This window comes from Eschscholzia californica, unplaced genomic scaffold, assembly GCF_041429995.1.
Source record: "Eschscholzia californica isolate CP2 unplaced genomic scaffold, dmEscCali1.0.p SCAF_6, whole genome shotgun sequence".
Classification (NCBI taxonomy): Eukaryota; Viridiplantae; Streptophyta; class Magnoliopsida; order Ranunculales; family Papaveraceae; genus Eschscholzia; species Eschscholzia californica.
The window spans coordinates 24,215,863-24,350,952 of NW_028238483.1; the positions used below are offsets into that span (position 1 = coordinate 24,215,863).

General features: G+C 36.9%; 24 protein-coding genes, 1 non-coding gene and 3 pseudogenes across 55 annotated transcripts; 15 read left to right on the forward strand and 13 right to left on the reverse strand.

The window, feature by feature from the left end:
* Positions 1-3,340: 3,340 nt before the first annotated feature.
* On the forward strand, positions 3,341-12,049 carry LOC147532749 (protein MEI2-like 4). Of its 2 annotated transcripts, none has more exons than XM_086646687.1 (15): positions 3,341-3,767; positions 4,522-4,720; positions 4,889-4,934; positions 6,238-6,579; positions 7,162-7,553; positions 7,653-7,811; positions 7,908-8,024; positions 8,122-8,273; positions 8,833-8,930; positions 9,023-9,445; positions 9,796-10,438; positions 10,686-10,770; positions 10,874-10,942; positions 11,064-11,243; positions 11,347-12,049. In XM_086646687.1, exons 2-15 carry the CDS (start codon positions 4,643-4,645, stop codon positions 11,503-11,505), a joined length of 2,943 nt encoding a protein of 980 aa, XP_086502813.1. In that variant the 5' UTR covers positions 3,341-3,767; positions 4,522-4,642; the 3' UTR covers positions 11,506-12,049. The 2 variants fall into 2 exon arrangements, with proteins under 2 accessions (XP_086502813.1, XP_086502814.1); XM_086646688.1 differs by having other exon boundaries at positions 8,122-8,270.
* A 5,115-nt stretch (positions 12,050-17,164) lies between these two features.
* On the forward strand, positions 17,165-19,279 carry LOC147532750 (uncharacterized). The gene is made up of 2 exons (XM_086648311.1): positions 17,165-17,767; positions 18,711-19,279. Exons 1-2 carry the CDS (start codon positions 17,428-17,430, stop codon positions 19,103-19,105), a joined length of 735 nt encoding a protein of 244 aa, XP_086504437.1. The 5' UTR covers positions 17,165-17,427; the 3' UTR covers positions 19,106-19,279.
* A 3,922-nt stretch (positions 19,280-23,201) lies between these two features.
* On the reverse strand, positions 23,202-23,274 carry TRNAK-UUU (transfer RNA lysine (anticodon UUU)). Its single transcript has one exon. It is a non-coding gene; the product is annotated as a tRNA-Lys (tRNA).
* On the forward strand, positions 23,267-26,230 carry LOC147532752 (cytochrome b-c1 complex subunit Rieske-4, mitochondrial-like). Its single transcript, XM_086646689.1, has 2 exons — positions 23,267-23,672; positions 25,327-26,230. Exons 1-2 carry the CDS (start codon positions 23,495-23,497, stop codon positions 25,968-25,970), a joined length of 822 nt encoding a protein of 273 aa, XP_086502815.1. The 5' UTR covers positions 23,267-23,494; the 3' UTR covers positions 25,971-26,230.
* Positions 26,231-27,202: 972 nt separating this feature from the next.
* Positions 27,203-31,390, forward strand: LOC147532753 (putative beta-1,4-xylosyltransferase IRX10). Its single transcript, XM_086646690.1, has 4 exons — positions 27,203-27,956; positions 29,192-29,580; positions 29,903-30,144; positions 30,625-31,390. Exons 1-4 carry the CDS (start codon positions 27,854-27,856, stop codon positions 31,136-31,138), a joined length of 1,248 nt encoding a protein of 415 aa, XP_086502816.1. The 5' UTR covers positions 27,203-27,853; the 3' UTR covers positions 31,139-31,390.
* Positions 31,391-33,317: 1,927 nt separating this feature from the next.
* TRA2 (Aldolase-type TIM barrel family protein) lies at positions 33,318-37,150 on the forward strand. The gene is made up of 7 exons (XM_086646691.1): positions 33,318-33,836; positions 34,591-34,762; positions 34,923-34,972; positions 35,339-35,639; positions 36,043-36,231; positions 36,334-36,516; positions 36,665-37,150. Exons 1-7 carry the CDS (start codon positions 33,664-33,666, stop codon positions 36,908-36,910), a joined length of 1,314 nt encoding a protein of 437 aa, XP_086502817.1. The 5' UTR covers positions 33,318-33,663; the 3' UTR covers positions 36,911-37,150.
* Positions 37,122-39,322, reverse strand: CCB1 (cofactor assembly of complex C). Its single transcript, XM_086646692.1, has 4 exons — positions 38,233-39,322; positions 37,979-38,112; positions 37,728-37,880; positions 37,122-37,560 (listed from the first exon to the last, which is right to left on the reverse strand). Exons 1-4 carry the CDS (start codon positions 38,584-38,586, stop codon positions 37,374-37,376), a joined length of 828 nt encoding a protein of 275 aa, XP_086502818.1. The 5' UTR covers positions 38,587-39,322; the 3' UTR covers positions 37,122-37,373.
* LOC147532756 (Rubredoxin-like superfamily protein) lies at positions 39,230-40,569 on the forward strand. The gene is made up of 4 exons (XM_086646695.1): positions 39,230-39,750; positions 39,834-39,892; positions 40,062-40,179; positions 40,307-40,569. Exons 1-4 carry the CDS (start codon positions 39,479-39,481, stop codon positions 40,383-40,385), a joined length of 528 nt encoding a protein of 175 aa, XP_086502821.1. The 5' UTR covers positions 39,230-39,478; the 3' UTR covers positions 40,386-40,569.
* Positions 40,570-40,690: 121 nt separating this feature from the next.
* On the reverse strand, positions 40,691-44,475 carry CRL (crumpled leaf). The gene is made up of 9 exons (XM_086646694.1): positions 43,754-44,475; positions 43,634-43,683; positions 43,089-43,149; positions 42,965-43,000; positions 42,828-42,878; positions 42,458-42,550; positions 41,222-41,326; positions 41,004-41,096; positions 40,691-40,902 (listed from the first exon to the last, which is right to left on the reverse strand). The coding sequence occupies exons 1-9, from the start codon at positions 43,913-43,915 to the stop codon at positions 40,762-40,764; spliced, it is 792 nt and encodes a 263-aa protein (XP_086502820.1). The 5' UTR covers positions 43,916-44,475; the 3' UTR covers positions 40,691-40,761.
* An 854-nt stretch (positions 44,476-45,329) lies between these two features.
* On the reverse strand, positions 45,330-46,765 carry LOC147532758 (uncharacterized protein At4g14100-like). Its single transcript, XM_086649983.1, has 2 exons — positions 46,335-46,765; positions 45,330-45,526 (listed from the first exon to the last, which is right to left on the reverse strand). Exons 1-2 carry the CDS (start codon positions 46,696-46,698, stop codon positions 45,330-45,332), a joined length of 561 nt encoding a protein of 186 aa, XP_086506109.1. The 5' UTR covers positions 46,699-46,765.
* A 1,569-nt stretch (positions 46,766-48,334) lies between these two features.
* On the forward strand, positions 48,335-61,009 carry LOC147532759 (uncharacterized protein At4g14100 pseudogene; annotated as a pseudogene).
* LOC147532760 (succinate dehydrogenase assembly factor 2, mitochondrial-like) lies at positions 49,285-51,120 on the reverse strand. The gene is made up of 5 exons (XM_086646717.1): positions 50,919-51,120; positions 50,727-50,822; positions 50,524-50,650; positions 49,755-49,823; positions 49,285-49,652 (listed from the first exon to the last, which is right to left on the reverse strand). The coding sequence occupies exons 1-5, from the start codon at positions 51,032-51,034 to the stop codon at positions 49,506-49,508; spliced, it is 555 nt and encodes a 184-aa protein (XP_086502843.1). The 5' UTR covers positions 51,035-51,120; the 3' UTR covers positions 49,285-49,505.
* On the reverse strand, positions 52,563-61,446 carry LOC147532761 (putative serine/threonine-protein kinase PBL21). Of its 19 annotated transcripts, XM_086646707.1 has the most exons (15): positions 61,427-61,446; positions 60,864-60,910; positions 59,667-59,775; positions 58,282-58,730; positions 58,053-58,116; positions 57,442-57,519; positions 56,564-56,968; positions 56,233-56,314; positions 55,897-55,949; positions 55,583-55,821; positions 54,892-55,018; positions 54,562-54,633; positions 54,163-54,349; positions 53,608-53,734; positions 52,563-53,150 (listed from the first exon to the last, which is right to left on the reverse strand). In XM_086646707.1, the coding sequence occupies exons 10-15, from the start codon at positions 55,721-55,723 to the stop codon at positions 52,878-52,880; spliced, it is 927 nt and encodes a 308-aa protein (XP_086502833.1). In that variant the 5' UTR covers positions 55,724-55,821; positions 55,897-55,949; positions 56,233-56,314; positions 56,564-56,968; positions 57,442-57,519; positions 58,053-58,116; positions 58,282-58,730; positions 59,667-59,775; positions 60,864-60,910; positions 61,427-61,446; the 3' UTR covers positions 52,563-52,877. The 19 variants fall into 19 exon arrangements, with proteins under 19 accessions (XP_086502833.1, XP_086502837.1, XP_086502831.1 ...); XM_086646711.1 differs by lacking the exon at positions 61,427-61,446 and having other exon boundaries at positions 58,277-58,730; positions 59,695-59,775; positions 60,864-60,912; XM_086646705.1 differs by lacking the exon at positions 61,427-61,446 and having other exon boundaries at positions 57,388-57,519; positions 60,864-60,912.
* Positions 61,210-63,194, reverse strand: LOC147532762 (succinate dehydrogenase assembly factor 2, mitochondrial-like). The gene is made up of 5 exons (XM_086646716.1): positions 62,848-63,194; positions 62,656-62,751; positions 62,450-62,576; positions 61,680-61,748; positions 61,210-61,577 (listed from the first exon to the last, which is right to left on the reverse strand). Exons 1-5 carry the CDS (start codon positions 62,961-62,963, stop codon positions 61,431-61,433), a joined length of 555 nt encoding a protein of 184 aa, XP_086502842.1. The 5' UTR covers positions 62,964-63,194; the 3' UTR covers positions 61,210-61,430.
* Positions 63,195-64,443: 1,249 nt separating this feature from the next.
* On the reverse strand, positions 64,444-69,935 carry LOC147532763 (Protein kinase superfamily protein). 7 transcript variants are annotated; one of them, XM_086646723.1, is made up of 9 exons: positions 69,481-69,933; positions 69,079-69,167; positions 67,778-67,991; positions 67,464-67,666; positions 66,773-66,899; positions 66,443-66,514; positions 66,044-66,230; positions 65,489-65,615; positions 64,444-65,031 (listed from the first exon to the last, which is right to left on the reverse strand). In XM_086646723.1, the coding sequence occupies exons 3-9, from the start codon at positions 67,923-67,925 to the stop codon at positions 64,759-64,761; spliced, it is 1,137 nt and encodes a 378-aa protein (XP_086502849.1). In that variant the 5' UTR covers positions 67,926-67,991; positions 69,079-69,167; positions 69,481-69,933; the 3' UTR covers positions 64,444-64,758. The 7 variants fall into 7 exon arrangements, 6 of the variants coding, with proteins under 6 accessions (XP_086502849.1, XP_086502845.1, XP_086502844.1 ...); XM_086646719.1 differs by having other exon boundaries at positions 67,464-67,702; XR_015227389.1 differs by lacking the exon at positions 69,079-69,167 and having other exon boundaries at positions 66,108-66,230; positions 67,464-67,702; positions 69,481-69,935.
* A 2,633-nt stretch (positions 69,936-72,568) lies between these two features.
* LOC147532764 (NAD(P)-binding Rossmann-fold superfamily protein) lies at positions 72,569-77,209 on the reverse strand. Its single transcript, XM_086646724.1, has 4 exons — positions 75,457-77,209; positions 75,120-75,378; positions 73,738-73,932; positions 72,569-73,319 (listed from the first exon to the last, which is right to left on the reverse strand). Exons 1-4 carry the CDS (start codon positions 75,546-75,548, stop codon positions 72,924-72,926), a joined length of 942 nt encoding a protein of 313 aa, XP_086502850.1. The 5' UTR covers positions 75,549-77,209; the 3' UTR covers positions 72,569-72,923.
* Positions 77,210-82,556: 5,347 nt separating this feature from the next.
* On the forward strand, positions 82,557-86,026 carry LOC147532765 (uncharacterized). Its single transcript, XM_086646725.1, has 5 exons — positions 82,557-82,888; positions 83,821-84,640; positions 84,892-85,050; positions 85,341-85,586; positions 85,730-86,026. The coding sequence occupies exons 2-5, from the start codon at positions 83,825-83,827 to the stop codon at positions 85,862-85,864; spliced, it is 1,356 nt and encodes a 451-aa protein (XP_086502851.1). The 5' UTR covers positions 82,557-82,888; positions 83,821-83,824; the 3' UTR covers positions 85,865-86,026.
* Positions 86,027-91,536: 5,510 nt separating this feature from the next.
* LOC147532766 (uncharacterized) lies at positions 91,537-93,150 on the forward strand. The gene is made up of 2 exons (XM_086649984.1): positions 91,537-92,013; positions 92,098-93,150. The coding sequence occupies exons 1-2, from the start codon at positions 91,537-91,539 to the stop codon at positions 93,148-93,150; spliced, it is 1,530 nt and encodes a 509-aa protein (XP_086506110.1).
* An 853-nt stretch (positions 93,151-94,003) lies between these two features.
* On the forward strand, positions 94,004-99,272 carry LOC147532767 (uncharacterized). Of its 3 annotated transcripts, none has more exons than XM_086646728.1 (5): positions 94,004-95,638; positions 96,583-97,402; positions 97,608-97,748; positions 98,040-98,285; positions 99,044-99,272. In XM_086646728.1, the coding sequence occupies exons 2-5, from the start codon at positions 96,587-96,589 to the stop codon at positions 99,044-99,046; spliced, it is 1,206 nt and encodes a 401-aa protein (XP_086502854.1). In that variant the 5' UTR covers positions 94,004-95,638; positions 96,583-96,586; the 3' UTR covers positions 99,047-99,272. The 3 variants fall into 3 exon arrangements, with proteins under 3 accessions (XP_086502854.1, XP_086502852.1, XP_086502853.1); XM_086646726.1 differs by having other exon boundaries at positions 94,844-95,638; positions 98,982-99,272; XM_086646727.1 differs by lacking the exon at positions 94,004-95,638 and having other exon boundaries at positions 96,422-97,402; positions 98,982-99,272.
* Positions 99,273-99,415: 143 nt separating this feature from the next.
* LOC147532768 (histidine biosynthesis bifunctional protein hisIE, chloroplastic-like) lies at positions 99,416-101,005 on the reverse strand (annotated as a pseudogene).
* A 1,290-nt stretch (positions 101,006-102,295) lies between these two features.
* Positions 102,296-104,310, forward strand: LOC147532769 (small ribosomal subunit protein eS27y-like). Its single transcript, XM_086646730.1, has 4 exons — positions 102,296-102,484; positions 102,649-102,750; positions 103,246-103,274; positions 104,013-104,310. The coding sequence occupies exons 1-4, from the start codon at positions 102,482-102,484 to the stop codon at positions 104,137-104,139; spliced, it is 261 nt and encodes an 86-aa protein (XP_086502856.1). The 5' UTR covers positions 102,296-102,481; the 3' UTR covers positions 104,140-104,310.
* Positions 104,311-106,310: 2,000 nt separating this feature from the next.
* LOC147532770 (ethylene-responsive transcription factor LEP pseudogene) lies at positions 106,311-108,334 on the forward strand (annotated as a pseudogene). The gene has a single exon (XR_015227391.1). The product of XR_015227391.1 is annotated as an ethylene-responsive transcription factor LEP pseudogene (transcript).
* Positions 108,335-108,346: 12 nt separating this feature from the next.
* On the forward strand, positions 108,347-112,391 carry LOC147532771 (Pentatricopeptide repeat (PPR) superfamily protein). Of its 2 annotated transcripts, XM_086646734.1 has the most exons (2): positions 108,347-108,561; positions 108,802-112,391. In XM_086646734.1, the coding sequence occupies exons 1-2, from the start codon at positions 108,549-108,551 to the stop codon at positions 110,424-110,426; spliced, it is 1,638 nt and encodes a 545-aa protein (XP_086502860.1). In that variant the 5' UTR covers positions 108,347-108,548; the 3' UTR covers positions 110,427-112,391. The 2 variants fall into 2 exon arrangements, with proteins under 2 accessions (XP_086502860.1, XP_086502861.1); XM_086646735.1 differs by lacking the exon at positions 108,347-108,561 and having other exon boundaries at positions 108,870-112,391.
* On the reverse strand, positions 110,510-113,371 carry LOC147532772 (putative protein S-acyltransferase 7). 2 transcript variants are annotated; one of them, XM_086646732.1, is made up of 6 exons: positions 112,963-113,371; positions 112,751-112,886; positions 112,417-112,599; positions 111,855-112,163; positions 111,431-111,664; positions 110,510-111,346 (listed from the first exon to the last, which is right to left on the reverse strand). In XM_086646732.1, exons 2-6 carry the CDS (start codon positions 112,853-112,855, stop codon positions 110,897-110,899), a joined length of 1,281 nt encoding a protein of 426 aa, XP_086502858.1. In that variant the 5' UTR covers positions 112,856-112,886; positions 112,963-113,371; the 3' UTR covers positions 110,510-110,896. The 2 variants fall into 2 exon arrangements, with proteins under 2 accessions (XP_086502858.1, XP_086502859.1); XM_086646733.1 differs by lacking the exon at positions 112,963-113,371 and having other exon boundaries at positions 112,751-112,936.
* A 2,886-nt stretch (positions 113,372-116,257) lies between these two features.
* Positions 116,258-119,631, reverse strand: SNM1 (DNA repair metallo-beta-lactamase family protein). The gene is made up of 9 exons (XM_086646731.1): positions 119,056-119,631; positions 118,558-118,738; positions 118,169-118,408; positions 117,888-118,032; positions 117,282-117,416; positions 117,133-117,199; positions 116,927-117,004; positions 116,731-116,783; positions 116,258-116,614 (listed from the first exon to the last, which is right to left on the reverse strand). Exons 1-9 carry the CDS (start codon positions 119,531-119,533, stop codon positions 116,513-116,515), a joined length of 1,479 nt encoding a protein of 492 aa, XP_086502857.1. The 5' UTR covers positions 119,534-119,631; the 3' UTR covers positions 116,258-116,512.
* Positions 119,632-123,984: 4,353 nt separating this feature from the next.
* HYD1 (C-8,7 sterol isomerase) lies at positions 123,985-128,301 on the forward strand. The gene is made up of 4 exons (XM_086646345.1): positions 123,985-124,584; positions 127,014-127,160; positions 127,278-127,386; positions 127,860-128,301. The coding sequence occupies exons 1-4, from the start codon at positions 124,434-124,436 to the stop codon at positions 128,128-128,130; spliced, it is 678 nt and encodes a 225-aa protein (XP_086502471.1). The 5' UTR covers positions 123,985-124,433; the 3' UTR covers positions 128,131-128,301.
* A 637-nt stretch (positions 128,302-128,938) lies between these two features.
* On the reverse strand, positions 128,939-129,660 carry LOC147532775 (uncharacterized). Its single transcript, XM_086646346.1, has one exon. It carries the CDS (start codon positions 129,591-129,593, stop codon positions 129,009-129,011), a length of 585 nt encoding a protein of 194 aa, XP_086502472.1. The 5' UTR covers positions 129,594-129,660; the 3' UTR covers positions 128,939-129,008.
* Positions 129,661-131,576: 1,916 nt separating this feature from the next.
* LOC147532776 (P-loop containing nucleoside triphosphate hydrolases superfamily protein) lies at positions 131,577-134,381 on the forward strand. The gene is made up of 3 exons (XM_086646342.1): positions 131,577-131,664; positions 131,860-131,946; positions 132,180-134,381. The coding sequence occupies exons 2-3, from the start codon at positions 131,925-131,927 to the stop codon at positions 133,721-133,723; spliced, it is 1,566 nt and encodes a 521-aa protein (XP_086502468.1). The 5' UTR covers positions 131,577-131,664; positions 131,860-131,924; the 3' UTR covers positions 133,724-134,381.
* Positions 134,382-135,090: the final 709 nt, after the last annotated feature.

A 135,090-nucleotide genomic window follows, 5' to 3' on the forward strand; every position in this document is an offset into this window, starting at 1 on the left:
AGGCGGTTATCGTGTTTATCACATCTTTGATATATCGATGTAAAGATAAATTTTCTCTCTCTCTCTCTCTCTCTATATCTATAGCTACTAATAATAATCTAATTTAGGTTTTCCTATAGTCCCATATAATCTAATGGATGCTACTATATGCAACTTCAATTTTGTTAAGGACAACTATTAGAAAAAAATAACTAAATAAAACTAACTAAAATTGTATCCTAAATTCCTAACCAACACCAACACAAAAAATCAAGTATAACCGAATCTCTCCTCCATTCAATACACAACTCTAAAAAAATTATTACACAAAATAACTAAATAAAATTAATTGAATTTTGTCTTAAATTGTTAAATCCAACACTAAAAGAAAAAAAAATCAAATGTAATCGATTTTTTTTCTCAAAATTCAAATTTCTATTACCATAATTAATTATTCATAAATAAAATTTATTCGAACATTAAACTAAAAAGTTAACCAAATATTAACAAATAACAAAAAAAAATATTATATTCCAATCAGAGCATTCCATGCTGTAATTTGAGGTAAAATCCAAAGAAAAAAAAGTCAAATATAACAATTTTTTCTCAAAAAATCTTGGGTTCAAATTTCTATTACCATAATTAATTATTCATTAAATAAAATTTTTTCGAACATTAAACTAAAAAATTAACCAAATATAAACAAATAACTAAAAAATATTATATTCCAATAGAGCATTCCATGCTGTAAAAATCATTCTACATAAAATTACTATGTATATTTTTAAGCTTAGTTTAAACCTTAATAATGTATATTTCATAAAATCATATTACATAAAATCATACTACATAAAAATAATGTATATTTTTATAAAACCTATAACACGTTTAAGTATTTTTTTTTTTTTAAATATTAGATAACACTAATACAACCAATTTTAATTTTGGTTAATAAGTTAATAAAAGAAAAAAATTGTGTCTAGTAAATAATTTGGGGAAGTTAAAACGTAGTTGTATTTAGCAATCTAAGATTCAAAAAAATATTTGCTAGATAAAACCTATAAATCCATCTTTGGTGTTGTTTAGCAATTTCACAAAAAATAAATGGTTGTGTCTAGCAAATAGCTTTATGAAGCAATTATGCAGCTTCGTTTAGCATTTGTCAATCTAATTAATGACACACTTCAAACATAAATTATATTTTTGAAATCTTAAATTTGTATTGTTGGATAAAGGTTCTACGGGTTTCAGTTTGTGTTGTCCAATTTAAGCAGTAGGTGCTCATCAAAAGCAATTGCGGGTAAAATTATACATACATGGAGATGGTGTTCCTGCTAGGGTGGTAACTCAGATGACAAACATGGAGTTTGACGAACGAAGAAGATGAAGATACACATGGTGGCGCCAAGAGGGTTCATTGAGGAGTAAAAAGGGGGTTAACGAATTGATTTTCACTATTCCTTGGTGTTTGTTTACTTAAATTAATTTTGAATGTTTAGCCCTTTAATGCATTCAAAAGAACTGTCCGTGCCCTATGGGCACGGGTTACACCCTCGTAAACTATATTTTTGAAATCTTAAATTTGTATTGTTGGATAAGAAGTTGAATTTTAACTTATTTATAGATAAAATGATATAAGTCTAAAATGATATACTTGGTCAATCACTATGGCAGGTACATGTCAAAAAGGTATTAATCAGTCTTGATCATTTGAAAAATATATGACTGAAATGAGAAAGAAGTGCGGATGACAATGGAACTTGAAAAAGTAATGACTTAGATGTGACGATGTGCATAGAGGAGTAAAACCTACTTTCGAAAATCAACCGTTAGAGATCATATTAACTGTGAATACTTTGAATTTTGTCTCTACTTGTGTTTAATGTCTGTAATATGTGGTGAGTATGAGTATTTCACATCTCTTACGTATCTTTGTACTTCCGTGTTGAATCAATGAATAATGGAGGTTTTCTTTTAAAAGATAAGATAATTGCAAATGTACATTAGGTTTACGTAGACTCAACCTTCTAATTAACTACTTGCTATATACACCATACAAAAGTCGTACAAATTTGAATAAATTATTAATGACCACATTAATGTGTGACTTTGGATGAAATTCCTTTAAGCAAAGGGTATGTTATTTCAAAAATTAAACAATTATCTATGTTGAGTCCATAAACTTATGTTACATTTTTTTTTTGATGAAAACCGACTACAATTTACATTAGTCGTTACGAGACATTGATACATCATGAAGATGTGATGAGCACGATAACTGTCTAATTTGCTCCATAATGAAAGAGGCCTAAAGCCCGACAATACTAAAGAGACCTAAAATCGGAAAATATGAAAGAGGCTTAAAGCCCGACAAATTTATTATAATATTTATTGTAGATATTGTCTAAATTACACGAGATAAATTTTGATGGCAAACTGCTTCCACCGAGACTCGATCTTATGACCTCATAGACTTATGAGGGATGTCCAACCGTTACACTTAAGAGTGGTGGACTAAACTTATGTTATATTAGTTTAAGTCTTCCATCATGTTTAGGGGGCATTTGCTCTCTAATTTAACTTCATTTCTTGTATCTCGATAGCCATTTTAGACCTTTACTAAAGTTAATTTCTAAAGAAAAGTAAAATATAAGATTACCAAATCATTTTATTTTTTGTCCATCAGCCTTTCGTGCAATGGTTTTTTTTTTTTTTTAAGTGAAAAGAAGATACCATATATCAAATTGTTTTCATTACAAATTGTCCACCAGTCATTCGTGCAATGGTTGGACACCCCTCTTAAATCCATAAAGTCGTCGGATCAAGTTTCGGTGGAAGCAGTTTGCCATCAAAATTTATCCTATATAATTTAGGCTATAGATAATGTAATAATTTGTCGGGTTTTAGACCTCTTTCATTCTTGATTTACATTAAACGTTTATCGTGCTTATTACATTTTCATGATGTATTAATGCCTTGTAACGACCAACGGATATCGTAGTCGAATTTCAAAAAAAAAAATCATTTTATTTGGTACATCAAATTTACAACCGTTACAAACTATTTGGGCTGTTTTTTTTTTTTTTTTATGAGATTATTTGTGCTCCTCTTATTGATTTATCCTTCTAGTCGCCGTTAATAATATAATTTAACTTGTTAAGATGTTTTTCCCCGATTATCTAGAAGGTTGGTAAGAATGTAAAAGAGCAGGCCTTGTTTCTACAACTGCCGATTATCCACACAAATGCTCCTATTCTCATTCCGTCTTTTCGGAACCATCCAACTTTCTCTCTCTTCTTTCTTTGTTCTTTCTTCTTTTTTTCTCAACTTCTCTCATTCTTACCGATTTTCCTTTGGGTAGAGAGAGAAATCAAAAGCGAGGCCGGAACTCCACCGGGAAAACGCTCGTTCCTTGCCGGAAACTTCAGTGATTTTCTTTAAAAAGCTCTGAAAGTCCGGCAGGGATCCGAGTAAAAGCTATAAAGAGTTATTTATGTATAAAATACTATGTATTATTAGCTTTGGTTCGCTTTCTACATATATTTGGTGATCTAACTTGTAATGGTGGGGAAAAGAAGAGAAGGTATCAAAGCTTTGATGTTGTTACACGGCACAGATTCCTAGATCTCTCCCTTCAATTACCTTGCCTTATGCCGTAATCTATTCTATTTCTCTCTCTCTCTTAATCCTTATCGTTTAAATTGCCTCTTGCTTTCTCTCTCAATTTGAAGGAATTGAAAGACATCTTTAGAGAGAGAAAGAGAAGAACGAACGTGACAACGATTTTGGTGAGTCTTTTCTTGTAATTTGCTCTGTTTTTATGTTTTATTGATATGATCCTTCTTGTTTGTCGCTTAAAAGGTGGTTCCTTTAGGTCTTGACGGGATCTGATGTTAGAATTGTTGTTTTTCGACTGAGATTTCAGGCGATCCTCCTTTTTTGTATAGGTTGCAGGCGATCCTCCTTTTTTGTATAGGTTTCAGGCGATCCTTCTTCATTTTTTTTCCCTTTCTCATTTGATTATAGGCATTTTTAGTTGATCTCTCCCTAAACTCTTCCACTAAGAACTCAATTTCGGAAATTCGAACTGATTTACAAGATGAGGAAATTCGAACTGATTCACGAGATGAAGAAATTCGAACTCAAGGTGAAGAAATTCGAACTGATTTACGAGATGAGGAATTTCAATCTGATTTACGAAATGAGGAAATTCAAACTGATTTTTCGAAATGAGGAAATTCAAACTGATTTTTCGAAATGAGGAAATTCTTTGCTTCTAGACTTCGTATTCTTATTGTTCTTCTACTTTCCTTTAACATCTTTTCCTAATTTGAACTCTTCATTATTGGATCGCCTGGTTGTAATGCTATTCATTATGTACTTTCCTTTCTTTCCATGTTACTCTAATATTTTTTCCTAGTTGAGATCATTGAATTTGACTGAATTTTCTCAGCTTAAGTTACATATCTCTTGGATTCATTTTTGTTTTTGTATTTATTCAATCTCTTTCTAATGCTTTTGAGTTTTCATGTAATCTTGCAGAATTACTGTTTTGTGACGAAGAATTTGGGAACAACAGACAGGAAGAATTATTAGTAGATCTTTTATGAGTGAGGAATTGATGTTCTTTGAACTTTAGGTTTCGTGGTGTCCCAGTTGCAGCATGCCATTTGAAGTAATGAATCAAAGTAGTTTGTCTCCGTCATCATACTTCTACGAAGAACTCCCTTTTCCTGCCGAGGTATGCATGGCCTAATGGATTAACTGATTTGGAATGTATTTATGCCATATATTTTCTTAGGATTTTGTTTATTTGGCAATAAAGCTTCGGCTTTATTCGCTCTTTGTTGTATCTACCAATGACTTATTTCAATTGTGTTTTTTTTTTTAAATTCATTTTATTTGACAGAGGCAAGTTGGATTCTGGAAGACTGATACCATGGCTGGTCACCAAGGTGAATCTCTTTTATACCTCATTCTTGAGGCTTCAGTTATTTTAATCCATGCTAGAAGTGTTTTTGTGAGATCTTATACAGCTGAAGCTGTGAAGATTTGAGGACAGATTGGCTGTCTATTGATCTTTAGGTTAATAGTTTTTCTTTTGGCATTTGGTAAAATGCCATTTGGCAACCAGGCTTTGGACATGTGGGTTATGAGTGCATGAAACTGTCTATGTATTTTGCCTTCTCGAAGAAGATGAAACTGTCTCTGTAGATAATAAATCATCTCCTTTTTGTGAGATTTTTGTTAATAATTATTTTTGTGAAGATTCTATTACAATTAAGATACTACAGGGAGAATTTCACAATAGAAAGACCCGTTTTGTTTATTTGTTACAAAAGCAATAACAGCATGCACAATTGGGAAGTAAGCGTTGTTGTGGACAAGTTGCTCGTCGTATTGCCGAATTGCATGGGGAACTAATAATGGTGTGTCTGACTTTGGCAGACATCAAAGAAGTCTAAATTCCTCCCTTGGCTAATTCAGTTATTCTAAAAGAAGCCAGGGCCATTGGGATTTGGGACATCTCGTCCATGTTCACGAACTGATCTTAATGGTTAAAGCAAATGCAATTTGAAATTCACTTATGTTTTGTGGTCAATTTATGTGTTGCACCTTATGGGAGGTTTTGTTATCACCAAAGCCTGTAAGTAGGCACTGAACAGACCCTTTCTGGACCCATTTTGTCAATTTGTGAATGTGTATGGCTTGATTAGTATGGTCTTAACGGGAAATCTGATATTGTTTGAGTGCCACTACTTATAAATAATACGTTTTAAAAATTTGAGACCCCTGGAAGAAGGGTGTTAGCAAATCCCTTCTTAATCGTGTTAAATAGGCATACTGTATTTTTTAGTTATGCTGCGATATTTGAAATGGGTCAATGTACTCCTTTCAAAATCTGGTAATTGAATAGTTTTGCCATCTTAGTCAGTTGAGTCACTTTTTCACATTCGCACATGTGCAGAAAATTAATGTGACTATACATTGGGAAAGGCTTAATTTTCATTCTAGCTGGTATCATTAATTTGGATCCTATATCAAGAGTTACATTTTAATAATTGGAAGGCTTGGAAATGTCTATGCTGGTTGAAATTATGGTTCTTGTGTTTCTTTACAGCCTCGTTTCTGTCATTAATTTTGATTTGCATTCTCTCTTTTGCTTTCAGTTACCGTTTATACATGTACAACTTTCTTTCATGGCACAATATGGAACCTCTTAAGTCTTAACTTCTTCACAATTTCCTTTTTCTCCAGGAATAGGAAAGGATGGGATGTCAATAATACCGGGCAGCAAGTCAATTCCATCATTGGCACCAGAAACTTTTGTATCCGTAGGAAGTCAGTCAGAAGAGTATGGGGAATTTTCTCAGCAATTTCTTGTGAGAAACCAGAACAGCAGGCTTACCTCAGAGCGAAATGTGGTGGGAGCAGAGAGAACAAACGATATGACACCTTCATGGAGAACTATAAACAACAAATCAAACATGTTTGTGCAGCCAACCTCTTATGCCTTAGATGGTAACAAGGTTGATACAGGGGTTCAATATGAAGATGGTTTATTCTCAAGTTCATTGTCCGAAATATTTAACAAGAACGGTAAGTCCTCATCTTTTGTCAATGATAAATATTTTCTTCTATACCAACTGTTATATTTAGTATCTTGTGTAGCTTTCAGGTGTTCTGGACAGGTATGTCACTGGGTGTCACATTATCTTGTATACAATCATACACCCAGAAAAATAGTACCCGGTGAAGAATGGGTATTAATCGAAACACGAGTCTAGCACAGGTCACAAATACCATAAAGGCGTATTCGATCAATTTCGCCTTGTCATAGCCTCAGAGGTCACAATTGCAGGCTTGCGGATATTATTGACACAAACATATGTGATGCTTTTTTTCAGGATTATGACTCGCTTATATATTTCAAATGTTGCAGCATTTGCAGAATGCACGTAAATGACCAGATATTAAAATAAATTCTATTTCTATTTAGACTCTTAAGATCTAAATTGCCTTTGTGATAGTTTGAATCTTATAACTGCATTGGTTCCTTCAATCAGCTGATGGTCTTTCAATAAACTTTTTGTGAAAACTGCCAGAACCAATTAACAATTGCATTTATCATGCTGATCTATTTTTCCAGTTTTGGTACTAAACATAGGTGTCATTTCGCAGTGAGATTATCATCAAATGATGTTCCTTTTGGCCACTCCGTGGATGCCAAGGCCACTCACTATGAGGAAGAGGAGCCTTTTGAATCCCTTGAAGAGATTGAAGCCCAAACTATTGGTAACCTACTTCCTGATGATGATGACTTGTTATCTGGAATGATATACGACACCGATTATATGGCGAAGTCCAATAGCTTGGACGAAATAGAAGATTTTGATCTGTTTAGCAGTGGTGGAGGGATGGAACTTGAAGGAGAGGACATTTTGGGTTCTCAACAAGGACTGAACGCTGCACTAGTTGGGGAACACCCTTATGGTGAACATCCTTCTAGAACACTTTTTGTGAGAAATATTAATAGCAATATTGAAGATGCCGAACTGAAGATACTTTTTGAGGTAGTAATTGATTCACCAACTTTCTTTCTCTTTGATATTTATGTCTATCCTCATCATTAGTCATGCTTCCATCTTATGCATTTTGGTTTTATATCCTAGCAATATGGAGATATCCGAACTCTTTACACTGCCTGCAAGCATCGGGGCTTTGTTATGATTTCTTACTATGATATACGGGCGGCACGCAATGCAATGAAAGCACTTCAAAACAAGCCATTGAGACGCAGGAAGCTTGACATACACTTCTCAATTCCGAAGGTATGCTCCTACATATATTCTGCTGTGGCATATATATATATATATACAACCTTGCAAGTGCTTTTCTGATACGTGGTTGATTTTGAGCTATGTTAGGATAATCCGTCAGAGAAGGACTTTAACCAGGGCACCCTTGTTGTATTCAATCTTGATTTTTCTGTCTCAAATGACGATCTTCGACAAATTTTCGGTGTGTACGGAGAAATTAAGGAGGTTGGTTTGTTAACTTTCTTTATTATAAGCATAGAACTACATCTGAAAGTATTTCTGAAATATTGTTGATTACATTATTGTTGATTTATGGTTGCAGATCCGTGAAACTCCACACAAGCGGCATCACAAATTCATTGAATTTTATGATGTCAGAGCAGCAGAAGCTGCTCTTCGTGCATTGAACAAGAGTGATATTGCAGGGAAACGGATCAAATTGGAACCAAGCCGCCCAGGGGGCGCGAGACGGTGGTATTCTGAACTCATGCCTCTTTTCCTTTTTTTTCCAAGGCATAATTCATGACTTAAATATTCAAATTTATGACATGATTGTATATTCTACACCTAACAAGGGTTAGAAGAAAATACAAGTTAAGTTGTGGACAAACCCATTTGTATGCTCCCTACCTCAACCTGCATTTCTTCACCTTTGCTGCCATGGATGGAACTTGAATGCACTATCACGTTCCTTTTCCACTTTTTTTGATAAATGGGTCAGCGGTCGGTAATTTGTCTTTTAAGAAGGTTCAAACTCGTCCGGTATGAAAACCTCACTGAGTTTGACTTAGAGTATAATTTTTTCTGAGATAGGCTCTCTTTGTTCTTTTTTAATATTCTCAAATATTTACTATTTAGATCCTAGATCATTTTATTCTCAACTCCTCACTCATGATGACTGTTATGTGCGTGATACTATTTCTTGCATGCCTGTTATAATCCACTTATGTTCTGCAGGGATACACATTTAAAATCTAATTCACAAACAATGTTGTTCACTGTATATTGAGTACTTTTTTCCCTTTTGTTTCAGTTTTATGCAGCAAGTTTGTTCGGAGTTGGAACAAGAGGAATTCGATGTTTTTCAGCAACAAGGAAGCCCTCCCAATAACTCACCATCAGGGTGCTTTGGTATTACTCATTACTGCAGCGAAAATAACCTAAGCTTTAGTATGTAAATTCTTGCAATATTTTTGTTCTTACTATGCATTTCTGATTACCAGTGTCACTTGGGCCGATCACCTCTAGTTGCATTGAGAATGGAGTTGTCCAGGGTTCGCAGTCTGCCATACGAGCGCCTGTCAGTCAATATGTTGAAAATGGATATCATCATGGATTATCTTCCAGTGTTCCTCAAAACTTATCCTCTCCAGTCCGGGTTTCTTCAATTGGCAATCAATCTGCCCTTGGCGAGCCTAGCCCTTCTCTGGGTCAAATGGAGTTCGGTTTTCGACCAATGCCAAGGTTCCATCCCCAGTCGCTGCCAGAGTATCACGATGGTTTAGCAAATGGTGCTTCTTACAACTCTCCAAGCACCATGGCGGCTATGGCAGCAAATGTCAATCCCCTAACATCGGAAGAGCTAGATAACAGGCACATTCTCAGAGTCGGTTCAAATCCACATTCAATTGATCTTAATGAAGGCAGTAAGTACTACTCACTAAAACAATGAAATTACTGCAGTTATCTTCTGTTCTTCAAGTTTGCTGCTGAAGAGTATATTTTCCTGTATATTTTATTGCGGATGATCGTATGTTTAAGTGTCTAACTTCTAATAACATATCACATAGTTTCACTCAGATGCATGCAGTAATACTTTAGAGTGCATTGGACTGAAAAGTACAATGAAATGCCAACATGTATAGTTTCATCATATTATTTTAGTGAAAACTATAGGTGGACCTCGAACCTCGAACTTCATTGCCTTCATACCTGACGTGATTTGGAGCTTTCCTTTGTTAACTTCATTAGAGCTACAACTTTTCTCTTTTTGCAGTGTTTGGTTCTGCTGGAAATGGAAACCGCACTCTTCAAGGACATCAGTATTTGTGGGGCAACTCGAACTCTTACGGTTCTCTTTCTCCAAACCCCATGATGTGGCCAAACTCACCGTCATTTGTGAATGGAGTTCATCCTCATCCTTCTCAAATGCATGGACTTCCCAGAGCACCATCTCATATGACAAATGCAGTTCTACCACCTATGCACCATCATCATGTGGGATCTGCCCCAACAATTAATCCCTCTCTTTGGAACAGACGGCCTGCTTATGCAGGGGAGTCTCCTGATGCATCTGGTTTCCACCCTGGTTCACTTGGTAACATTGGATTTGCGGGTACACATCATCTGTCAGAACTTGGTTCTCACAACATCTTTCCTCATGTTGGTGGGAATCGTATGGACCCAACTGTAAATTTTGGTCATTCGCCACAGCAGAGGTGCCATATGTTCCCAGGCCGAAGCCCAATGATCCATTCACCAAGTTCGTTTGATTCTCCCAATGACCGGGTTAGGAGCCGTAGAAATGAAGCGAACTCAAATCAGCCTGACAACAAGAGACTTTACGAACTTGATATTGACCGCATTGTGCATGGGGAAGATACTAGAACAACTCTTATGATAAAGAACATCCCTAACAAGTACGTAGGCGAATTTTACTTCCACCTTCTTAATCTAGTTTCACTTTTATATAATTTGGGTTTTCATAATTTGTTTATTTTTAACCTCGTTACTGGGAGACCTTTTGTCCTATTTACCAAAGATGCCTTGTTGAGTGTATGTCATCCCTTTTGGAGATGCATCTTAAATGATATTTCAGTCGGTGATGTGATATAGTTGTTTTCTTCTCTCCTTGCCCCATTTTCATTAATTTGATGGTAAATATAGGTACACGTCGAAGATGCTTTTGGCTGCGATAGATGAACGTCATCGGGGGACTTATGATTTCATCTATTTGCCAATTGATTTCAAGGCAAGTTTTTACCCCCGAAAGAAACCTTTTATTTACTGCATCGCCTTATTTCTTGTCTATATGTATCATTTTATTGACTTGCCTTTGGGTATATTGCGTTCAGAACAAATGCAACGTGGGTTATGCATTCATCAACATGATTGACCCAATCCAGATTGTTCCATTCTATCAGGTATACTACACATGTATATCTGTTAGATCTTATCAAACTCTCATATATTTCTGTTATGGACTTTTTCTATAAATATAGAGAAATATAAAAAAGAAATCAAATACTTATTAATATATTTCAGGCATTCAATGGTAAGAAATGGGAGAAGTTCAACAGTGAGAAGGTTGCATCACTGGCTTATGCTCGCATCCAGGGGAAAGCTGCTCTCATTGCCCATTTTCAGAATTCGAGCTTGATGAACGAGGATAAGCGATGCCGTCCTATTCTCTTTCATTCTGAGGGTCCTAACGCGGGTGATCAGGTAGGAATGAATACTTCTAAGTAACATTTTTCTTTCCTCTCCCTCTTTTTCCATTCATTCGAGTTAAGTAGAGATCTGTAGTCTAAGACATTTTACTATGCAGGAGCCTTTCCCAATGGGGGTTAATATTCGATCAAGACCTGGGAAAAACCGAACCAACAGCAATGAGGATAACCATCAGGCAAGCTCACCAACTTCTGCAGATGGGGAAGAATTCAACAGGACAGGCTCTTCATCAGGTTCGACAAAGGATTCAGAGTGACAAGATCTGTCTTCTTTTCCCTTAATGAAGCACTAACCTTAGAAAACTAAAACTTGAGTAATGGTGCATCGCTTTGTTATTGTTTTTTCGCATTCTCTAAAAAATTTTGGGACTTGGGATGGTCGGGAGAGTTCCTCCATTAATGTGAATTAAAAAAATTGTAATACTAAGGTTGACATTGAGATATAGAGAAGGTTCCGTCCTCAACGAGCTTCGAGATTTCAGTCGATAACTTGCTATGAAGGACGGAGAGGAGTTTCCGAGGAGAGGGATGTGGGTGGTCTATTTCGCTGTCGCGTCAAGGAGTCTTCTCTAGTTTTGTTTTTTTTTTTTTTTTTTCATAATATTTTTTGGTCTTTTTGTTTAATGTTCATAGGGGTTGGAAGTTGGAACCCATTGTTGGGTTCTGTTTTTGGGTAAATGGGTGGTATAATTGCTGAGGTACATTTGGAGAGAGACAGATACTCTAATATCAACTGTTTTAGTTTTTGTTGTTCATCGTTTTGTAACTGATATTACTGAATTAGAAACTGGTTCTCAAGAATCTAAGTCTTAAACTCTGCATTTCACTGGTGGATTTATAACTACTCTTTAATGTCATATGTTTCACTATTTCAGTAGTGGCTGTACGGTAATGGCGGTGTTCACTTTTGGGTAGTGTTTGTTTTGTAATGGCCGAGGTGTTCACTTTTGGGTAGTGTTTGTTTTTTCGGTAGCATTTGTTAAACCCGGTTGATTGACTAATTCATAATAATTCTAGGTCTGATTTGGGTCTACATTTTAGATTCACACAAGTTAAATTCCCAGATCATTTTGGGTCTATGGAACACTATAAATACCAATCCAAGGTAACAATTTGAGTTACCCAAATAATCTAGAAATAAGATCTTGATTTCTAGATTTTTTTTTTGTTCAAGCTTTGAATTGTAGATTGATTTGTTAGATTATATTGATGGATACCCCTACCAGAAAAATCACATGCTAATGAGTTATAGAGGTAAGATAGAGATAGATATACAGATAGATGTATAGACATAGCCATAGAGAGATAGGTTAAGTTGCTGGACACATTAAATAAATAAAAGGGAGTCAGAACAAGTTCATTAATTTAGGAGCACATGGATGTGGGGGAACATAAGCTACAGAAGTTTGGGAGTGAAAGCAGTGTTTGGCTGCAAGTTGTTCCTCCCAGTCGCATAGAGAACTATAAGAAGCTTCAGAAAAGTCAAAAAGGGGAAGGAAGCAAGTCAGTCTATGTAAAATAGACAAATAGAGAGAGAGAGAGAGAGAGGAGGAAAGATTGATGTATTAAGAAGTAATGATAAAAGTCAACTGAGATCCATGATTCCATATAGGCTCAACCAGCTATTGTTAAAATTCATAACTCCACCTTCAACTTGTCTTAGGTCTTTCTTTACGTCTAAAATTTATGTATGTAAAAAACACGTGCGAGATTTTTGTGAGTTTGCGAAAAACGTGTGTAATCTTGTATATGTGCGAAACACATGTTTGAGCTATTTTCGAAATAATTTTTTCAAGATTGGGGAATTATTCGGAGAATGACACGCTGGTGGGATGTATTTTATTATTAATGTGTCAGTTTTGGTTAGAATTTTAAAAAAGTAAAGACTAATTAAAGTTTCAAAAAATTAAAAGTAATGTGCGTTTAATTTTATGTACATCATGTGTGTTTAATTTTGATGACTTACAAACTACCTATATCATGTATTTTACAGGATTTCGGGAACGGAACCCTCGTTTTTTGTAGAAATTTTCCAAACAACAATAGAACAAAAGATGAAACTTTAAGAGCTTGAGATTTATTTGATAAATGTTATGGACCTTCTATTTAGGGAGAGTTTGGTGGCGAGCTCTGATTTTTTGTAGAAATTTTCGAAACAATTAATAAAATAAAAATGTAACTTTAAGAGATTGAAATTTAGGAACTATCTAAAAAGATTAAAAGGAATAGTTAAGCATTCTGTAATTGTTTTTGCAACCTTTTCAAATCAATTCAAAAAATAATTTGCAAACCTCTTGCAAGGCACTCTCAAACTCTTTGCAGGGGACCGCAACTAAGTTTCAAGCTAATACATACTACATAATTAACATATGTGAGAACAAAGTATCATAAATCACCTTCCATATCACATACATTCATCAAAATATTCACAACAAAAAACAAATTCGACGTCTTTTATCGACTTAAACTTACAATATTTATCATTTGAAAAGATTAAAAGATTGAAATTTAGGAACTATCTAAAAAGATTAAAAGAAACAGTTAAGCATTCTGTAATTGTTTTTGCAACCTTTTCAAATCAATTCAAAAAATAATTTGCAAACCTCTTGCAAGGCACTCTCAAACTCTTTGCAGGGGATCGCAACTAAGTTGCAAGCTAATACATACTACATAATTAACATATGTGAGAACAAAGTATCATAAATCACCTTCCATATCACATACATTCATCAAAATATTCACAACAAAAAACAAATTCGACGTCTTTTATCGACTTAAACTAACAATATTTATCATTTGAAATCACTTGAGCAACTATCTTTCCTCAAAGTTTTTTCATCTTTTGTGGTTCAACCTCCATTTTTTGAATATCCTCGCCTTTTGTCATATCCAAAATGAATTGACATATGCATAAAGCACAACTAACTCTGCAAAGAAAAGGACAAGTTATTTAGCTGATGCAAAATTCAAAAAACATTTTACAACTGAGATGCAAAACACTTTAGATGAGCTGTAAAGCAACGCAAGCTATTCTGAAGGCACTGCAAGCTGTTTCAAGACACTACAAGTTGTTTGCAAGAAATCGCAAGTTGTTCGAAAGACACTGCAAGCTGTTCGCAAGGCCCTACAAGTTGTTCGCAAGGCACTGCAAACTCATTTAAGTATTTCGTCGAGCAGGTCTTATGCTTCATCTGAACGACCTTATTTCAGCAAAACATCAAGAAAGGTACTATAAATATAAGTTGTTTTGTTACGAAGATTTGATTTCCTTACACAAATTAGCTTCAGATATAACATCATCAAACAGAAATAACAGTGAGAGTGCCTTGAGTTCTTAAGTTCGTTTGTTCGATCAGTTTGAGGAGAATCAATCAATCGCTTTATAGAGAATCAATATTTGACAATGAGAATCAATATTTTTGTAGTTTTCCCGTTCAAATTTAGAGAGTGAGAAAGAAACGTATTAGGTTTTAGAGGGAGACCGTGTAGGTTGAGAGAGGGATTTTTTTTTGAAAATTAAAACAATATGTTTCTTTGACTAAGAAGGACAATTATGTCTTTTCACCATGTTAGTGATTTGCATAATGCCACAACGAGTTGAAACCTATAAAATTTTGATGAGTAATTTTTAACTAAAACAAAAGCTTTTTAGGGAGATATGACCAAATTTCCCTACTTTTTTTTTTTTTTTTTTTTTGAAACGGTACACTGAGAGGGAGCTCAGACTCGAAACACAAAGAGAAAGAATACAAAAACTCTAACTTCTTAAATATGATCTACCCGATCTATCATCTTCAATGATATTCATTAGTTCTGATGGAAACTCCGATAAAGAAATTTCTAGCAAAGGTAGGTCAGTCTGCCAACTAGCTAGATAATCAGCCGCCCTATTCGCCTCTCTATAAGTATGTTCGATGTTAAAGTATTCAAAAGACTCCTTGAGTTGAGAAATACTTCTCCATATTCTCCAACAGTGCCATGGAGGGTGAGAATTTGTAGAATTGAAGTACGAAACTATCGTCTTTGAGTCCGATCTCACCTGAATTCGTCGTTCATTCATCGAGCATGTTAATTTCAGCCCTGCTTCAATGCCTTGCAGCTCATGCAACGTGATCGTCCCCGGAGTTACCACCCCCGCAACTGCACCTCTAACATTACCCCGATGGTCTCTGATCAAAGCTCCAAAACCTGCCCTATCCGTTCGTAAGGAGCCATCTGCATTAATCATCATAAATCCCGGCATCGGCGGCTCCCATTTGCATATAATGCTATTGGACTGAGTATATGAGGCCGATATGCCAACCCTGTCAAAGAACCCCCTATTTTCTATAGTGTCTTCCACAACCAAATTCATACAAGTTGCTTTCATTCTCACTTCATTTTTTATGCTCCATGTGAGTACTTCAATAATTTTAGATTTACCTCTGAATATTCTAGCATTTCTTTCGCCCCATATGTGATAGAAATATGCTCCAAGTATGATCTTCTTGATAGCATTCGTCTTTGACGATCCTCCCCAATTTTTTGTATACCAGTCGATCTCATCCTCCCACGTGTTGAGAGTTGGTTTCTGAATTCCCATATATTCTAAAAGTCGTTGCCATATTGCCAAAGAGTAAGGGCACCTGAAAAAGAGATGAAAGTCGTCCTCCGTCGCACTATTACAAAGCACACAACTAGTATCGATATTCACCCCCCATCGTGCAAGTTTAGCCTTTGTTTTCAACCTTCTAAAAAGTGTAAGCCATCCTAGCATAGCATGTCGAGGAATGGCATCTTTAAACCATATCAGATGAGCCCAATTAAGGGGATTTGACCTCGACCTCAGTGCATTATATGTATCCTTCATAGTGTATACCCCATCACGGTTGCATTTCCAAATCAACTTGTCTCTTTCATTGACATCAATATGGACATCTTTGAGGAGATTTGATATTTCACCCAAGCTGTTATGGAGGTGTGTTGATATATGCCATTCACCATCCCTTATGCATGAGCTGACCTTTGCATTAAAATTGAGGATGTGGTCTTCAGATAATGAGGTAGGAAATAGGCTAGTTAGTCTTCCCAACGGGTGCCAATCATCATTCCAGAAATTGGTTTCCTCTCCATCACCCACCATATGAAATAGTTGCTCCTTTGCCATTTCCCTAGCTGCTAAAATATTTCTCCAACACCATGATGCGTCTTGAGGGATTTGAAGAGCCCAAAAGTCACGTCCTTTTATGAGATTATTCCTAACCCACTGTGCCCATAAAGTTTGTTTGTCGCTTATGATATTCCAAATATATCGCATTGTAGCTGCTTTGTTTGTACATTGAATATCACGGACATCCAATCCTCCTTCCTTGAAGGGCATACAAATTTGATGCCAAGCTACCATTGCCTGCTTTGATGCTACATCTTGCCCAGACCATAGAAATTTAATAAATATGGACTCTATTTCATGATGAACTCGGCTAGGTAAATTTCCCTACTTTTATTACTTATTCTAAGTATTCATTTTTGAATGTGGGGAACCTACTTCACTAACGTTGACGACGTGTACAAGAATTTTTCTTTGTTTATGTTTCTAAATTGTAAGTTCAACAAAAAAAAAATGTTTCTAAATTGTAAACATTTATAAAAATATTAAGTGAATCCTAGTAACTAATAAACTAATTAATGATTTGTGGAAAATCTTGAAATGTGGTAACACTCATTATTGATAATTTTTAACAATCAAATATTCAATTATAATGTTTATTGATTAATTCTGAATATAAAATATTATGGGCTTAAAGTGTAGCTTAAGGCAATTATTGGGAATACCTTTTGTTTTTTTTTTTTTTGTTGAAAGGGAATACCTTTTGTTTGAATTGCAATAAGTTGCAACACTGGTTAAAATTTAACTAAAGTAGTACTTACAATAAAGATGGTAGAACCAAATAGTGGTTGAGAACTAAGTATAGAGCCAACCCTAATTTTCCTTCTCTCTCACTCTCCTAGCCTAGCTTCCCAAAAGAAAACTTGATCTTCATATATATGATTACTTCATCTTCACAAGCTATCTTCATCATCAAGATCTGTGTCTGTAAGCTGCCCCCCTCCCAAGATCTATTTTCTCTAACTTGTTGATCATCAACTTCTACTTGTCTAAAATAATATTTGATCATTTAATAGTACTATCACCAAAAACTATGGTATCGGCCGATAAAGTTAGTGGAGAAAAAAGGGACATGAGGCATGGAAAGAGACCTCTTTCTTCCCAAGATCAGAAAGTAGAAGAAAACGAGGAAGACATAATCTCCTCATTATTCCCTACTTTTGGGTCATCGATTCGTTCTAAACAAGATATGTCTGCCATGGTTACTGCTCTTTCTCAAGTCATCTGCAACACTACTGCTGCTGCTGCTACTAGTAGTGCTCGTGGTCTACATTCAGCTCATTACGGTGATCGTATACAACAAAATCATCATCTCGTACACGCTCACCATTCACAAGCACCACTGACAATGACAAGGCATTCAGATCATGAAGGTAATATATATGTATACTGTGAGAATAGTCTCGCGTGGCAGAATGGGTATCTACCAATCACGAATATAATGTCGAGGTCTTTTCCACTTATTGCGTTTTGAGTTTGATGACCACAAACTTAACATATATAAATATTTTACTATTACGAAGAGGCCCCTTAGCTAGTTTATGAAACACACTGTTGTTGAGCGGTAACACGTATATTTTTCCACTAGAAAGATTAAAGTTATCCTAACCTCATCTGTTGCTAAATCAATCTGTACATAGGGAACAAGATGCATGCACTAAAATAAACTTGAGAAATTCTATTTGTCTTGGGATCTTCCATCTTGTGGAAGTAGTTCTATTATCAAGTACTAATTTTTTGTTTTCAACAAAAAAAAAAAGTACTAATTTTTATTTTTTTAGTGAAGATGATGTATTAGGTGATAATGGAAATAATAGTTTTAAAAATCTAAATACGAGAAACCCGTAAAAATATGTTAGTAATTTTTATCTTATGCATGTTTTGCTCATACAAGTAATGTTCTTTGGGTATGTAACAAAGTTTTGTAGATTTGGAAGTGCATAAGAGGGTGGACTATTAGAGCCAATGTTATAGTATATCATATACTGTGTTATATGATGAGAATATCATGTATATGGCTAGTAATTTTGTATCACAAAAATTCAATGTGACTAGTTAGTTAACTAGGGTGGAATTCAGTCTCCCTTGTCCCCTTGATTGGTGGAGATGAATGAGGGAGAAGTCATAAATGACCTACCTGCTAGCTAGTTTGGTTCAGTGTGGCTTGCTAGCTAGCTAAGTTTGATAGTTCCAATAACGTGCTATATATATATACTATATGAATTCATATACATGCATTTAATTTCGGAGCGGATCGCTATTTAATTAATAGAATATTGTGAACCTTTGAATGAATGTGGAAACCATTAAGGGCAGGGGGAAGGAACTACAGCGGATCAGCAAGACAGAGACCATCCCGGACACGGGCAGTCGAGATACGTGACCAACAGAGGGAGACCCTTGTCTCTCTAGGTACCTTCGACACGGCTGAGAGTGTAACAAGATTACGTCAACAGCCGCCATGCCTGACCACCCAACAACATTATTTCACCACTCCCACGGTTGCATCATATCATCAACAGGAAGATACCGCCTGCTTCCCGGATCTTCTTCACTACGCGCAACTACTTGCTGGGACAGACCACGATCTAGATCTACATAACAAAGAACCTCTTCTTCCATCGTCACCGACATCTTCTGTGTCATCCTCGCAACCACATTACCAATATGGGTACTGGAATTCTGATGGTAATAGTCAGCCTGGAATATAACGTACATGTACGGAAAAGTGCACGAGTCAGAGTGGCCATCAGTATGACCGACAACGACCACCCCTGTTTTTATTTTACCTTACCCCTGTCAATAATTGGTAATCGACAGACCTTTTAGTGATTGCATTGAAGTCTGATGACTGTTTTTATGAGCTCAAAAAAAAAATGTTTTTTCACTTCCCCCAGTCAATTCCTTCTTAATTGGCACAGTAAGTACTTCAATTCCCTTTAAGTAGATAAGCTAGTTTTTGAAGGTGCATATAGTCATTTCTTGCTCTTTTATACTGTAATCAACAATGATAGAGCCACCAAAATATGCCTTAAACTTTAAATATCTTCAAAGTACTTGCTCGGATTCAAATTAGAAAAATGCTTCGGAACAAAAAAAATCAAGCAGATACTGGGCATAAATCTTATGTGGCTTGCCATGATTTTTGCTTCTAATGATTATAATATATTAAACAAAGAATCACAGCAAACCGCGATTTTTCTTTTTCAATAGTATTACTCTTTATATTGTTTTTTCTTTATTTAATTTTGGTCTCTACACTCTTCTGCTAATGCTCCGCCAACTCCTGTGGGTTATAATCAAAATCAATATTCCAAATCAATACTAAGACTCCTAATGAGTCCTAACACATCGGTGACATCTCCAACTTTTTTATCTAAAGTTAGGGGCAGGGTTTATATGTTCCTTGTAAGTCTTCACGTAAGACTCCGTTGTCCAAACAGGATCATAGAAACAATCTTCTTCATCGTAATTTATACTTCTATAGTTTATGTGATGATTCTGTAAGAAATTCCATCAGTGCTGGTTTACTACAAGAAAAAAAAAACATATGTATTAGTTAAAAAAAATTATAATCAAATTTACATACATTAATAATGAAACATTTAATAAAAAACAAATGAGATGGATCATAAAGAACAGGTACGGATCAATAAATTATGTATAATGTATGGAAAAGTACAATTGTTTATTAGGTTAAGAGAAGTTTTATATGCTTGTCATGGCCACTGTTCTGGTAAAAAAAGGACGTGTAATGTTGGATAAATTTTTCATACTTTACGAACCTTTGATCATTAATACTATCATCTTACGTGAAATGTATGCAAATTGTATCAGAAAGTATGGTAATTTATCGTAACGTAACTGTAATTTTTATTCTGTTACAAGAATAAAAAAGGATAAACATCAAGATATTATTAGCAAATTTTATCAGAAAACATGGAAATTTATCGTAAAGTACCTGTACTTTATATTCTGTTATAGGAATAAGTGTGGATAATCACAAAGATCAAGAACTGTACGGACAGATGATTCTGATCTGCAAAAAAAACAAAAAAAGAAGAGGATTTAACGTAGATCTGAAGAAATATACAATGAACATTGGAAGGAGAAATAACATACTAACATTGAACAAATCATTAAATAAGAAATAAACATCAAAGATCTTAAAGAATTATGAAAGTTTTAGAGAGATAAAATATAAATCTTCCATTCGAAGGTAGTTAAGATTACAGCAAAACAGATTCAAAGTTATTGAAATGGAAAACAAGAAAAGAAAGACCTAAATCAAGATTTGATGTTTTCAACGATTCTATATGAATCTTTAACCTATAAAGCAATAAAGATAAGATTTTAAACCTGAATAACAATGGCTAGAATAAAGAGATAAACAGTATAAAACCTAAATAACAATGGAGGTTTTGATGAAAGCTCTTGATCGAATATTAAACAATGAAATTTTTAACAGCTGGTGGTGAGTTTAATTTATGTTTAATGAAGATTTCGTTTTTAGAGAGAGAGATGGAAAGTTACCGGATTTCAGTTAAGGAATATTATCAACATATTAGTTAGTTACAATTCAAACGTGATTGGAGAGAGAAAGTTGAGATAAAAATGGAAAAAATATCTTTAACAGTTTAGAATGTAAATCACGTTTTGATATTAAAGAAGGTTAATATAGACATTAAATCTTTAATATGTATTATATGGATTTGTGTTTTCTCTCTAGATGAGACCAAAAGGACTAGATATCCATTTAAATTATTATTTAGGTTTTGAAATCCTTTTTAGGATTATAGAGGACTATATCTCCTATTAGGACCCTAGTTTTGGTCTATAAACTCAAAAATTATTTAAGGAAAGTCTTTTGAAATCTGTAGGAGCCCAAGATTTTCACCCTTTGACTTCAGTCAATTCCTTTTGACTGGAAAGTCTATAGGCACAAGAAACGCATTGATTAGCATATAAGGTGACCGCCATCCGCACCCTTTCTTCCCTCCAAAAACTAGGTGGATTGTCTATTTGTATAGGATTGTTTTTGGGCATAAAGAAAAGTCTCATAACATAAGACTTTGTCAATCAAGATTGATTAAGAGGACGTATTTAATTTTGACCCATAAATAAATCTGATTTTCAACCCTAAATTTTCATCTTCCCATCACTTCACCCCACAATTTCCTACCACCACAACTTCCAACCACCGACTACCGTCGCCATCCACCACCACCATCTTTTATCACTATGTCTTCACTGTCTTGCCTGAAAAACATATCTCCTCTTCCCTCTCATTTCCCATCTGGTGACCACCACTAACTACTCCTTCCCACCATTAACTCAAATCCCAATTAAAAGAACCCTTATTCTCATCAATTACTCCAAAAGCTTCATGATTATCTTCAATCAATGGATTCTCCTTTCAAAATCAACAAGAAGATGAATTACATAAATGAGTTTTGTTTCTTCAATCGATTTTATCAGGTGGAGACCAAATGATAAACAATTATTCAATATCTCAAACCTGTGACTGTGATTTGATGGATATTTATGCATACCCTAAAGTGCGCCATCTTTCTTACATACACTTTTAGCAATCCAATATGGGTAGTCAACTGCTTCGTGACATAGTTTGGTGGTGTTTCTTATTGCTGACGTTTCGTTTCCAATCTGAGGGGTCGAAATTCAGGTAAAACCCCAAACAAATCATATGGAATAGAGTATTATGACATATAAAACATATTGGATGAAGAAACTCAAAATGGACCAAGAATATTGGATGAAAACAGTCATGAAACTCCCTCATTTATGATTTCATCAAATATATTGTGGGAATTGGTTGCTAATGATAAATGGTTATCTTAACTGCTTTTGCTTCTATTATTCTTGGTGCGCTTCGTTTTCTTTAACCTAAATTTACCTATTTCTATGATTCTCGATTACCTATGTAAATTTGATTAGGGTTTAAGAAATTTGGGGAAGAGCTTATTAGGTTAGTGGGAATACCCATTAGAGTGAACTTATGAAAGGTTAATCTGTTAATTGTAAAGTTTACTCCTTTTGAATCTCAAAAGTGAAGGATAGAGAGAGAGAGAGAGAGAGAGAGAGGGGAGAGGAAAAAAAAAAATGAGAAGATGGATTAGGGGGGAAAACAATGACAATGCTAATTTTTGGACCTAAAATAAATATGTCTCGTAAGTCAAATTTTATTAACCAAAGTCTTTATGCCCCGGCGATTTTTGTTTATTCGTGAAAGCCGCGGTAAAAAACTAAACCTAGATGCAAAATTTTTACTCCTAAATCTGTTGGCACCTCATCACTGAGGTTGGCCACCACCAAATTTTTCATAGATGGAGGAAGTTTAAAACAAATGGTGGACACATGTTCAAACACTGCAAAATCGATTCTAATACATGAATCAGTCTCTAAAGAAGTATAGCTTGTCATATTTCTAGGTTAGGCGTTTTAGTATTGACCTGGACCGTTGATAGTGTCTGTCCTCTTGAGATTTCTCGATACGTCATTTCTAAGAACTTAGTTGAGTTTTGCTTTACAGGAGATTTAAAGAAAACTCCAAAAGTCTTAAGGTGGCACTCCGAGTTAAGATCGAGTGTCATATTGGAGATGCTCTAAACAGAAGAGGTGTAAAGATATGAAGTAATCGAAAGAAGTGTTTTCAATTCTGCAACCTACCTGCCAGAGACTTAACAGTTTGAGACAAAATGGCTAGGGTCGTTCTTTGGTTAGTGGTGCGGTGGTGCCTATAGACAAATGGGTGCAAAACCTAAAACTTCATAATAAAAAAACTAAAAACGCCGTCTGTGGGAATCGAACCCACGACCACACGGTTAAAAGCCGTGCGCTCTACCAGCTGAGCTAAGACGGCTCATGCTTGTCTATTCGCATGTATTTTATTTAACAGTTAAAGTACACACGAGGAGCTTAAAAATTCGTTCTGATTTACATGTTTTTCTCCCACAATTTCTGTCTACCGAGTGATTTCTTCTGTTCCATCGATTTGGGAAAGAGAACTGGGGGGGTGGAGGAACATATACAAAGATAACCCTAAAAAAAAAAAAACATCTGAAGAAGAATTAGGAACGAAGATGTTGAGAATTGCAGGAAGAAGACTCTCTTCTCTTTCATGGAGGCAAACTCAGATTACCTCTTCCATCGTCTCTCCGAATCTACTCACCGGCGACGTCTCCTCCTCTGATGAATCCAAATCTCTCATCCCTCACCATCGATTCTCCTCCCCATATGCCTATTTTGGTCCGATCCGAGGTTAGGGTTTTCTTTATATCTCTTACCCTTTTCATTTCGTCTTTGTTGATTTCGAGTTTCGTCTCGCCCATCCCTTTTTTGCCCCTTAAATCATAAAAGATGTTTAGGGGCAAGTGTTCTTTATTGTTGAATATCAGCCAAGTGTTCTTCAATATTCATTCCATATATTAGGTATGATTGATTTGTAATTACTGTGTTAAGTTACTGGTTCCCATTTGATTTAGTATCCATCTCTTGAGTTATGTTATAAACAACAAGGTCTTGAACGATGATGATGTTGGTACCTGAAAAATGTTGATTTACATGACTTGTCTTGTTATTAGGCATACTTTTGGAGATGTTGATGTTTGAAAATATTGTTTTTTTATTTCATTTTGGGGCATTTTAGGAGTTGGGTTTCTAATCTATCTATCTCAATGTCATTATCTTGTAATATGAGGATGCTAGCGATGAGTTCGCCTGAAAGATATTGATTTCATAAGAGGTCTTGGGCTCTTGGTTGCTATTTGATGTTGAGTCCAACTTTTTTATATTGTGATTTGTAATTAAGGATCGAAATGAGTGGAACTCAGATAATATACCACTGTCTCCAAAATAAGGTTTAGGTCCAGCAGGTCTAGCACTGAATTCATGACCCATTAGAGAAGAAATATGGATATTATGATTCGACAAAAGTATTGACTCAAATTAACATTCTCGGAAAATGAGGTTTTAAACATTGTATGAAAGTCTAGGAGTAGGGAGAAAAGATAATCTTAGAACACAACAAGCATGACAGAATTGGAGTAAGAGGAAAAGATAAACTTTGTATGATTGTATCAATATTTAGGTTATTATTGATCTCTGTATAAGAACTTCGAAGAAGAAATATGGATATTGATACGATAGGGGGTCTCCTTTCCTCCTCGAGGAGTCAAATTAACATTCTGCTAAAATGAGGTTCTTAAACTTTGTATGAAAGTTCAGGATTAGGAAGAGTGGAAGACAAGATAATTTTAGAACACAACGAGCATGAAAGAATTGGAGTTTAAAGAAAAGATAAACATTGTATGAAAACCAAGGTTATTTTTACCTCATATTTGAAATTTGAAGGGTATGTTTGTGCTTTGAATGCACAGTGTTTCGAAGTGGTTAGGAGTAGCCGCGTAGGAAGAAATTTCTTATCTTAGTAATGCCCCAAATGGGATATCAGGAACGTGAATCATGTTGGTAGTGACGAAGGTACGAAGATTATTGTGTCATTGACCTCAACATTTGAAGGGTATGTTTGTGCCATGTATGCACAATAGTTTTTTGAAGTTATGTGTGTTTGAACTTTGAAGGTAAGGTGCTATCACTTAAAGTAATTAGTATTAATATGTTAGACATTCTCTGCAGTTCATTGGATGTAGAGAACATTCTGTGTGTTCGTAGAGAGATAATATTCTGAATAGTTTCTAGAAAAATGAATCGTCAAACATTTACAGATTTGTACGACATATGGGTCTATTACTGGATTGTCCCCTTTGAATTGATTCCACCTTTCTCCCTCGTGTATTTGCTTTGGTGAAATGGTGTTTATTTGCCTGTCATTATTGGTTAGTTTTTTCTTATCTGCATCATCCAGTATGTAATGTGGTTCCTTGTTTGTTAACTTGTCGATTTCATGGATTAGGTTTTGCCTCGGACTCTCTGACTCCAAGGCCTGATACGGGTATGACCCCAGACATCCCCGCAACAGTGGCAGCTATGAAGAACCCAACCTCGAAGATTGTGTATGATGATCACAACCATGAACGATTCCCACCCGGAGATCCCAGCAAGCGGGCATTTGCTTACTTTGTTTTAACAGGTGGAAGGTTCGTCTATGCTTCCTTGATTCGTTTACTGGTCCTGAAGTTTGTTCTGAGTATGTCTGCCAGTAAGGATGTACTTGCCTTAGCCTCCCTTGAGGTTGACCTATCAAGCATCGAACCGGGTAGCACTGTGACTGTCAAGTGGCGTGGGAAGCCTGTCTTCATCAGGCGTCGAACTGATGAGGATGTCAATCTGGCGAATAGTGTCGATTTGGGATCCCTCCGTGACCCACAACAGGATTCAGAGAGGGTTAAAAACCCAGAATGGCTCATCGTTGTTGGAGTATGTACTCATCTTGGTTGCATCCCTCTTCCTAATGCTGGAGACTTTGGTGGGTGGTTTTGCCCGTGCCACGGATCCCATTATGACATTTCTGGCAGGATTCGTAAAGGCCCTGCACCATACAACTTGGAGGTACCAACTTACAGCTTCTTGGAAGATAACAAGCTATTGATTGGTTAAGTAATCTTCAGAGTTGGCTCTTTCTTGGTCGATCCGATAATTTTCTTTTTCATAAGTGAAATATAAAGACCTGATGTTGCAAGAACTTCCTTGACACTCTTATTTTATCTTTTTACGTTTATCTAGTTCGGAGGTGTCGTATTTAACTTGGATAATTGAAGCATGAGCAGTTGTTTTGTGGCTCTGGATTAAGAAATAATGCAGGTTAAAATTGTTGTAGAACCCATGCTTAATTATTCCTTCTTGTTTTGGTTTTAAAACATGAAGGGTCATGTCCTGGTTTTGAATTCCATTCAATTGCTGTCTGCCAGTTAATTCAAAATCACTTGGAATTTTGTATTGAATACTAAAATAAGTTTGGTAGTTCAATTTTTCATAAATAAACTATTAGTTTGTTAGCACAATTATGTGCAACAAACTATTTTGTCTTAAAATATGAAGGGTTGTTGCACCAAAATTTGGTCTCTATAGGACCAAATGAGTGGAATGTTATTTGGCAAAGATTATGTTTTTCGAATTTCAAATGGACCTCTGTTGATGCAAAAAAGCCAATCAATATCTTTGCACGATCCACCAGCCTTTGCTGCGATGGTTAGACACCCGTCTTAAGTCCATGAGTAACTACTAAAGTAGATCATAGTCGAATTCGCTTACAACTATTTGGCCCGGTCCCTTTAGAAGCACCCTTTTGCACGTTGCGTTTGACAACGTCAACTTATTTGTGCACGTTGTGAGATGGTAAACCCACGAGAAGATAAAAACTCAACATTTACGCCGTTGATAACCCATTAACCCTCGATAGAATAAATAAAAGTAACAACCTTCAACTTGTATGACACGATCGAACCAGACATGTGCAGGTAGCTCCACCGCGTTATCTGTCATTGAAGCACGAGAGATATGTAGTTCTCAGTTAAAAATGTTTACTAGAGAAGATGGATTTATTGACCAATTAGGAGCATCTCCGATGCAAAACTCAAATTGAAAAACTCAAAGTGTTACATAGGATTTTTTGAGTGTTCTGTAAAAAACTCTCTCCAATGCAACACTCAATTTGAATCTCAAAATTATGTGACATCATTTAATGTTGAGATATCTCAAGAAGAAATTCAATATTTGAGATTTCTTTCTAGGATCTCAACTCACCACTCAATATTAAAAGCAAATCTATCCATCTAAGAAATGACACCTAAGTTATTTTTAAGTTTTTAGAGTGTTGAATTAAAGATGTATTTTGAATTGAAGATCTCAATATTGACTTCGACGAAAGAGAAACTCAATTGAGTCCTGACACATAGAACAATTTGAGTTTTGCATCGGAGATGCTCTAGGTCGTAACATCCCATTAACACTCAACTCATACTTAGTTGTGAATTAAGAAAGTTTAGTGGCAACCCCTTAATATCTTGTCTTTAACACTAGAAGAATTTGCCCTTAATTTGTAGGTATAGAAGTAGAGAAGGTGGGTGGGGGGGGGGTTTTGTTTAGTGAAATGTACTTGTCATCGAACTTCCCCTATAATTAATTAAACTTCTTAATTTGTAGTCACATCTTTCTTCTTTATTTTTATACCATTTTCTCCAAATCTCTTCTTCCTTGTTTCTTTAAAGTAAATTCTCCCTCTCTCTCTCTCTCTCTCTCTCTCTCTCTCTATGTCTCTCTCGATCAGTACCTGAAACCTATATTTCTTCTTCTTCTTCCCTTTCACAACAAAAAAATTAATCCCTAAGCAATCTCTCTCAACTACCAACCTCAACGACGTTCCAGCTATTCACTCTTGACTATAAAACTTTTATTCATCTTCATTGATTAACAATTTCAAGAGATCAATCTTTGATTCTTTTGAGATTTCTATGTGATTCTCTATTTCAATAGGATTAAAGATGAAGCTTTCTATTTGGTTCCCCCTTCTTGTTCTTCTCTCTTTTGTCGTTTGGGGAATTGGTGCTGAAAAACTCGATCAGACTCATACAGAACGGATTTCAGGTTCGATTTTTTTCCCCATCTCTTTTGGGGTTTTCCTTAATAACTGTAATTTCAGAGTTCATTTTGGATCTATTGGTATCTTAATGTGAAATTGGAAGCTCAATTTTTTCCTGGGTTTGTGATTTTTTTTTGTGGTTACCGTTAATTGTAATTTCTAGGTCTTTTTATCAAGTCTGTGGGTAGTTTGTTGTCTAACGATTTGTAGAGTGATATGTGAGAGTATGGGCTCAATTGAGAGTTTTTGTTGGTGATTATTGACTGACTAATTATTGGTTTCTTTAGCTTCATTTGTATACTTAGCTTTTACAGATACAGGATTGATTCATTCAGTTACAATATTGTCACTCTATGTTAATTAAGCCTATAAGATTTCCAAATGTTATGTCAATCATTTAGGATCGAAACTCCCTCATTGTAAAGTAGATTTGATAAATGATTTGGTAAACCAAGTTGAGCCAGAATTGCCTATTTTGGTGTTTTTTTTTTTTATTGAGAAAGGCAGAATATTAGTAAAAAGGCTCGAAACGAAGAATGAATACAATTAAGAATAAAAGAAACGACCGGGAGACACTAAAATGGACGCCTTACTAAAGGAATGCGTCTGAGTTAGTCATAAATACATGGAAATTATAGCTCATTGATAGCCCATACAAAGATGCTAAAGTTGATCTTGACAATGATATCTTCTAATGAGTCTCTACGGTTTCCGGAAGTTCTGGTGTTCCGTTACTTCCGGAGTAACCAAACTATGACAAAGAAGGTAAGTTCCAAAACAGCCTTTTGCAACGTTGACCCTCAAACGCATCTCCAAGACAAGAGGTTCTCCAGCATGGACTGTTTCTATAATTGTTTTAGCGAGTGAGTTAGATCTAGGTCTCTGAAAGTTGTTAAACTGATATGATGTTTCAAACATGTTAGAATTAGAATTTAGATGTTTGCTGCGTCACTGTGTTTTTATTAATTCTTCCATAAAACACGTAATATCAGATCTTATTGATAAATCTACTCATCGTATTAAGCATTTAAACCAACAATTGATTTTAGTTTCTACATCTGGTCGTAATATATTCTTCAAGATTTTCTTATGATTTTCATAAGATGATGAGGTTTGTAGTTTTGTCATCACTTTCCAACTATGAAGGTCCATAATTTTATAATGTGTTTAAAATACACTTAGAAGCTTCCGTTGTCAAGTACTGAGTTAAATTAATTATTATGCTTTAAATTTGCTGCAGGGAGTGCTGGTGATGTCTTAGAAGATGATCCTGTAGGAAGACTAAAGGTGTTTGTTTATGAGCTTCCAAGCAAATACAACAAAAAGATCCTGCAGAAGGACCAAAGGTGCCTCACCCACATGTTTGCTGCTGAGATCTTCATGCATCGGTTTCTGATGTCTAGTGCTGTCCGAACCCTCAATCCTGAAGAAGCGGATTGGTTCTATACACCTGTATACACTACCTGTGACCTGACACCGAATGGACTACCTCTACCTTTCAAATCTCCAAGAATGATGAGAAGTGCAATTCAGCTAATCTCCTCAAACTGGCCTTATTGGAATCGGACGGAAGGGGCAGATCACTTCTTTGTTGTTCCCCATGACTTCGGAGCCTGCTTTCATTATCAAGTAAGAAAATTTCTATTTATGTGCCTATCTGCCTAGAGGAGCTCTTGTTTCTAGATTAAGAAAGAGAAGCCATACTCCCTGCGTCAAACAGATGGTTGGGAGCTACCGAGTATATACCATATATCAGATTTTTAGGGGTACTTCCACCCTGTTACATTTGTATCAAATATTATACGCGTCCTACCATCTATGCCTATCATCTGGCGGAGTGGGTAATGTTAGCTTGTGCATATTGCAAATATGGCAATTGGGAAGTGTCCTCCACTGTGATTGCCTCTTCTTCGCTGTAACTCACTGGTGGTATATTCTTGTTCATGTGTAGGAAGAGAAAGCAATTGAACGTGGAATTCTTCCCATGCTCCAGCGTGCAACATTGGTTCAGACTTTTGGACAGCAGAATCATGTCTGTTTGAAAGGGGGTTCGATCACCATTCCACCATATGCTCCTCCACAGAAAATGCAAGCCCACTTGATCCCTCCAGATGTTCCTCGGTCCATATTTGTTTACTTTCGAGGTTTGTTCTATGACGTTGGAAATGATCCAGAAGGTGGCTATTACGCAAGGTACACTTACTAAACTGACAAAGTTACCAAAATATTACATGCACCTAATCTAAGCCATCTTCTGAAAATGAGGGTTAATTCACCTTGGTACAGTACTTCCTTCCATATTTAGAGAAGAAAACAAGCTTACAGTTAGACCTCTGGTCAACATTAATACTTACAATCTCTTTTGCGGGATCCGTGGGATTTGAATCCCGTAGTTTAATTGCTGCATATAATTTAGCTATGCCACCCTATTCCATCTTTAGGATCCACCTGGTAGGTAGCTGGCTTTCCTTAATCTGCTTGTGAGTGATATATTCTTGTACACAAATTTATGTCACAACCGATGTCATCGGAATCTACCGAAAGTTTCTGTAAATGTTTCTCCTTGTTATTTTTTGTCTAGATTTTTTTTTTGTAAATTACGTCAAGTTGTTGATTTCACGTGTTCGAATCTCAGAAATGTTAATCATCTAACTTGTCTATTTTAATAAACAGAGGTGCAAGAGCAGCGGTTTGGGAGAACTTCAAGAACAACCCACTCTTTGACATCTCAACAGAGCATCCTACAACATATTACGAAGACATGCAGCGAGCTGTTTTCTGTTTATGTCCTCTTGGATGGGCCCCGTGGAGTCCTCGGTTGGTCGAAGGGGTAATTTTTGGCTGCATTCCTGTTATCATAGCAGACGACATTGTCTTACCATTTGCAGATGCAATTCCTTGGGAGGAAATCGGAGTATTTGTAGCAGAGAAAGATGTTCCTAACTTGGATACGATTCTGACATCTATCCCGCCAGAGGTAATATTGAGGAAGCAGAGATTACTTGCCAATCCATCAATGAAGCAAGCAATGTTGTTCCCACAACCAGCACAACCAGGAGATGCTTTCCATCAGATACTTAATGGGCTTGCTCGTAAATTGCCGCACGATAAGAGTGTTTTCTTGAGCCCTGGTCAGAAGATATTGAACTGGACTGCTGGACCCGTTGGAGATCTGAAACCTTGGTAATAGCTGCAGCAAATTCCTTAGTCTCTCAACTTCTTTCTTCTCCTTTTTGTTGTTGTTTCTGATGAACTAGCTTGCCCTGGATTCGTGAGGTTGGTACCGTCGCAGTTATGGGGCTGACCTGTTGTATGAGAAAAATCTGTATATCTTGATTTTGTAGAGAATGGTTGTTAGTTCATTGCTGGGTCGAATCGGGTAGAAGTTGGTATGAAACTGCAACTTATGTCATAAACAAGCATATACATTTTACTGGTATCTTGTCATTGCAATTCTCAATCTAGTTTTGTTAAGGGATAAATATGAGTTAGAAAAAGGAAACCTAGTTTAAACCAGCAAAGAGAAGGGATTTACAAATCCAATTAAGGATTAATTTAAGGTAGTGCTGCAGGGACAGGGTCAGTGACTCAGTGTGGAGCATCTAGGTCATTGTTAGCTTTCTTTAATATTGTCCTGTCTTGTCTGGTGAAGCTAAAGCCCAAAAGACAATATAATAACATATTCGTATAAAAAATAATAAAAGGTACATAATCAACTAGATAGATCATCACAACCGGAGGCGGGAGAAAAGATGAATACAAGGGGCGCGACTCTTGGACGTTTTAAGAGTCGAACCCTCAATCCAATGACCTCTTTTACTTCATTTTGGTGGTCTCTGCAATTGTTCAATGGAGATGAATTTGTTAGGGTGACACCCTTAGAGTTCTAAGTGGAGTTGGCCTGTACACTTACACCTTCAAATGAGAGAGTGTGGGTGGAGGTTTGGAGTGGGGTGGGTTTAACCTAATTCACCGCCTACCCTCCTGCAATGCTCGAAGTATCAACAGTTATCGATGTTGTCTCTGCTTTATATCCAAACCTAAGTCTAAGGGTACAGAGTTTTGTTCCTAGCCAAGTGACTCGTTTTTCGTGATACTTGGGGTTGAGTGTGAAAAACGAAGACGATATAGATAACTGCTAAGGCTTGAGACGTCCTATATGGTATCATAACCGAGGCGCCTCATGGCCGAGAGTTTGGGAAAGAGTCGGAGCTTGGACTATATGTGTAAGCTCAAGTTAAGTAAGTGTCGAGGTCTTTTGGATGGACTCGTGGAGTCTTTACCAAAAACAAATCTCGTACTCGTAGACTTAGGTGGGAGTGGCAAAAGCAGAGACAGTATCAATCAGTGATAACGTTGGGGCGTCACAATGATATCAAAATCGAGGACGACTCATCTTCCAAGGTAGGAGGGACTGTGATAGTCTGACATGCTTGGAGAATTGTCTGAAACTAGGTTATATGTGCGTTCTCAAACTTATTATGCGTCGAGGCCATTTGTATAGACTCATGGAGTCTACGTAAAGATCGAAACTCCATACCCATAAACTTAGACTTTGATTGTCAAAACAGGCCATCTGGATAGACTCATGGGGCATTATAGTATAACTGTACCACCAGCCCCTTCATCTGGACTTACCAAAGTTAGAACCAGGATTTGGTGAAGCTTCAATCAAATGTGCTTCTCTTGAAAGGAGTTGACATTTCCCATTTCATTGGTCTTGACAATGAAATGATCCAAAAGTTACAACTTGAATTTGTCAAGCTCCATCGTCCATCATGTCGCATGCTTTCTTAAGTCTCTACTTCCCCGTCCCCTGTTAAGTATCGATTACTAATTTATAATATTATATAGTACATATTTGTATAGCTGGGTCAGTTTTGTATGAGCGATTTTCAAAAATCCCAAACCGGAGTCAAATCGATATCGGTTGATCACCTTTTCAGTCGAGCGCGTCAAACGTTGTTTGGTTCAGACCTAACACGATACAGTGCGGTTCGCTCTGATAAATTTGGTTGACCGTTATTCACTCCTGACTATTATGATTTTGAAAGATTAATTATCATGGTCTCTTGAATTCGCTTGTGGCGCAGATTCAAATGTACTTTATGTATTTATTTCATTCTAATTTATGTAATTTATGTAATTATCATGGTCTCCTGTCTTACATACACATTTCATTGAGAAAAACTAGATACAATATTAACAAACATTGAAAGATTGTTTTGTCGTGCAATAAATTTCTCATACAACCGAAAATGATAATTTTTGATAAGAAAGAAATAACTTCTCGTAAATCCACCCAAACCAAACTTTCTAAAATGTCAATTTTTTTTTAAAGAAAAAACAGGTTAAAATTGGAAGTAAAGTTTGTTTCTAAATGGTTAAATTTTATCCTTATCCAACATATAGTCATCCGATTGTAATATTCAAAAAATTACACCTATTTGTAGCCGAAAATAGTACTAGTAGTATTTGAACAAGGGCGTATTTGGTCATAATTCAACCGTGAGATCCGTGAGTCGCCAGAATATAAAAAGCGTCCATCCGGCGAAATTACGTTTCGCACTCCCCCGCCTACCAACCCAAACCCACCCACCACCTCTACCAAATATTTCCACCTTTTTTATACAGTCAAACTTAAAACCCTATAAACTCTTCTTCTCTCTCTCTAAAATTATTCATTCCTCTCTTTCTCTCTCTAATCTCTTCATGGCTTCCATATCTCAGCTCTCATGCCCTAGCTTCACATCATCACCATCAACTAATTTGAGATCCTTTGAACCAAAAGTTTCAATTGCTTTTCATTCAAACTCCATCATCAACAGAGGTTTCTCCATTTCCAACTTGTCTCTTCGAAGATCTGCCAATAAAACCTCTTTGATGTAAGTTTCACTTCCTTCTTTCTCTTTTTATCTTCAATTTGGCCTTTCTTGTTGTCGTTGATCTTCTGTAAGTCCATCCAGAATCGAGATCCTCTTATTTTATTGTGATGTTCTTATTTGATTTCCTTGATGAGAAATGTTTAATCAGATTATGTTATATTTATATTATGATCATGATCTTCTCTAAGAGTAGTAATACTTATGGCAAAGAAAAAAAAAAATGAAATTGATTTTTGTATTTGAATTCGTATTGTCATGATCCATTATGGAGCATCAGTGCATGCAGCTTAGCCAGTTTGTTCTTTGGCTCAAGATCCAAACTTTTGGAGAAAAATACTCTTTTACCATGTTTTTCATTTTGGTTTTTGGTTGATGATCTTATTTAGTTTGGTCAGCTTGATAGGTTAAGGAAATAGCATAATATAGAGGAAGAATTGGGTGAGGTTGTGGTAGTTTGGGTTTCCCCTGTTAGAGGAATATTTGGGTCATTGGGTATGTAGATCAAGTAGCTTCCCAAACGAATCGGTACCGGTTGGTCGATCGACCAATATTTGTGTAGCATGGGTTGATAGAACCATGAAATTTGTGGGTTATGAACTGTGAATGAACGATACAAGTTAGAACCAATTAAACTGTCTGTTTTTTAAATAGTATGACAATCTTTAATGACTTATTTTTTTAATTCAAATAATTTAGGTGATTGGTGTTGTTGATCTAAAATTTTCTCATTTTGTCCGACTACGTTATGTTGCAGTGTTAAATCCTCCATAGTTGATGGAAACGGGGCCCAAACAAAGCGAACTACTCTCCATGATCTTTACGAGAAGCAAGGACAGAGTCCCTGGTATGATAACCTCTGCAGACCTGTAACAGATTTGCTACCGTTGATTGAGAGTGGAGTTAGAGGCGTCACTAGCAACCCAGCGGTAATTCAGAGTCTTCTCTTTGGAAATTAACAGTATATGTGGCATCTGTTTCTCTCATCTAAGCTTCATTTGTTTTGTGGACAATAATATACAAAGTGTTTGTGGTTTAGATATATTATTTGGGATCTTACTCAACTCTCTTTTTCGTACCTAATTGCAGATATTCCAGAAAGCAATATCAACATCAAGTGCTTACAATGACCAGTTCAGGTATTTCCAACATTGAGTTGTATAATTAATACTGTTATACCTTATATGCTATTCAGATAGTAGTGATATATGTATTAGATGGGTTTCTCGCTAGTTCTAGAAATTTTAACTTAATGCGGTCATTCTCCTAAACAAGTAAAAATACAGCAAGCTTATTAGGGTAATTCATCTCCCTCCCATCCCTTTTGATGGAAAGAGAAGGTTATTTATCTACACTCCACCTCCCTTTGTTTCTTTCACAAAAGTTTCTTTTCTACTCGATCTATCAGAAAGAGGGTCATGGTGAATAATGATGTTTATAGCTGCTAACCTTTTCAAGTAGGCGTTTCTTACATGTTTGTGAAATTAATCACGTAAGTTGCGCAGGGAGCTTGTTAAAGCGGGAAAAAGCATTGAAGACGCATATTGGGAACTTGTGATAAAGGATATCCAAGATGCTTGCAAGCTTTTTGAGCATATCTATGATGAAACAGATGCTAGTGATGGCTATGTTTCAGTTGAAGTGTCCCCTCGACTTGCTCATGATACAGAAGGAACTGTAGAGGCTGCAAAATGGCTCCATTCAGTTGTTAAGCGTTCCAATGTTTACATCAAAATCCCAGCAACTGCCGATTGCATTCCATCCATCAGGGATGTTATTTCACTTGGCATAAGTGTCAACGTTACTGTAAGTTCATACAGACATATTATATGTACTTGGTCTTTTCAGTAATTTAGTTGACCAGTAGATGAATTCTGTTAGATTCATGTCATTTACTCCTAAATCTTATGTACTTATGTAGGACCTCTGTGACATCCAACCATTGAATCTGTCATTGGTCTACTGTCCTCTGAAGAAACAAATTGTTAAACTAGGGGCCTAGGTTAGGGTTAGTGTCAAATCATTTTGACTCATCTGTTGTCACATACCTACTCAAATCATTAATATCTATAGTTTGCATCATCATGAAAAGTTCTTTCCTCTTGATGATATTTCTGTACTGAAACTTGTTTCATTTATGCTACAGATTGCCATAGAGCATCTTCATTTATGCGTCTCTTAATTACTGCCTCTCTCTTGTACTTTGCAGCTCATATTCTCCCTTTCTAGATATGAAGCAGTAATTGATGCTTACCTGGACGGTCTCGAGGCCTCTGGGTTGAGTGACCTCTCTAAGGTTACCAGTGTCGCATCCTTTTTTGTTAGTCGTGTCGACACCCTTGTTGACAAGATGCTTGAGAAGATTGGAACTCCGGAAGCTCTAAACCTTCGAGGGAAGGTAAGTGAGATACATATCTATCAAATATCACATAAAATATGCAGGCATAAAAATCTTGATATGCGCCAAAATCTTATTGTTTTGCACTTTGAATTATTATAGGCTGCAGTGGCTCAAGCTGCACTAGCATACAAACTATACCAGAAGAAATTCTCTGGGCCTCGATGGGAGGCTCTAGTCAAGAAAGGAGCCAAGAAGCAGAGGTTGCTTTGGGCCTCAACCAGTGTCAAGAATCCAGCCTATTCAGACACCCTTTATGTAGCTCCTCTGATCGGACCCGATACGGTAAGCCGCCTTCTCGTTTTCTCGTATTCAATGGACCAATTTCTCATTTATGGACAGTTATGCTGTTCTCTTCTCCTTTCAACAGTTTTTGGCTAGAATAATAGGATTGTTTATGAAATAGAGTTTGTTAACCTGTTATTTGTTACAGGTCTCAACCATGCCTGACCAAGCTCTGCAAGCATTCGTTGATCACGGTATTGTCTTAAGAACAATCGACCAAAACGTTTCAGAAGCTGAAGGTATTTACAGTGCACTTGAGAAACTAGGAATTGATTGGAACGAAGTCGGAACTCAGCTTGAAGTGGAAGGAGTAGACTCTTTCATGAAGAGTTTCGACAGTCTTCTCGTTACCCTGGCAGAGAAGGCAAGCTCCCTCAATTTGGTTAGCCTGTAAGCTTCGCATTTCATGTTAAAGATGCCAAACTGACTTGAAAATAAAGCAGGTTGCTGTTTGTTTGTTTGTTAAAATCGAACATATAGTACAAGTGATGATTTGCCAATCGAGTTTATTTGTGTTATGCTGAATTTATACTTCGATTAGGTTTGAAATTGTGATCATATCTATGTAGTAATGTTAGATTTGGTTTGCTTCAAAAGCTTGTTAGTTGGAATAAATATCTGTTACTTTCATAAACATCTGTTAACTATATACTTTCCTCAGTATCAGAGTAAGAATATCTGAATATTTAGTACAAGAAATTGACGATACAACTCAAAATTGTACTGAATATAGAACATTTTCGAAGGTAGAAGAAGGTACTCATCTCTTTTCTTTCTTTTTTCATTTCTTCGATCCTTGTAGTGAGCAAAATTCGATTATTAATTGGTATCAAGCAATGAACAAATCTTGAAATATACTAGGTCTCGAAGATGCCTTTGACATACACCATTCCCTTCTCGTTAAGCTGAAGCTCCTTCCTCATAAGCTCAACTTGTTGGTCATCGCCTTGGACGATGATCTCAGAGAGAGTTCCATCTTCTGACACCATCATCTTCACTTTTATCTGTTCTTTTCTCGATGCTTTCTTCCAATAATACGCTCCTCTGCATTATATATTTTTTTGAAATAGAGTCCATCCGAATTAGTGCTTCAGTCTAGTTATATAAAAACAAACATTCTGAAATCTGACTCGAGTTAATTTAGATCTCGAGTCAACTTTGATAATTGACTTAAATAAAAAAGCAGAAGAACGAGTTTTTGGTTCACTTACGCCAAGGGGCTCAAGATGGTAAGGTAATACCATTTATCACCAACATCAGGAACTGTAATTGTAAGAACAAGAGCCACACTTCCCAAGCTAATGCATGTACAGAAAGTTAATAATGCAGCTTGACCTCTGTTTGGAACCATTTCCCCTTCAAACCTTCAATCATTCAAAAGACAAAGTTATAACAGACTAGAGTTGGAATCTTACTATTTCAAAAAAAGAAACACAGAATGAAGAGAGAGAGAAAGACGTACGTAATGGTCTCGCCTCTATCGGATACCACAAAGTTATTGCGAGTGAAGAAAGAGAGTATCTCTCCGGCAACTTGACTTGGCCCTTTCTTTTTCATCTCATCTTCTTCTCCTCCAACAAATGTCTTCTTTACCACCTGCACCAAAATTAATCGAGAGTTTCGAACTCATTGAGTAAAAAACCAAATTGAAACGTACCCAGAAGTGATAATAACAAAATGAGTAATTATATAAGAAAACAAATGGGGAGAATTTACCTTGGATTTGACAGAGCGTTTGATAAGGGACCATACTCCAGGCACAGAGATGACAAAGAGGCCAAGAGAAGTGTAATAGCTAGCTAAAGAATAGCCTGTCTCTGCTGCAAGAGAGAACAATGAAGGATGGTTTGGGAGGAGAACATTATCAACAAGTTCAGAAGACGAGGAGAGCAGTAGTGGTTCTTGAAGGAGGTCGGAGAAGCGAACCTGAACGAGCCTTTTGGTGGGTTTAATGGATGGGGTGGATTGGAGCCATGGTTGTTGTTGTTGATGGGTTGCTTCCTGTCTACTGGTTTTGAGAGAGGGGGAGGAGAAAAGTGGAGAAGAAAGAAGGAACTTTATTGCAGCCATTGGTTGGACAGGGTGAGAGAAGAAGACCAACAAAGATAAAGTTATGATTCCCAAACTCTAATAATTTCATTTCTCTTGTGGGTTTTGAAAATTTTATCATGGACATCTTATTTACACGAAACTACCCCTAAATGCCTCTTATCTTCTTTTGTTTTTTTTCCATCATCTGGATCGTTGAATGGGCGGTTAAATTTTGTCCATCGATGTTCATGGGGTTTGCCTCGTCATTTTTTAATATATTAATTGTCTATTAAACGATATGCCTAATCGAAAATGTTTTGTTTTTCTTAGTCCAACTCTGAAGTAATATTGATATGCGAAATTTGAACTATTTATTTTAACAACTCATTACTTGAGTGATTAGCTATTGAGTTACTATTTTAGAAAATTTGACGGATATCAATACTTTTTTTTTTTGAAATAGAACGTTCATTCGAACCTGAGACTTCAGGGTTTTTCGAGTTTATGTCTAGCACTTTCAACAACTTGGGCAACAAAGTATTGACGTACCCTTATTGACCTTTAGTCTGGAACTTGTCTAAATATAACTTATCAGACTAATTGTTGGGTTGCTTAGCCATTTCCTGATCACTTAGGGGCAATTTCTTGTGATAAAGGAACTTGTGATGTGTGGAGTCCCACCAAACAAAAAAGTGTAGTGAGAGAGAGGGATAGGCGTGTGTGGGGAGGAAGAGAGCCACGCTGTCACATAATTTGCTAAGTAAGAAGAGGGTATTTCAGCTTCTTCTTTTGCTACTTGCCATAATCTCTCTTATCTTCTCATTGCTTCTCATCCTCATATTATGTCTCAAAACATAACATTCAAGAAAAAGAAAACACAGTAGTTTCCCACACAAGGGAAATAGAGAGAAATTAGTGAAGAAAGAGCAGAATGGCCCTTCAAGCAACTGCAGCATCATCAAGGCTCAAACCCACCATCACTGTCTCATCAACCTCTCCTTCTCTTCTAACGGTGAATGGTAATCATGCCGGTCTACGACAACCTTCAGATCGCTTCGCCCTCAAATCATCATTCTTTTCTTCATCTCTTCAGCTCTCTTTGCTTTCTCCTCCTAACCAACCGCCACAGGCTAAAACAGTTCTAGCACCTAAGTTCTCCATGCGTGTCACTTCCAAGCAATCCTACATTTGCCGTGACTGCGGGTCATCTCTATCTCTATCATGTTTCATTTACATCCCTATGTGTTCTTGGATGTTACTAAATCGTAATACCATTCTGCAAACAGGTATATTTACAAAGACAGGACACCATTTGAGAAGCAACCTGATAAGTATTTCTGTCCTGGTAAATTTAGTTAACTCTCCCATGAATTGTTTAAGCTAGTTTGTAAATTTTACAACTAAACTGTCAGACATGTGCTTCCTATGAAAGTCATGAATTCCGCTCAAATTACAAAAGAAAAGGGTAACGATAAATATAATAACTTAGACAACTTGTTTTAATGTTTTTGCAGTATGTGGTGCTCCGAAACGAAGGTTCAGAGCTTATGAACCACAGGTGAGTAAGAATGCAAATGATACAGACCTTCGAAAAGCCAGGAAAGCACAGCTACAGAAAGACGAGGCAATCGGGTAACTACATTTTCCTAACTCCGAGATTTTCAACTATGGGTGATATATTTTCTTCTAAATTTTTATTGTCAGATGGATGTAATTATGTATTCACCATTACCTGACTTTCTTCGAACATTCTGTGCAGTCGAGCTTTGCCTATAGGCATCGCAGTCGGAGTTGCAGCATTGGCCGGCTTATACTTCTACCTCAACAGTGCTTTCTAAAAATCCTGATAGCAAAGACAAGAAGTGATCACTGAGAGTTGTTTTTTTTCCTTTTCCATTTTTTCTGTTGTTTCTGCTTCTTCCTGTCATACTATGGCTGGTTGTGAGTTAATAGAACAAAATTCTTCTCTGTAAGACTATTTATATCTTCATTATTAAGAGATAAACCTCTGTTTATATTCAAGTGGTGAATCGGTGTTCGGACAAAAGTATTGAAATCGAAAGAGTTAGAGTTTGTGTGCTTACTTGCATCTTTTAACATGTATTTAGAAGTACGGAATTGAAAAGAAGAGTCAAGACCATTATAAGACCAAAATAAAAGCTTTATAAGAAAACTAATCAAATTTTACACTAGCTATTTAATACGTACAGATGATCATTCTTGTAAAACAAATGAACCTTCTATTATTTTTCCCATTGATAATGGAGGCGGAAAATTTAAAGGAGAAAACTTGTCCGTGAAACTTAAAGCTGGTGCTGGTTTGAACTCGTATGGACCTCTCTTTACTCCCCAAACCTGCAAATGAAACAATAGTCACACATCGTTATTATTTTTTCGGTCAGCAGAAAGAACCTTAACGGGTTAGTGAAGTTGGAAGAAATATTCTGATAACTCACTTGATTACCGTCCTCATCGTAGCCCCTGTCCCAAGTATGTATCTCATTATTCTTATGAATTGCAAGATCAGATGTACAATATGATGCACCATTCTGGAAACCAAATAGGTCAGGTCAGTGTGAAACTCACGTTTATGTAATAACAGAACAGCTTTCAAGAACTAGAGGAACAGGCGCGAGGAGTCAAAAAGAAAGGAAGGAGCGAAATTTGTATATACCCATGAATTCGGGAAGCCGCCTTCAGGAGTTGATCCTTCGTATAAGCAACGCTTCCCACGTTCACATCGCTTTAAGTAAATAGTTGTCAAATGTTCTGCGACGTCCTGTTTATAACACAAACAATAAGAAACAAAACGAGAGAACTCACACCTTTATGTTTTTCATGATATAGAAACACTAGTCCAAGAGACAAATTTCTCCAACTCCCATAGAGACCAATCATCTTAAACAGTGCATCTGCAAGTGCTATGTTTTGACTGTATTGACTGTATTGACTGGGGGGGGGGGGGGGGGAGCTACCTCTTTCTCACCTTCCCAGATGCTACGATTATTTAATGAATGCTTAACTGATTCAGATTAGAAGTCTAAAAATATTCTCATATGGCATGAACCAGCTTTATGTTTTTACAGTTAACCTCCCCAAGAACACTTATTGTGGGCTTGCATGGGTGGACACAATAGATATATTGATGTAGGACTGTACGATGTAATCCAACCGAGTACCCAAGCCCAGCTCAGCTAGGAGAAGCGGTACAATCATGAAACATATTCAATGGTTTATTTGCCTCATTTTGTTTTATTTACTACTTCAGTAGGTTGGGTTACATTTTGTGAAGTTTACAGATTGCGTTTAGGATATATTTTTGCTAGTTTCCTACTTATATTTGGTTTCTACTACAGAATAGGAACAGTTTTAATTTTTTAATTAATTTTCGGAATTGTTGCTAGGAAAGCTTTTAGGAGGTCATAACTTGTTATTTTTGAGTTATATCGTTAATCCAACTTTCATCTCTTCTCATTGTCTTCTATTTCTCTTTTGCTAGTTTCTAACAACTTTGCTAGTCTTCCTCTCTTATTCTTCTCTTCATTTTTATTACTTCAACGTTTAAAAGAAAAACACATCGAAAATTTGAGAGTCCAAATACCTAGAGTGAATATAGAAAGTAATAAGCGTGCATAGTAAGGGTGATGTAGTGATGTACTTTGTGAAAGTCACTAAAATTAGAAGAAGAAACGGTCCTCATCCTTAGCATAAGCACTGTTAGAGAGCTTGGGTTAATTCAATGTCGATCCTATATAATGAGTAGCTAGAATTTATCATTTAATGACTTAACCCCAACGTTACTATAAGCAGGTTAAGGAAAAGAAAAATAGATGACTAGACAGCCTCAATTTCACTGAGGCAGAGGGTCTAATTGTTTCACTCGAAGTTAATTTAAAAAAAAAACACTTACCTCAATAACTTCCTCAGGTAGTGGGCGCTGGTCCTTTGGACGATCACAGAAGTTCTTGTACTCTTCTGCATCTCTAATGGCATATGAACTCACCTATCCAATTTAAAAAACTTTACAAATCATTTTTTACTTTATTTGGTGCAAAAAACAAGCCAATATGGATTTATATTGTGATACTTAGCACGAAAGATGAAACATATCCAAGCACATAAGAAAAGTACTACTTTAACGACCTACTAGTGTCTGAACTCTGAAGTAGAAGAGAACCAGTCTAAACTAGAACATTAACCAAATGCTAGTTTCTCAATACCGAAATTATCATGTTCAGAAAATCGTAATAGTACAGCAAAAGAAACAACATGGATCCTACCTCAACATCACATTTCATCTCTTTCGTGCAAGGCTTTACCATATAAAATCTCTGCAGAAGGAATTGATAAGTTCTCAGTAAACTAAACGCCACAACCACAATTTACAAAAGGATCTATCTCACATAGAAATCCCTACCTGCCGGAATGGCTTCTGTGGAGTTCTCCAAAAGGCCTGAGACCACAACTACATTGTTTAGAAAAATTGTTCTGGAAAAGAAAACACTGAATTTAAGTATCATTTATTAGTCAGCGGCACTCACTTGTTCAACATACATAACCTTAGAACCATCAACCATCTCAGCTGCTGGGCATGTAAGCATTCTGTTGAAGAAAGACAGAAACACAATGGGGTCAAAATTGATCGTCCGATATATGACAAAAAATATACTGTAGCATCGTAATTAAAGGAGTATTCTATTTTCATATAGAGTTCAATAATGAAGTAAAAGTAGATGCAAGTTAAGTTCCAAAATCCTAAATATAGAAATTGCCAAATTGATAAAAGCACGACGTATAACTAATCATCGGAGAAAAGAAATAATTGGGTACTGAAGAATGTAGAAAACAACATCATCGCTCGCTCGGACGGGTTAGTAGCCAACCCACCCACTGAAGGAGTTGAGGCCTATTCGTGTGTTAAATTCACATGGGCAGTAGCCTGAGTACTAAATTCACTAGGGGAGTAGTTTAATTCCTTCAAATCAAACTAATAATCATGTGTCAGTTCTTAATAACGTTTGATGATTAAAACTAATTGCAATAAAAGAAAAGGTAAGAAAGAGAAGATTGATGAACGAATGAATACCTTAAATTGAAAAAATTATCAGGATCTCTGGAAGCTTGGTCCTGTGAAAACTGAAAAAGAGGGAAGAATTGGAAAATGAGAAATTGATTGAGAATTTGGGGGGGTGGGGTTTAGTAGTACCTTGTCGCCAGTGAGAGAATCGGAAACAATACGAGAGTGATCCCAACGAGTGGTAGATTTAGTGAGACGTTTAAGAAGAAGTGCTCCTCCTACTAATACCATTGTTTTCAAAATCACTCCTCTTGCTTTACTCCATCCATTTGAATCACTACCTGTTCCCATCTTCTTCTTCTTTATACCCCCTCCTCCTCCTCCTAACAGTAAGAAGATTGAATCAAATTCCGAAACAACATCATCATCATTTATCACCACACCCAGACATCTGTTCTTTCTTTCCTCTACAAATTTCTTATCTTCCCCAGAAGATAACTCAAACCTAGTACTAGTAAACTGTGGGCGTTATATAGAAGTTAGAGAGAGAGAGATTACAGAAGAAAGCTAACCACCATTAGAGGAGGAAGAGGGTAGGTTGTGGGAAGAGCGGAGGAGCTGCTGGTGGTGGTGGTGGGAGGGGGGAAATGGGTGAGAATTGGGGGAGAGAAAGGGTGATTTTGATTTTCTAAGTGGGTGTGGGCAAAATCGAGTGGTTGTCTTCCTTCCCGTAAACCACAATAATTCCTTCCTCTCCCTAGTCGTATGCTCAACTCATGCTAACATGCGCCTAGGATCGGATGAGGAGGTTCACCTTGGGCAAAATAGTTTGGCACAAAAAAAAGTGAAATCGGATGTGGATGACCAAATTTCAACCCTTGTCTTCCCTCTCTTGGATAGGATGAAATCCCACCTTTAATTTCCAATATCGGCCCGATTTTTTATCCCCACTTTTTTTTAATAGATTATCAGTATGGAATGTTTAGTTTGTGTTGTAAATTTACCCAATACGTATGGTGTTTCTTATAAGAGATAAAAAGTTTTTTCGTGACCCAATTATATTCACGAGGCCCTAAATCACCAAAGGGATGGTATCGTGGAGTTTGCTTATTCCAAGCAATCCTATAACAGTCTCTTTGGTCTGATGTTTGAACTAGCAACATGATAAAGTAGTGGCTGGCCTATGAATTATTTGCATTTTGTTGATTGTTTGCAGTCCAATTGAAAAGTACAATAAGTTCAATTAAGGTTGGCACTATATGCGGTCTTTGCTATTATGCCGTGCAATCAAATTGAAAAGTAACTTCTTCTCCATCAAACAATTAGTTATCTACTCCACCACTTAACGTAGTCGGCTGCACCGTCACTTTTGTCCCTAACATCGATATGGATAGCTAAACCTCAATGAACTTGGCTCATCAGAGTTCCCATAGACATGATTCAATTCAGAAACTGTTCCTTCGTTGTTGAAATCAATACCCATGATTATAGACTCTTGACGAGCAAATTTTTTGGTTGCTTCATGTGTTCTTTTAGTTGAAGGGGAGACTTAGACACAAAAGTATAAAGACATTCTCGGTCCTATAAAGTGAATAAGCAAATTAAACAGTCGACTTGATCGCGTAATTTTTAAATCGTGAACTAATGTCAAGAAAGAAAATTTTTTATTAGTCATAAAGAAACAACTCCTTTATTCAAGAGAGATTAACAAACAAGAAGCTAAATCCCATTGACTGCTATTGAATTCAGATATAAGTAAGGAGTTTCATTTCTCACTAGTTTTACCACTACCACTACTACCTCTCAAAATTCCTTCTTCTATTAAACTCTCCTCTAAAACAAGAATTGAGTCATTTTCTTCTTCTTCTTTCTCTCTATTCTGGAAGCAGTATGAGGGGGCTTGCCATTTTATATCTTCCAACACTGCTCCCACTTCAAATGTCATTACATGAGCTGTCCTTCCTGCAACCATCACATTTACATATTATAATGTTTTAATTCAGACTTAGGGTTTCTTTTATTTCATTACAACAATTTTGAGGGTGAGATATTTTAGGTAGTGTTTGCTTTTTTCCGTCATTCTCCGAATTCTGACTTGTTTGAGTCTGAATAGTCTGACTCAAATAGATAAAAAAAGGCCAGCGCTTTGGGGAAAGCTAAATAGTTTCCGAGATGTGAAGTTTTGGGTTGAAACAAAAAGAAATTAGATTTTTTTATTTCCCCCAAACAACCAAATCCTTTTCAGCTTCTTCTTCCTTTCTCCGGCGACTCCACCATCTCCGGCCACAATTTTTTTTTATTCTCCTCTCCATCTCCGGCGAAGGGGCTCCCCTTCGCCGGAGGTCTGGTTTCCAGACGAAATCAGATCTGGTTTCGTCTGGAAACCAACGAGTCTGGTTTGTTCTTCAAACCAGATCTCATCTGGTTGTTCAAACCAGACGAGCTCCGGCGAAGGGGTTCCTCCCCTTCGCCGGAGACATTGAGAAGAAAGAAAGAACAAGAGAAGAGAAAGAAGAAAGAGAGAAGAGAGGGACAAGAGAGAGAAAGAGAAGAGAGAGATGATGAAGTCGCCGGCAACATCCGTCCGGCGACTTTAAAGGGGTGTTTTGTTTAACTTTTTTTGTTTTCCACCGTCGTCCCCGAAAACTTTAATGTTTTCCCCAATCGACCCAAATTAGGATTCGGAGGCATCACTAGATAGACAAAAACAAAAGTTCCGAAATATGTCTCGAGTCAGTTCACACTTAAGATTACAAGTAGTAAAAATTACCTGTGTAGAAAACCCATTGAACAGGTCTTTTTGTGATAACATCCTCATAGTACCAAATGAAACCCACTTTCTCCCAGACATTACAGAGAAACCCATCTACTGATTGTTGTCCAAGATAGTTTGCACCGTCGAGCCAGTTAGGTCGAAGAATACCCACTTCGAGCTGAGCCGAGCTGCATTTCTTGGTGGAAGAAGAAGAAGAAGAGGAGTCCTCTTCTTCTAGTGTATAGAAGAAGGAGGTACCATTGTTCCACTCAAGGTCATGGAGAATTTCACCAAGTTGATTCTGGATTATGTTGAAGTTCCTACCGTTGGGCCAATCGTACCATAGATCGATAATTTGGAGTGATCCGGTGAAGTTCATCACTAGGATGGAGTGGAATTGTTCAGGCCATGGTGTTGGTTGTGGGGTAATTGAGTCTGATAGAGGTCTGATTATGGAGGAAGTTGGGAAGGAGGAGGAAATTGGGAGAGAAAATATGGTGAAGAGGAACAAGAAGAAGAAGAAGATAAGTGATATGGAGTACCAAGAAGAAGAAGAAGCCATTGATTTGATGATGGTAGGTAGGAAAGTCAGAATATCACTTGGGATGAGACGCTCAGTTGCTTCGTTTTAAAATGGAGGAAGATCTTTGTTCTTCATTGGTCCGTGAGAAGTTGAGATAATACTACTAATACTAATAGAAAAAGGAGCCGCTAAAGGCACCTGGCCAAATTGATATTGGGTGCCTATTAGTTTCCGATACGAACTAGGGAAACCACCAAGGAACTACCACAGAACATTGATGAAGATCTGGAATCGAAAGCCCCAAGCCAAGTAATTTCAATTTGTCAAAAAGCTAAAACGTTAGAATTTGTCAAACCTGCTTAGCAACAAATTCAAGGTAATTGTCTTGAGGCAATAGGGCAAGATAGCAACTCATAATTCTCCTTTGAAAATATCTGCGGACTGCTCTCGAACTCGAACCAGTCTGAAAGCCAAAGAAAGGGCTCGGACTGATCCGAGTCCAAGCCTTTGGTTTGGGTTTTGGATGTGTCGATTTGTGTCCTTTATACCGGGTGCCAATAAATGTTTGGGGTTAAAGGAAGTCAAAGTTCGTCTCCCACCACTATTGTATTCTTTACCAGATTTCTAGCTTATAAAGAAAAACAATTTAAGTATGCTGCCCTTAAGGCCCATATAATAGATAAACCCATTCTGAATAGCTTCACAAATGCGACAAACTTATTATTTGTGTCATGTCAGATCATCCAACACGCCTATTAGTCTCGCTAGTTGCTAAGAATTATGTTATGATTTTATCCCATGAATGGACAAATACTTTTCTCCGTTCATGCGGACGCTGATGATTGGGTGGTACCTTGGATATGAGCAGTTTTACATTTCGAAACACCCCAAAGCGTGAAATTCCTAATCAAGAACTTCCAGTGTTGGCATACCAAAATGATTTCAAGGAATCTTTCCAATGAAAGTCTACCTAATAGCTCATCCATTACATTCCAACCAAGATCTCATCTACTTCATCATCCTCATTCCTCACTCATAATGTTAATGACCAAGACCTGGTCTTGTTTATTATTCTCATTCCTCATTGTCCTCACTCCTCACCAGTCACCACTACTTCCTAGCTTCAGATGATGATAAAGAAGCCCATATGAATGTCAGAAGATATAGGAGAAGGAAGAGAAAATGGTTATTAATGTACAAAACTAAAAGCACCTTAACCAAGAAGGAAGAGAAACTGATCAATTATGTAAATTAGTTAAAGTACTAAGGGTTTTGGGTCTGACCTTACTTTTTTTTAGAAAAATTGTCGCACGGTGGAATAATTTAACTAGGTTCTTCAGATGACGGGTGGAATTAGGAGCCCTTTTGGTAAGGTATGTGTGGGGGAAGGACCATCATCTTAACTGAGTGGAGGAAAACTCTTCCTACCTGCTAGCTCTATCAATTACTAAGAAAACTATGCCTCCTTCAGTCAGAGGAAAGAAGAGAGAGAATGGCTAAGAAGATAATCCAATTAGCTGCTTTATCTCTCTTGATGCAACTGGCTCTGACAAATTCTCTACCAATTCAACATACTACTACTAATAGTAAGAGTCCGACGCCATCACCATGGCCTGAAAAGTTTCATGCTCTTCTCTACATGAACCTGACAGACGGTCGACTACAGATAACGAACTTATGGTATGACTGGTCTAAGGGGAGAAACGTAAACATCATCCAAAAGCAACTAGGGAAGCTTTTGTATGATGTGGAGTGGAACAATGGCACCTCTTTCTACTATACCCTTGGTGGTAATGGAGAGTGCGAGGTGATGTATTTTGAGGTAGGAATACCTCGCCGTGGTTGGCTCGATGGAGCAACTTATCTTGGCACTCAATACACAGATGGGTTCAACTGTAATGTGTGGGAGAAGGTTGATTTTATTTGGTATTATGAAGAAGTCACCACCAAGATACCTGTTAGATGGGATTTCTATAATGGTATGTATACGACTGCTAGGACTAAAACATTGTTAGTGGATAAAGTTGATCCTTGTAATAATATTTACATGCCTTAATGAATAATATGCAGGAATATCTACACGTGTGATCACTTACGAGGTTGGCAAAGAACTCGATGATGCCGAAGTCCAAGCCCCTGCTTACTGTTTCAACCCAAAGGAGCAAAACCGACTGCCAAATTTGTAAAACTCGTAGAGAGGAGATGATACAAAAAGGGAAAGGCTGTCTGGCTGGTTTGAAGCTTCTTCCTATTATTCAAATATTCTCTGTCCCTGAAAATTAGGCGAAAACACTTGCTTCCTCTCTATTGAGCCAAAGATCGAAGCAATAAATCTATTGGCACTTGAAGTATATTGCTGGCAGTATTTAAGCTATTCAATAAAACCCACAATCCTAAATCACTTAACAAATTCAAAGAAGATGATAAAAATGCATAACTCAGTGACACACAGTATAGCATCTCCTGATGCCCTTTTTATTTTGAAAACAAATTTATTATCGTACAAAAATCAAAGTAATGTTGTTCAACATCTTTGAAACAAAGTTTTACATAGCCCAATGGATACACCCAGTTTATTATTTCAACATATTTACTAGATATAAATTAATTTTCGACCGAGCCTCCTACCATAAAGGTAAGGTAGTCCAAGTGATGCTACCTTCTTACTGGTTCCCAGAGATGGGGCTGTCCCTTGCTCTCTTCAAATCATCCCATCCTCTTACCCATGGCTGTCCTGGTATAGCCCTTGTCTCTGGAGAAGCATGATTGTTGAGGTTGCCCATAACCTTTTCGCGAAGAGCAGAAAACACCTGCAACCATCACAAAATTTGGTAAAAAAATGTAGCTCAAATGCAAGAACAGTGCCATTTAGGTGTGATTGGGCATCTATCTTATCTTCTATAATACATCACCTGATTATCTTTCACAGTCTCAGGTGGTTGCTCTTGGCCAGTAAGCCACTTCCACAGGTCTGGATTTTCCTGAAGAATGATGTAGTCAACTAATAAGTACTATGAGAAGTACAAAATCGGAAAAAAAAAGTTCTTAAGGAACAACAGAATATACACAAAAGTTGAAGAGAAACTGAGTGGCTTTAGCAGTATATCACCATCAATTTCAATCTTTAACAATTTCACATTGTCCCAACCAGCACAGTGCCATCTTTTGGCTTCTGATTCTCTTCGTCATCACTAACCATATAAAACATGGGATTCAACTTGAATCCCACAATATGCGATTTTCATAAGTTTCAGATTTGAAAATTCTACAAGTTTTCGTCAAAGGCAACTCAGTAACCAATTCATTAATTCAGATCAATTTCCTTGCGACTCGATTTAAATTGTATGATTCAAGTCATGAATCATATGATTTTAACATCAATGAATGCAAAGAATATAGAGGTTCGCCATATAAGTTAGTTGTCTCTCAAGAAATAGAATTGTTATCATGTTTCGTATCTACATATTGGCGTCAAAACGATAAGGGCGAAAGAAGACAAAGTAGTAAGTCTATTCATTCTAAAAATTTGGCGTGCCCACCAAGTTCGTAATATGGCACGAGCATATCATATTCGTAAACCTAAACGCGAAAATTGCATCAAACTGAAACACGAAAATTGCATCAAAACCGAAACACGTAAATCAAATCAAATTAGGGATTAATGAATGTATGTATATATACCAGGTCAAGGACATGAACAAGTGCTTTAATTCCAGATTCGTCCATGGAAGAGATATGATCCTCTACCCATTTCCCCAAAACTAAGTCCAATTCAAGAAACCCTCTTTGTTTGCTTCGATACAGCAATCTAACAAAAATAAAAAGAACAAGCTTGATGCAACAATTAAGAACTAATGAGTCAAAAAACGAAGGAAATAGTTTACCTATTGAAAATACGCCTTTTGCTTTCTTCATTTGAGAGATCGATTTCGAAAGAATTGACATTGGAACAAAAGCGATACACCGATCCGAGATTAGACCTGCATAAATTCGAACTTAGTAATAATAATAATCATGATGATGATGTTATGAGAGAAGATAAATAATGCCCTAGATTTCTAGAGAGAGAAATATACCTGAGAGAGGGTTGTGATGGAAGGGGGACGATTGAAACGGAAGAGGTAGTATTGGCGCGAGAGATGGCGTTTAGGGTTTGACGGAGGGTAAGCAGAGATCTTCTAATGGCAGACATTTTTGGAGGGGAAATGGAAGAAGCAAGGGTGTGTTTGGTTTCATTTTGTAACGAGGGTTAAAATACGTGGCAAATTCATATCCAATGGGCTAAAATTGAAAAGTCGGTTGGCATAAGAAATTGACAGGGCCAATTGCCATTACTAATTGGGTGACCCGAACATCTCAGTCACCAACCCGACTTCTCAACAACATGGCAGTGATGGAGTAATGATGTTAAAATGTGATAAACAACGTAACTGTCTGAGTTAAACTTTAATAATCCAAACTCAATAAGGCCACCGTTTTGTGGAAGGCAGAAAAGTTTTTGGGAAAGACGGTGAAAAACCAAAAAAGAACCAAACACTCCTCTTTAAGTCGCCGGAATGAAAGTGTCGACCGGAAATGGCCGTTTCTGTCTCTCTCTCTCTTTCATCCTCTCTCCTCTATCTGCCTTTCTCTCCCTCTCTCTCTTTTTCTCTCTTCTTTCCCTCTCCCTTATTTTCTTCTCTTTCTTTCTTTGTTACCGAAGGGATTTTCCCTTCGCCGGAACTCTTCGTCGGAACTCTTCGTCGGAACCCTTCGTCTGGTTTCGAGACGAAGGCGTCTGACCTGGTTCTTCCAGATCCTGACGAAGGCGTCTCGTCCGGATCTGGAAGAACCAGATCCATACGAGTTTCCGGCGAAGGGAGATCCCCTTCGCCAGAATTTTTGTGAGATAATGAGAGAGAGAAGAAAGAACCATGTTGATGGTGATCGCCGACATTAATGATGGAAGTCGCCGGAATCCGGTAGAGGTCGCCGGAGTTCTAGTTGAGGTGAGAGGGGAGGAGAGAAGAAAGAATAAAAAATTGAAAGGGTGATGTTCGCCACCCAAAATTTATTGCCACGAAAACTTTACTAATTTCCCCAAAACACTGACTTCAATAACTATGAATTTCACCTTCTCTAAAAATCGAAGTTCAGACGTCTAGGGTTTGGAGTCTATGTCAACACTATCAACTATTTGGACAACCAAGTTTTGACCTCGTGATAAATTCATTGATCTTGGTATTTAGGTTCATGCCCAAGCAACCTTCCCATCTGCCAAAACAATTTTAGAGCAAGCTATGAAGCTCCAGCTCTTAGCAATTATTAATATCGTCTTTGATTTTCTTATTCAAAAGCAACAGATCCGCAAATTCAGACGAAAAATTCTTGACACTTTATTGAACATGAACTTATAGGTGCTCTTGGCCTCTTCCTCCTACCTTCTTAATTTTGGAAAAGAACTTGTAAACAAGCACAACAATTACCTTATGATTGGTGAATTACTATTCGTTTTTTCGTAACAGAAAATCCTACCCTTATTTTACAACCCCACATAATACTTTAGCTTTATACATTCTTCCATTTTGAAGAAGAAAACGTACGAAGTTAAAAAGAACACAGATAAAAGGCGAAGTTGATGGAAGTTAAAAAGAACACAGATAAAAGGCGAAGTTGATGGGCGTACAAGATGTTAAGAGAAAGAAATGGGAAAAAAAAGAACGTAAGTTGTAACACACAAATCACCAAGCTCGAAAATATTATTAACAACAAATAATGTTAATACATAGAAATCGAAAGAAGAGTATTTTTTTTTTCTTCGACAAGACTTGCTCCATACCATACATTTTATGGGGTAAAATGAAAAAGGAAAAAACTCAACAGCCGTTCCTTTTTACACTTATCAAACAGCCATATCATTTCCTATTCTACAATTCAAGAAAAAAGAGAAACAAAGAAAAGGTAATGAATTCACAAGATCCCAGGACTTGACAAAAAAACACTGGATTCCCAAACAAACAAACAAACTATATGATCTTATTTCTTTGATTGCTTGTTTATCTTGAGGAGGTAGTAGTAAATAATTGGCTTCCAAGAGTAAAAATTGGAGTACCCTCCTCACCCATGATTGTGGTCAAGCTCCTTTCTTTCTCCAGTATTCTGTCTAGTTCCACTGCCACATGACTCATAGTTGGCCTTCTCTGACTAGATGTATCCACACATCGGGCGATAAGTTGTATGAATTCTTTCATTACTTCAGCTGTATAACTTTTTCCCAATTTACTATCGATGATCGCTGAGAGATTGCTCGACTCCTGATAGTTATGAACCTTCACATTCCGAAAAAAAGACAGTCAGGGTATTTTCAAAATCTCAGGAGCTCTACAAAATTTAACTCAAACAAAAGAACCCCTGAAAAGCTTTAACTAGCTAACGCTTTCTAGGTTAGAATTCGGGAACTGGTGAGATAGAGGCCAAGACCACTTGGGAGCAAGGAAGGCCCAAGATCGTAGCCACAAAAAACGACTAAAAGTTGTAATAAATGGATTTGCCCCAAACTGATCCAACTATAGTACTTCTTATGGTAGTACCTAAATGTCTCTATTCTTACGATGAACATTGTCAATCCGGATGAGATTGTTGGATTAGGAAGGGTAGTCTTGGTTGTATATAATTAGTTTATAGTGGATCGCAAGAATTATGTAAGTTGGGAAGGTTGACATTAGGATAAACATTAAGATCGATTCTCGTCCAATTAAATACGTTGTATTAAGAAGATATAAGTACCCATTCGACGAGGCTTTGATCAGATTCTGACGAGGGCAAAGCTTCCCGCCCGCTTACCAGCTCCAACAAGAATACTCCGAAACTGTATACATCACTTCTCTCTGAGTATCTTCCAAACTCTCTCACCCTGAACAAGTAAGCAACATATATTTAGATTCCAGTGATAATTGAAACGACAGGTAACTACATATAGTAATGATTTCATCATCAAAGTTGATGAAGTCGATAAGGTTAATCAGAATTCATGATAATGAAACTAAAAAGTAGTATAAGGTTTATCAGAAACATGGTTTGGAACCTTAGACAGATAAAACTCTCTCATCAAGTATGAGGTTCGGAGTTTGCTTCACTAGATTACGTTCAGGTATACACTGAAGGGCTTGTACTTGTCTTATTTTTATGTCGAAAAGCAGTGACCTTATTCGCACTTAGAAATTACAGTTACCAAATAGTGTTTGATGTTTAAGACGTGGTTGATAGACAGATTCAATCAATAGCGCAAATATTGAGTACATTAATACCCAAACTTAAAAGATATAAGGAAAAGAGAAATACTCCGGAGCTAGGAATATATTATCAGCCACCATTTGAGAAGATGAACCTGCAATATCAACTTTACCGAGCAAATTACGAATCCCGGCATCTGCAACTTTAGCAATGAAGTTTTCATCCACAAGGACATTTGCTGTTTTGAAATTTTTATGTATTAGAGCAGGACTCATTGTATGAAGGTGCGCCAAACCTGCATGGAAATTAAGAGTATCATCCAGCGTTATTTCTTCAAAATCTTGTTTATTTAAATGAAGCCATTTTATTTTAACTTAGTCTTGCAAGTACTGTACAAATCGTTTCTTATAGACTGGCTTAAGACCTTTCCATATTTTATCTCACTAAGGATAAACGAAACTAATACCAGGACAGCCACCAAAGTCCACTGATTTTGCAGAGGATCACCTTTAGCAGCTCCTAGAGCAATTGGAAGCCTATGCTTGAACTCTAGCTTTTCTTCGGAAACCTCGGATCCACCTATAAGTGAGAATCAAGATATCTCAGTGAGTAAAATATGGTAATAAAGTTTCCTTCGTCCTCTCAGAGAATACATGTAAAGAATCAGGTAAATATTCAGTAGATAATGGTAACAATTCTCAAGTGTAGAAAATCTAGGAGTAGACGTCCACAGATAACTTTCTCAGTTGGCCAAAGATGGAAAGCTAATATCTATATGAATACGTAAGTAAACGACAAAAGCGAAGAGAAAATTAGCACAAGCAAACAAATGATTACCGTTTAAGTGACTGGAGACACTCCCATTGGGCACATACTCGTATACAAGCATTTGTTGATTGTTCTCCTGGCAGTACCCCAATAAACTCACGAGATTCCTATGATGAATAGATGAGAGATAGCGTACCTGATACAAAATACAGTCACAATCATTGTTCCTAGGAAAAGGAAAATGAACAGTAGGACCTACATATATAGTGCGTTTATGTTTTAAAGTAAATTACTTTGTTGTTTTGGGAAGTAAATAACTTAAACTCTTTATTGCAAAAAATGGAAATATAAGAGAAAATTTGATTCAGAATTCATCAAAATATGAGTGTTCCGCTACAGGATTTTAAACATTAACATTCATAAATGCACGTGATATCTCATACATGCATGCACGGTATACATCAAAATATCATATATACTCTCTAATTACCAGTATGGTATGAAACTTGAAAAGTGAGAACATGAACTTAGAGCTATAACTATGGGGTCACCAGCAATCTCAAACCAGAGCTAAAGAAAGCAAAGAATAGCAAAATATACCCAGCAAGCTTCATGAAAAATAAAAATTAAACTGCGAATATCTCGGAGGAATCCACTTTTGTACGATCATCTTAATGTGAGGAGCCCAAACAAAAAAAATCTACTTCAACGAGCTAATATTCTTCTAAAATAATCTTACAAGTAACAAATTGTTGATTACCTCTACGACAAATTCTTGGCTAGGAACACCAGGTCGCTTTTTAATTGCCACAATCATCCCATCTTGAAGCAAACCTTTATAGACATCTCCAAATTTTCCTTGACCTATCAAATTGATATCACTAAAGTTCTTTGTTGCCATTGCCAATTCTTCCCACGGGAAACGCCTTGCTTCTCGTGAACCAGATTGAAGAGACCCATCTCCTGTTAAAGACAACTCACGACGGATGTTTCCACCCACTGCGCGTTATGAGAAAAACCATTACTATCATTATCATACGTAAGTCTTCTCATCGAGTAATGTAATTGCCTTACCTTGAATGGATGGATCAGAAGAACCTGACTCGGAAGTTCTTGAAATGCTTTGGCTACGAGAATAGAAGAACCATATAATTAGAGAGAGATGAGAACGGATCGTAAATAAAATGAATAGTAAGAAAGGGTCAATCGATTACACGTAAATCTCATATTAAAAACAAAACAGAAAACAAATTTTAACAAAAAATTAGAATCAAATTGATTATGAAGCAGCTAAAATAAATAAACAAACACTTACCATCATAATAACTAAACGAAATGATAATCAAAGTCAATGAACAATATGAAACATTTCAAAATGGTAATCCGGGAACAGGTTCAATTGTTTTTTACCTTAGAATCAAATATCATATCCTTTGACGCAACTCTTGATTCAGCCAAACTTGCAATTGCTTCCAAGATATAAGAAAAATGCCTGCAAATGACCCAACTATGAAGACTAAAAACTAATAATAGAGTATAAGTAGATTTGGTCCAGTGAAGAAGTGGAATATGACGGGTGAGAGCCAATTCAAAGGGATTCCAAAATCTAACAATAGATTATATTCAAGTCATTCACATAACAAAAGAAATGCATGCATCATCTAATTCCATTCATAGGCAATAGCTAAAATCTATCATAACATGCTAAAGCTAACCAAGAAAAGTTTTATTCAAATCTAACCTCTAGATGGAGAAACATCATGCCCATTAAAACAATTCCATCGACTAAATCAAATCATGACTTTTCTTGTAGAAACATTTGATAGATTGAAATTTCTTGTTGCAACAGGTGATTTTAACGATCTTGGTGTAAGTGAATCGAGATTCTCGAGTCTGAAACTTGGTTGCTTTGAGTTGCTTGATTCAGGTTGTCCATGATCAGGATATTGAGTTGGTTACGTGGTGGTGTTAGATAGTTCTTTGTTTCTGTAGATTAAATTTCAGAAAACCGTCTGTTCTTTATAGATTGATATTCAGAATGATTTTCTGAAAGTTCTCGCTCGATCCAGTTCCACCACTATGGGAATTTACCAGCTTGAATCTCCATTAAACCTGTCTCAGTTGATTTTGAAGTTGCTTGAATCAACTGTTGGAAAAGAAGAAAAATCAATTGTATAAATTAGTCGAGATATCCATTCATTTAGACTCCATTTCTATCTGATTATATGATTATTGGTAAGTACACGAGAATAGTCTAACATAAGACCCTCCCATGACCAAGAATATTATATCTAGGGTCACCCCATTCACTGAGTTGGATGCCCGAAAAATTGATATGGTATCACAGCTAGGAGCCCAGAACTGTCCTGACACTGACAGGCCTAACGGCCACGCGTACACTCTTTGGGCCACGAGTGAAGGGCGTGCAGGAATGGCCCCACATGGACAACACGAAGTCTCATAACTTAGAATTTATAGAGCGGCTCTACTCATTGCCAATTGGTCAAGTTGCAACCCCACAAAATTAATCAAGAGAAAGGATAGACAAGTTAAGTGATACAATACCTTGTGGGCCTGAACATAAGCCAAGACTCTTACTCTTTCAATAATAGCCTCTACCTTTCTTTGTAGCCTTGCATCTACTCCCTCCTTTGTGAGCCTGCTATCGTCCCATTCTTCTTGTTGTCCTGTTTCAGACTACATGAAACACTTTCTAAATTTAAATTTCAATAAAAAAAGTACACAAAAAGAGACTTGGGTTAAGGATCAATATATATATATATATATACATATATTCATTCATATGATGTCCATGAAAAGAAATGGCTACAAAAAGCAGTTCTTAAGTATTGTTTGGGCAAACACCACTATGTTGAATAAAGAAAATAACTTGGGGTGAAAATAGAATTTCTAGCAGTCTACCAATTAACAAATAAATGGTTGCAGTCTCCGCAAGCTCTAGCATTAGTAGATGGGATTGGCATATGTAGGTAGGAAAGGCGTCGAAGCAGATTCACTGTTTAGAACAAAGTGGATTTCTCCAAAACACACTCAAGCATTTTAGATTTTCTAGTATAGTTGTAGGTTAATCCTATTATATAGAGAACTCTTGTCTAATCCTTAGAAAATAAAAGAAACCCCAGGCCAAACCTTATACAACTAAATTCATACAAAAAGTCGCCGTTTTAGATAGATAATAACCAAGTAGTTAAAGAGATAAAGAAGCTTACTTTGGTGAGGAGGATATTCATAAGATCACTTTCTGCCTTCAAATCATTAAGGTCTTTTTGTTGACTGATGAAATCTGAAAAAAAAAAAAAAAAAAAAAAAAAAAAAAAGGAGATTTTTCTTAACAACAAAAGTTTCCCTCACAAGAAGCTTCACTTCTCTCAGACATTTAATCAAACACACCAGAGAGTTAAAAATGAATCAAAAAAAGCAAAAGCAGCCACACCTGACCTTTATTTTCCTTGGTGGAAGATATATCAAATATAGCTTCTTGAGCAGACATCGACTCTTGCTCTTCATCTCCATCCACCACCAAAAATGTAGCTTATGAGGACCTCAAATCGCCAGGCGCCAACTCAATCTCCGACATGGTTTCTCCTCCAATCACCTCAATGAGGGAAGAAGGTTCCGACGGACTAACTTGTGCTACACCTATCTCAACAGGTACTATCAACTCAGATTCACCACATGCTTCAGCCCTGGATGGGGATGACTTATCTACTTCAGGCAAATTGACTTCATTTGGAACAGAATTTCTCCGCTATTCGATGCCGATAAATCAGGGACTCATTATCCGTATTAAAAGGTGGTACATATCTGTCGAAGGGGGTGCCGATGCATCAGGACTTTCCATCACTGCTGCTCCCTTTAGTATCCTTTTTCTTCCTATACTGCTGGAACTAATACAACAAAAAGAAAAACAAAGATTGCTAAAACAAACTGAAATAAAACTTTTGTGTACAAAGCTGCCCAAATCATACAAAGACTGAGCAGAATCAATCTTCCAAACCAGGAACTTGGGGTGCAGCGTCGGGCGATGCCATAAAATTAGAGATATGAAGAAATCTGACAGAAACTGTACGTACATCAAAAACTCAAAACTTAACTATAGATAGTTAGCAATTAGGGAGGCTCAGAGCATACTCTCCAATATGATTTGAAGTATGGATGCTATTTTCAAGTCCCAATTCCAAAAAAAAAAATCATATAGTTACATGTTGAATCAGTAGTGTAGGTAGTGTTCGCTTTTTATTGAGTCGTCTCAATTCTCATGTTGCAATATGAAGAAATAACAACAAAAAAGAAGGATATATGAGATTGAAAGAGCCTAGTGAGACAATGAATTTTTTTCCACTGTTCTAGCATCCTTTAACTTGTTGGTCAATGGTGTAATCTCCTTGTCTTGTTGCTTCTTGAGATATTTCAGAGAAGAAACTGTTATAATCTTACTTTAGAAGTATAAAAGCATGATCCACAGTATAGTTTTCCAGCTTGTAGCTACTGACAATCGCCTCTTCTGTCTTACCTATTGACTATTACTTCTTTCTAGTTTGTCCGGCAGAAAAGTAATTAAAGGACTATACATTGTCATCTAACATTGGATCACAGTATGTAGTTTGGCAATGTGGCCAGGTGAGAAAGAAAAAAGTCCAACTCATTATCTATCCTATTCAAGTAGTTAATTGTTGTAAACCAATGAGGAAAGTTGTTTGAAACATTGAAATCCGGAAAATTATGTAACACGATTATTATAGCAGTTTCATTCATGAATTCTAAATATTATGTAACACGATTATAATAGCAGTTTCAAGAACAAAATATGGGGGAAAAAAAACCTTGTTCAGAGAACTCCATGTTTACCACCTTTTCCAGGTCTATGTTCCTTTCCCTAGCATTCTTTGTCTCAAGTTGTTTGAAACATAGTTTTTTTTTGTATCGCTGTACCTAAATACATACATGAAGAAATGATAAGAACAAAATGAGATAGAGATATTCAAATAATAGCTCATTTGTACACATCATAACAAAATAAATATTTGTCTTTTATGAATCTCGACATTTTTCTCATCATCAACATATAATGACCGACTTTCACAACTCAGACTCCACCCAAGACACCTAAATAATCGTCGTAAGTGTTAATTTTTTTGTTCAAGCTTAGTTTCCGATCAAATGACATTGAAGCTCCTACAAAAGTGAAAAAGTTATCGACATTTTGGTCACCATCAACATACAATGACCGACTTTCAGACTCCATCGAACAAACCTAAATATTCGTCATAAATGTCATCTCTTTTTTGTTCAAACTTAGTTTCGAATGAAATGAAATTGATGCTCCTACAAAAGTAACATCTCATGAATTTAGATCTTAGATCTTCACAGACTCAAGGTTCCAATCACCGGACCCTATTCTATACAGATATACGAACCAAAATGTGTACACACATGACCTATTTATGTTGTAGGCGAAGAAGGAAACTACAATCCACACTTTTCATCGAACACTTATCAGCATATGAACTCTACTTTGAGCAAGAACAGTAAAATCAACCAAACCTCAAATTGGTATACCTTGAACACTAAAATTAATTGGCTAATTTTCAGACATAGACATTTCATCAAACACTTAGCATCATATGAACTCTACTTTGAGCAAGAACACTAAAAACAACCAAACCACAAACCAAATAGAAAAAGGATGAAAGAAACAACCCAACCCAATCAAAAGGGTAATTATGAACAAATCAATTTAGATTCCAACCCAAAAGGTGCCATTGTTCCACTCCACATCATACAAAAGCTTGGCACTCAATACACAGATGGGTTCAACTGTAATGTGTGGGAGAAGGTTGATTTTATTTGGTATTATGAAGAAGTCACCACCAAGATACCTGTTAGATGGGATTTCTATAATGGTATGTATACGACTGCTAGGACTAAAACATTGTTAGTGGATAAAGTTGATCCTTGTAATAATATTTACATGCCTTAATGAATAATATGCAGGAATATCTACACGTGTGATCACTTACGAGGTTGGCAAAGAACTCGATGATGCCGAAGTCCAAGCCCCTGCTTACTGTTTCAACCCAAAGGAGCAAAACCGACTGTCAAATTTGTAAAACTCGTAGAGAGGAGATGATACAAAAAGGGAAAGGCTGTCTGGCTGGTTTGAAGCTTCTTCCTATTATTCAAATATTCTCTGTCCCTGAAAATTAGGCGAAAACACTTGCTTCCTCTCTATTGAGCCAAAGATCGAAGCAATAAATCTATTGGCACTTGAAGTATATTGCTGGCAGTATTTAAGCTATTCAATAAAACCCACAATCCTAAATCACTTAACAAATTCAAAGAAGATGATAAAAATGCATAACTCAGTGACACACAGTATAGCATCTCCTGATGCCCTTTTTATTTTGAAAACAAATTTATTATCGTACAAAAATCAAAGTAATGTTGTTCAACATCTTTGAAACAAAGTTTTACATAGCCCAATGGATACACCCAGTTTATTATTTCAACATATTTACTAGATATAAATTAATTTTCGACCGAGCCTCCTACCATAAAGGTAAGGTAGTCCAAGTGATGCTACCTTCTTACTGGTTCCCAGAGATGGGGCTGTCCCTTGCTCTCTTCAAATCATCCCATCCTCTTACCCATGGCTGTCCTGGTATAGCCCTTGTCTCTGGAGAAGCATGATTGTTGAGGTTGCCCATAACCTTTTCGCGAAGAGCAGAAAACACCTGCAACCATCACAAAATTTGTTAAAAAAATGTAGCTCAAATGCAAGAACAGTGCCATTTAGGTGTGATTGGGCATCTATCTTATCTTCTATAATACATCACCTGATTATCTTTCACAGTCTCAGGTGGTTGCTCTTGGCCAGTAAGCCACTTCCACAGGTCTGGATTTTCCTGAAGAATGATGTAGTCAACTAATAAGTACTATGAGAAGTACAAAATCGGAAAAAAAAAAGTTCTTAAGGAACAACAGAATATACACAAAAGTTGAAGAGAAACTGAGTGGCTTTAGCAGTATATCACCATCAATTTCAATCTTTAACAATTTCACATTGTCCCAACCAGCACAGTGCCATCTTTTGGCTTCTGATTCTCTTCGTCATCACTAACCATATAAAACATGGGATTCAACTTGAATCCCACAATATGCGATTTTCATAAGTTTCAGATTTGAAAATTCTACAAGTTTTCGTCAAAGGCAACTCAGTAACCAATTCATTAATTCAGATCAATTTCCTTGCGACTCGATTTAAATTGTATGATTCAAGTCATGAATCATATGATTTTAACATCAATGAATGCAAAGAATATAGAGGTTCACCATATAAGTTAATTGTCTCTCAAGAAATAGAATTGTTATCATGTTTCGTATCTACATATTGGCGTCAAAACGATAAGGGCGAAAGAAGACAAAGTAGTAAGTCTATTCATTCTAAAAATTTGGCGTGCCCACCAAGTTCGTAATATGGCACGAGCATATCATATTCGTAAACCTAAACGCGAAAATTGCATCAAACCGAAACACGAAAATTGCATCAAAACCGAAACACGTAAATCAAATCAAATTAGGGATTAATGAATGTATGTATATATACCAGGTCAAGGACATGAACAAGTGCTTTAATTCCAGATTCGTCCATGGAAGAGATATGATCCTCTACCCATTTCCCCAAAACTAAGTCCAATTCAAGAAACCCTCTTTGTTTGCTTCGATACAGCAATCTAACAAAAATAAAAAGAACAAGCTTGATGCAACAATTAAGAAGAACTAATGAGTCAAAAAACGAAGGAAATAGTTTACCTATTGAAAATACGCCTTTTGCTTTCTTCATTTGAGAGATCGATTTCGAAAGAATTGACATTGGAACAAAAGCGATACACCGATCCGAGATTAGACCTGCATAAATTCGAACTTAGTAATAATAATAATCATGATGATGATGTTATGAGAGAAGATAAATAATGCCCTAGATTTCTAGAGAGAGAAATATACCTGAGAGAGGGTTGTGATGGAAGGGGGACGATTGAAACGGAAGAGGTAGTATTGGCGCGAGAGATGGCGTTTAGGGTTTGACGGAGGGTAAGCAGAGATCTTCTAATGGCAGACATTTTTGGAGGGGAAATGGAAGAAGCAAGGGTGTGTTTGGTTTCATTTTGTAACGAGGGTTAAAATACGTGGCAAATTCATATCCAATGGGCTAAAATTGAAAAGTCGGTTGGCATAAGAAATTGACAGGGCCAATTGCCATTACTAATTGGGTGACCCGAACATCTCAGTCACCAACCCGACTTCTCAACAACATGGCAGTGATGGAGTAATGATGTTAAAATGTGATAAACAACGTAACTGTCTGAGTTAAACTTTAATAATCCAAACTCAATAAGGCCACCATTTTGTGGAAGGCAGAAAAGTTTTTGGGAAAGACGGTGAAAAACCAAAAAAGAACTAAACACTCCTCTTTAAGTCGCCGGAATGAAAGTGCCGACCGGAAAGGGCCGTTTCTGTCTCTCTCTCTCTCTCTCTCATCCTCTCTCCTCTATCTGCCTTTCTCTCCCTCTCTCTCTTTTTCTCTCTTCTTTCCCTCTCCCTTATTTTCTTCTCTTTCTTTCTTTGTTACCGAAGGGATTTTCCCTTCGCCGGAACTCTTCGTCGGAACCCTTCGTCTGGTTTCGAGACGAAGGCGTCTGACCTGGTTCTTCCAGATCCTGACGAAGGCGTCTCGTCCGGATCTGGAAGAACCAGATCCATACGAGTTTCCGGCGAAGGGAGATCCCCTTCGCCAGAATTTTTGTGAGATAATGAGAGAGAGAAGAAAGAACCATGTTGATGGTGATCGCCGACATTAATGATGGAAGTCGCCGGAATCCGGTAGAGGTCGCCGGAGTTCTAGTTGAGGTGAGAGGGGAGGAGAGAAGAAAGAATAAAAAATTGAAAGGGTGATGTTCGCCACCCAAAATTTATTGCCACGAAAACTTTACTAATTTCCCCAAAACACTGACTTCAATAACTATGAATTTCACCTTCTCTAAAAATCGAAGTTCAGACGTCTAGGGTTTGGAGTCTATGTCAACACTATCAACTACTTGGACAACCAAGTTTTGACCTCGTGATAAATTCATTGATCTTGGTATTTAGGTTCATGCCCAAGCAACCTTCCCATCTGCCAAAACAATTTTAGAGCAAGCTATGAAGCTCCAGCTCTTAGCAATTATTAATATCGTCTTTGATTTTCTTATTCAAAAGCAACAGATCCGCAAATTCAGACGAAAAATTCTTGACACTTTATTGAACATGAACTTATAGGTGCTCTTGGCCTCTTCCTCCTACCTTCTTAATTTTGGAAAAGAACTTGTAAACAAGCACAACAATTACCTTATGATTGGTGAATTACTATTCGTTTTTTCGTAACAGAAAATCCTACCCTTATTTTACAACCCCACATAATACTTTAGCTTTATACATTCTTCCATTTTGAAGAAGAAAACGTACGAAGTTAAAAAGAACACAGATAAAAGGCGAAGTTGATGGGCGTACAAGATGTTAAGAGAAAGAAATGGGAAAAAAAGAACGTAAGTTGTAACACACAAATCACCAAGCTCGAAAATATTATTAACAACAAATAATGTTAATACATAGAAATCGAAAGAAGAGTATTTTTTTTTTCTTCGACAAGACTTGCTCCATACCATACATTTTATGGGGTAAAATGAAAAAGGAAAAAACTCAACAGCCGTTCCTTTTTACACTTATCAAACAGCCATATCATTTCCTATTCTACAATTCAAGAAAAAAGAGAAACAAAGAAAAGGTAATGAATTCACAAGATCCCAGGACTTGACAAAAAAACACTGGATTCCCAAACAAACAAACAAACTATATGATCTTATTTCTTTGATTGCTTGTTTATCTTGAGGAGGTAGTAGTAAATAATTGGCTTCCAAGAGTAAAAATTGGAGTACCCTCCTCACCCATGATTGTGGTCAAGCTCCTTTCTTTCTCCAGTATTCTGTCTAGTTCCACTGCCACATGACTCATAGTTGGCCTTCTCTGACTAGATGTATCCACACATCGGGCGATAAGTTGTATGAATTCTTTCATTACTTCAGCTGTATAACTTTTTCCCAATTTACTATCGATGATCGCTGAGAGATTGCTCGACTCCTGATAGTTATGAACCTTCACATTCCGAAAAAAAGACAGTCAGGGTATTTTCAAAATCTCAGGAGCTCTACAAAATTTAACTCAAACAAAAGAACCCCTGAAAAGCTTTAACTAGCTAACGCTTTCTAGGTTAGAATTCGGGAACTGGTGAGATAGAGGCCAAGACCACTTGGGAGCAAGGAAGGCCCAAGATCGTAGCCACAAAAAACGACTAAAAGTTGTAATAAATGGATTTGCCCCAAACTGATCCAACTATAGTACTTCTTATGGTAGTACCTAAATGTCTCTATTCTTACGATGAACATTGTCAATCCGGATGAGATTGTTGGATTAGGAAGGGTAGTCTTGGTTGTATATAATTAGTTTATAGTGGATCGCAAGAATTATGTAAGTTGGGAAGGTTGACATTAGGATAAACATTAAGATCGATTCTCGTCCAATTAAATACGTTGTATTAAGAAGATATAAGTACCCATTCGACGAGGCTTTGATCAGATTCTGACGAGGGCAAAGCTTCCCGCCCGCTTACCAGCTCCAACAAGAATACTCCGAAACTGTATACATCACTTCTCTCTGAGTATCTTCCAAACTCTCTCACCCTGAACAAGTAAGCAACATATATTTAGATTCCAGTGATAATTGAAACGACAGGTAACTACATATAGTAATGATTTCATCATCAAAGTTGATGAAGTCGATAAGGTTAATCAGAATTCATGATAATGAAACTAAAAAGTAGTATAAGGTTTATCAGAAACATGGTTTGGAACCTTAGACAGATAAAACTCTCTCATCAAGTATGAGGTTCGGAGTTTGCTTCACTAGATTACGTTCAGGTATACACTGAAGGGCTTGTACTTGTCTTATTTTTATGTCGAAAAGCAGTGACCTTATTCGCACTTAGAAATTACAGTTACCAAATAGTGTTTGATGTTTAAGACGTGGTTGATAGACAGATTCAATCAATAGCGCAAATATTGAGTACATTAATACCCAAACTTAAAAGATATAAGGAAAAGAGAAATACTCCGGAGCTAGGAATATATTATCAGCCACCATTTGAGAAGATGAACCTGCAATATCAACTTTACCGAGCAAATTACGAATCCCGGCATCTGCAACTTTAGCAATGAAGTTTTCATCCACAAGGACATTTGCTGTTTTGAAATTTTTATGTATTAGAGCAGGACTCATTGTATGAAGGTGCGCCAAACCTGCATGGAAATTAAGAGTATCATCCAGCGTTATTTCTTCAAAATCTTGTTTATTTAAATGAAGCCATTTTATTTTAACTTAGTCTTGCAAGTACTGTACAAATCGTTTCTTATAGACTGGCTTAAGACCTTTCCATATTTTATCTCACTAAGGATAAACGAAACTAATACCAGGACAGCCACCAAAGTCCACTGATTTTGCAGAGGATCACCTTTAGCAGCTCCTAGAGCAATTGGAAGCCTATGCTTGAACTCTAGCTTTTCTTCGGAAACCTCGGATCCACCTATAAGTGAGAATCAAGATATCTCAGTGAGTAAAATATGGTAATAAAGTTTCCTTCGTCCTCTCAGAGAATACATGTAAAGAATCAGGTAAATATTCAGTAGATAATGGTAACAATTCTCAAGTGTAGAAAATCTAGGAGTAGACGTCCACAGATAACTTTCTCAGTTGGCCAAAGATGGAAAGCTAATATCTATATGAATACGTAAGTAAACGACAAAAGCGAAGAGAAAATTAGCACAAGCAAACAAATGATTACCGTTTAAGTGACTGGAGACACTCCCATTGGGCACATACTCGTATACAAGCATTTGTTGATTGTTCTCCTGGCAGTACCCCAATAAACTCACGAGATTCCTATGATGAATAGATGAGAGATAGCGTACCTGATACAAAATACAGTCACAATCATTGTTCCTAGGAAAAGGAAAATGAACAGTAGGACCTACATATATAGTGCGTTTATGTTTTAAAGTAAATTACTTTGTTGTTTTGGGAAGTAAATAACTTAAACTCTTTATTGCAAAAAATGGAAATATAAGAGAAAATTTGATTCAGAATTCATCAAAATATGAGTGTTCCGCTACAGGATTTTAAACATTAACATTCATAAATGCACGTGATATCTCATACATGCATGCACGGTATACATCAAAATATCATATATACTCTCTAATTACCAGTATGGTATGAAACTTGAAAAGTGAGAACATGAACTTACAGCTATAACTATGGGGTCACCAGCAATCTCAAACCAGAGCTAAAGAAAGCAAAGAATAGCAAAATATACCCAGCAAGCTTCATGAAAAATAAAAATTAAACTGCGAATATCTCGGAGGAATCCACTTTTGTACGATCATCTTAATGTGAGGAGCCCAAACAAAAAAAATCTACTTCAACGAGCTAATATTCTTCTAAAATAATCTTACAAGTAACAAATTGTTGATTACCTCTACGACAAATTCTTGGCTAGGAACACCAGGTCGCTTTTTAATTGCCACAATCATCCCATCTTGAAGCAAACCTTTATAGACATCTCCAAATTTTCCTTGACCTATCAAATTGATATCACTAAAGTTCTTTGTTGCCATTGCCAATTCTTCCCACGGGAAACGCCTTGCTTCTCGTGAACCAGATTGAAGAGACCCATCTCCTGTTAAAGACAACTCACGACGGATGTTTCCACCCACTGCGCGTTATGAGAAAAACCATTACTATCATTATCATACGTAAGTCTTCTCATCGAGTAATGTAATTGCCTTACCTTGAACGGATGGATCAGAAGAACCTGACTCGGAAGTTCTTGAAATGCTTTGGCTACGAGAATAGAAGAACCATATAATTATTATAATCCCAACCAATGCCACGGCTCCTGCAGCACCTCCAAGTAGTGCTGCAAGAGTCCTTGACATTTGGTTGCGGACACACTTCAAGAATGGCGACCAGAAGTATCAGGTTATAGATTTCTGAATATTTACCTGAAATGTAATGAAAACCCGATAAGAGAAATGAAGATAGATGATAACTAGGGGTCAAAGAATTGTAACCAGGAAATGAATAGAAAGGAGCGAAACGATCATAAGCAAAAAATTATGAGATGAAGAAAGCCACGTCTGGATGGAGGCCGAGCTAAAAAGAATCTAAGATTTCGTGCCTTTTCCAGATGGCAATTGTTGTAACAATTTAATCTAAAAGATTGACATCTTCGTAGATGTTCTACTAATATATATAATATACCTTTCTGAGCGGGGAATAAACTTAAACAACAACAATAATAACACTCTGAATTAACGAATGCTGAATACTGATACTCGCTACCTCCTAGATAATTTAAGCTCAGATACCATGTTAAGAACCATACTCATAGGAAACAATCTAAAGGGGCATGGGTGTAAATGGAACATACACAATTGAGAAATCAAACATAAACAATAAGAAAAAGTAGAGAAAACTAATATGCAATTTCCTTCAAAAACTTTAGATTACTAGTTTCTACTTTCCACTTTCTAGTTGGACGAAAGTTGCGTTTCAACGTGTGGTGGAAAATCGAGAGGATCTCCTTTAAACAGATGTTAACAATAACTTCTCGAAGCCATATAAAATACTGCAAAACTAACCCACAATTAATTCTAAAAAAATATGTCAACAGCTTGGGGACCATTTCGTTGGACCTCTTTCTCCTAATGACCTTTAACATAAACCTAAGTACCTAACAGGAAACAAACTTAAGTTTGATTAACTTGACATGCCATAAAGAAGCAACTACAAATTATAAGGCCAATGTCAACCAACTTTATTTGAGACCAGTAGACGATATATATAGGGCTTGTAGGTAAGTGTGATATACTGTGATTCTATTTAAGTATTGAAGACTTGAAAGTCTCCTCCAACAAAAGCTTTTAATCAATCAAATTGAGTACCTAAATTCCAAATGATAGAAATCAATGGGTCAAAGTTATAGTCAAACAGACATAAAAAGGAAAATAATCTATTATCATAATACATTAAGCCAATCCATATATATGTTAACTCCTGATCTACAAATCTTTTGCTTCACTCACCCACCTCAATTCAATCCAATATCCTGAAAAATCCTTCCACCCACATTCCCTTTCGAAATCCTCTTGAGGGATTTCTACTAATCTTCAACCAATCTGAAAAAACCCAGTATACAGAGTTGTGTTTATGCAAAACAATCAAAACCCACTATGTTCAATTACTTATAAACCCCAAACTTGGTATAAACAACCCCATTTATCTCACAGGAATCTTTCAATTTCATTTTTACTAGTTTTGTATATATTTGAGAATAAGATCCTTTTTCTAAAAATCTTCTTGTTTTAATTGTATACTAACAATGTCTTGATAGACAATGACTTGCTGCCTAACAAACACTACCCAGAGAATCATACTTCATACCAAATCATCAATTCAAAAAAAAAAAAACAATAAAAGAAGAAAGCAAACCTTGTTATAGCTTTTAATTGATGTTTTTAGAAGAAACCCATGTCAGAATAACTTGAACTGAAGTTGTTTATGATGATGATGATGATGAAAACTAAGAAGAAGGAAAAACGAGAAGAAGAAGAAAAGGAGAAAGTGAAGTTGGGTTTTTTTTTGTCTGTGTGGGCTGGAAAGCAGATTTAAATGGGTTGTTGTCTGTTAATGCAACTTGGTAGGGGTTTTTTGGGGGTTCTCTCTCTCTCTCTCTCTCTCACTATATATCTCTTGTTCTTCTGTCCTGGTCCAGGGCATCTTTAGGCTGTAAGATACATACCAACCAGATACAGAAATAAAAAAAAAAATTGAGAAAAATTAGTAATCAAGTTTAATCAACCAAAATCATTTAGAGAGAGAAGATGAAAGAATATGATAGAGAGAGAGAATATGGGGATGTATTTTTTTATATACAGTAGTAGTGAATTTGTATTAAAAGCTGTGGGGTTTTTATTCCTACCAGCCAGCTATGTTGACGTTGGGCTTTTTTTTTTTTTTTTATCTCATAACTTGGATGATAGATATATACTACTATAATCAATTAATATAACGGCTGTTTTCTTTTTGTTTTCTTTTGTGTGTCAAGGCTTTGGATTCTACTTATTTTCTTATCTATTACTATCCCTAGTACTAATCTCTACCAATTTTTATTTCTGAGTAGACTCCACTTTTCGACTTAGTGGCCGCTAATGTTTTACCCACAAAACTAATCTATGAAAGTCTTTTGAATTTGTAGTTGAGCGTAAGCCCTAACTGTTAAGTTTGTGGCCATCCAACTCAAAACTAATTGGCAATGAGTGGAGAGGACCTATTCTTTATATTTTTGGTTGCTAGTTACTCTTTCTCCCATGTGGGACTATTCTCACACGCCCCCTCACGTGTGGCGTTCTTTGAGCCTAACACGTGTGTTTTTTTTCTTTACGGGTGACGTGGAGCACGTGTGGCTTTTAAGCCTATCACGTGTGGGCCTAGCTCTGATACCATGTTAAGTTTGTGGCCATCCAACTCAAAACCAATTGACAATGAGTGGAGAGGACCTATTCTTTATATTTTTGGTTGCTAGTTACTCTTTCTCCCATGTGGGACTATTCTCACACTAACATCTTTATAATGAAGTTTAAAAGTCTTCGTTTTCAACTTCTTCATAATAAGCTCATACAATTTTATCACAAGATAAAGAACCTCACAATCTAAAAAAATCAACTTCATCTACCACCCTATAAGAAGACATTGCAAGTGTTGCTTACAATTTCTTACCATAATTTCGATAATAAGTAACAATAATTACGTACTCCAATAGCATCTTTGACAATTTCTGAAAGGAACACTATAATATTCTCCATATATAAAAGAACAATATTTTAAGAATTGAAAAGGACGAATAGTAGGAGACAACCCGTTGTTTACTAGCAAGGATTAGAAATACCGCATTACGATTAAAATATAAAGTACGTAGTTGCAGTTTATTATTTTTATAAAGATACGTGTTTATATCATTATAATTCTACTTTCCTTTTTACATGTATATATAATTCCAGCTACAATGCAATGAGCTGTAATAGTGTCATTTTTCGAATAGAAAAACTCTCTTTCAAATAAAAAAAAAAAAGTTATAGAAATGAGGGGTTCTGAAATGAATGGGTATTTGTGTTCCTGTTGTCTGGTATTTTGGAATTATTAGGTTTGTTGTTGTTGCTGGTATTGAGTGATATATTATTGGGTTCCCCATTCTTGTAGGGCTAGTCTCAGACCCATCTGCAAGCTCTGCTCTTACCAATAAAAAAAGGGTTAATTCCGTTTTGGCCCCCGATTTGTGACCAACTGGCCGTTTTGGCCCCCATAAGTGTCCGGCAGTTCGTTTTGGCCCCAAAAAATTCCTAAATGGCCCCAAATTTTTTCAACCTCCCAATTTTACCCCCATGGCATTTCTGTAATTATCTTTTTTTTCTTTTTCTTTGTCCACCTCATCTAACAATCACCACATCACCTGTCCACCTCACCCTTCTTCTCCGGCGAAAGGTTGCCGGCCGGAATAAAAAATTCCGGCCGGCCACCTTTACCCAAAAAAAAAAAAAAAAAAAAAATTTTTTTTTTCTTCATCTTCTTCATTTCTCTCTCTTCTTCATCTCCTTCTTTCTCTCTCTTCTTCATCTCCTTCTTTCTCTCTCTTCTTCTTCTTTATCTCTCTTCTTCTTCTTTCTCTCTTCTTCTTCTTTCTCTCTAACCCCTCTCTCTTCTCTCTCTATAACTCCGGCGAAGGGGCGGAGCCCCTTCGCCGGAGAACCAGACCTTGAAGGTCTGGTTGTAGAAACCAGACCTTCAAGGTCTGGTTGTAGAACCAGACTCGGTCTGGTTTCCAACCAGACCGAGATCTGGTTTCTACAACCAGTCCCGGTCTGGTTGGAAACCAGATCGGGATCTGGTTTCTAAAACCAGATCCCGATCTGGTTTCCAACCAGACCGGGACTGGTTGTAGAACCAGACTCGGTCTGGTTCTACAACCAGACCTTGAAGGTCTGGTTTCTACAACCAGACCTTCAAGGTCTGGTTCTCCGGCGAAGGGGCTCCGCCCCTTCGCCGGAGTTATAGAGAGAGAAGAGAGAGGGGTTAGAGAGAAAGAGGAAGAAGAGAGAAAGAAGAAGAAGAGAGAAAGAAGAAGAAGAGAGAGAAAGAAGAAGAAGAGAGAGAAAGAAGGAGAAGAAGAAGAGAGAGAAAGAAGGAGATGAAGAAGAGAGAGAAATGAAGAAGATGAAGAAAAAAAAATTTTTTTTTTTTTTTTTTGGGTAAAGGTGGCCGGCCGGAATTTTTTATTCCGGCCGGCAACCTTTCGCCGGAGAAGAAGGGTGAGGTGGACAGGTGATGTGGTGATTGTTAGATGAGGTGGACAAAGAAAAAGAAAAAAAGATAATTACAGAAATGCCATAGGGGTAAAATTGGGAGGTTGAAAAAATTTGGGGCCATTTAGGAATTTTTTGGGGCCAAAACGAACTGCCGGACACTTATGGGGGCCAAAACGGCCAGTTGGTCACAAATCGGGGGCCAAAACGGAATTAACCCATAAAAAAAAGGAATTTATATACATTTATGTCAACAAACTACATAATCAAACCATTCTTAAGTCATACTAATCATTCAAAAAAAAAGTCTAAGATAAATTGTTACATGTTATATAGAGAGAGAAGAAAAAAAGAGTTCCTTCCAACAGTATCTGTGCAGTCAGATGCTCAAGTATACTAGGTGTTCTTTTGCTCAGTGTCTGAATATGATTAGTCCGAATCAAATGGACCCAAAATTAGGCATTCAGATGAGTCATACATCACGAGTCAAACAAAAAACAAACAGTGTGAAATCCGATTCGAGTCAATTTAAACTTTGAGTAATATTTCAGATCTGACTAAGAAAAAAGTACTACCTCAGTAGTTAATCTCGCGTCTTTCAGCAAAAAACTTCCCTGTAACTGGCTGGCCAGGAAACAGTGCAAGCCAGACTCCAGTATCTGCACCTTCTTCCACGGGACTATTCCCGGCCCAACCTGTCATCTCAGTCTTCACCCATCCTGGACAGTAGCAATTAATATGTATCTTCTGACCTTCTGGCCGATTAGAGACTGCCTTCGCCATCAATCGCGTATAGGCACTAACAGCAAGTTTTGATACAGAATAGTCCGTATACATTTGGGGCCACAAACCCGAATTCCAACTGTCCAATTTAACTGCTTCAAGAAAATTATTCACCGTCCTGTCAATCAATTCCTCAGAGAGTGTTGCCTCATCAGTTAGTTGCTGTCTCAGAGCTACATCCCCCAGTCTCTGTTAGCAGTTAAAGAATAAGTTTCTATGTGCATAAAACAATCTTGGGGGTCAACTAAATAGATAATACGAGTAACCAGCAACGTAAAAGTGATAGAAGTAAGATGAAGAAGCTTGTCATCAGCATATCTGACAAACTAACAGTGCTGAGAGTCCATTAGGTTTGAGAACAGAATTAAACATCGACTAGGATTAGATGAAGAGAAATTCAACTCATCATCTAGTTCTTCCTTTCCGGGCTTCCCTTACAAAAGTTCAAAAACAAATTATAAAATCTAGAGAGAAACCGATATTAGTCAAAATCAAGAGAGAGGGTTCAGTTAGTCAAGACAACCATGTACAAAGATTACCAATTTTTTATACTACAAAACAAGTATAGAGAGCAAAAAAGATTATGAAAGAATAACTGTGCACTTACGTTTCGCCTTCCGTTCAGCCTACCAAGACGGGAGCTTACATTCACGATACGAGCACCGGATGGAGAAGGTTTCATAAGTGGAATCATGGTATCAATCATCCTTTTGGTGCCAAAGTAGTTTGTGGAGATAACCTTCTCAGCATACTCAACAGAGTTATCTGATCCAAGATTGAAGTTTACCCCAGCATTGTTTACCTGCATACTTGCATAATATTTGCATGTGAGTAATCATACAAATCTCTGTTGATCAAAGCAGCAACAAATTCTTCCTCCCTAGTCTATTACATATATACATCCCATTACTTGACTAAGAAAACTATGCACTTCACTAGGACTTTCAATGTGTATAAGAGCTACTCCGAATCCATATTGATGAGCTTTGAAATTCACAGAAACCTCGAACTTTGCCTTGTGCTCATGTCCGATTGATGGGAATAAGTGTCATTACCTTTCTTTACTTTGTTAAATGGAACTAAGTAAGCTGACACTTATGCGCATCAGCACACGAAGGCAAGGAGAAGGGAGCAAGACACATTGCGTTTAGGAGTTACCACTCATGATCACGTTGATACATCAGTTACAAGCAAGGTTACCTGGTATGTGGATCGCTCCGGTACGTGGTACGGGTACTGGTACGCGGTACACTACCATGTGGGTATCGAGTACGCTAAGGGTATACTTCTTCAGTACGCCATTTTTTATTATAGTACACTTTGGACTATTTTTCTAGTCAATATACTCTCTTTATGGTGCATTTATAATAGATACACTTACTCTCGGACATCCTTCTCCATAAAACTTACAATCTAACAAGCTAATTAAAAAATTCTTGTAGTTAACAACCCAACTAGTTGCATTTATAGTTTTCCACAGAGATTTTAGGTTAATTAAGACTAAACATTCTGGTACGCTAATTTTGGGGTACTCGATTGCGAACCTACCCAAAAAGGGTACGCAAACGGGTACAGGGAATCGGGTACGCGGTACGCAGGGTGGAGGAGAGTATCTGGTAACGTTGGTTACAAGTATTAGTTGAATCACGATGAAAATAATCGGAGAATAAGCTTATAACCGTGATGAAGTGATCTAAAGACTAGCGGAATTACCTTTAATCATTACCTATAAATTAGACATGATAATTTTTTGACCCATGAAGTTATAAGCTTATAACTCATGAAGTTTTTTGACTCATCTGAATGACTGATTTTTGAGCTGATTTTGTGTCCATTTCAGTCCCCAAGATTCACATTCAGACGTGTCACACGAGCCCAATTCAGACAATTAGAACAAACAAACACTTCCTAAGACACTCATACATAACCAATTTTTGATAAGAAAATAGTAGAAGCTTCCTAAGATATATATATATGAAAACTCCTTACCAAAATATCAATGACTCTATAAGAGTGAAGTATCCATTCAGCAAAGTCCTTGACAGATAAAGGATCTGAAATGTCCAACTGATGAAAAATAACATTTAAACCTTCTTCTTGTAAAACTTTTGTAGCTGTAAGTCCATTATTGATGTCTCTTGACGTGAGAATAACAGTCAACCCATGATTACCAAGTTGTCTTGAAATCTCAAATCCTATTCCCCTGTTAGCTCCAGTCACTACGGCAATGGTGTCCAAACTCCACCACCTAAATTACAACAAAAGTGAAACCCTAATTCCAATGATAAATTTTACTCGAAGAAATCTATTTAACAGAGGTAAGTACCTTTCATTTTCGGAGTAGGGGATTTTTCTCTGCTCCAAGATATCTTCATGTCTCTTTTCTCTTCGTTCCTTTGCCCGCTCTTTTTTTCCCATCTATCCCTCTTTCTCTTCTTCTTTACAGATTTCATAGATCTTTAAGGGGTGCGTCTATAGGGCCATAGGTGCCCCGGTACGGATCCATAATTGCTCTTGGGGCCTGAAAGGAGACCCCTTGACTCTTCTTCTTCTTCGTTTCTTCTTTTGACAGCAATATGGGGAAAAGAAAAATAATAGAGAAAGTTTTAGAAACTTTTACCCCCACAAACTTTTATTTTAAATATTTTCCCTATGTTTTTATGTTTGATTCACAATGAAATTTTTTTTTTTTTCTCCATTCTCGGTTCATCTCAATATTATAGCTACATTGTCGAGTACCACAACAAAGGTCTAAGACCTAACGTGTCTAAGAGAATCCAATGGTATGCGGTCTGCCATTAAGACCGGTACCATCTATGAGGAAACTGTGATTCAAGGATTCACAACAACTTCCAAAACCATGAAGGGTGGTGATTTTATCAAAGCTTCAAGAATTCTTTTGCGGTCGGCCTCTGATATTTATACATGTAGAATTCACCATTGTTATCATCATCAAGAACTCAAGAATTGAAGATGACTGTACTTTTCTTACATGTTCAAACAACACTAATTTTTTAACCACTTGTGGACTTACTTTGAGACCGTAGTCACGGTACTATGTATCAAACACCTTTATATTCCAAGTTCATATAGAAATAGATTAATACTTAATCCCAAAATGAAGTGATTGTGGCCAATGAGATCCCTACCAGAAAAAATCAATAGAACAATCTTTATGCATGGCTTTCAGTACTCTCATCAGCCAAGAGAAATCCAAATTAAAGAAGTATAATAAAAGTAACACAAAAAATACCCAAAAAATCTGAATGAAAAAAAATGTAGCCAAATAGCATCAAATAAGTGAATAACCATCAGCAGAAGCATATCATCATTAGAAATTTAGACTAAGCTTTGTAACAAATAACCAAAATACCAAATATAAAAATGAAATTACCAGAAAAAATAACAAGAAAAAATTAGAAGATTGAATGGAACTGAATCAGGTTACTCAACAGAAAACTTCTACTTGGACTCTTGGAGTGGTCAATGACTCAAGGGAAATCTATGGCTTTGATTTTCCTGGATGGAATTTGAGTTGAGACATTGATACGTCAAATGCTTTTAGAGAGAGAAATGGACCCTAATAGAAGAAGACGAGGTATGTTCAATATTTTAGGACCCTTTTCACTTTAAGAAAATCTTTCTTTTTGAAAACATGGGTCATGAGTTTCCCTTATTTTGAGAAAAAGTTGGAAAATATAATCACGTGATAGCAAAATTTTCTTTCTCTTAATTGTCCACAAAACATGTTCAAAACTTATATTTTAGAGAAAATTTTCTACTTTTCCTGAGAAAGTTGTCTATCAAACACAACCTTTCTCTCTCTCTTCAAAGATCTTGTAAGAAAAAATTAGGGTTTGGAGTTTGAAGATCTGCGCTCGCTTATGGGTCTGAGACCTAGATTTGTTGCGCTTGTTTCCTTTCTTTCGTTTTTCCAAACTCGAAATTTAGGGTTTGGAGTTGAAGTAACAAATGACGACCAAACAAAAGAATTTGCATTCTGTAGAAAATTAGTTCTAAAAAACAACAAAATTATACAATTCCAAGAAGTAACAAATGACGACCAAACAAAATAATTTGTATTCCGTAGAAAATGTTCTATGGAAATTCTTTTATTTCTATGGAATTGTTTCCCTGGTATCAAACACAATCTTATACGATTTTGAATTTATTTTCTCGCCGACACAATGTCTTTGTAAAACTCAGTCAGAAACACTCTTCAATTTTCCGTGAAAATCGAAAGTGGACAAAAGAAAAAAAAAACAAGATACCGAACAGGCAAAAAAAGTGATAATGTCCCTCCAATTCATTTGGGGTAACATCATTTCATCTACATAACAACCTTAATTGATCCTTAACAAACAAAAAACAAAAAAAACAACCTTAATTGTTTATGTAACGTGAAGTTAGATCTCACATTTGTTTAGCAGTCAACACTAATACACGACTTCTTTGCAAAAATAATAAATTTTCATGTCTCATTTACAAAATCTGGTACTTTATAAGACTTTAATTTTCGCAACATTACCCATAAGCTGTCCCTAAATTGTCTAACCCCATAAAATTCATTCCTCATTGCTTTTAGTTGGTTCGAGTTTTATCGAATTAATAAGTGAATAATAAGTTCCTTAACAAAAAAAAAGTGAATAATAAGTAGTATATACCACGGTAAGTACAAAACTGGGTTGGATTTTCATTTGATTCTACCAAATATTTATTCTTGTCGTTTTTTTTATCTGTAGTACACAAGTTGTTAGGTTGCTCTTTCTTCCCGACCTGGTCTTATTAGTTTGAGGTAACAAACAAAACAAATTCTTAAAGAGCTTTTGGTTTTAGTATCTTTATAAGCTATGGCTAATGATACATATATCTTTAAATTTTTTTTTTACGATACGCGTAAACACGAAGATGATGCTTTAGAGAAAATGAAAAGAAAAAGTAAACTTACTTGTTTTGAAGTCAGAGATTTTTCTTTTTATCTTCTTTTCTTCTTTAGAACAGACAATGCCTTTAGAAGATGAAGGGTGAATTAACAATTTGTATAAATATAAAAGTGACGAAAACATGAAGATAAATATTAGGGTTCTGTGTGACGAAAATAAAGAAATTAATATATTTTTTTAAGTATTTAAATACATTGAAACAATTTATTTAGTTTCGATGGAAGCTAAATCCTAAAGGATGAAGGATTAAAAGTAAAGTATTTCGCAGAAATAGATTTTTAAAATAGAAATCATAGGGTGCTTAAAAAATCGGGTGAGGCTACAAGTCGGCCTAGCCAACTCGAGTTGAAATAGTTTCGGATTGGGCCTCAACTCGTGTTGGCTATACCTGAGACCAGAACCTGAACGGACCAGGGCATACCGTGTTGATCCCTGACGAGGCAGACCATTCCAATTTTTTTAAAAAAAATTTGTTAAATTTTAAGGTGGCCAATACGCGGACAACCGTTTTTCTTATATGGACAACTATCTTATGTGGACAACGCAAAAAAATTAAATTTTTATATGGACATCAGTTTCTAGGGGGACAACTCTCTATTATTTTCACTCAAGTCCTCTTAGAATCAGATGTATTATTTGATGACCTCTCTCTTTCTCCATAAACCCTAGGTTAGTTTAGTCTTCATCTCTTCTATTACTTGTTCATCATCACCCAAATTTCTAGAGAGAGAAACTCCTTCGAGTAGCATTGGTGGTTATGGCATCAAACAAAGGCAAGGGAGTTGTTGTAGAATCTCCCCAAAGACAAAGGTTAGAACCCTAAAACTCTAAAACCAACCATTAAGAAGAAGATGGTACTGATGGCAGAGAAAATTAGAGAAGATGTGGAAGACGAAGATGGATCTGTTGGTTCCGACTATGAAAACGATGGTGAAGAGGAAGATGAATTTGGTAATTCGGGTTGTGCAAAAATATGGCATAACAGAACATCACTTGCGACGAAAATCTGGCATAATCAGAAAACTTGCCAGATTTTCGTCGCAACTTAGCTTCTGTTATGCACTATGTTCGTCGGTTTTCTCCGAAAATACGGCATACTAGAAGCTAAGTTGCTACGAAAATCTGGAAAATTGTCTGATTTTTCCAGATTTTCGTCGCAAGTTATGTTCTGTTTTACCTCATCAATGTCATTAATGCCTATTATAGAAACGCCCGGAAAAACTTCTTCAGGTGCAGATTGAGGGATTTTGTCTTCTTCATCCATCTAGGGTTTGATAAAAGAAAATGGTAGAAACTACAGTTTACTTTTAGTAAAAGTGAAGAAAGAAGAATAAGACTAAGAAGAGATTTTGTCTTCTTCATCCATCTAGGGTTTGATAAAAAAAATGGTAGAAACTACAGTTTACTTTTAGTAGAAGTGAAGAAAGAAGAATAAGACTAAGAAGAAGGAAGAAGATGAAGAAGAAGAAGACAGTTTGGGTTTTCAATCTTTAACTATTATTTTTGTTAGTAGTTCACAAGTTACTAATTATTAGTATTTAAGACTTTATGGAGTTGTCCCCTTATTAAATCAAAGTCAAATAAGTCAAGCATAGTTGACTCGCATCGGGCCCGAAAATAGTTGTCCATATAAGAAAAACGGTTGTCCGCGTATTGGCCACCAATTTTAAAATAACAAAATATAAATATATGGTTTATTTTGAAAGGTATGAATCCATAGATTAGGAATGAATTTTTGAAAGTTTTTTTGGGAGTGGTGCTAGGAATGATTTTTTTGGGGAAAAAAAATTTGGGAATGATTGGGGAATATGAGCATCTCCAATGCAAAACTCAAAAAAAAAATTTATTCATCTAATGTGTCAAGTTCTAATTGAGATTCTCACTCCTAGATGTCGAAAATAGAAATCCTCAATTTTTGTGACATAGTTATATTTGTAAGTAAATAATTAGTTATTTAGGAAACATAGAAGACTCGATTTCTATTAAAGCATCTCCAATGCAAAACTAAAAAAAACTCTATTTGTGCTACGTGTCAAGTTCCAATTGAGATTCTCACTCCTATGTGGCGGAAATAGAGATCTTCAACTCTTTTGTGTCTCCAATGCAAAAACTCTGAACCTATCTTATTTACTAATGTTTCAGAGTTATTTTTGTAAAGAAATAATTAGTTATTTAGAAAATATAGAAGACTCGATTTCTATTGGTTGAAATTCAAATATTGATGAGTTGGACAATTAGAGATATCTCAAGAGGACACTCTAGAAATAGAACATCCTCTTGAGATATCTATGTTCCACCCTCGACACGTCATCTTAGAGACCAAATAGAGTGTTGCATTGAAGAGAATTTCCAAACAAAAACTTTAAATATCCTATGTGGCACTCAGAGTTTCTAAAATCGAGTGTTGCATTGGAGATGCTCTAATTAATAAGGCATGATTTACATAAATAAATTTAGGGAAGATTTTTTTAAATCAAAGATGTTTTTTTTTTGAGAATAATTAATAAGGCATGAAAATTATTAATAAGGCATTCTTTACATAAATAATTTAGAAAATATATTTTGGAAATGATTTTACGAACAACTTTGTTGAGAAGATCTTTTGTAAGAAATCTATGAAATTTTAAGAAAAGGAAAACAAAAACGAACCGAGCGTGGATTTTTTCGGTTCGGATCGGATCCGTTAAGCTTAAAACAGAGGCCAGGCCAAGACCGAAAAGAACCCGGGTCAACCTGGTCCATAAACGCCAACCCTACCTTTTAAACGCCACTACACAGGGATAAACTTTGTTGTCCAAAAAAATAAAAATATCTATTTTCATAGAAAAATCTTTTATTTCCATCCAGATACGTGATATTAGAGCAACTCCAGCCCCAGCCAGGTGGAGGCCATAAATTCAAATTTATGGCCTCCACCCGGTGCTCCAGGCCCAGTCGCCTGGGGCAGAGGCTGGAGGCGCTCCTTCAGTCGCCCCTAACATTAGGGGCGACTGAAGGAGTCCCCAAGTGACCGTTGGGGTCCCCGACGGTCACGTCGGGGACAGTCCCCAACCGTTGGATTTGCTCCAACGGCTGGAAATGGGTCCAACATTAGGGGTTGGACCCATTATTCATCTCCCACTCTCTTCATCTCTATTTCTTTTTCTCATTCTTTCAAATTTCCTTCTCTCCATTTCATTTCTATCTCTCTTTCTCAATTTTTTTTTTGATCTTTTCATTTGTTCACCCATGGATCCATTAGACATCAACGAATTCGACAACCAAAGTCATATGAAAATGTTGTCGTCCCCTAATTCTACTTACCTGTCGGCTCAATTAGGAGTTAATGATTATGAAGTATGTGAGGATTCTTGCGTGCAAGAAGGGGCGACTTCAACACAGATAACTAAACGTGAACTGTATAAGCCGGATGAAGATATTTTACTTGCTAATTGTTATTTGAAAATCACATTTGATGCGGTTCTCGGAAATAGTCAAAAATATAAAGTAAATATCGGATGAATATAATGCGAGTGCAAAGTTTCAACACACACTTAGAAGTTGTAAATCTCGTTTCAGTGAGATAAGCTCGAAATGGCAAAGTTTTATATCAACTTTGAGGATCATAAATAAAGTTCCAAAAAGCGGAGAAAACGATTATGACCGGGTAATTATTTCAAACTTTTTAATTTTTTTTTTTTTATCTTTTCACTTCATAATATATACTTAATATATATTTTGTTTATTTCAGTTACAAAGAACACTTGAAATGTATAAAAAAAATCACCAAGGAAAAGGATTTCGGTTGCAACAGGTTTACAAAATTTTGATGACACACAACAAGTGGATGACAGACATGCCAGGAGAGTCAACATCCGGCAAAAGAGATTCTAATAACAATTCTTCGGAGGAAAGACCAATTGGCCGTAAACAAGCCAAAGCAAATGCAAGAGTTGGCGAACCATCCACACATTCTACTCCTTCAAAGACTCCCAATGAGGGATATTGGGAAAAAAGAGATGAAGAATCCCAACAGAGATCAATAACTTTGATGGAAGTTGTACGGGTTCAACAAGAGACCCTACGGGTGCAACAAGATTTTCTACAAGCAGATAAGGAACACAAGAACCGACAATATGGGATCGACTTAATGAAGATTGATGTTAGGTCTCTCGACGAACATGCTCAACGAATACTTTTAGTGGTGCGAGACGCTTGGTTCAACGGTCTACCATGAGACCCAAGAAACCCTTCTAGTTATTTTTAATTAATTTTTCTAGTGTTGTTTAGTCGTATGTAAGTAGTTTTAAATTTTTAATCAATTATTAGTTGTAATCGATGTTTTTTTAATTGAACTTTATTAAGTAAATTGGAAAATTTCTAATTCAAATTTTCGATCTCAAGAGAGGCTGGGGTTTGAGCTGAATTTAGAGGCTGAGCTGAGGCTAAAAATTTTGAGTGAAAAAATAGTTTTTTCGACCTTATTAGACGGGTGGGAGATGCTTTAAGGACAACCTTAAAACTTCACACAATTTAGTGGTTAATTGATGGTACTACTTTTCAACACCAATAAAAAGATTTAAAACTATTAAGCATGTTTCCGAGCTTGACACAAAAATGATATGCGTGAGCACATACGTAATAAACCGACCTACAAATGGTAATGGGCAGGAGGCGATGAAGTCAAAAATATCAAGCGAAGGGATCTTGGACTCTCTTCTTGACGGTGACACAAATCTCTTTTCAGACTCATAAATGCTGCTTTTCATCCACAAATCTCTTTTCAGACTCATCGTATCAGCTTCCAATTTTTCAGTTGCAACTGCACACCCTTTGGTACGCTCTCTATCTTCCTTCCCCTCTCTATCTCTAATTTCTATCCGAATTCTTGGGTAGATTCAATTTTCTACATGTTCTCTGATTTTTAATGTTCTCACCTGATTTAGAGTGGTTAGGTCAAATTAATGGTAACTATGAATCACTCTCAATTGCTCTGCATAATTTTAATGTAATAAGAAGAAACCTCAAACTCACATACTAATAAGTAGTATATAACTTATCCAAATATATCAGTTCTATTGGATTTTCACATGTTATTATTCCAATGGGATTTCTCTTATTCTTTATATATGTCTTTACTTCTGAATTCAAAGTAATCAATTGGGTAAACCCACAGATTTTAATTAACAAATCAATCTGTGTCTTTGATCATCTTAGCTTCATGTTGTTAGAAGATAGATTAACCCTTTCCCAACAACCCTTGGTTGGAGTGGTAACTGGTAAGAGGTATAATTTTCCACCTAGAGGTCAAGGGTTCGAGGCACACGCTGAACAATTCAAAAAAAAAAAAAAGATAAATTAACCCAAGTTGAAGATAACAGTAATTAAGTAACCTAAGACATGAAATGCACAACCAACTTAATTCCTTCTCATGTTCTGTTCTTCACAGATGTTTGTGTGTGTGTGTGTATGTGTGTGTTTGTGTGTGTGTGTATGTGTGTACGTGTGTGTGTGTACGTGTGTGTGTGTATGTGTGTGTTTGCCAGAAAAGTGGGCCGAAATTCGAGGTGGACGGGGGGTGGATTTTGCCTGACCAATCAAGAGATGAAAACAGGGCGAAATGGGGCAGTCCACCTTGGATTTCGGTCTACTTCTTCGTTCACATAATCATTTCCTTGTATATATATATATATGTGTGTGTATTTGCAGGCGCGCTTGAGTTTTAGCCGAATTAGTGGTTTAATCAGATCTCTTTATTACCTCCACAGGAAAATGGTGTGCCGTCTTTTATCTTTGCTGTTTCTATTTGAAATATTTGTGTCGATATTATATGTTGAGGCTTCACAATCGGTAATCAGAAACAAGAATGGGGAGAAATCTGCTGTGTTCTTGTCCCCTATGTTTGTGCTGGGGCCAGGATCCGTGGACAATAAATTTTACTACAATATCGATTTTCCAAAAGGTCATATTGCTCTCAAGGAATTCAATGCTGAAATAGTTGATGAAGCCGGGAAATCTGTCCCTCTTCATGAAACTTATATTCATCACTGGCTCATTGTAAGATACCATGCTCCTCAGAATAATGGTCATAAGGAATCTAACCATTCAAAGAATATCATTGTCAGAAATAGTGGAATATGCGATAATCTTGGTCAGTACTTTGGGCTTGGATCAGAAACACGACGAACTGCTACACGTGTGCCAGATCCTTACGGGATAGAAATCGGGGATCCGACTTCTATTCCAGATGGGTATGAGGAGAGATGGCTATTAAATATTCATGCTATTGATACAAGAAGTGTGGAGGATCGACTAGGATGCACAGAGTGCAAGTGTGATCTCTACAATGTTACTAAGGGTCGGAGTGGCCAACCTTTGCCGTTAGGTTATACTGGGGGCTTACGTTGTTGCCACGATGAGGCGCAATGCCGGTTAAGAGCAGGACATGGAAGCATTAAGAGAAACCTATATGTGAAATATACAGCGAGGTGGGTCGATTGGAAACACACAATTGTGCCTGTTAAAATTTACATACTCGATGTCACTTTTATTCGTGAAATACGGAATGATTTTACAGATTCCTGTAAGGTATGTGACTATTAACTTCATGTGGGATACCCAAATCAAATCATTTTTGAGATAATCAAATAGGTAAACTCAACCAACCAAAACCGTCGCTATGCTTTTCCATTGATTACCTATTTGATTATCTCAAAAATGAATTGATTTTTGAGACAACCAAATAGAATTGATCCAGGAAAATCAAATACCTGTAGAGTAGAGAGCTTTTCCTGTGAATATCTAATATCGAGCTGACCATGAACAATTCTTTAATGCAGGTGGAATATGATATTGAGGCGTGCAGTAAGACTGGCATAGCTAGTAATATGTGTATAGATAACAAAAAGACAAGCATGGTTATGCCGAAAGGTGGCTATGTTATATATGGTGTTGCCCACCAGCATACAGGGGGAATAGGGACAGCTCTATATGGAGAGGTAAACTATGCACACAGACAAGAAACGATTAGTAATAACATTGGTTAAAGCCCATTCTGTGAGGGAGGTTTCCAACCTTCCTATATAGCTTCTTGAAAAGTACCCAAAAGAGCATTGGTTATGATGGAATATCTAATCAATATCTCGTTGCTTTCTAGTTCTTCTTGCACATCCTTGCCTTCCATTGGTTATCTTCAATTTATAAGTTTTTTACTTCATATTTTACGTATATGAATTCTTGGAAATATGAACATACAGTTTGCATTTTCGTGTACGATGAATTGATATAGGATGGTCGGGTCATATGCTCTTCTATACCAACATATGGAGAAGGCAGTGAAGCAGGCAATGAAGCTGGGTATATCGTGGGGATGTCGACTTGCTATCCTCAACCTGGGTCTATCAAGATATCTGATGGGGAGACTGTGGTTTTGGAATCCAATTATAGTAGCACCCAAAAGCATACAGGAGTGATGGGTCTCTTCTACCTTTTGGTTGCTGAACAACTACCGGAGCCAGTTCACATGGAGAAACATGTATGAGTTTCCTATCTCTCCTATCTTTTCCCCTACATGTATGCGTAATTTCGTCTACTGATCTTTATAGCTACTATATGTGGAAAAGTTACTTGTTTGAATTCGATTATAATTTTCACACAATACATGCTCGGTTTATGCAGATGAATCGAAATTTCAAATTGTCCAACTATACATGGCCGTTGGTTTTTGTTGGAGTTGCAATAGCAATTTTTGTGGGTGTTGGATACAAGCGGAGAGGTGAAGGACAAGGAGGGTACGAGTCGTTAGGAATATAAACGTGTTTCTCTAAGACAGTCTATAATTAGAAAGAATAAGACCTCTTACTAGTTTTTTTTTTCTTTTTCGTTTGGAACGTTGCTCATTAGTTTATTACCTTGTTATGTGTAAAGAATATTAGACGATCATGACAATAATTGGTATAATAATTTGTTTCATAAGATTTTGTTCCAACTTATTTATTTTTCTTCTCCGATTGAAATTTATTGTCTTTTTTTTTTTACGGATTGCACGGATGCTGACTCGGCACATTGGACTGAATTAGAAATGAACCTATGGATGTTCAGGAAATGGTGATATTGCAAAACTTAAAAAGAGATTTCAGTTAAACCAACTCATTTTCGGCTATTCTTTTCCTCAATGCCGGATCGGGTGAACCTCTGCCTCAGAATTTGAAGAACCTCTTCAGCTTTTACATTCTTAACTGCTAGTAGGACCATGGCATGATACAACACATCTGCCATCTCGGAGGCAGTTCGTGTTTTGTCCTCCTCTTCTTCTAATGTCCGGCATAACTCATCAGCCTCTTCTCTTCGCTGGAGTATGGTGGGGGTCGCCGGAGTGTGGTGGAGGTCACCGGAATTTTGGTTCAGGAAGAAGAAGCTGAAAGGTTGAAGTGTTTGAAAGATACAAAATGTGTCAATCTTTTTTTATCTCTACTTAAATATATCAACAAATTACTTGTTTTTTTAGAAGGCGACCGCTTTGGGGCCTAGAGAATAATCTCTGAGGAATAAATTCTTCTGCGAATCCATGTTTTTTTGTACATTCTCGGGGGCATATCATATTTTAACCCAAAAATTAACTTGATCAAACATTGCCCCTTAATCTTTATCTTTTCTATCACCTTCACCGCCACAATTTCCTACCACCACCATTTCGACCACCATTGACACCTATTCTCTCTCCTATCTTCTCCTCTCTCACTCATTGTTACCCTCTCTCTCAGTCTCTCCCTCTCTCTCTTAGTACCTCTCTCTACTGCTCTCACTATCTTTGTCTCTCGATCTCTCAGTATTTCTCTCTCAATCTTTCATTGTTTCTCGATCAATCTCTTATTGTTTATCTCTCTCTTTCTCTCTTTCAAACAATGTTCCGGCGAAGGGAAGTGTCCCCTTTATCCGAATCAGACCTCGAGAAGGGGTTCTCGAGAAACCCTACGAGAATTTTATGGCCACAAAACGTTTTGTGGCCCTGCCCATTTCGTGGCTACAAAACGTTTCGTGGCAGCAAAACATTTCTTGGCCCTGACTGTTTCGTGGACACAAAACGTTTCGTGGCCCTGAACATTTCGTGGCCACAAAGCGTTTCGTGGCCACGAACTGTGTGATCTCCACAGAGAGATCTATACAGACTGCAAGAGAAAGAGGGAGGGGGGAGAGATGGGCTGCGATAAACAAAGATAAAGACTGCGACAGAGAGAAAAAAAAATTAATCTACAGAGAGATATGTCTAAAGCGAGAGAGATGAGAGTGATCTACAATGAAAGAGAGAAAGATCTAGAATGAGAACGACAGAGAAATGGGCATTGAGAACGAAAGAGATAGTGAGAGAGAGAACGAGAGAGAGAAAATGTGAGACAGTGGGGGAGAGGGAGAGATAGATAAATGTAAGAAAACGAGAGAGATAGAAGATGAAGATTAGGGGGCAATGTTTGATCAAGTCAATTTTTGGTTTAAAACAAGAATATGCCCTCTAAATCAATCTTTATTGTCTAATTCTTTATTCCCTGGAGATTTTTATATATTTTCCAAAGTCGCGGCCTTTGAGAATTCGCCTACGATATACGTTAGTCGTTACAAGGCATTGATACATCAGGAAGATTACTTGTTTTTGTATTGTCAAAGAATACCTTAAACTTAAAAGATTTTACTTATTGCAAAAATAAAAAAACTATCCATACATTGTCGCCGCCCAAAATCTTGAATGAGCCAAGATTAGAAATCCTCATTACTTTCAGTTCATTTGAGTTTTAACTAAGGCTGCGATTTTGGGGAATAAAAAAAAGTTCCCCGCGAAATAAAAATTTAGCCAATGAATATTGGCTCAGGCAAATATTTGGTTTAGTCCAAAAATTGACTTGATCAAACATTGCCCCATAATCTTCATTTTCTCTCTCCCCATCTCTCTCTCTTTTATATATCTCTCTCCTATTGCTTTTTTTTCTCTCTCTCCCACTATCTATCACCATCTCTCTTTTGTTCTCTTATTCTTTTCTCTTATATTTTAGTCCCTCTCGATTCTTCATTGTCTATCTTTTATAATCTCTCTCTATTGCTCTCACCATCTATGTCTCTCAATCTCTCATTGTTTATCTTTCAATTTCTCACTGTTTCTCAATCGATCTCTTATTGTTTCTCCCCCCCTCTCACATAGGCACCCGGAAAAAAGAAGATTTTCGTTTTTCGGAATCTGACATCTAAGAGAGTTTCTGGTGAAACCCACCTCGAGGATTCCGTAGCCCAGGGGCGGATTTATAAGGTTGCCATATATGCCATGGACAACCCTATATTCTAAAAACGAACTTGGCTCAGTGGTAAGATTGTTGAGATTTATGCCCCAGGTCCTGGGTTCGAGACCCGTTGGCAGCACTTAAAAAGTCACTTTCTTCCTCTCCAAATTGTCTCCCCCAAAATCTCATCTCCATTTGCCTCTTCTCCCTCTCCAAAATCTATCTCCAATCTTCCTCTCCAAATTGCATAGGTATTCAGGTAATAAACTAACAATCCTAACATCCAGTTGGTAACTTGGTATTAAGATATTCATATAATCAATTATAGAATTGATGTTTAGCTTATCTAATCTTATCCCTTTGTATAAAATAAGATTGAAGTTACTTGGTATAAAGATGTTCTTATTTGATTGTTTGAAACATGTTTTTATATTGATTGTTTGAAACATGTTCTTTTATTGATTGTTTGATATTTTAACAGGATGTTGTTCAAGTTCTTTACGCCTGCCCCTAGATTTACTGAGTCTAATACAATCGGAAATAAATCAATTGACGAACCATCCGAAGAACCTTCTTCTACTCTTGCTTCACCAGCTTCAAATAAGATATTTAAAAAGGGGGGATATTTGGAGTTGGATCCTGGAAAAAGAACTCAAATTCTTCAATATCATCCAAATGATCAAGATGAAGTAAGAATAACGTATCTTGTAAACGGACCAACTAGACCAACCATGACAGAATATCCTCCTATAATTATTGGGAAAAGACAACGTCGTTTTAATAATACTTGGTATAAAGACAATGATTGGTTGGAGTATAGCGTAAAAGAAAATCGTGTGTTTTGTTTGCCTTGTTATTTGTTCTATAAAGGTACTAGTAATTCGGCATTTGTGGTTGATGGTTTTCAGGGTTGGAATTTAAAGAATAAATTGAGTATACACGTTGGTGATCACAATAGTTATCATAGAGAGTGTGTCAAAGCATGTCAAGATCTTATGAAGAAAAATCAAGGTATTGAATCTTCATTTGTGAAGCATAGTACAAAAGCAGAAGCTGATGATGGGTCATGAAAATGTCCCATCAGAGTCGTTTAATTTAGCCAAGTTAGTCAGTTTCGAGTCTTTATTGTAATAAAATGGTTGGTTTTCTTGATTAGGTGTCTTTTAGAGAGTTGGATGTGAAAAACGGTTAAAAACGAGGAAAAGACGCATGAAGGGTATTTTGGTCATTTGGAGTCAAGGACAATCTGGTAATTTGGCCAAGGTCAGTGCGTGGTTGAAAAGTAGAGGTCAAGACGAGTCCGTAGGAGAAAACGGAAGTCAATTCGGAGTCCGGATGAGTGAAAAATGCAAAGTCAAAGTCAGGTCAACATTTGGTCAGCTTTCGGTACACCTTCGGGCACGTTTCTGGCCGCTGTATGCTTGCGGAACACGTGGCGCGCAATGGAGGACGGTATACGCGATTCCCGTGTTTCCGCCAAGCAGCGAAACGGACCTTAGTGTGTGATCCCATGTTTCGGACGCAGTTTAACTCGGTGCACCCAGATCCCACGTTTTAATCTTATCCGCCCACTTCCGCGTTTTTAAAATCGTGCGGCTGCTGACTGCCCCCTCACTAATCTGTTCCCGTGTTACCCGTATCACTTAGCCTCCGTGATCCCGGCCACGTGGCTCGCTCCCGCCCATCCAGATCAGTGCGCGTGCAGATCTAACGGTGGCTGATTCGTCACACCTTATTATGCTACCTCCGGTTACACCCTAACATCCGGATTTGAACCAAAATTAACCAGCCGCCGACCATACTTGTGCTTTAGGGTTTTTTATACTTTAAACCTTCCCAAATTCCAAAAGTGACCCTCTCTTTTTCAGTTTTTCCCATTTGACCCAACCAAAACCCTAACCCAACTCTATAAATAAGTCTCTTTCTCCTCCATTAAAACCTAGACTTCAACAACCCTCTCAAAAGGCTTCCTTATCTAATTTCTAAGCCACTTCTTATCCTCTCTTAGCCTCCTTTTCTCTCTACCTCTTCTCAACTAAAAACCCTAGCCACCATTCTTTTCTTCTACTTTCTCTACCACCTTCATCTTTTCTCTACATTTTCTTTCTAATTTCTTTCTCCTTCTAATTTCTTCTTCTAACCTTCTAATTTCTTCATACCTTCTTCTCTAAAATCTCTTCTTCTTCTATCTCTCTTCTAAATTTCTCTTCTTTTATCTTCTAATAAGCTATTATTTGGAGTTTTGAGCAATATTCTTGAGATACTTGGAGCTTAAATTGGACATCAAAATGGAGATACATGGGAATATGGATTGGGAACATTCTTGGTGATTTCTTTCCATTAATCTTTTGTAATTCCATTTATTTTATGAATTCAACGAATATTATTTTAGATTCCATGAGTAGCTAAATTTTGTATCTAGGGTGTAGAGGAAACCCATATTTGGGCTTATTTTGAGATATGTTATAAATCAATGAATCCTTATTTTGAGCTTCAATGCCTATTGATTGTCATTTCATGTTGATTCTATAACCTTATTATCATTCATGTATTATAATTAGATATTTCATGCTTTTATTGATTTATTAGATGAGATATGCCTTTTAGATCTTGAATGATAGTGTAGGAAATTAGTTTTATATGGTAGTCAATCATACATTCTTGATTTTGAATTGTGTTATTAAAGAATATATTCCGAAATATAAATAATTTATTATGTTAGATTTTGAGTTATACATGAGAAAAGGGATTTGTTAATTAATGCATGTTTTAAGTAGTCCATTTATGTGGTGAAATCGAAAACCCTAGATTCTTCTTCTCATCTTGATTTCATTCTTATTAGTCTTTTAGTATTGCTTTCTTTTTAAAATAGTTTCTTAAAAACAAATCAAAATTAATGAAAGGGGGTTTTAATTCGAGATTTAGATAAAATAGCTTGTCCTTGGGACGATACTCGATCTTATTTTCAATACTATAACTTGACCCCGTATACTTGCGGGAATAGACCTATTTTTAGGCCTATCAGCTGATTATCTTGTTCGTGTAAAAGCATCACTTGAAGCAGTCAAGTTCCTTGTTAGAGGTGGAATAGCGTTTAGGGTACACGATGAAGGGGAAAATTCTACTTATAAGGGTTATTTTCTAGAATTTATTGAAGCTTTAGAGAGAAACAGTGACAGAATATCATAAGCATTTATAAATGGTGCAAAAAATTGTAAGATGACTTGTCCCTCTATTCAAAAGGAACTTGCAAATGCATGTGCGGTAGAAATTGTTACGAAGATAGTTGGAGAAATTGGAGATGGTTTTTTTTGTGTTCTTGTCGATGAATCTGGTGATTGCTCTAATAAAGAGCAAATGGCGGTAGTTGTGCGGTTTGTTGATGATAGAGGATTCGTTGTTGAGCGATTTATTGGCATTGTTCATATTGAGGATACTACTGCACTATCTCTTAAAGATGCTCTTAGAAAATCGTTGGGGGGCTTTGGATTGTGTCTATCTAAAATTCGAGGACAAGGATATGATGGAGCAAGTAATATGAAAGGTGAATTTTGCGGATTGAAGACTTTGATTCAAAAAGAAAATCCACAAGCCTATTATGTGCATTGTTTTGCTCACCAACTTCAATTGGCTCTTGTTGCAATGGCTAGGAAGTATGAATATGTTGATTGGTTTTTTCTTGAAGTGTCTCGTATTGTGAACTTTTTAAGATTTTCTAACAAACGACAATCTTTGCTTCGTAAAAAACAAGTTGCTCATTTTGCAAATATAATCGAATAGGAGTTGGTGGAAACGGGTACCAGATTGAACCAAGAGTTGTCTATTGCAAGAGCGGGCGATACACGGTGGGGATCTCACTTTCGTACTCTTAGTAGGTTGGTTGATTTGTTTACTCCCATTATTGAAGTTCTTGAAGATTTGGAAAGTGACAAAAATTCGAATGGTGTACCAACAAGTTTGTTAATTATTATGCAAACATTTGGTTTTGTTTTTATGTTGCATTTGATGGTTGAGGTTTTATCATGGACAAATGAGTTTTCTCAAGCATTACAAAAAGCGGATCAAGATATTGTGACTGCCATGCAACTTGTTCAAGTAAGTAAGAACAAGCTTCAACAAATAAGAGATAGTGGATGGGAAGCATTTTATGAAAAAGTTGTGAGTTCTTGTGGAAATCTTGGAATCGATGTGCCCGACATGGAGTCAAGGTATGTGAAAGGTAATAAATCGAAAAGACTTGCTTCATTTTTGACAAATCTCCATTATTACAAAAACAATTGCTTTTTACATGTCATTGATTTTGTAATGAAAGAGTTGGGTGATCGATTTACACCGGAAAATGTTGAGTTGTTGAATTGTGTGGCATGTTTGAACCCTTGTTCTTCATTTCAAGATTTTGACCTTAATTCACTTCTGAGGTTGGCAAGATTCTACCCAAATGACTTTAAGGATGTTAGTGATAGGGAGTTGTCTAGCCAACTTGAGACTTACATTGAGTGTGTCAAGATGGACGATAATTTTTCGAATTTGAAGGGTATTTCAGATATATGTAGGACTCTTGTTCGTACAAAAAAGCACAAGACATTTGGATGGGTGTACACTCTTTTGAAGTTAGCTTTGTCATTACCGGTGACTACCGCAAGTGTTGAACGAGTATTTTCTGGTATGAAATATGTGAAAAATCAGTTGAGAAATCGAATGTCTAACCCATGGCTTAATGATTGTTTAGTGACATTTGTGGAGAAAGATGTGTTTGCTACAATCGACGATAAAGATATAATCAAGCGCTTTCAAGGAATGAGTAAAAGGAGAATGAATTTACGCTTGGACTAGAAAGAGATTTTTATTTTGAGTTGTAATTAAAACATTAGTATATTTGATTATGTAATACTCGAATATTTTTTTTTCTATAATATTTCGGCATACCTTGAGTTTTATTCCTGGATCCGCCCCTGACGTAGCCCCAAACTATGCGATTTTCACAGAGAGATCTATACAGTCTGAGAGAGAGAGAGATGTGGAGAGAGAGACTGTGAGAAAGGGAGATAAAGACTGCGAGAAAGATATAGATAGTGAGAGAGTTATGTCTACAACGAGATAAATAACGAGAGTGATCTACAATGAGTGAGAGAGATAGAGAAATATAGATAAAGGGAGATGTAGATTTAGAAAAGAAATAGTCAGTTAGAGCGAGAGTGAAAGAAAAAGGGAAAAAGAGAGAGAGAGAGAGAGAAAGAGAGAAAGAAAGCAACAAAAGAGAGGGTAACAATGAGTTAGAGAGGAGAACAAAAGAAAGAGAAGAGGTGGCGATGGTGGTCGGAATAGTGGTGGTCGGAATGGTGGTAGTGAGAAGTTGTGGCAGTGAAGGTGATAAAAAAGATGAAGATTAGGGAGCAATGTTTGATCAAGTGAGTTTTCAGACTAAAATAAAATAGAGTTAATTCCTATTTGACCCTCTATTTTCTGTAAATTCAAATATGGCCCCATTTTTTAATGTAAACGTCAGAACTACCCTTCCTACAAATATTTTTTCAAAATAAAAAACATGAATTTCCACCTCACCTCTCTCTCCACCTCACCTTTTTCTCTCTCTCCACCTTACATCTATCTACAACTCACTTCTCTCTCATAGGCGACTTCGAGAGAGAGAGAAAGAGGTGAGTTGCAGAGAGATGTAAGGTGGAGAGAGAACGAAGGAGGTGAGGTGGAGAGAGAGGTGTGATGGAAGTGAGGTGGAAATTCATGTTTTTTATTTAATTTTATTTTGGAATAATATTTATAGGAAGGGTAGTTCTGACATTTACATAAAAAATGGGTCATATTTGAATTTGCGGAAAACATGGGGCCATAAAAGAAGCCCGTCAAAAAATAGGGGGTCAAATAAGAATTAACTCAATAAAATATTCCCCCGAGAATATACAAAAAAGATGGATTCCCTAGAGAATTTATTCCCCGTATATTATTCTTTACCAAAGCTGCAACTGTTCTTTTATGGGATATTCTAAAAACTTAAGTTTTTTTACTCCCAAAATTGGAAATCCTATAGTATCAAATAGAAATAAAAAAGTCAATCTCAGTTGACTAATTTTGTAGAAAATTTGTATTCATCGAAGATTTTTATTTATTCCTCAAAGCCGCGACCAAACAAATCTTTGAAAAACTTTTGGTTTTAGTTTTTTTTTATATAAGCAATAACTAATGAGATATTGGTCAACAACTCTTGGTTGGAGTGACAAGAGGTATAGTCTTCCACTTTAGAGGTCAAATGTTCGAGCACACGCTGAACAATTAAGAAAAACCAATGAGATATTGATATTTTTTAAGTTTTCATTTATGATCAGTAAGCACAAAGTAGATGGTTAAGAAAAGATGAAAAAGATAAAGAAAAAGAAAAAAAGAGAGAAAAATAAACTAGTTATTTTCTTTTCGGGTCCCTAATTTGTGACCAGTTTCTTTTATGCCCTCTTATTTTTCATAAATTAAAAAATGATCTCTTTTTTTGTAAAACTGTCAGTTAACTTTAACACATGATATTTCTTTTTCTATTAATTTATTCTTCGTGTGTTTTTTATTCTTCCTCTAACCTTCTCTCTTTTTGTTTGCAGATGTGAGAGAGTTGATATGTTCTTTTTAACGGTTAATTTGATTCACCAAATCTCAGAAGAGAGAAAGAGAGTAATAATGGTGAAATTATATGTACAAGCAGTACTACCACGAGATCTAAATAAGAATTGGTTTGTGTATCGAGGTGTTAAATAGTATGATGATAACTTTATCCGGAAGATCATCTAGTTCGGCCGAATTAAGATCCTAACTTTTTTTTGGTTTTCCGTTAGTTAGACTCCATGGATATTCTGCATGAAAAAAAAAACTGCCTTTAAATCTAATCTCAGAATTTCTTTCTTCACCCTTACAACTGCCATTAAGGCAATCTTTAAATTCCTAACTTTTCCTTTTGAATCTATCCTCCTCCTTCCTTAAATTTCATCTCAGATTGGATGAAGATGAGAAGGTTTCAAAAAAAAACTGTTTCAGAAGGAGTCAGATAACGTGGGTTTATTCCGCAGCTTCAAACAAGGAGGAGGGTCAATGGAGTCATAGTTCTATAGATTTTTTCCTTTTCGAGAAAGTCTTTCTTGGGTGGGAGTGGGGTCAAGACCCAAGAGATCCATCTTTTAAGGGAAAAAAAAAATTGTGTCAGGCGATGAAGTCAACTTTATCTAGCAAATGGGTTGGTGGTGACACTATTATGTCTGTCTTCTCTCTACATAAATGCTTTTCAGGCTCATCCTTGATCATTACTGCAACTGCACACCCTTCTGTAAGACCTCTCTCTCTCTCTCTCTCTCTCTCTATTCTTTTATGTTCTCTGGTTTTTAATGTTCTCAGCAGCTGGTTTAGAGTGATTAGGTCAAATTAATGTTTTCTCCAAAGCACTCTTATCAGTTTAAATGTAATAATAAGAAACCTGAAACTCACTATTGCCATACTAATAACTATAACTTATCCAAATCTATTGAATTTTTCATGTTATTTTTCCAATTGATTCCCTTATTTTTTATATATATTTGTCTTGCCTTTGAATTCAAAGTAATCAATTGATTAAAATCGCCAGATTTTAATTAACAAATCAATCTATGCCTCTGATCATTCCCTGATTTTTCTTAATTCCTTCTCATATTCTGTTCTTCCTAGATGTTTGTGTGTGTGTTCACGTGCGTGGGTATTGTTAAGTTTGTGGTATTCCAATTCAAAATCAATTGGCAATGAGTTGGAGAGGACCCAAAACTTAACATGGTATCAGAGTTAGGCCCACACGTGATAAGCTTGAAAGCCACGCGTGCTCCATGTCACCCAAAACAAAAAAAACACATGTTAGGCTAACCACGCCACACGTGAAGGGGCGTGTGAGAATATTCCCACATGGGAGAAGGGGTAACTAGCAACCAAGAATATACATCAGGCCCTCTCCACTCATAGCCAATTGGTATTGAGTTGGATATTGACCACAAACCTAACAGGTATATCAACGGCGACAATGTTTGCCTGAAAAAGTGGACCGGAATTCGAGGTAGATGGATTGTGCCTGACCAATGAAGAGATGAAAATAGCACGAAATCAAGCCATCCACCTTTGATTTTGGCCTACTTTTTTGTTCACATAATCATTTCCTTGTATATATGTGTGTGTCTGTGCACAGGAGCTCGAATTGCAGCAGAATCAGTGGTTTAAGTGTTTAACCATATCTCTTTATTACCTCCACAGGAAAATGGTGTGCCGTCTTTTATCTTTGTTGTTTCTATTTGAAATATTTGTGTTGATATTATATGTTGGCGCTTCAAAATCGGTAGTCAGACACAAGAATGGAGAGAAATCTGCTGTGTTCTTGTCCCCTATGTTTGTGCTCGGACCAGGGTCCGTGGGCAATAAAGTTTACTACAATATTGGTTTTCCGAAAGGTCATATTGCTCTCAAGGAATTCAATGCTGAAATAGTTGATGAAGCCGGGAAATCTGTCCCTCTTCATGAAACTTATATTCATCACTGGCTCATTATAAAATACCATGCTCCTAAGAATAATAGTCATAAGGAATCTGACGATTCAAAGAATATCATTGTCAGAAATAGTGGAATATGCGATAATCTTGGTCAGTACTTTGGGCTTGGATCAGAAACGCGACGAACTGCTACACGTGTGCCAGATCCTTACGGGATAGAAATTGGGGATCCGACTTCTATTCCACATGGGTATGAGGAGAGATGGCTATTAAATATTCATGCTATTGATACAAGAAGTGTGGAGGATCGACTAGGATGCACAGAGTGCAAGTGTGATCTCTACAATGTTACTAAGGATTCGGATGGCGGACCTTTGCCATTAGGATATACTGGGGGCTTAAGTTGTTGCTACGATGAGACCCAATGCCGGTTAAGAAAAGGACATGGAAACATTAAGAGAAACCTATATTTGAAATATAAAGTGAGGTGGGTCGATTGGAAACACACAATTGTGCCTGTTAAAATTTACATACTCGATGTCACTTTTACTCGGGAAAGACGGAATGATGTTATAGGTTCGTGTAAGGTATGTAACTATTTACTTCATGTGGGATACCCAAATAAAATAATTTTTGAGATAATCAAATGGTAAACTTAATCAACCAAAATAGTTGCTATTCATTCAACTATATTTTCTTTTGATCAGTATCCCTATGAAAGTTCCAAGGAAATTAAGAGTTTTTTCTTTGAAAATCTAATATCGAGCTGCAATGAACTATGTTCTAATGCAGGTGGAATACGATATTGAGGCGTGCAATAAGACAGGCATAGCTAACAAAAAGACAAGCATGGTTATGCCGAAAGGTGGTTATGTTATATATGGTGTTGCCCACCAACATACAGGGGGAAGAGGGTCGGCTCTATATGGAAAGGTAAATTATGCACACAAACAAGAAATGATTAGTAATAACATTGGTTAAAGCTCATTCTGTCAGAGCAATCTCAAACTTCCTATATAGATTTTTGATAAGTACCCCAAACAACATTGGTTATGATCGAATATCTAATCAATATCTCATTGCTTTCTCATTCTACTTGCTCATCCTTGTCTTCCATTGCTTATCCTCAATTTATAAGTTTTTTACTTCATACTTTACAGATAAGAGAATTATTAGAAATGTTAACATACGGTTTGCATTTTCGTGTACGATGAATTGATATAGGATGGTCAGGTCATATGCTCTTCTATACCAAAATATGGAAAAGGCCGTAAAGCAGGCAATGAAGCTGGGTATATCGTGGGGATGTCGACTTGCTATCCTCAACCTGGGTCTATCAAGATATCTGATGGGGAGACTGTGGTTTTGGAATCCAATTATAGTAGCACCCAAAAGCATACAGGAGTGATGGGTCTCTTCTACCTTTTGGTTGCTGAAAAACTACCGCAGCCAGTACACATGGAAAAACATGTATGAGTTTTCTTATCTCTTCTATCTTTCCTCCCACATGTATGTGTGATTTCATCTTTGTTATTAAAATAGTATCTTCCCCCGAGGCACGAGTTAGACTCACTGTCCTGAATACTTGAAGCGCCTCTGCTATCGTCGAAATTGGTATTACTTTTGAAGTATGTTAGCAAGTCCCCTAGGATTCAACTGTTCCTTATCGTCAAAATTAGGCACTTCTTAGACCAAGACCAGGACACAAAGCGGGGTCACCGACCCGACTCGCAGGTGTGCACATGTGAGAAAGAGAAGAAATGGTGGTGTGCTTAAGGTAAAGTGTGCCACTAAAATGATGGCTCTCTCCTCCTGAGAGCACTATTGTAACCCAAGGGTCCACAGCCCTTTCACCCAATTTTCTTAACTCAAACTAGTTTTTCTCTTTCTAAGATGTGTGATAAAACACTTTGTTTGAAGTTTCCATTTACATGTTAGGAAATAGGAAGAAAAAGGTTTTACACTTTATGCTATAAGTGTTGTTAGTACTAAAGTGGTTTTTGTTTGTTATGGGTAAATAGAGTTCCCTCCAAAATGTGAGCTCCCTTTAGCTCATTTTATTCAAATACATGCATAAAAACTAACAATCTTTTACCGCTACTCTATGTGGAAAACTTGTTCAACTCCGACTATATTTTCCATACAATACATGCTTTGTTTATGCAGATGAATTGAAGCTTCAAGTTGTCTAACTATAAAATGGTCGTTGGTTTTTGTTGGAGTTGCAGTAGCAACTATTGTAGGTGTTGGATACAAGCGTAGAGATGAAGCACAACGAGGGTACGAGTCGTTAGGAATAAAATCATGTTTCTCTAAGACCCAGTCTATCAATAGAAAGAATAAGATCTCTTAGTTGTTTCTTTTTTGTTTGGAATGTTGCTTATTAGTTTTTGTTACCTTGTTCTGTGCAAGAATATGAGATGATTATGAAAATAATTGATCTAATGATTTGTTTCATAAGATTTTGTTCCAACTTATTTATATTTCTTCTTCCATTGAAGTTTGATTGAAATTTATTGCCTTCATTTTGGATTGCACGGATGTTGACTCTTAGACTGAACTAGAGATGAACCTATCGATGTTAGAGAAATGGTGATATAGCAAAACTTAAAAACAAAATAAATTATAACATCTTTGATTCATATTGATTGTCTGTGCAAATATAATGTAACATAAATATAAAAACTAAGACAGCATCAAGAGTGCTGACGTCTGAGAATACAAAACAAAAAGAGATTTCAGTTAAACCAACTCATTTTCGGCTATTTTTTTCCTCAATGCCCGACCGGGCGAACCTCTGCCTCAGAATTTGAAGAACCTCTTCAGCTTCTACATTCTTAAGTGCTAGTAGGACCATGGCATGATACAACACATCTGCCATCGCGGAGGCAGTTCGTGATTTGACCTCCTCTTCCTCTAATGTCCGACATAACTCATCAACCTCTTCTCTGCAACAAACCATTTCAAACGCACAAGAATCTATTAGTCCGAGTCAAGAACAATGACTGTGGTGAACAGAATATTAGTAACAAAGTAAACAGAAACATTTCACATCGTTCTTTTCTTTTTATAAGCGAACCATATAAATATAGCCACCAACAATGGATCTCATATGGCCATAGATCAGATAATCACCACTACGCATAAACTCAAGAGTAACACAAGAAATAGGCCATAATTTGTCATGAAGCTATATGCGTTTTTCCTAATAAATCAAAACAAGGATACCTTATATTTTACCTAAAGTATGCATTTTACGAGTAGCTCATGGTCAAACAATAGCCGCTTCGTCCATGAAGGCTTCACACCATCAGTTGCTCCTTCAACTTTACGTTGGGCAATAGTAGACTCCAACGAGTATAAGGTCGTCAACGCCAAACTGTTAAGTTTGTGGCCATCCAACTCAAAACCAATTGGCAATGAGTGGAGAGGACCTATTTATATTCTTGGTTGCTAGTTACCCATTCTCCCATGTGGGACTATTCTCACACGCCCCCTCACGTGTGGCGTTCTTTGAGCCTAACACGTGTGTTTTTTTTTTCTTTACGGGTGACGTGGAACACGTGTGGCTTTTAAGCCTATCACGCGTGGGCCTAGCTCTGATACCATGTTAAGTTTGTGGCCATCCAACTCAAAACCAATTGGCAATGAGTGGAGAGGACCTATTTATATTCTTGGTTGCTAGTTACCCATTCTCCCATGTGGGACTATTCTCACACAAACTAGAGTTCTCTACCTATCTTGAGAAAGAATTACCCAAAAAAAGAAGAAATGTGAATCATCTCACTCAATGTTACCACCTAGAGGAGAAAAGAGCGAAAGAAAGAAAGCGCATAGGACTCCAAAATGGGGAAGGAGAATGCACCTCCGGATGTTTGAGGACATCATTGAGTGATAAATAATAGCAAGTCTCCGACCCAGTGTGGCAAGTTGGGCCATCGGGCGTTCCCATATATATTATCTACATATTATCACTCAACGAAGCATACTGAATCACGATCGCAATCGAGAAAGATGTCATGGACATTGATGAAATTCATAGACGTCTCTCCTTTAGTCCATAGAGATGATCTTGACTATAAAATGTCGCTTATCGAGATGAAATGGTGGTAGAAAGTGCTTCTTTATTAGCAAATCCTTGCATTAGCTCCTGTGTCTACATTTTGTGCTATTGCTACTGCTAAACCTTTATCATCCCATTTCACACCCTCCAACAATTTCTCTACCTATTATATTTACTCAATACTATTAAATTCCACCCAAATGAACTTCATTCATAATTTAGAGAGAGAAACTATATACATATATATATATATATATAGAGCGAGAGAGAGAGAGAGAGCATATGAACCTTTGAATCGATACCAAGTTCGTGAGCAGATGAATGGATTGATCCAAAGATGTTACCCCTTTTATTGGTGTACCTGATGATGTTGTTTATGCCATTAGAGAAGGAGAGAAGACGATGATGATCTGATTCCTCTAGTTAAAAGGCGACTTAAGGAGGAGCAGGAAGATGAAATCGCCATTTCCGACGACGAAAAAAGCTTCTTCACCTGGGCCAAAATCAAAATCGACGATTTGGAAATCAATTGGATAAAGGGAAATTTTAAAAACGCCCCCTTATAAGACTTAAAGGCACCAACTTCACTCACAAAGTCACAAACTTGAGAGAAGCTCCTTAAAACACTTAAAAGTGGCGCCTTTAAAACTCCCCATGGATAAATCTAGGGGCGACTCGAGCCGAGCCGATGTCAGTACTAAGATGTTCAAGCTCGGCTAGTGTCTTTAATTGTTTGTTCTAGTTCGGTCGAGTAATTGTCCACCTTCTTGAACTCGACTCGTATATGTTTGAAAGAGCTCGAGTTCGCATTGTTTTAAGCTCGTTTATCTAACTACTTCAAATTAAAAAACTTCCTAAATTATCAATCTACTTCAATGGTCATTTATCACATGCAACAATAATGATTAATGATTCATATTCCAATAATTTTTTAATGGTTTGTATTTCATGTACAAGTTTCAATACTAATACGTAATTATGTACTACACTATTATAGGTAGTATGTTAAACGAGTTGTTCACGAGTAGTTCGGGATACACTAAAGAATGATCAAACTCGACTCATTACATAAACGAGGATGATCTTGTGCTCGTATTAAGCTCCTACTCCGTACTCGTTAATAGTCGAGACAAGGTCGAGCAATAGTCGAGTCAAGCTCGAGCAACTCATTAAAAGCTCGACTCGGGTACACCCCTAGATAAATCCCCGATTTGCCTTGGCGGCGGCTTTACTAGAAGCAAAGCAGTGGGCCAACTCGACTGGAACTGGTCCAATGAGCCTCATATGAAGCCTTTGGCCCCTTTTACTAAATGAAGAAGCCCTACAGATGAACGGACGGCTAAGATGTGAAATCCAAGGAATGAAGGGTTGACAACACATTAGGTATTTCTTATAAACGAGGCCCAGTCCGAGAGCCAACGGCGAGTGCAGAGAAAGAGAGAGAGATGAGGTAAGAGGAAAAGGATGGGGCGCCTTTAGAGACACCCTCCTATAAATAGTTGGCTAAATTCCAATAACTTCATCTTCCACAAACATTAGTCGGTTGCCTGCCGCTGAGAGTTATCTAGGGTTTCCAGAGTCGCATACTAGTATCTCCGCCATCATGGTAAAGTTAAATCTTCATCAGTTTATTTTATCTTTCTCCTCTCTCCCTCTCTTTAGATCATATAATCATCTTTAGGTTTTTATTTATCAAAATTCCTATTTATATATCGATGCCTGTTTCCTGATCTGATAATGACTAAATTATTGGTATTGAGATATATATAGGTTCTATCAAACGATGTGGATCTGTTGAATCCTCCAGCAGAGCTAGAGAAGAGGAAACATAAGCAGAAGCGTCTTGTCCAGGCACCAAATTCCTTCTTCATGGTAATAAATAATCATTTCAAACCATACTAGTAATAGTTTCTATCGCCTCTATAATATGATTATCTGATTTTTGACCTATTTCTTTATCGACCGTCATATGTGTAATAACTCCGGTATCTATTTCATATGGTTCCACAGTGGGATTATGAAAATCCACTAGAATCAACTGAGCCTATTAGATGTCTCAGTTGCCGGTTATCTAAAATAATGCGCCATGCGCCGGGCTATTAAGTTTGGATTTATACACCCGGTACTTACTTTCTGACACTGTAGTATTTGAAGAAGTTGTTGTTCGATTCTAAATCAAATTTGCAACAAATACAAATTGATAAAAATGTTACTGTTCAATTACCGTCATTTTACTTTTTTGGAGTCTTATATACTAATTTCTACTTACTAGAAAAATAAGTGACTTAAGATTTCATATGTTCTATATGAATGAATGAGATAACATTTTGTGTTGGTAGTAATAATTTTGAACTTTGTATTTTGTAGGATGTCAAGTGCCAGGGATGCTTCAACATGTAAGTAGTGTTTAAACACTTCTATGTCTGAGTCTTGGATTGTTTATTTGGTAGTAATAAGTTTGAACTTTGTAGAAAAGTTCCTTCGATATGGACCGGCATAAAACCTAGAGTGTGACCCTAGGAACCGTTAGCTGTGGCCTAATTTTTTGGCCTGGCTCATTTATGTAATGTTTGCCCTAGTCTTACTAAGCGCCTTATAGCTATAAGCCAGTTTTTGGTAGAGAATTCATGTAGGCGGGAACTAAGCAGTGCGACTCCGAGTCCGAATCAGAGGCTAATACTCTATTGTAATAGCTGAAGTCCAAAACTAAACAACTAGTAGACTATAATAACCTAGGAGGTGCCGTCCTAAACTTCAACTTTCTCTAACTATTTAGTTAGGAAATAGATTATCAAAAATAGCATTCATATTTGACAAATAAAGAGAAAAACAATCATACCCTAGTTATACCTTAGTCACTTGGGCTAACCTTAGACTCGGCTGAGACGTACTGCTTTGAGGTGGGATGATCCAGGGGTACTGCTTTGAGGTGGGATGCTAGGATTAGTGGGTTATGTATTCAGGAACTCTTAAGAAACTTTGAAATTATGTTCCTAGTACTTATTATTATTCATTCCACTAGTATTTTTGTCATGAAGTAGGTTGTACAACCGAACAACTTGAATCTAATGTCTTCCTGTGATTTTCTGATTTTACTGTTCTTGGTCATAACATGAATGAATGTTGAATGGCAGAACGACCGTGTTCAGTCACTCCCAGACAGTAGTAGTATGTGGGAATTGCCAGACAGTGTTGTGCCAGCCAACTGGTGGCAAAGCCAGGTTGACTGAGGGATGTTCTTTCAGGCGTAAGGGTGATTAAGCTTCTCCTTCTCCGGTGTTGCTTCTATTACTATTGAGTTTTGCAAATTACTAGTAGTTTTTTTTGTTCTTGTTTTGGGTTTTCACCAACTTGGCTAGCTATGAGAACATGAGGATTTGTTTTAGTGTTTGGAAACTTTTCTTTAATTAATCGAATAGAGGCTTGCAGTTATTGTCCTGTCAATACCAACTTTATTACCTTCGTGACTTGTGACCTGGAGTGTTAGTTCTGCTTTTACATCAAACACAAATGATCAAAACATAAATTATAAATCGTGCGCGATACTACAAGTCACATTTGCACCCATCTATGAAGAAGAAAATCTCAATAATATCATAAATCTCAGAAATTGTGCACGATATTATCTATGGAGAAGAAAATGTGAAGCAAACAGGTTTTTCTTTCATCCCTTCAATTTCTTTTGATTACTTTGAAATTTTCAACAATTTCGGTCGAGATGTCAAAGAAATTCGATGAAGTTGTGCAGGATATAACTGCAACTCTCATTTCGTGCACCTATTCTAAAAATTGTTTTAGTCCGTTTGTACGTATTGGGTTTCTTGATAGTAGCAGAGTTTGACAAATCCCTCATGCACTGTGAAGCATAGACTAGAACAACTGTTCTTGGTATATGAGGAGATTTTCACTGTTGGAGAAGATAAAACATTAAGGTGTTGTTTGTTTTTTAAGCTTTTCAGATCTGAAATCTGAATTGGGATGTATTCAGATTTCAGATGTTTGTTTTTTTCCTTCAAGAAAATCTGAAATGTTTTCTGAATTAGGTCATTGTCTGAATTAGCTGAAAAGTAGTTCATATTTTTCAGACTTCAAAACAAGTCTGAAAACTAAGGTCCATGGCTGTAATGCATTAAATGTCATTTATACACCCGTATAATTTTTAGTCATTAGTATTTTATTTTGCACCACCACTACCGAGACAACCACCAACACTGGTACAAAATCCTTCACCAGGAATCAATCCTCCACCATCACTGAAACTACTACCACCACCGATGAGACGACTACTACCACCACCACCTTCCACTGAAACCACCACCAAAGGAGTACAAAACCCCTCACCACCACATCAGAAACCAATCCGCCGCCGCCATAACAGGAACCAGACCGCCAAAACTAGAAATTGACCCCCACCAGATCATTACTTATGCCCTGGCTAAAGTCTCAAAGATCAGTTGAGATATAGGGAGAGAGAGAGAGATAGAGAGAGAGACGGAACCCTCGCCAGATGTGGCGAGGGTTTTACTTCATCAATATGTTAGAGAGAGAAAGGTTTGAGAGATAGAGATAGAGATAGAGAGAGAAAGAGTGAGAGAAAGAGTGAGTGAAAGAGAGCATCTGAACCTTGCCTGAATTTCATCGTCGGACCTCTATGTTTTCTGTTGGAGAGAGGGGGGTTGTGTTAGGGAGAGAGACGGCAGAGAGATGAGAAACAGAGAGGAAATTGAGTTTAGGGTTTTCTGTTTGTATTTATAACCAAGGCAGGGGTGAAAAATTAGGGTTTTAGTTTTGGTTTTCAAAAATTGTAATAAGGTTATAAATGTCAAAATATTAATTCAAACTTATTAATTCAGACATAAAAAACAAACATCAAGTTTTCAAAATAAATTTCAGCCTGCTGATTAATGCAAAAAAAAAAAAAAAAAAAAAAAAGTTTTCAAAATAAATTAGGTAATTCAGATTCAGTAAATTCAGATTCAGTAAATTCAGATTCAACAAATTCAGATTCAGACATTAAAAAAAAACAAACAGCACCTAAATTCGCACTACCAGGGATTTGCTTAGCCTTTCTGCTTGCCCCATCTAGGTAGGGCATTTGTTGCTTGCTAGTAGTAATATATTTTACTTGGCTAAAATTGGTGGCAAAACTAGCAACCCAATAGTTGCTCATATTGTAATTGAAGTCCGATCCTATGTTCTACTAAATAGGTTCATAAGAAGAAGAGGAAGCATAGATCAGGATGTTACTAGTTCCATCCCGAGGCAACGGAAATCTACCCTGATAATGAAAAAGAGATGTCGATTTATCTGTTAATCCCTCGTCTCTTAAACTGTTTCATGAATTAGAACCCAATTTATGTCCATTAGGTAACGTAGATACTATTTGACTTACCGATTAGCATCTAGGTAATATACCTAATTCATTGAAAACAAAAAGTCTACTTAATATGACAATATTTATAGAGTAGTTTGGTGAAGTTGTCTCACAAACTCGACAAGTTCAAACGAGTATATAACCACAGAGATAAGCCGGTGCTGAGAAAGAATTGTTTTATACTTGTATAACCAAGAATATATATACAAGAAATTGCATTCATGCATGAGAGGAGCAGATCCAATATAAGAAAATCCAAACCCCACATTGTGTGCACATGGGGGCAAAGGATATGACTTTTTCAGACCCAATAACAAAACCTCCTTCCATGTTCTCTCTTCTTCTTCTTTCACTTTCTCTATACCTCCTTCCAATGCACCTTCAATTATATGTCTATATATATGTAGTGAGAGAAAGAGAGAGATTAGTGAAAAGATAAAGAACATTCTTTCAAACAAGATTCCTTGTGTCTAATAAGTAACACTAATTACCCCCTGAGGAGATTAGAGAAAGGATCAACCAAGAGGTGACTAAATATAAAATTTCAGTCCTCATCTATTCCTGGCTCAGAGCCCTATGACCACACACACACATTGTTGTTAAAACTTTACTTCATTGTCCAAACAAACAATAAATTGAAGATGATCTTTATCTAAATAAGCTACTAGTAGGTAATCTGCTTTATGGGTTAGTGTTTATTTACCTACTACTCTCACATGCAACCCATTTTGTCATTTTGAATGTGAACATGCACATTTTGATGCTTCAAATTTAACTTTTATTAAAAAATTTAGACGACCAATTTCCATTTTTAATTAGAGAAACTGTTTGTTGCTTTTGGATTCAATTAATCTGCCTATTTGATTAAATTAATGTTCTCTTAATTAATCTCCTAAGCCTCTTATCAATGTTGTCTTATTTGAAAGACCAGCCCTTAAAAACCAACAACTATTCATAGCCTCTTAGTAATTACTCAGTTTCTTGCTAGCTCAAAGGAGAAGAAATGAAATAGAAGAGAAAGATACTACTTAATATTCGCTTTCATTTTGTCATGGATTCGAGAAAGGTAAGACCCAAATCTTCGTCTTCGGCTTCGTCATCTTCAGAGGAGAAGAAGAGCAAGAAAAAACAACAACAACAACAAATTAGCCAAGAAACAAGTGTGAAATTCCTGGGGGTAAGAAGGCGGCCGTGGGGAAGATATGCTGCAGAAATAAGAGATCCTTCGACAAAGGAGAGACATTGGCTAGGCACATTTGATACGGCTGAAGAGGCCGCCTTGTCTTACGATAGAGCCGCTCGCTCCATGCGCCTTGCTCGAGTCAACTTCGTTTATTCAGACATGCCACCCTCTTCATCCGTCACTTCCATTCCCTCCCCTGACGACCCAACTAACAAAACCCTTCCTCCTTTTGTCCTTCATAATAATAGTAATAACACCCAAATGCTTTACTCCACTACTCATGACCACCAAAATCTGTCTGATCATTTTTCGGCTCATGAATTTACTGATCACGGCAACGGGTCTTCGTGGTCTGCCTCTCAACAACAGCAGCAGCAGCAAATGGCACAGCAGTACTATGACAAAACACATGAGCTTCCACCTTTCCCCAGCTCCATGTCACATCAGGAGGATTGGCCTTCTAACTCCAGTTCTTATTATGGGTATCAAGAGCAACCAAATACTACTAGTGCTGCTGTTGCTGCTCCTGGATTTGATTCAACGGGGAATGGTTCGTGTATGGGGTATGACATTACGGGTGAGTTTGTGCATAGCCCGCTCTTTGGACGAATGCCTCAGGTATCCGATACAATTCCAGGAGTTTCAGATGGTTTTGATTTGGGTTCTTCTGCTTATTTCTTCTGATATTATATTTGCAGGGTGTTGCTTCCGTTTATGTATTTAATTTATATATATTCTCTTCTCTCTCTCTCGTTTTCTTTTCTTTTTTGCTTAATTGGAGTTGTGGTTATCTGTTTATAGCCTGCAACCAAAGCAATCTATATATTTTCATTTGTACTCTTTAGAACTGTTCTTATCTGCTCCTCAATTTGTCTTTTAAATATATCTTCCACCTAAAATCCATCGGTACTGAGGGCCTGAGGCCTTAGCCCCCCCCCCCCAATTTCACGAAATACATAACCATTATAACTAAATGGAAAGGTGTTGTTCCTCTGAAAGGTCTATAGAGTCCTACCATGACAGAATAAGCATTCCACATCAACCCCATGGGAATGGGAAGTGATGTGATAGTTGACCCGAGAAAGCTAGTCAGAGCTGACGTTGTCGGCCAGGATGGGCCAAGTTAGTATGAATGAAAATAAGACTATGCCCAGCTTGGCACGAGTCCCAACCGAATCCCGGCGGGCTGACGTGTTGGGCCATGATCTAGAGAGAAAAAGTAAAAAAAGGAATCTCTCTTTAGATCATGGCCTGACACGTCATCCCGCCATTTACTTTCTCTCTCTATATTCTGTCCCGGACACGTCAGCCTGCCGGGACTCGTGCCGGGCGTACCATCACGGTTGTAGTATGGAATGGGAGCAAGTGTTTTTATGGGGTCAAGGAAGAGATGGTAATCTCCACAAACCCAATATTTCTACTTGTTTGGTTATAAGGAAGACAAGAGAGAGAGAGAATAATGAAGAGATGATAATCTCCACAAACCCAATATTTCTACTAATAAACCACTGCAAAACCCTCCCTCAACTCCAAAAACTTCATGCCCAAACCATCACCTCTGGCCTTCTCTCTCTCTACCCTTCCTTATTCCTCACCAAAATACTCTTCACCTTCACTCTCCTCATTCCCACTACTACCATTACTCTCTCTTCTTTAAATTACTACTCCTTATCTATTTTCCACCAAATCCCAAACCCATCCACTTTCTCTTTCAACACCATCATCCGTGCCCAAACCCTCCTCTCTTCACCTCTCACTTCGCTTCTCATCTTCTCCAAAATGCGTCTCATGTCCATACCCCCTGACTCCCACACTTTCCCTTTTGTCATCAAAGCCTCTACCCACCTCCGCTCTCTCCAACTTGGTCGTTCTCTTCATTCCCAGCTCATTAGGTTTGGGTTTGGTTCAGATATCTTTGTTCATAACACTCTCATCAATTTTTACTCAAAATTGAACTCATTGTTGGATGCCCATCAGTTGTTTGATGAAAGTCATCTTAAAAGAGATATTGTCTCTTATAATGCAATGATAGATGGGTTTGTTAAGGCCTTCCAAATTCATAAAGCACGAGAAATTTTCGATAAAATGCCATTTAAAGATTCGGTGTCGTGGGGTACACTCTTGGCTGGGTATGCTCAAACAAACCAATGCCGAGAAGCCATTCAACTCTTCGATGAGATGCTTGTTTTGGGAGCTAAACCTGATAATGTCGGGTTGGTTTCTGTTCTTTCGGCTTGTGCCCAAATTGGGGCACTCGAGCCAGGGAAGATGGTTCATGATTACATTGATAAGAACCAAATTAGAATCGATGGTTTTTTGTTGACTGGTTTGGTGGATATGTACGCAAAATGTGGATGTATTGAAGTTGCTAGAGAGGTCTTTGAATCGAACCAAGATAAGAACTTGTTTACGTGGAATGCAATGATTGTGGGTCTTGCCATGCACGGGCACGGTGATCTCTCGCTCAACTACTTCTTGAGAATGAGAGAGGTAGGAGTGAGAGCCGACGGAGTTACCTTTTTAGGTGTTTTGGTAGGATGTAGTCATGCTGGTCTTGTTAATGAAGCTCGAGAACTTTTCGAGGAAATGGAAGGGACTTACAGGGTGAAACGCGAACTGAAGCATTATGGGTGTATGGTGGATTTGCTAGGAAGGGCAGGATTCATAAAAGAAGCAATGGAGATAGTAGAGGGAATGGAGATGGAAGGAGATGCGTTTGTATGGGGTGGCTTGTTGGGTGGGTGTAGAATACATGGGAATGTTGAGGTTGCAGAAATAGCAGCTGAGAAGTTGATGAAGCTGTGTCCGGACGATGACGGTGGAGTATATAAAATCATGGCGGAGATTTATGCCAATTCAGGGAGGTGGGAAGAAGTTGCAAAGATGAAGAGATTAATGAATTCTAGGAAGTTATTCAACAACCCAAAAACTGGTCGAAGTCTAGTTGAAGTCGGTGGGTTTTCCATGAAAACGGGCCATGAATTTACATGAACATGAAGAGAAGCAACTGCTGATACATAATACAATGTGAACCCTTGAGTGAAAATTACATAAATATATAAGTTATGTGTTAGTTTCCTTCAAAACCTAATTCCTTCACAAGCCATAAAACTCAATCATCCTTAAAAATCAGTTAATAGAAGAACACTTCTTCTTCTTTGGCAGAGCCTACTTCAAATATATGAACACAAAATCCCAAACCAAGAGAACAACAACAACAACAAAAACAAGCACTATCTTATATAACACTCCCTCTCTCCCACTGTATAATGTACATCACATCTTTTCTTCCATGTCTACCTCCCCCATTAACAAACCAAAAGCTTCCACCAATTTTGGTAGAAACTGAAACAAAGAATCTTCTTCCCCTTGCCACATTCGACTTTTCGTTTCCATACAGCTGGGTTCGGTTAACAGAGGAAAGAGAGCTCTTTAAAAAAGCTGTGTTTCACTCTAAAAATTTAGACTTCAAGGCCTCCATTAATCTTCTCTCTCTTTGGTGTATTTTGATCCATTCCGAATTCCGCAGCCAATGCATGTATATCTGAAGTGATTTCCCAGTTGCCTTTCGGACCCCAGTTTGTGTGTCTTGGCTGGGGCTCACACCTCTCTAAACTTCCTACGCTGTCAATCTGGTTCTGTATGTCGTCAAACTCTTCTGCCACAACACCCTGCCTTTTCCCTCCCATTTCGATGTCAAAGCTTCTCTTGGGCATCTCGTGACCAGTGCCACGACCAATTGATATCGAGTTGCTCAAGGTGGAACATGACCCCTCTGTCACCATTGCTCTGAAGTTGTTTTTAGAGCTAGGAATCTTGGAGAAGAAAACCTCCTTGATATTTCGAGCCAATCCAAGGTTATAAGGGTTCATCTTCCTGTCGTACCTGTATCGGAAATTCTCATATGTCGTCTGCATAAACAATTAAAGAATTACAAGAAGCAGAAAGTACAGATACTAGAGCAATAAAAACGAGGGAGAGGCAAAAGGTTAAACCTGGTTGGTGGAAATTAAGTAAAGATGGAAGGCTGTGAGTCCTCCGACAAACCAAGCAGTTATAAAAGTGTATAATATGAGAATGCCGGATACGGGGGATTTCAGAATAGCTTTCCAAAGATTACAGTGGTATGCTTCCATGATGTCCCTGATGTTAACCCAACAGAAGGCGAAAACATACAGGCACAAGATAGTCGTGGACGACACAAACATGAAAAAGAATCTGTAGTTCCTCTGCACAAAGAGAAGTAGAGCAACCATTAGTATCACCAGGAAGCAAGTCCGAAGCGTGTTTCGGTGCATAAAGGGCATGCCAATTGCTCAAGTTCATAGTACTAGTATCATGTCAGATTAGTCAACTTGAGTAAATGTAACACCATGATTTTATGGAAGTAAACTTTCGAAGCTAAAGCTCAGAACATACCTTCCCAATGCACTGACCAACCCAAGGGCAATGATGATCGAAGCGTTCAACACAGTTATTACAGATCGAGCAATGAGAGCAACGGGGCGGACGATATAACATACATGTATGACAATACTTCACCTTCACTACAATCCCATTGACAAGCACATCCTTGGTTGGTGGTAAACTTGAAGCCCCACCTTGATTTCTTGCCCAGTCAGACGATAACATAGAAGGATCCGCTACATCCTCGGGTTCAGGCGGGTGAGGACTCCGAGGAACAATGCCTGGATCCCTTCCAGAAGTAAGGAATAGAAGCACTATAATCTGCATCAATTAGCAAGCCACCCGTATCAATACATTAGCAGAGAATGCCCAAAACATACCCACATTAACTCTTTTACTACACGAACGTATAATTTGTATCTGAATTCTCAATTCTTCTTCACTTGGGTTATTCGTCGATCTCACTATCGGTGTACTAATTACTAGAATAGTTCTTTTTTTTTTTATCTATAATAAGAAAGGGTATTATTCGAAAATACGAAAAAGAAAGTAGTAGTAAGAGTGAAGAACTTACATGTAGCACAAGGAGGATAGGAATAACTATAATGAGATTACCAAGATTGTGTTGAAACTCATTAATCAACTTTTGTGAAACAAAAACACAAAAGAAGATTACTGGAGTTGTAATAAGGGATACTGTGATTATCAAAGATCTTGCATCTGGACCAAATATAACTCTTCCTCCAAGGAAAAATCTCTGTCATCAAATATGAATAATAAGTTCTTTTTTCAATCAAATGAAGTCATAAACAAAAAATCAGAGTCCTACCCAAGTTATAATTTTGGCTTAAATGGACAAATCTCTCTCTAAAACTCTCTGTTTGTCTCTCTATCTATCTAAAACTTACATTGCTTCCTTTCCAGACTTGGTAAAGTCTCTTATTATTGGAGTCAATGATCCGGCGATTGGAATCGGAGAGCTGAGGTGGGCGAGGAGTTGTAGTAGAATACATCGATTAGATTATTAAAACCCTGAAAAATAATCTGTAAAAAGGAAAATATCAGAAGAAGTGAAAATATGTAATGAGAAATAAAGAGAAATATGAGAAAAAGTTGTCACCTTCAAATACTAGTATGAAATATGGGTTTTTTAAAAAAAGCAAAACAAAAGAGAGTATTGAAACTGAATCAGAGTTCTTCAGCTCCACAATTTTCTTTAGAAAATAAGTGATGGAAGAAGAAGAAGAAGAAGAAAGTGGGTTTCAGTGTGTTTCAGGTCCCAGATCAGGAAAGCTCTCAAACTGTGAATGAAGGAAAGAATGAAGAGTGTGTTAGTAATTACCTAAAATACCCCTATACTGATACAAACATTGAAAGTAAAATAAACAAACAAAAGCAGAATTTTGACTCACATATGTGTTGGATATAACAAATAAAAGAGGGAGGACTACTTTTTTTTTTGTTCACTTTTTCTCTCAACATTTAGCAAGGAGATCACTGAAAATAATATGGCCCATGTGTGGAGGTACAATTTTTTTTGGGTGGAAGATGTTAGTTTAAACACCTTTCTTTCAATGTTGCAATGGAGTGTCGTCAACCTACCCTTCGCTCGCAAGTTCGCTGATTCTTTTACCTCTTTTACTACTACCACCGTCATCTCTATCATAATTGTGGCGAAGGAGAACCTCCACTTTGCCAGAACAAAGAGTAGAGAAGAGAAAAAAGAAAAAGAAAAGAGAGAAAGATAGATAGAGGCCAACAACCATTGACTCAAGTGGTAAGAGGTAAGTCTTCCAACTTAGAGGTCAAGGGTTCGAGACACACGCTTACCAATTCAAAAAAAAAAAGGAAAGATAGATAGAGAGGGAGAGAGTGAGGCAGAGAGAGGTGGCGGTGGTAGTCAGAGGCGATGCTAGAGATGGAAGAAAAAGATACGAAAAAGAAAAGAACACTTGACCCTTTACTAGCGTGAAGATAAGTAGCCGTAGGGATGACATGCTAAAAAAGGTTGGTCACAAAGTAAGAGGCTAATTTCCGAAACAGCCGCCAAGAAAAGAAATGGTTAACTTGGGGCGGTGGTGTTTGTTTTGAAAATTGAGGGGTTCAAATATGAAGACGGAAAGTGTGTAAAGGATCAGGCGGCAATTACCTTAAACTAGGAGGATGTGGGAACAAAAGGAAAAGAATAATTTGCAAGAAAAAGCTTGAGTGGGAACCAGGTAACGTGGAGGAAGACTGGTCAAACACAAATTAATGGTCTGATGAGTTCAATTTTAAAATCTTAATTTGTGGGAAGTTTTTTCTTTTGCTGCAAATTAATTTGTGGAAAAACAAATTGGTACCGAAATTGATTCCGGAAAGGGCAGTCACCTAACTTCTAAATTAACCCTAAATTACAAAATAAACAATGATAAGGTGTTTTATTTTGTTCCCGGGGAGGCTAATTAGTCAACCCACCACCACCACCACCACCGCCACCGCCACCATGGGACTAGTGTGGTTGATTTCATGTCTAAAAAAGAGGTGAATGGGACCAATGGGGTAGGTCCCATTGTTTTTTCTTAGCCTACCCAATTAAGGCGCAAAGCAAAGAACTCATTTGTTTTTCTCTTTTTTGTGTTATTTTATTTTTTACTTTATGAGGATGTGAATGGTGTAAAGAAGGTTAGGTGATTCTGTCAGGCCGACCGTCCGTCCTCTGATTCTCTTTTTCTTTTTCTTCCATCACTTTTAATAATTCATCTACCTTTAACCCCCTCAAACAACACTCAACAACATAAGGATAGGTAAATTTTATACACAATTTACCATTGTTGTCTGGTCACATTCATGGTTATTCTCACCTACCATTCGGTTTTATCTACCTTGGTAGGCACACATTTCAAGTACCCACACATGATTTTCATCTCTATGACCACTTTCGGCTACCGCCGCTACGGGCCACCACTATGTTTTTTCTCTTTCCCCGCCTTCATATTCATTATTACCTCAAACGACCACTGCGGCTTCACCTCCTACCACCACTTCCGAACACCACCATCATGTTTTTAGTCTCTTCTTATTTCTATGTCGATCTCCACCATCACCTACTAATTTCTTAATTTAACTAAAAAGCTTCCCATCCTAAAAGACTTTTTAAAGAAAATTCTTCTACAACCAAGAAGCCCACTTCTTCCAATTCACTGAAAATTAAAGAGAGATGGAGAGGAGAGAAGGAGAGAGAGGAAGAGGATAAAGAGAAAGGAAAGGAAAGAGATAAACACAATAGTGGAGGTGGGACTTGGTCAAGGCTAATTAACCTAGTTAAGTTAGACGTATTTGTAACAAGTATAATTGATAAGCATAAAGTTTCCGTAAAAATAAAGGTGATTGATGTGTGCACACAAAATTTGACTAAGAATTTAAAAGAGTTTTGCAGAAATTAGTCAAATCCACTTAGTCCCATTAGTGTTTGAAAGTGTTTGAAGGTGATTGCGGTGCATTCAAGTGGTTGAGAGTGTTTTCATCTCCAAAAACTTGAAAAGTGTTAGGTTCGATACGTATTTGTAACAAGTATAATTGATAAGCATAAAGTTTCCGTAAAAATAAAGGTGATTGATGTGTGCACACAAAATTTGACTAAGAATTTAAAAGAGTTTTGCAGAAATTAGTCAAATCCACTTAGTCCCATTAGTGTTTGAAAGTGTTTGAAGGTGATTGCGGTGCATTCAAGTGGTTGAGAGTGTTTTCATCTCCAAAAACTTGAAAAGTGTTAGGTTCGATTTCCACATGAAGTGGATTGAACTTGAGTTATTACAAGTATAAACCTCTTTATTTGTAATTTAATTTCGGCGATATCGTGCTTATCACATTGTGACGATGTATCAATGTCATATAATGACTAACGTACAACATAATCTATTAAAAAAAAAATTGATGTCCAATTCGGAACCTATGAACATTTTCTTTATTTGGTTGAATCTCTCTTACTCATGTAGACCTGCGCCACCACCACGGTCATCTTTCTCTCTTTTATCCTCTAGGAGAGAAGTACAGACAAAGTCAAGAATGTAAGCATTTTGAGGGTGCAGACTTTATTCACCTTTACCAAAATAAAAGAGATTTTTAACTTTTTAACCAAATAGTATCTACTTTCTTGACTTTGTCTGTATTTTGAGAGTCTGAGTAGCTTTATCCATAATTAAAAAGGGGGAGAGATGTGACAACCATTTTAGCTAAAAACCACTGCATCACTCTGCACAGCTGATCAAGACTTTCTTTAATAATAATAATTGTAATTTGCATTAAAGTGTGACACATGATAATAAACAGTTCCCCACATGCCACTCTAATAAACTTGGATTATCCTCCTAACCCCCTCACTAAATCAATATATTATTAATTCCCTAAAGAGGTCAAAAGTACCCCTAAACTCATTTACAAAAAGAAACAACTAGTATTACTTCATAAACACATTACATAGGATCATATTTTTTGCCAGCCATTGACTGTTGCATTTATGACATTTATACACTTGGGTATTTCAATATACTTATGGATTTTTCTAGTACAAATTTGGATAGAGGAATGTCCACGCGAAATTAGAAGAAAATTGTGGACATTATGGGAACCGAATATAACAACACTAATACTAATAATAAGACAAGTTGATTTGAACTCCTACGAAAGCATCAGGATGCTTTCAGCCATTCCCTAAAATAACTTTGCATATTATCTCGTTGAGCCGCATTGCCAACATTGACAGTGGGTATAATCTTCTCAGGCTTCAAGAACTGATAAGTGACAGGGGGACATATACTAGTTAGAAAAGACGGAACAAGAAGCAAGTCGAAGTAGATGATTAGTGTAAATGGAAGCTGTATATAAAATACGGTCATTAGTAACTTACCTTCACAAACTCTCTTAGTTCAGTGAAGCTGGAATGCTCACTATACGGAACACCTGCAACCAGTACCAGCAAAAAATGTCATACCTCTCTCTCTATACTAAACCTACAAGGTAGTATGTGCCAAGATCTTGTTGAGCAAGATCATGCAAATAAACTGAACTCTTTTTATTTAACAAGTTTTGGGAAACAAATTTACCATAGATTGTGACATTGCCTTTCGAACTTGGTTTAATTAGACCCAAATCATTTCCTGTAGTCCCAGAGTATGTCCAACCTACAGAATATATCGTATTGGCAGAAACAAAAAAACATAAGAAACTTCTACTACCTGTCACATTTCGAAATATAACCAGAAATGAATGACTCAAGACCCAGGCAATGCGGTATGGGATAGTGCTTCACCAGTTGGCCGAAATGCCAAAATCGATTCATAAATATGCTTTTTGGTCTTCAGGTACTGTTTTAGTGTCTGCAAGGAAAACCATTGTGATTACAACATGAGTTAAGCTGCAGACGAGGTACAGTTTATGAGAATATATGGTAGTTTGAACCTCATGTCGCAAGGATGATAACGGAAGGACATGAAGGGGTGTATCCTCTGCACGAGAACATAGATTCTCAGATAGCTCGGGCCAACCGAAAGACTGCAGAATCCGTTTCCTTGAAGCATTTGTATGTACCTTAACCTATGAGAGTCACTGCATCAGTTAGAAAAATTGCATTTCAAGACTGCCTATAACAAGCTTTTAAGCTCAAAGTGCAAGAAAATCAGAACAAGACTTTGTACCATCTATACTAAAGGTTTATAAACAGAACGCTCAAACAATATGGGGTTTGAAGGGGAAAACTGTGTAGTTTCAAACAGTTTTCTAGTTCTTTTACACTGCTTCCATATGAAACTTTTCTGTTGAAACAGAAATCTTATTAGAGGCCAATAGGATCTCAACTCTCTGGCGAAAGCTTAATTCAACAATTGAATAAATTCCTACTAGAAATAAATCAACTGAGTAGTTCTGGTAAAGATGTACCGAGCAAATACTAGTAAGTACAAATTGCACTAATACGAACCTTCGTCCTGCAGTTCAACTATCCGATATACTACAGGAAAAACCTTGCAACGGTGAAAAGTACAAGGTGTGAACTAAGTAATGACTTACCCCTAAAGCCTCAGAAATAGCAAGATAAACACGTTCTTTCCCAATGCTATATGCCCCAACAATGATAAGGGTTTTCGGCTGTTTCTTAAGAGTGTCTTTCGTAACCTTCACCACAAAATCCAAGACATCTTCTATTGGAGGGAACCTAAAGAAACCATCTTAGTTATTAACGTGAAGCAATATGACATACAGAGGCCAAAAACCAACATTTATAATGACTCACTCACAAGTTACAACTTATGATAAATAAACTAAAACTGACAAAATCATACAAATCTTACGTGTACTTTGGGTTGCAGTAAGTTGTATCCAGGTATAATAAGTTCACACGCTGATCTACCAGAAGTGGATACGATTGCATTTGTTTACAAGCTCTGAAGTCTCCAGTGTGTAAAAAGCGTCGTCCATCCTTAAGACAAAAATGTATAAGAGCTGCACCAGGACAGTGATTAGCTTCCAGCATTGTCACTTTGATTCCTTCCATAATATATTCGGTGCCAAGTTCCAAAGGGCATATTAATCTGCCAAAATAGATAACAATTAAGGAAGACACGAGGCTTTAAGAATAATACATATGCGACTTAAACGCCAAAGTACAAACAAAAACTTATAAAACTGACAAGAGTAGCGGCATTTTAGATTAATGAAGTAGAAAGCAAGCAGGGCTTACGATGGATTTACTGAGAGACAAGAACGCACTAATCGAGCAGTTATAGGGGTGCAATATATAGGGCCATGCGACCATCCCTTGCTCAACCCACCATAGTGATCGTAGTGAAAATGGCTGAGGAAATATGCTGAGCATCCTTCAATAAGACCGTATCTGAATGCATCTACGGTAAAAGGTGTTCCTGAAAATAACAAAATCAAGTGTATTTGTTGGAAAATAACATCAAAAGAAGAATTCGAAATTTCAGCATTCAAAATTTCAGCATTCGAAATTCCTATAAGTTTTTAAACATCGACAACTTAGATACACGTAGAAAAAGATTACATCTTTCAAAACATAGAGACTTTTAATGCATTTCTCAAACTCCTAACTAGGTTAAACATTGAAACGTTATAAGTCTTTGTGTGGGGGGTTTTCTAGTTAATTCAGTAATATAAACATTCTTCATCTTCTTTAAACAAAACGTATTATATTTCAAAAATTAGGGGAAAATCTCACCTGGAATTTTCTTATAAAAGGGGCAACTTTTACGAGCAGTTTTTCCATTACCGAATCTCTTGCCTGGTGGATTGGAAATGTTGGGATTCTTCGAACCAGCCAAGCTTGATTTTGTTTTATGATTCACGGGAGGCAAAGAAGAAACCCTAATTTCGGAAGTAGATGCATCGGACTTCTTGAGTCCCCATAACTGCAAAAGATTTGTTTGTTTGAGATTCCTCTCCAAAGAGATATCTTTCACGGGTGTCTTGTTCTTCTCAAGTAAACAAGACCAATCTGTTCCGCTATGATAGAAATCCGACGAGAAGCTCTCGTCACCGACTACTCCTCCTCGTTCTCCATGACCGTGAAACGAGTCTTCCGGTGGTTGTGATTGAGATGGAAATCCGTCCTCGTCGAGGAGGTTCTCTGAGACATAGATGATGGAAGAAGAAGAAGAAGGAGACGTATTCTCTTCCATTTCTGCACAAATTTCCATCTGGATTGGAGAAGAAGAAGAAGAAGACTTTCAAACTGAACCGCGGGAAATAGGACCACACTGGTTTTCAAGGCAGCGTTTTGGGCGGGTACTAATATGATCAATGCGATGACTGATGGAGTAATTTTTAGGAAAGTTTCAAAGGCGCCTCTATGTCTTTTAAAGACACTTCCTTCACTCACAAACTTTGCATCTTTCCCATATTTGCCTAGATGGAGATGCCTACAACACTTACAAGGGACCAACAACTGGTAGCGCAGTTGGTCAGTGCATCTACCCCACAATACGGAGGTCACATGTTCGATCCCATATAAGTGCAAATCTAGAAATATTGAATTTGGGTATAAATAAAGTAGTTTTTGTGACCTTTAGAACATTTAATTTCGTCGGGTTTTAGACTAATTCCACAATTATTGTGCTTGTCACATCGTATCAATACCTTTATAATGACCATTGTAGTCGGTATTAAAAAAAAAATAAACACTTAGAAGGGGCGCCCATTGGCACCCTTGTATTCTTTCTTACAAATATCCAATTTGGGACCTAAATGAAACTTCACCGAAGAGAGAAAAATTTGACTTGAAAATAAGGACGGTTAATTTGGTTTAGCTCTGCGATAAACTTTGACTTTTAACATTTTTTACAATTGTTCCAATCATATATCAATGTATATTTTCTTTTAGCTAAAATCTCAATATTTTAAAGCCCGCGGCTTTGAGGAATAAAGAAAAAATGTCCAGGGAATAAAGAGTTTCTCTGTTTTTGATCCAAAAAATGATTTTTTTTTGTGTTTCTGACCTCTAATCTTCATCTCTTCATGTATTTCTATCTCTTCCTCCCACTTCTGCTGCTCTCACTCCCATATCTCATCTATCAACACAAAAATGATTTTTCTTTAGAAATTAATGAAACAAAAGAATATAACCAAAACTCTAATTTTGAAAAAAGTGAAAAACAAAATTTCTTTATGAATTGATGATACCCAAAACGAAATTAATGGTACTTCCAAGGTCTGGTGAATCGATGAAGCCGTCCAGATGTCTTATAGCTTCTCAGATTGATCGGTTAAGCATCACGTGAAGAACCTTAAAACCCTATAGAACAATGGCTTCAATCTGAAAGCTTCGACTTTAGGGAAGCGAGATGCATATCGGCGATGGTGGAAAGCAAGATAAGAAGGGTTTCAAATGGAAAGGGTTTCAAAAGGAGCCAGTATTTGGGCTCCTTTTTTGGGCCTTAGATTTATCCTCTCTATTGTTAATTTCAAACTCTATATGTTAATCAGAAGCCATTATTGAAGAGGACCTGCTAGTGATCTACTTGTTTGATGAAAACAATTTAAGGGTTTTGATGAAAACTCCATTGTCTGATCCCCCAATAATTCCACCAGAGAAGGAACTTCCATGTTAGGAGTTGAACAAAAAAATCAAAGTTATTATTGCTCTTATTACTTGAGAATTTCATTTCTTTTTCTCTCAATCCATGGATCATAAGTCTCTTGTGGACAGCAAGAGAGAGAAAGAGAACAAAAGACATGAAGATCAGGGGCCTAAAAGCAATCAAGTCAATTTTTTTTGAGTAAATAACAATTGTGTTCCTAAGTCTTTATTCCAGCGAGAGTTTTTGTTATTCCCCAAAGTCGTGGCCTATTTTAAATCTTTAGTTTAGGAAGTGCCCCAATACATGTATCTCAAAAAAAAAAAAAAAAATACAAAGTGCCCCAATGCTACGTACATCTTATTCAATGAAAGAAATAGGCATATTTTCTATAAGTTTATATGTTAACCAGAGTATCCAACTACATTAATTGTGTGCTACCTAATACATCAAGTGGAACAATCTTTTATCGACTACTCCCTGGTAGTAGCTTCCAGCGAGGTGAAACCCTCTTAAAAATCGTCTCCAGAACGAGACAGTTCCCAACACTTAAAAAAATCTAAAAATCCTATGTATCAAATGTGAAAAGTGAATATCTAATGCAACACTAAAAAAACTCTAATATTCATACTTTGATTATAAAACAAATTAATTGCTTAATCGACACGATTCTAAGAGTCAAGAGAACACTCATCTCTGTTCTTATGAAAGAAATTGGCAAAGACTTGCAGCATTTTAGATTGAATATATGAGTTGTGGGAAATCTTTTTCACCCTTAAAGGAGATGCTAATGTTGAGCTTAATATTCTCGGGGATAAAACTTTAGTTATAAAATATTATCAACCTTATCTCGGCTAACAAGTTGATTCTGATTTATCACAACGCTACCATATATAATACATTGACCTCAACACCATCACTATAGAGCATAAAATGTATAAATAGAGGTGTTGTATCTGCGGTTAGATCAATGAGATATTTAGTTAAGAAGTTATTGATGGAAGAAGGGAAGAGAATGGGGAGGTTGGATTTAACAATACAGGTGGTTAATCTGTCCAAAAATGTGAAACCAATCCACCTTTATACATTCTTCTCTTACTGCGGTACCGTTTCCGACGTCCAAATCCACAAATTAAAAGAAAATGAAGAGAAACAAATTGCCTTTGTTACCTTCAGACAACCTTATGCCATGAAAACTGCTCTTCTCCTAGATGTACGTTTCTCATTCCCATCCTTTTTTCATTTTGAGGAAGTTTCGATATCAGCTATGCTAAACTGCTCGAAAAAAAGACCGACTACAAACTGAAACCGACATGCCAGCTTCCCATTCAATAGGTCGCTTCTCTCTCATCATGGGCCGTCCATTGGGGGCCGGCCATGGCAGCTTCCAGTATGTGGTCGGGTCGGCCCATTTTTTCGGTTGTTTAGCATCCTCACCATTAATGTCTAACAAAAAATGTTACCCTGGCTGACTAGCTGATACAAATAACGCAAGTTGTTTTGCTAAGATAGCCTGAGCACTGAGATACTCTAACCATTTTACTCGGCCAATTAAGCCCGTCGATCAAATTATCATCCATTAGGTTGAGTTTTAGTTTTGACATGTGTGTGGTTCACAAAAATTGACAAAGAACCCTCCTCATTCTTCCCTTTTTTTGTCCAAAGTTGGATCTTATAACAAAGTGGTGAGGCTGTGAGGGGATATCCCTGATAGGGGTGGGAATTCTACCCGAAAGCCCGATACCCGTCACGTTTACCCGCGCTCGACAATGTTCATGGACGCCCGCGCCCGAAGATGGGTACTACCCGCCCAGCCCGATGATTTTTCGTGGGCGGGCTCGGGTGAAAAGCTCTGCCCGCCACCCCGCCCATACCCGAGCCCGATATGCTCACCCGACGGTTGCCTATAGATGCCAATCACTTTGAGTGTCGATTATACTTCACTATAAAGCCCAAAGTAGATTTAAGGTTTCTCCCAAGATATATAAACTACACATTGAAGCAACCCTAATAGTTTACCACATTGAATCTGAGAAATTCGGTAGCATAGAGAGAGAAAAAGAATCTACGTTGTCTCTCTAGCCGTTTCTCTCTTATTTACTAGACCTTCTTGTGCCAACCTTCTTCTCTATTAAATAAGTTATTGGGATCATCTTCCATCTCTATGTAGTGGTCAAATTTTAAGATTATTTTGATGCGAAGGAAGAACAAAGAAGAACTAATGAAACATACAAAGACAAGAAAAAAAAAGTGGAAGACAACCAAGTCTCATGTTTTGCATATATAGATCTATATCAGTTGTTGATTTCTTATGTTACGGAATCTGAGTATTTCTTTCATTCTTGATTTATAGGTTTTGTAAAGATTTGGTATCAATTTGTTTAGAGAAGCTTATTTGAACAATATCAAAATTCTAGAGTTTCCTGATCTGGTAGAAAAATATCAGATAGAGAAACCCGATGCCCGATTTGCCCGAAGCCCGACTTGCCCGATGCTTTAGTGGGCATGGGCGGGCTTTGATCATAGGAGATTTCAGAAAAGCCCGCCCAAATCCGCCCGAGAACCCGAGTGGGCAGAGGAGAAACTTACCCGACCCGCCCGAGCCCGACTCAGAATTACCCGCGGGTGCCCATACCCGCCTGATTCCCACCCCTAATCCCTGATATTTTTTACTTGTTTAAATTAAGAATATTTTTTTTATTTCAACTCTCTGATGCAGGATGCTACACTTGAAGACTCTCAAATTCACATATTACCGTTGCACAACTCAACATCATCATCCCTTCTTCCTAACTTAGAAGACGACACAACAACCTTTGAGTCAATGTTGGTAATACACTTTACTTAACTATCGTTTGCAAGTTAAGTACGTCTCTCTATTCGAGAAAGATCTATACATACTACCTCAGGTGATTTGATTAAACTGAACCATGTACAAGAAAACATCCAAACCAACATTAAAAAAATACTCACGCTTTTTTGTCGATATATCTGTATGCAGTTAATGATGTTAGTTTGGTAGGATATATCTTCCACCGGAGTAACTAATTTGTATGTATATTGACATTTTGCAGATTCCTCCTCTATTTAGACATAGAGAGAAACACACACTCTGGCGGTCAATCAAGATTGAATCGTTCCACCAATAACACCATTCTTCTTTTCTTCGATTTGTATTTATTCATTTAGACACCATCAACGGATGGAAGCGAGTTAACTAATTCATATGTAGTTTTTTTTTGTTGAAAATAAATTCATACATAATTGGTATGATGAAATAGATGGATATATTAGCTATCTTGATTCAAATTTATCCTAATAAGAACTCCCTCAATTTGGGCATTATAATATTATTAGAGTAACTTTTGTCAACTCATATCTTTTAATCGAAAATGGTAGTATTTGATTCCTCTCCAACTCATACTCAGAATATATATAAAAGATAGAACACAAGCTTCAGATCTATATTCCGATCGAACACGAGAGAGTAGTAGAGAGAGAAAGAGGAGAGAGGTAGACGAAAATGGAGGGAACTTACAGTAGCAGTCATCCCTACGTTCCGACAGATCTACACCTTCCAGATTTTGTACCTGGAGTTCTCTCTCAATCCACCATCCTTGGCGTTTACCTCAGCTCTTCCCTCTTCGTCGTTTCCCTCATCTGGTTCATTTCAGGTACCCTTCCCCAATCATTTCTACTTGATTCCAAAACCCCTGTTTTTATTTTCTTCATTTTATAGATTCAAATTCAAGTAGTATCAATTATAAATTACATTTTAACTTTTCCAAGTTTCTTTTTGTTTAATCTGGGTTTGGGTTTAATTTCTGATGGAAGCAATTGTGAATGAATTATGGGTTCTTGGCAAACTCTTAGTTTAGGGTTGACTATGTTAGATTTAGGGATTTATGGTTCATTAGATCAAAATTTGATCTGATTTACAATGATGGTTTGTTGCCATTCAATTAAACCAAGAAACCCATCTTCTTCCGGTAACAATCTGATTGTAGGACCAACTATAGCTACTGCAACTTGTATATTCTTTTCTTGTATCATCCTATGCATCGCCATCTTCATTTCATTTGTGTAAGACTCAAAGTAGTCTTCCAATTCCGTTTGCTTTCGTACCTGGTTGATTACAGAATAGTTTGCATAATCCATTTTACAGAGGGTATGTTTTATGTGTCAAACTAACAAAGCAACGGATACAATTGATGTATGCGGCAATTCGAAATTCAATTTTCTTTCCCATGGTCAAGCAACACCTCCAAATCCCATAATCTGGCCTAAGATATATTTTTAGTCTCAAAGAGAAGCATCGGGTTTTCCTCAGACTCTGGGGATTACCTCCTTCAAGTTTCTTATGATTTCCTTTCCAGTTTGACCATATTTCATCTAAATAACTCTCCAAATGCAACAATCCAGCATTTTCTCTTGAATCTGTGAATCCAGTCACTACTTTATTTGAAAGGGCGGTTCCCTCGCTCCACACAACTGAACTGGACTCGTGGATTTTCTCTTTTTTATGTCCTTTGATGGATTGACTATTTGTTTCTGCCCTCAAGTTTCTATCTGTTAGTGGATTTATAGATGAAGATGACATGTTGACTTTCAAATCCCCACAAGACAAGGATAAGGAGTTTCTGATGCTATCAGCCATGTAAACAAAGAAGAGAGCATCAAGTACCTTGGAGAATGAATGCAAGTCCAAGTCAGCTATGCCTATACGAGGCTCTGCATTTCCGCTATAAGCATAAAGAAGTGGATTTATGGGATGAAAAGAAATTATAATTTGTCCAAGTACTACGCAGTATAGTGGTGAAAAATCTTGAGTAAAAATAGACGACCCATCATTTTCTTCGTGCCTACTGAATGCGCTCTTCAGAGAGAATACATTTATTACTAACTGGAATATGCAAATGCAACATATACTAGTCCAAACAAAAGAGAGTAGTGAAAGGATCTTTTTGATGAATATTGCTACTTCGTTAAATCTAAACAATGCTTCTGAGGTACTTTGAATACATTGAGTATGCATTGCTGCCCTGTATCATGCTACACGCCGTGCCCGTGCAAGGGCCTCTACAGGCAATCCATTCTCAATCTCGCTAATCACCTCCTGCTCATGTTTAACGCGGGTGCAGAACTTTTTGTCCATCAACATCTTAGCTGCAGATTTTTCTAGCTCTGTTTCCTCAGAATATCCGAGTAATAAAGACTCATAAGCATGGGCATACCACAACCATAACCTAACAACCCTAACTACTTTACAAAATGATGATCTAGGATTTAAAGTCAGATAACCAACTTTCCTTGCAGCTATATTTCCTACCATTTCTAAGAGGTTTGACTTCTTTGGGTAGTAAGATATCAAATGTTAGAAGGATTGGAAGATCAACAGGACAGAATGCAAAATTCAACTGTAGAATACGAAATTTCTTGTGGTTCTAGAAAGAGGATGTCGTGAAGCGGGAGATAACTGAGAGGAGGAGAAGAAGAGGAGTGATTTCACTCGGAACATCAGGCGAGTCAAACTGGTGTTGGAGTGTAAATTACGAAAATACCTTAACATCCATGAGTGCAATGGCATGGGTACGGAGTTTTATTTCTAGCAAAGGCTCTACGACTTACCCTAAAGGACTTGGTACTTAGTAAGTTTGAGTTTGTACCTATAGCGCTGACTTTGGAAGTGATGTGGGACTATTACATGAAAATAACTACACCAAATACTTGACCTTGCTCTATCCTTCCCTGGTGCCACTTTTATCTTCTCAAGTTTAAACTGTTTGTGTTACTACCAACTAGGCCTTCCTTAAGTTTGTTCCGTTTAAATTAACTTGGTTTGACTGTAATCTTCTTATCAGTCTGTGAATGTTTAGGCTTTAAAACCTTTTCTACACCCATCAGCGACCTACCTTGTTGTTGGCGGCTTGGCGCGGTTGTGTGATTTTATTTACCAATCTGAGTGGATTCCTTCAGTAATGTGATGGGAAATCAAAATGAAGGCACTATGTTGGTTGGTTGTGGCATAAGAGCAGCACTTTTCTGATGCATCGATGAAGGTTTTTTTGTGATTCTAATTTTTGTTTTCTTCTGTTAACGCCAGGACGTTGTGCCAAAATAACCAAGGTGGATCGATTGCTTATGTGTTGGTGGGCGTTTACCGGACTGACCCACATTATCCTTGAAGGCTATTTTGCTTTCTCTCCAGCGTTCTTCAAAGAGAAATCTGCCTTTTACCTTGCAGAAGTTTGTAAGTTCTCTATATACACTCTAGTTTCATTTGATGGAAAAAGAATTTGGAAATTATGACGATTTTATATATAATTGTATGAGTTATTTAGTAGATAATTTAGGAGATGACGTGCAGGGAAAGAATACAGCAAAGGTGATTCAAGATATGCAGGAAGGGATGCAGGAGTTGTCGCTGTTGAAGGGATCACTGCAGTCCTCGAGGGTCCAGCCTGCCTTCTGGCCATGTAAGATTTTCTAATACAGGAAAACATGATCAATATTAAGCATGATTACTAGATCTTAAATTCCTATTTGTTTGTAGTTTATTATCTCAAGGATTCCAAACTTCATAAGAGCTATTGTTTCGTTTAATCTACTAATGAGTTTTGGCAAGGATCTGATATGTTTTTCTATAAACTCATCATTCTAAATGGGTTTGCTAAAATAGTTATTCCACCTATCTGATCGAAACAAAAAACATAAGCCAAAAAATCTAAACCATATTGTTCGTCTGGACAATACCTTGTCAAACTTGAGGGAGATAACTCCACCGAGATTCTAAATCAAGACTTGAATAGTTCACCGAACCAAGTATAGAGACTCATATACAAATTTATCTAGAAAAAAAATACAAGCATACTATTATAAGAAGGAAACCAAAGAACGTAAGATGTTTCTTCAGTTATTGACCTTGGTTTTGTGGTTTCATGGTTTGCAGATATGCTATTGCAAAGAGAAAGTCATACAGCCACCTACTTCAGATTTCGGTCAGTCTAGGCCAGCTATACGGAACTATAGTGTATTTCGTCACAGCTGTCTTGGAAGGAGACAATTTTGCAGCCACCCCATTACATTACTATGCATATTACGTGTTTGCAAATTCCTTTTGGGTATGGATACCATCACTCATCATTATTAGGTCCTGGAAGAGTATATGCGCAGCAGTTGGTACGCCAATCCAAACCCAGAAAAAGAGCAAGAGTCGCTAAGAGGAATTTGCTGCAACTATGGGGTATTGAACTTGTCTGCTAAGTTTCATTCTCTGTTTTATGTGCTTTGTTGTTTATTTATTCAGTCCTTTTATGGGTTTGGTAGTCATACTGGGAAGATTCAAGTAAAAGAAAACTCATTGATTTTCAATTGATTGGTTGTTTATTCAACATTTATGTTCTACTTGATTAGTTTAAAGAAGGCACCATCATCCTCCTCTATTTTATATGAAATTCTTGTGGTAAAGCTCTTTGATTTTGATTATCTTAACTGTTGGAAATCAATAATTCATATTAGGTTGGTCCGATAACACCTGTGACGCCCCGTGCCCAATGGTAGTTACAAACACACCCCAATGACACACTCGACATTCAATTACGGCAAAATCTCCTCTGTAAATTGGACCTGTAACACCTATACTTGGTGACAACTTCAAAAGTGTACCTGATAGTATAATTTTTATAGATATACTTTTATCCAAGCCAATCAATACAAGAACATTAACGGCTACTAGTGGAAACCAACTCGCAAAAATTCTCCCATGGACTACATATTTCTCAACCCTTACACATGTCCCTGTAATATAACAATCTCTACCCGAATCTCACTGACAGACCGAAATTATCCCACAGTAAGTAGCATAGAACATTTCCAAGGATAAGTAAACAATCACAACTAGAAAGAATAGGCAGGAACCTGAACTAGCTCTTCTAGTTTCGCAGCAGTAACCCGTCTTCCTTCTTTTCAGCGAAGAAGAAACGTAAAACTTCGTAGCAGGAACTTGACCTAGCTAATATCCTACTCTTTTCATAGACTAACTTATATTATGGTAAAAACAAGGACAATAGTGGCAGTAGTAATTTCTCTTAATTTTTTCCTAACTTGTGCCTATTGCCATCATGTGCTGGTATTGCATGTCTTGTAAAAATTGTGTTCCAGTTTGCAACCTTAGTTGGTCATAGAACTTCCTAATGAAGTCCTCTGCTGCAACATCTATTTGGTTGTTATTTTCATTGTTCTCCTCATCTTCTGGTAGGCTTAACTTTTGATCTCCATGGAAAAGGTCGTCAAGGATGAAATGTCTGGAGTTGTAGTTGGACAATGCTGGTTCATCGCTGTCAAGAACATGAGGAGGGTTCATGCAAGGGAGGAAGTAGTGATGATGATATCTAGTGGATTTCCCCAAGTGAAATGGGGCAGGACTATTGTTGCAAGAGAACTCATAGTGGCCTATGCCGAAACCCCCTCCATTTTTTGATTTAGTTTTGAGTTGGAAGACGAGACTAGAAAAGGTTTTGGTTAAGAGTTTCCCTCTCTTCATCATTATATTGAGGTCCATGATCAATTTCCGCTTTGAAATTAGACCTTTTCGGATCATAATAAAGGTCAATCGCAAAAAGTTCCATAACTTTCTGGCTTTCATAGTGACACTTTTGTTTACACTAGACGAAAGTATCTCCATATCTATATGTAAGAATAAAAAAGACCGCCTTTAGTGAGAATCGAAAAATACCAAGCAGAAGAAGAAAGAGAAGAGAAGAAAGAAACAATGAAAAGGGCAAGCAAGAAGTGGATTGTGAATGATTGTGGAAGGTCTAGCTATTTATAAGAAAAACAAAACTATGTGGATAGATGGAGCAAGAGGGGGGAGACAAAGAAGAGTATGGAGAAAGAAAGGGAAAGTATATGATAGGACTATTTTATCTAATTCGATCACCACTATTTCTGTTGTTTCTGTTTCCCTGGCCCGAAGATTATTGTTTACAATTAAAGGGAAAAAAATAATTAAATATTTCTTTTTGGAATGCTTATAATTATTATGGAAGATTAGGTGGTTGTCGTAGTTTCATCTTAAAAATCCAAAACAAAAACCAAAATTAAAATTAAAGAAAGTAGAGAGGTTGAATTAGGGTTTCTTTTTTGAAACAGACGTACAGCTAAGGGAATGAAAATTTTGGATTGTAGTAGTAGTGGGGCAAATGAAGAGGTGGTCGTGGGGGCAGGCATGAGAAAATTTGGTAGTAGGCTATGAAGGTAGCATCCATCAACAAACTGGATCCATCAATTTCAATTAAAAATAAAGAATGAAGAAATGTTGGTGGGCAGGCAAGGGACCCAATACCTCTACCAACTTGACCCACCTGCAAATAAACCATTCCCATCACATACACGTCCCGTATTGTTTGGGAGAACGTCCCAAAAAGGTACATGAGTGAGTGTAGTAAGTGTCAAAGTGAAGATAATATCGATAACTTGAAAGGTTTGATCCAATACCCATTATATAAACTAGTATGAAGTAGAGTTTTCGTGATTTATTTTTGACAAGCATAATGTATTATGCATTTGAATGATGAACACATGCAGTCGGCGAATTACAAAGATGAAAGATCGAATTAAAAAGTTAAGAGGAGAGAACCAAGTCTAGTCTCTAGATAAAGATCTAGTATATTTTTTGAAATGGTAAATTTCGAACGATGGCCTATGTAGTGGAGAGAAATACACGGTAAAATCAAATGTATTTAACTAAATTTTATGTTGTCTGAACTGATATACGTTTAACACTTTAACCCCAATTAAGGTTTAAAAACATTAAAAATAAATAAATTTCTTTTAACTTGTTAGACGGTGCGTGGAGACGTCCAACTTGGTGCATTTTGTTTTTTTGAGTAGGGGATTTGTCGATTGATTTAGGGGGAGAAGAGTAAACTATGAGACCCATAAAAAATGGAATGGTTAGAGACAAATATATATGGATGATAGACTGTTAACATGTTTTGCTTTGATTTAAAGGAAGAGAAATGTTTTATTTTTCTTTGTTCAAGGCGGAAGAAAAGGCTAGTGGCTTGAAATTAATAGAGGAGAGAGCATAAAAGGGATCACATAAGTCATAGGAAAGAAGAAAGTAACCATATAAAGATGCCAGAGCTTCTTTAACAAGGCTAGGAGGCTAGTATCTCCCCCACTCACTCACTTATTCAAGCTAGTGCATAGACCACAAGATGATAGCTTCATCACGTTATCAAAGTAGCAGATGATTTTTTTTTGTTGAAAAGTAGCCGATGATTTGATCATCATGAAATGTTATTTATTCTTTACGTCACAATAAATTGACAAAAATGTTGTAACTTTAAAACAAAAAAAAATTGAAGGTCGCCGAAAATTTTAGTCGGCCGGCGACATTCATCGGAGAAGATGATGAAGTGGCGAGATACATAACGTGGAAGAGAGAGGTGATGAAATGGAGGAGTGATGAGGTGTCTTTAATCTTTTTAAAACAAATTCCATTTTGACTTCCTAGCTTGTTCTAAATAAATTGATTTTTTTTAGAAATCAAGCCACATTAATCATTAAAGTCAACTGACGGTGTTAACAAAAAGGGCTAAATTTGAATTTACAAAAAATAGGGGCTCATAAAGGAAGATGGTCACAAAATTGGGGTCCAAAATTTTGTATGATTTCATCTTGGGTTTTATGATATACTCATGGTGGAAGGAAACCAGATTCTTCTGCAATTTAATGTTCATTCCAAAAAGGTTATTAACAGATTACTGATTCATTCTATACAATTGCCTTTGTTAATGATCATCCATGTTTTCAAAATTATGGTGGATTTAAGTTCTAAAAAAATTCTAGGGTTTTAACTAATGCTATAATTTATCTGTGTTCTAGGGTTTCTTTTTTAATTCCATCTCTGTAATATTGACTAATTCTGAGTTTCTTCGTTGTAGCTCCTGAATTGGTTCCAGTTTTAGTTGATTCACAACCCTACCAGATATTAAATTTGTTCACAATAATGCATGAACTCGAAGAGACAAGTAAGACCCATATCTTTATTTCTTCGTTTTCTCTTCCTGTATTCAGATAAGGTCGATTGCTTGAACACAAATTACCATCTTTAAATGTTTTATAAATTTCATTTGATAATGTCTTGACAAAAACCCTAACTTGCCTCAACTTGAATTACTATTGTTAACGGCTTTAGGATGATATAAGAGCGAATGACTATTAACTCAATAGTCTAATTTCTTGAAATTTATGTCTGATGTAGCGAGTGAGGTGAAAGAAAGGTGTTGGGATCAAAGAGAAGCCTTGCCAGACGAACCTCGTTGTGTTATTTGTGGTCGATATGGAGAATATATATGTGACGAGACAAATGATGATATTTGTAGTATTGAGTGCAAAACAGCTCTACTTGATAGGCTTTCAAAAGCGCAGAAACTAGAGAATCACCCCACTCCTGTTGTCAGATTACCCGTCGCCGACGAGTGCGTTTATGTCAGAGATAATGGTAAATCAATACACCCATGTTTTGTGGGCAATAGTGACGAGATTGAATTGCTTAGGAGTAGAATTGGGATTCAAGTGAAAGGGGATTCTATTCCTCCACCCATTGTGTCATTTGCATCTTGCAATCTTCCTCAGAAGCTCGAAAAAAATTTAGAAGTGGCAGGATATGAGATTCCTACACCTGTTCAAATGCAAGCCATTCCAGCCGCTCTTTCCAATGGCAAGAGCCTACTTGTTTCTGCTGATACTGGCTCGGGTAAAACGGCGTCCTTTCTGATTCCTATTATTTCTCATTGCTCAAATATTGGGTATAGAGCTCAGAGGAAGCCCTTGGCAATAATTCTTGCACCTACTCGAGAGCTATGTGTGCAGGTAGAGAAAGAAGCAAAGCTTCTTGGCGTTGGTCTGCCCTTTAAAACTGCTCTTGTAGTGGGTGGTGAGGCAATGGCTAATCAATTGTACCGAATTCAGTCTGGGGTAGAATTAATTGTTGGGACTCCTGGTAGGCTCATTGATCTCTTAACCAAGCACGATATCGAACTTGATGAGGTCTCAATTCTGGTTTTGGATGAAGTGGACTGCATGCTCGATAGAGGTTTTAGGGACCAAGTTATGCAGGTTTATCAAGCTCTTTTTCAGCCTCAGATATTAATGTATTCTGCAACTGTTTCTCCAGAGGTGGAGAAGATGGCGAGTTCATTAACCAAAGATTTGGGGTTTGTTTCTGTTGGGAAACGGAATGAGCCAAGCAAATCTGTGAAGCAAATAGCTATTTGGGTGGAGTCCAAGCAGAAGAAGCAAAAGCTCTATGAGATAATAAAGAGCCAGCAACATTTTAAACCACCAGTTGTGGTATTTGTGGGTTCAAGACTTGGAGCTGATCTCCTGTCAGAAGCAATCACAGTCACCACAGGGATAAAAGCTCTAGCAATTCATGGAGAGAAGCCCATGAAGGAAAGGAGAGAGACTCTAAGGTTGTTCTTGATGGGTGAGGTTTCTGTTATTGTAGCTACAGGTGTTTTGGGACGGGGAATTGATCTCCTGAGAGTGAGGCAAGTTATTGTGTTTGACATGCCAAATTCTATCAAAGAATATATTCACCAGATTGGAAGGGCATCTCGGTTAGGAGAAGAAGGATCATCTATTGTGTTTCTAGATGAGGGGGATAAGAATATATTCCGAGAGTTGGTTGATGTTCTTAAATCATCAGGAGCAGTTGTTCCTCGGGAGCTTGCTAATTCACGATATACAATGCTTTCTTATTCTGTTAACAAGGGACACAAGAAAAGGAAATTTGTTTCCTAAAACTCGAATTCGTGGGTGTCATGACAATCAATGAACTTTGTCGTAACCTAGGGAGAAAGTTGAATCACCTCTTGCTCCAATGAACAGAAGGACACTTCTACGTTTTTTTGTTCAAGCGGAGTGGGTGGGTATGCTCCATTTTTAATCTCATGGAAACAACTTGTTCCCGCCCAAGCTGAGCTGGGATGGCACTACAGAAAGAAGAATTTGGGACCTTCAAAATTGGAGATAGACAATTGAGGCAAGCAGATTTTATGAGATTAAGCGGTGGTAAGTTGTTCAAGCTTCTTTCATCCAATTGATTTAGTTCTCATCTCAGATGTGCCATTTTTTGTCATGCTTTATCGTGGCTTCTTAAAGAAAAGGTCACAACTCATTCTTTGATCTTTACAGACCTGCTCATTTGAATATTGGTTGTATAATGAAGTCAAATGTTATTAACTTACATAAAAGGAGTGGATTTGAACTGCAAAGAGTAATTTTTTAGCCACTAGCTCAATTGACAGCCTCTTGAAATTGCTCTTTTATTTGTATTTTATAGTGTCTTTGGATCTCTGAAATATTAACCAGAGATTTAGCTGACATTAGTTTGGTACTAGTTGGAAACAGTTTGTGTTTGCCTAATTTCTTTATTATAATATTATACACATTGCTGTCATTAATAGTCGATTAATTTAGTAGTGGTTATACATATGCAGATCTAGTTGTTACCGAGGGGTCTTTATGATTGATCACGAGTGGGAATTTATTGATCTTCTACAGTAAATTGTACTACCCTATTTGATATTTGTGAAGTATACTGTATATGCATATAATATTGTCCTTAAAGAAAGAGTATTTCACTTAAATAGTCTGCAAGGTTTGTAAGTCATACAAGGATTATGATACATTGGAATTTTATGAAAGTAACTAGGGCACACTTGCAATACGATACAAGTTCATATTTTTATGACCAGCACAAACTTTCTTGACAAGTAAAAATATGGGGATCTCCAATTAGTAGTGCATTTGCAAATTGCATTAAACGACCTTACCTGCAGCCATCGCTGGTTAACTTACGCATAGTAATGTTCAAACATGTGACATGTTGAGACATAAATTCTTTTTCTTATTGAGTTAGAAACACTTAAATCAATAAATTAGTGAGGAAAGTTAAATAGGCATTTAAAAATAAAATAAAATAATTTATACCTTAATATGTTCCCATCCATATACAACAGAAAACTTAAAATGAATAAATCAAACCTTAGAGGTTTTAGGCGGTTAATGCCGTTATTTTCAAAAAATTAGGTCCAAATGCAAGGCATTGACTAGTTAGCTAGCAGCCGCGGCAACACCCATAACCGGGGAAGGTATTTTTCTTCTGC

Coding starts and splice junctions, on each gene's coding strand:
- CCB1 (XM_086646692.1), bottom strand. CDS start 38,586: ATGGCTGCAATAAAGTTCCTTCTTTCTTCTCCACTTTTCTCCTCCCCC. Junction 38,113..38,232: donor AACGCTCTGTCAAATCCAAG/GTAAATTCTCCC, acceptor ATTTTGGTGCAG/GTGGTAAAGAAGACATTTGT. Junction 37,881..37,978: donor GATAGAGGCGAGACCATTAC/GTACGTCTTTCT, acceptor GAATGATTGAAG/GTTTGAAGGGGAAATGGTTC.
- LOC147532756 (XM_086646695.1), top strand. CDS start 39,479: ATGGCCCTTCAAGCAACTGCAGCATCATCAAGGCTCAAACCCACCATC. Junction 39,751..39,833: donor TACATTTGCCGTGACTGCGG/GTCATCTCTATC, acceptor TTCTGCAAACAG/GTATATTTACAAAGACAGGA. Junction 40,180..40,306: donor CAGAAAGACGAGGCAATCGG/GTAACTACATTT, acceptor CATTCTGTGCAG/TCGAGCTTTGCCTATAGGCA.
- LOC147532758 (XM_086649983.1), bottom strand. CDS start 46,698: ATGAACTTCACCGGATCACTCCAAATTATCGATCTATGGTACGATTGG. Junction 45,527..46,334: donor TCAATGGGTTTTCTACACAG/GTAATTTTTACT, acceptor TGATGGTTGCAG/GAAGGACAGCTCATGTAATG.
- LOC147532753 (XM_086646690.1), top strand. CDS start 27,854: ATGAAGCTTTCTATTTGGTTCCCCCTTCTTGTTCTTCTCTCTTTTGTC. Junction 29,581..29,902: donor GAGCCTGCTTTCATTATCAA/GTAAGAAAATTT, acceptor GTTCATGTGTAG/GAAGAGAAAGCAATTGAACG. Junction 30,145..30,624: donor GAAGGTGGCTATTACGCAAG/GTACACTTACTA, acceptor TTTAATAAACAG/AGGTGCAAGAGCAGCGGTTT.
- SNM1 (XM_086646731.1), bottom strand. CDS start 119,533: ATGGAAATTTGTGCAGAAATGGAAGAGAATACGTCTCCTTCTTCTTCT. Junction 118,409..118,557: donor TGTCTCTCAGTAAATCCATC/GTAAGCCCTGCT, acceptor CTATTTTGGCAG/ATTAATATGCCCTTTGGAAC. Junction 117,200..117,281: donor TATCATCCTTGCGACATGAG/GTTCAAACTACC, acceptor TTTTCCTTGCAG/ACACTAAAACAGTACCTGAA.
- LOC147532765 (XM_086646725.1), top strand. CDS start 83,825: ATGGTGTGCCGTCTTTTATCTTTGCTGTTTCTATTTGAAATATTTGTG. Junction 84,641..84,891: donor ATTTTACAGATTCCTGTAAG/GTATGTGACTAT, acceptor TCTTTAATGCAG/GTGGAATATGATATTGAGGC. Junction 85,051..85,340: donor GGACAGCTCTATATGGAGAG/GTAAACTATGCA, acceptor GAATTGATATAG/GATGGTCGGGTCATATGCTC.
- LOC147532750 (XM_086648311.1), top strand. CDS start 17,428: ATGGTATCGGCCGATAAAGTTAGTGGAGAAAAAAGGGACATGAGGCAT. Junction 17,768..18,710: donor AAGGCATTCAGATCATGAAG/GTAATATATATG, acceptor CATTAAGGGCAG/GGGGAAGGAACTACAGCGGA.
- LOC147532749 (XM_086646687.1), top strand. CDS start 4,643: ATGCCATTTGAAGTAATGAATCAAAGTAGTTTGTCTCCGTCATCATAC. Junction 8,274..8,832: donor CCAGGGGGCGCGAGACGGTG/GTATTCTGAACT, acceptor CTTTTGTTTCAG/TTTTATGCAGCAAGTTTGTT. Junction 11,244..11,346: donor GTCCTAACGCGGGTGATCAG/GTAGGAATGAAT, acceptor TTTACTATGCAG/GAGCCTTTCCCAATGGGGGT.
- LOC147532766 (XM_086649984.1), top strand. CDS start 91,537: ATGACTTGTCCCTCTATTCAAAAGGAACTTGCAAATGCATGTGCGGTA. Junction 92,014..92,097: donor TTCTTGAAGTGTCTCGTATT/GTGAACTTTTTA, acceptor ATAATCGAATAG/GAGTTGGTGGAAACGGGTAC.
- TRA2 (XM_086646691.1), top strand. CDS start 33,664: ATGGCTTCCATATCTCAGCTCTCATGCCCTAGCTTCACATCATCACCA. Junction 33,837..34,590: donor GCCAATAAAACCTCTTTGAT/GTAAGTTTCACT, acceptor GTTATGTTGCAG/TGTTAAATCCTCCATAGTTG. Junction 34,763..34,922: donor GCGTCACTAGCAACCCAGCG/GTAATTCAGAGT, acceptor ACCTAATTGCAG/ATATTCCAGAAAGCAATATC.
- LOC147532761 (XM_086646707.1), bottom strand. CDS start 55,723: ATGGCAACAAAGAACTTTAGTGATATCAATTTGATAGGTCAAGGAAAA. Junction 55,019..55,582: donor GCCAAGAATTTGTCGTAGAG/GTAATCAACAAT, acceptor ATTTTGTATCAG/GTACGCTATCTCTCATCTAT. Junction 54,350..54,561: donor TGCTCTAGGAGCTGCTAAAG/GTGATCCTCTGC, acceptor ATTTCCATGCAG/GTTTGGCGCACCTTCATACA.
- LOC147532767 (XM_086646726.1), top strand. CDS start 96,587: ATGGTGTGCCGTCTTTTATCTTTGTTGTTTCTATTTGAAATATTTGTG. Junction 97,403..97,607: donor ATGTTATAGGTTCGTGTAAG/GTATGTAACTAT, acceptor GTTCTAATGCAG/GTGGAATACGATATTGAGGC. Junction 97,749..98,039: donor GGTCGGCTCTATATGGAAAG/GTAAATTATGCA, acceptor GAATTGATATAG/GATGGTCAGGTCATATGCTC.
- LOC147532762 (XM_086646716.1), bottom strand. CDS start 62,963: ATGTCTGCCATTAGAAGATCTCTGCTTACCCTCCGTCAAACCCTAAAC. Junction 62,577..62,655: donor AAAAGGCGTATTTTCAATAG/GTAAACTATTTC, acceptor TATTTTTGTTAG/ATTGCTGTATCGAAGCAAAC. Junction 61,749..62,449: donor TTGTTCATGTCCTTGACCTG/GTATATATACAT, acceptor ATCATTCTTCAG/GAAAATCCAGACCTGTGGAA.
- LOC147532764 (XM_086646724.1), bottom strand. CDS start 75,548: ATGGGAAAAAAAGAGCGGGCAAAGGAACGAAGAGAAAAGAGACATGAA. Junction 75,379..75,456: donor CCCTACTCCGAAAATGAAAG/GTACTTACCTCT, acceptor GTTGTAATTTAG/GTGGTGGAGTTTGGACACCA. Junction 73,320..73,737: donor GGCTGAACGGAAGGCGAAAC/GTAAGTGCACAG, acceptor AACTGCTAACAG/AGACTGGGGGATGTAGCTCT.
- LOC147532760 (XM_086646717.1), bottom strand. CDS start 51,034: ATGTCTGCCATTAGAAGATCTCTGCTTACCCTCCGTCAAACCCTAAAC. Junction 50,823..50,918: donor CCATCACAACCCTCTCTCAG/GTATATTTCTCT, acceptor GAATTTATGCAG/GTCTAATCTCGGATCGGTGT. Junction 49,824..50,523: donor TTGTTCATGTCCTTGACCTG/GTATATATACAT, acceptor ATCATTCTTCAG/GAAAATCCAGACCTGTGGAA.
- LOC147532763 (XM_086646718.1), bottom strand. CDS start 67,925: ATGTCAAGGACTCTTGCAGCACTACTTGGAGGTGCTGCAGGAGCCGTG. Junction 67,703..67,777: donor TTCTGATCCATCCGTTCAAG/GTAAGGCAATTA, acceptor CATAACGCGCAG/TGGGTGGAAACATCCGTCGT. Junction 65,032..65,488: donor ATCAAAGCCTCGTCGAATGG/GTACTTATATCT, acceptor CGGAATGTGAAG/GTTCATAACTATCAGGAGTC.
- LOC147532775 (XM_086646346.1), bottom strand. CDS start 129,593: ATGGAGATACTTTCGTCTAGTGTAAACAAAAGTGTCACTATGAAAGCC.
- LOC147532752 (XM_086646689.1), top strand. CDS start 23,495: ATGTTGAGAATTGCAGGAAGAAGACTCTCTTCTCTTTCATGGAGGCAA. Junction 23,673..25,326: donor CTATTTTGGTCCGATCCGAG/GTTAGGGTTTTC, acceptor TTCATGGATTAG/GTTTTGCCTCGGACTCTCTG.
- LOC147532772 (XM_086646732.1), bottom strand. CDS start 112,855: ATGTATTCTACTACAACTCCTCGCCCACCTCAGCTCTCCGATTCCAAT. Junction 112,164..112,416: donor CTATCCTCCTTGTGCTACAT/GTAAGTTCTTCA, acceptor TAATTGATGCAG/ATTATAGTGCTTCTATTCCT. Junction 111,347..111,430: donor ACTTAATTTCCACCAACCAG/GTTTAACCTTTT, acceptor TTGTTTATGCAG/ACGACATATGAGAATTTCCG.
- LOC147532769 (XM_086646730.1), top strand. Junction 102,751..103,245: donor CACCAAATTCCTTCTTCATG/GTAATAAATAAT, acceptor TGTATTTTGTAG/GATGTCAAGTGCCAGGGATG. Junction 103,275..104,012: donor TGCCAGGGATGCTTCAACAT/GTAAGTAGTGTT, acceptor GTTGAATGGCAG/AACGACCGTGTTCAGTCACT.
- HYD1 (XM_086646345.1), top strand. CDS start 124,434: ATGGAGGGAACTTACAGTAGCAGTCATCCCTACGTTCCGACAGATCTA. Junction 124,585..127,013: donor CCTCATCTGGTTCATTTCAG/GTACCCTTCCCC, acceptor TGTTAACGCCAG/GACGTTGTGCCAAAATAACC. Junction 127,387..127,859: donor CCAGCCTGCCTTCTGGCCAT/GTAAGATTTTCT, acceptor CATGGTTTGCAG/ATATGCTATTGCAAAGAGAA.
- CRL (XM_086646694.1), bottom strand. CDS start 43,915: ATGGGAACAGGTAGTGATTCAAATGGATGGAGTAAAGCAAGAGGAGTG. Junction 42,879..42,964: donor CACAGAAGCCATTCCGGCAG/GTAGGGATTTCT, acceptor TTCCTTCTGCAG/AGATTTTATATGGTAAAGCC. Junction 42,551..42,827: donor AGATGAAATGTGATGTTGAG/GTAGGATCCATG, acceptor TAAATTGGATAG/GTGAGTTCATATGCCATTAG.
- LOC147532776 (XM_086646342.1), top strand. CDS start 131,925: ATGCATGAACTCGAAGAGACAA. Junction 131,947..132,179: donor GCATGAACTCGAAGAGACAA/GTAAGACCCATA, acceptor TGTCTGATGTAG/CGAGTGAGGTGAAAGAAAGG.